General features: G+C 43.0%; 1 protein-coding gene across 2 annotated transcripts; it reads left to right on the top strand.

Moving 5' to 3' along the window:
• The first annotated feature begins 66308 nt into the window (after window positions 1–66308).
• Window positions 66309–143964, top strand: ELOVL6 (ELOVL fatty acid elongase 6). 2 transcript variants are annotated; one of them, XM_030016030.2, is made up of 4 exons: window positions 66311–66603; window positions 118126–118257; window positions 139326–139477; window positions 141460–143964. In XM_030016030.2, the coding sequence occupies exons 1-4, from the start codon at window positions 66515–66517 to the stop codon at window positions 141882–141884; spliced, it is 798 nt and encodes a 265-aa protein (XP_029871890.1). In that variant the 5' UTR covers window positions 66311–66514; the 3' UTR covers window positions 141885–143964. The 2 variants fall into 2 exon arrangements, with proteins under 2 accessions (XP_029871896.1, XP_029871890.1); XM_030016036.2 differs by lacking the exon at window positions 118126–118257 and having other exon boundaries at window positions 66309–66603.
• Window positions 143965–144179: the final 215 nt, after the last annotated feature.

The following is a 144179-nucleotide window of genomic DNA, read 5'->3' as shown; positions in this document are numbered from 1 at the left end:
ACTCCCCTGTTGGCCAGCCACTCAGGCTGGAGTGGAAGAGCTAGGCTGTGCTCCTTCCCATGCATGCTGCCCTGAGAACATCTGGATTTAACACTCCTGTTCTCTTCAAGGCCCAGAAGTATGAAACAGATGACTTTTTGCAGCTGTATGAAGGTGGCAGTGAGGGAACCTGAATCAATATGCCTGATTATGCAAATGGTGTCAAGGTAGTGTCCTGTTTTAGACTTGTGCTGGTAGATTTGCAGTATTTTGAGTATAGGTAGCCACAGCTGTTGACTCTAAGAGCAGCATGTTACTTAAATGGAAACCGGGTATTCATTTTCAGAGGGATTCTTGTACTATAGTACTGCAATTAGTCTTCTAGTTAAAGAGGTTAATAGTTTACTCAGGATTCACCAGTATATTTTGAAATGCTAGAAATGGTTCTATCTTATTACATGTAGTTGGACTTTATTCTTTCATCAGGAGTGGCTTTAATGGTTGTCAAATTACACAGAAATAGCATTAGTGTTCTCACATACGGAAAGTGGTACAAGTATAAAAAATAGACTGATATGAATATTTATTACCACAGAAAGATTTTTAAAAGTGACCTTCAGCATAATAACCTTGTATGAACAAGGCCCTAACTTTCAAATGCTATTTTGTTTGGGAGATTACCCAGCACATGACTGCTAACTTCTGTGCTTTAGGTGCATCTTTCAGTGATTGTTTTTGTTAAAAAGGAAGTGACAGGCTCTTACTGCATCTGTATGACCTCTCTCTATTCATGTAAACAGCAAAATGATAATGTTTCCCTGCCATTCCATTCTGAAGTTAGAAGTTTAATATTGCTAATACTTAAGGTGTACTTGGTCATTCTGGTTCTAAAATGTACTTTTTATGAAGTGAACTGTGCTACTACTTTTTACAACCTAGCTGTTTTTAGAGCCAGACTCCAACATTTCATTGCTACATAACTTAAACTGTGCCGCTGGTTGTGCTTGATAGCTCCAAGTTACTTCTCTGGAATGAAAAAGGAACCTACTCTATTAAAATGCCCAAAGTACTGACATACACAGGATTCATTTGCAAGACAATATACAGGCACCCAAAAGTTTAGCTGTTCAGATCCTTCATGCTTATTCTGATCCAAGAGAAGTGCTGTACTTTCTAGAATATGACTGTGAGGTCCCAGTTCACACTTTGCTGACACTATTCCTGTTGTGGTCATTTTTTCAAAGCAGTGAGAGGTACACTTGCCTCAGTTGCTTTCTGATCTCTTCTGAAGTTGTCCTCCTCAACTCTGTTATGCCATGACTGTCTTGGGTCAATCTCTGAGTCCTGGTCAACAATATACCTGTATAGTACTTCTTGTCAAGGTCTTAATTTTGTCTTTCTTGGTATTTTCCAGTAGGCAATGCTAACATTTCTCTCAAAGAGCTTTCAGGAGGGAGCGCTTGCAGAAGAGAGGTGTTTAGTGGAGATGCTTAGAAGCCTTTCTGCATGCACAGGGCTAAATTACTATCTTTAGTGGCAGTTCTTGCATGGTGTACAGTAAAATGGTAAAACTCATATTCTTTAGGGAGGAGTTATCAGCAAAAGCCTGCAGGCTTTTCATATCAGACTACACAGCAGGTAGTACAGCTTGCCCTGCCATGAAATGTGGGGCTCCAAGCTGGAAAAGCATGCTGGTACTCTGGGTTAGCAAATCAGAAATATCATAAGTAGATTAAATTTTTACTGGGGGAAGAAGGATGTCTAATGAAGAAAGATTCATGTTCACATTGACCAACTGACATGAAACTGAATGAGAGTATAATCTGAGCAATTAGTAGAAGGAAAGTGCCGTGAGCAAAGGCAATGTGCATTTCATAGGAGCAACATAAGACCTCTTGTCTTGCACTGCTTTAAAGAATAATGAAGTTACCTGACATACCATTTTTTCTCAAGTTATGCTAATGGTGATTAGTACAGTGCTTACTTTTCATATTCTGGAAGTTTCAGTGCAAAAAGAAGAAATCAGTTTACCATAAGTATGTTGACAGTTATCAAAGAAACTTTCACAATTCAGGACACCTGAATACAGTAACCTCTTAATAAAAATCAAATCCAGTGGTCCTATAAGATATTCTCCTGTTATTACTATGTCTGGGTACAAGACAGCTGTTACAAGACTTCAGTTTCCATGATCAGAAAGTTTCTGGATTAGTATTTAACTTCTGCCCAGCCCCTTCACTGCCTAACTTTCTGTCAGAAAGAAGTGTACAAGAGCTCCCATTAACATTATAAACAGAGGAGCCAACATCCTTGGAGCCACTTGTAAAATTGGTACAATGATGTAACTTTTGAATTAATACTTCTTTCCACAGCGTGTGTGTGGCAGCATCATGACATGTCACCCCCATTACTGGTGGCTTATAGCTCAGCATATGAAGGCTTCTGCTGAGATTTGATATTTTTATGCAAGGTACTTAAAAACAAGCAAACCAGTGAGAGCTCCAAATTCTTAAGTAGTGTTAACTGAAGACAAAACAATAAAATGTTACATTATACAATAAAATGGAACATAATAGCATAGCCTTGGATTTTGACTACAGGTAAATATTGCTGAAAATATTTCTTCAACCCGGAAGCATCTTAGATTTTAAGACTGAAATCCTTTCTCCCTCCCTACTCCATCTCTGATAGAAGGTTTGCACAACTTTGTATGGCCACAAAACAGATGATTGGCATGTTTCAGGAGTGGCAGTTTTTCCTCAAATACTAATTATTTCCTTGGCTCAAATTTTGGACTTCAGAGTAGGGTGCTTTTGGTGTCAAGGAAGAAGCTGTCTTTCCTTAAGCAAAAGCCACAGGCTTCCTGGTCATAGCACCAAAAACTCAGCATGCCTTGAGGAAAGTCCCCACCCTTAAAAGTGAGATTTCTGACAGAGTGCTAAGTCACCACATGGGTGACTACAGTGATGAGGCAGAGCTGGGGTCTAGTTGGGAAGTCAGTCTACAGTGCGAGAGTCCTTGGCCAGGCACAGGCTGTGACAGAGCTTGAAGAAGGGAGTAAAAGCCCAACCTGATCCTAAATAGGGCCTCAATAGGTAGGGGTGTGGGTCCCAGGTGAGGCTGGTCAGGGCCATAAAGGCCTGTTAGCGCACTCAGGCCTGACACAGAGGTGCAAAAATGGCTTTTATTTCTTGCAAAGCATTGAAATGGCTAGTGTGTGTTGGGGCAGGGGAGTGGGGATGAGATTCAATGCTTCTAACAGTGCCAAGAGATCTTGAACAATGACTTTGATGAGGACTTTTTTGGATGAGGAATAAAAAGGGAAGCTTTGCCAAAGTGTTGATTACCATGATCAGCAGCAATGACTTCAAAATAAGGAAGGAAAAAATGAAATTGCTTGTTTAGCACAGCAAATAGGAAAGTGCTTAGCAGGAGACTCCCTTAAGAAACTCATAGTACCTTTAGCCAGGCAGCACCTGCCAGGATCTAAGTTACAGATGAGACACGCACCAGAGATAAGAAAAGGCAAGGTTAGTGAAAGGCATGATGAGCAAATGACTTTGATAACTATTTGAAAAATGTATGATAGTCGTAGCAATTTCTGCATGGCTACTGTATATGTGGAACAGCATTACAAAAGGATTCAACTTTGTAATGACACAGTGAATTGGAAGCCTAGCATTCCCACTTTAGTGATAATTTGTGGTGGGTTGGACTATACAGCACTGAACAGAGCTGCATAGGGATGCTCAAGCCAGTTCTGAATGACCTGGTAGGCAGTCACCTACCTAATGTGCTGTATTGTTCCTGTTTCAAATTAACTACCTTGATTATCCACCTGTGTGGCACAACAATGCAGCTGAGAGAGATGTGTCAGAGTGGGTATAAGAATTGAGGATTCCTTCTTAGGAGCCTTGTGGTCTTTGAATATCTAGAAATGACCACAAAGTATGCTTTTGCTTTGGTACTGCAGGATAAGTAGGTACAACAGCTGAGAAATCAAGACTATCAGTGGATCTCAAAGAGTGCGTGGATGCACATTGCAATTTCTTTGGGCTGGAGAAGTGTCTGGGCTGGCTGAAAAGAATAGCTGCTCACAGGGTATGCCTCATCAGGGAGCCCCGGAATTTGCAAGGATTTTGAAAGCGTGTGGAAGACACAGGCACCACAGAGCTTCTGTGAGTGCACCACATAAATAGTGACTTAAGACACCTGTTCTGGGGAAGAAAAAACTTCTTAAGTTCTAGAGTGTGTTAAGACTTCAGGGCCACAGGAAGAAAATATGCACAGGTGCTGTTGGACTGTATACCTGTTAAATTCCACATGTGGGACACACCTTTGGGGGAATCTATATGGCATGCACTGTATTAGCAACATGGCCTGGAGAAGAGGGAATTGTTCAGCTCTTGGTACCTGCAGGAAGCAAGGACTGCATGGATCGTTCCTTTCGAAGGAGCTCTGTGGGGGCTGTGTTTCTGACACTCAAATGCAGCAGCTGCAGGAAGAAAACAGATCCTGCATGTTCCAAAGGGTGTTCCAAAGAGTTTGGTGATGGGACTAGCTAAATGGACATTGGAACAGAAGCAGCAAGGGAGGTAAGAGTCTTCCTGTGCATCCTCACTTCCTCGCTCACGTGGCAGCTGGGAATAGCTTGGCCTTTGATATCTGTCTGCTGCTTGATAGTCAGTACTAGTACTTACAGAGAGCATGAATACAAGCTAGGTCAGCTCTAACCTTAACAAAAAAATTGGACATGTTTTCCACTGTTAGATAGCTCTTCCAAAGGAGCCTAGCTGCTCACATGGCTCCCACTATTAGAAATTAAGTAAGTGCAATAGCTGGTTTCCAAGGACACTAGACTTCCTTCACTTTTTGCATTCTTCAGACTCTTTGTTCCCATTTTATTATTCATGTCACTAAAATTTCCCTTGTTCCAGTACTGGACTCCAAACTTCCAAAGTGTTTCTTGGATTATACTCAATCTACGCAGTCGGATGTTTATACAGTCCCTTCTAAAGTCTTTAGTGCTCGTTCTCCCTTCTTTCCTGCTTTTTATTTTTCCTCATCAGAACTATTTTATAAGCTGCAATAATCAAGCCCAGTTTCATTGTCTGCAACGAATGTTTTTGTTTCAGCACCTGTTCCTCTCCTACTGAAAGGGCAGGGATGTATTGGAAGTCAAATGCTGATGCGCTGCTTTGGTTTCAGGGCTTCTGAGCAAAAAGGTTTAACAACAGTGCGGTTCTGTCACATCAGTGGGAGCAGGATTTGTTATTCTGAAAGTGTTGGTATCAGGAGATGCCTGCCATATGTTCCTGGAGGCAAAGTCCTTTTCCTACAGTGTAGACAGAAGCCGTCATTTTCTACCTGTGCCTTCCTCTCATTCTAACCTTGAAGATGTTTGCAGGAAAGAAAATGAAGCTTCCATTTATTTAGTTATCTGATTGCAAGATTTTAATGATCTTTCCTGAGACTAATTCCCTTTCTTCTAAAGCACAGCAGCACTGCAAAATACATAAATGCGTTATATGCTATAAAATCTACCAATGCCAATTATTTTTGATCAAAAGGCACCTGTATGGCGTGCATATGATTACTTCACAGGCATTTACATGTGAGCATTTTCTCAGACTCATGACTGCAGTAAAGACGGGTCAGATTCTGTCGCTGTTACACCACTTGAGATACCAAGGAAGTAGAAGACTGATGTAAACACTAAGCCTGAAGTTCCTGTTGAATTGCAGAACTGTCAATGAGAACAGAAGCTAACACAGATACTTGATTTCAAAAGAAGAGGTGTACGTTCTTCACTGAAACTGTTCTGATTTAATGGGATCCTCATCTGCCTCCAACAGAAAGTTCTATTTGCCATCTACCCTCTGGAAGCAGCAGCTCTTACATCCCAGTATACCTCAAGTTTGCTCCACTTTGCCTGAAAGCATGCTTATAGGTTACTGACTTCTATGTGAAAGTTATAATATATAACCATGCAAACTTAATGACTGCCATCTTAGTCTCTTAGATACTGCAGTGACAAATGTGTTACAGCACCACTATATTAGGCACGTCTATGTTCAAAATCTTTACCTAATAAATGGCAATATCTCGACGGCCTCAAGATTTAGATATCAACCTTATGCACCTTAACACATAATTGATACCCTCTATTGCTGAATTTACAGAAAGTCCCAGTGACTGGGAAAATCCGATGGTTATGGAGAGCATTGTCCATTCTTAAGGCTAAAGTGATGCATGAATCCACAAAAGGTCTTGGTTATATGAGCTGCTCAGTCATAGATCTCCTTTGAGCTTGGGCAAATTGCAGAACACCTCAACCTTTCAGGGCTTCAACAATGTCTAAAGTTTCCATGGATGAACATACATGGAGAAACTGGACTGGGATCTACAAGTGTGACTGTAAGTAATGTGATGTTTTGCCATGTTGTAGATTTGTGGCTTGGATACCAGTAATCAGGCTGATACGACTGACAATTGGTTACGATATTGCTCTTTCTATACACTTTTTTGGTAGCAAGTAAGTGCAGTTAATTGCATGGTGTATGCAAGCTTGTTTGAACAAAGAAAATGCTATTTATTCCACGTTTGCACACATGAGCTTCTGTGTGCATGAGAGCATGTCTCTTCATTTAAACTGTTCTGCTAACTTATTACCAGGTCCTCTCTTTGCAATGTGTTTGACAGCAAAGACTCGATCACTGTTATTAGTGCTCAGCTACGTTGGAATTGTGCTGGGATATGACACTTGTGCCTTAGTCACTGGGAAAATTATTGCAAGACTGTGCCTCCTGGTCCATATCTAAGGAAAAATTATGTTAGCTTTACATAGCCCTCGCCTTTCAATTCTTGGATTTTGAATAGTAAGTTCTTAGGTAGATATCTGTGTATTGACAATATCTACTTTCATATGATGGTCTTTATTATTTAAATTCTTAATTACTCATTTAACTGCAGTGCCTTCCTCTTTTCATTTCCAAAGTGTCATAATGTGATGCAGCAGAATCACAAGAAATCTTCCTTTTTCATTCAGCTGTCAGCTCTCCTTCGGCTGGAGAAGGACTTAACTGAAGGACATCCCACTTATGGTGGGATGATATGGTTTCATGTGCTGCAGCTGGCAATCTGATTTTGGGGAGAAGATGAGCACTGGGTACTGTTTGCTTGTTGTGGCTGATATGGGGCTGGGGCAGACTCCTTGCTAGTGCAGGTCACTGTCCAAAGGTGAGGAAGATCTCTGAGCAGAGGTGAACTCCAGAGAGGTACGGGGGCTGTTTGCTTCCTGCTAACAAAGCTGAGAGTTGCTGATTATTAGTACTGCTGTGGACTAGCATTGAATGTGCTCCTTTGTAAAAGGTGAAAGGGGGGGGGCTCCCTCAAGAGATCAGAGCACCCCATTACTCGTGTCTGTATTTTATGTGCCTCTTGAACACTGCCCTCTCTCCTATGCTGTTGACTAGCTGAGGGACATGTTAACTCTGAATCCAAATGCAAGGGTACAAGAAAATCTTCTGGAGGCAGAAGCTTGAAATTGTACCATTGTTGCCACACTAAAGCTCTGATGCTTATTGTTAGATTCTTTAGACGCTCTTACAGCACAATAAATACAGAGATATTTGCAGATGCAGAAGGATATTTCCTACATGTTGCAAAGTAAGATATATACTCAGAGCATCAATTTTTCTGTACTGTCTAAACTAAGTAATATTCATATAGTACAGATTTGTATCAGAAAATTCCATTTACTTCTTCCATACTTTAAAGAGATGTAGTCTAGGTTTAAAGGATGCAATAATGTTTAATTTAGTGAGAGTAAGTCCTGCTCCTTGGATATCCTTGCATTAAAGGTCAGTATTATTGCTGATACAGGTTAGTCTTACAAAACTTAAAGGCAGCCATAAAAACTTTAACCTAAGTTCAGAAAGTTCAGCTCAGGAATAGCCTCTACTATTGCAACACTAAGAAATACGGAGGGAATGGTGAGATCAGATCAAAATTAGAGATTTCATCTGTTCTATAATTTCCTGCTGACATCAGTTGGCAGGGAGATAATCATTAACAGGATTAATGCAGTAAAGATTATACCATCTATGTGATATTTTTTTTTACTCTTCCCCTAGTATGACAACCTTTAACCAACTTTCCCTTGTGAAGACCAATTTAGATAAAAGAGGAGAACTGCAGGAAGTATTCCGAGGCAAGGGTCTATTTCTTTGTCAATCCACTTTCTTCTTCCTGAATTCTGATTTTGCAGTCTAAGGGCTCGTACGAGCTGCATTCACATCACTCATAGTATACAGCCACTTCCTTGTGGTAATGGCCTCGTGCAGGGGCAAGTCTTCTTATCATCAATTGTGGGTTAATCTAAGAAGCTGGCATCCTGATCACAGAGGTATGAAAGGGTCAGAGAACAAATTGCCAGTAAATATTCTTGTTTGTGTTTCCAGGGACCTCGGTGAAAAATATTATCCTTATCTTCCAAGGGGTTATTAGTGACTGCTCAGCTTCCACATCTTTAGTAGGTATCCCAGATGTAATGGGCTCATAGTGGGATCTCATTGAAACAAGCAGTACTGTGACCTTGCTGGGAAAGAACTAAGTCCTCTAAACATTGAAGAGGAACCAACAACTAATGGAATATTCTTGCTGATTTTTTTTCTGAGATTGCCAAAAATTCAGCGACAACAGTCACATTAACTTTAAGAGAAATAGTTGAGAAACCCTTGTTCAGAGAGGTTTGTATCACAAATACTAAAGCTGCTTCAACCGGGGGAACGTTGTGTGTCTGAAACTTACATGTTTCTCCTACAAAGCAGAATTTTAACACCATTTAAAGACTTAGTTCTTTTCGTCATGTCACTAGTCTTAAATTCAGATGCAATGTAAGGAATTTTCTTCTGTCGTGTGTGGAAAGAGGTGCTGGGAAGCAAGATCTAATATTGCCTTAACATCTCCTCACAGGACTGGAACAAAGAAGGATGTGGACAACAAATGGTGTTTTATCTTTAAGACTCTGTAAAGTCTTCCTGAACTGGGATGAAGGGACTGTTTTAACCTCATCCCTCCTTTTTTACCTTGTTTCATCCTCTTCTGTGATTCTAATGAATTTTATCTTAGTGAGATCTTTTCCTTATTATATCTCTTAACCTCTGGCCCATAAACCAGAAGACTTTATTAAAGTCTAATGAGGCTTTTAAAAGATTCAAAGGTTTGAATAATTATCAAAACATTCCATTCTTGCAACAAATTTTACAAACAGGCCTTTTCTAATACACTCCTAATCAGAAAAATTCAGTGGGTGTTAGTCATAGGCCAGCTAACTTTGGTGTATTCCTAACGAGTTCTGTTAGCCTTCAGGCTGGGGGCAGGATCCATAATTCTTCTCATTCTTGCTAATAACGATGACCCAGTTCAGTTATTTGAGAAGAAAGGGGTTCATCACTACCTCAGACCATCATCTCAGGATAGTGGAGATGGCTCTGTTCGTGTGTTTGATTTCTTGCTGTGACACAGGGAATACTTTACTACTTGGAAAGAGGCCTTCCTCAAAACAAAAATTGTGACCAGTCCAGAAGCTATTTTTTCTAAATTATTGAAATGACAGGAATCCTTCATTCTGCCAAGGGTCCCTTGTCACAAGGGGCTGAGTGAAGTTCTTATGTATCCCCAGATATTGCCAGTTGAAGATGGTCTGACAGTCGGTTTCCCAACAGTGCAGAGGCAGAAGTGGTTAATGCTGTGCCTGATACCAATCTACACCTGGTGGTCATGTAAGATATGACCATCTAAAAGACTGAGTCTAAAAGGTCTACTATGACAATAACAGAAATGTTACATTTCTAACACTCGGACTGTATGGAGTTTGTCACCCTCCATAGTGAACTGGCCTTTAGATGCTAATTTCCCTTGCAGACAATAAATGTTGTTAATCTGCATCCATACAAATGAGATGAGAATTTTCCTGAGAACTCTGAAAGGCCCAGAAAAAGCAAGATGCTGTTATCACAGATTATGCCTTTTCCTTCAGATTATGAGAGCAAGCAGGTCCTTAAGCAACCCTGTATGTCGTACGGTGGTGGTGACATAGTGATATATTCTGGCAGACTACATGGCAGTACATACTTAGCTGTTGGAACTCTTGTGGATGGACTACACAGCCATACCCCTGGAGGCAGATTAATAAGAATTATTTGTAATAATTATTGTGGCCACAACTATGAAGAACGGCACTGAGTTTTTCCTTACTGCTTATGCAGAATAGAGCTGTCATAGACATTTTATGGTCAGTACACTTTGAATCTTATGTATCTTGCTATAATTATTGCAACAGAAGTATTCCCACATGAATATTTAAGAAACTGCTTTCCTTTGGTATTGTATGACATTTGCATAATTACCACTGAAATTCGTGGCAGATTCAAACTGTCAAGCCTGTTTACATTGCAGTGGAAAAGTATTTACTGATCCGTACAAATGTTACATTTGCATCTGTAACAGAAAACGCATACCTCTTCAGTTTGCTCATGAGAAAAATTATACATCTGGTTAAAGAAACTTTGTCAGAGGTAGAGCTAGCTGGCATTTCCCATATCCCATTAATGTATGGATACACTTCTTTCCCCCCTGGAATTTCAGTCAACTCTGAGAACATGTTGTTGAGGAAATTGAGTGGTGCCAGAATTTATATGAAGTATTAAACCCCAGGCTTCTGAGCTGTTGACTTATAATAGTCACAGTCTCATTTGGCTGGCCAAGTAACAAGTACAGCATTAATACAGGATTTAAAACTAGAAGAACAAAATAAACGGGACATTGTCCTGTTCTTTAAAGGGCCAAACACTTGGGGCTGAGAAAGGGGGCCAAACAATGTCTGAGAGAGGAGGTGCTGAGTACCTGACAGGATTTAGCACCAGGACACTCAGCTCTCCATTAGAGCTGTTAAACTCCTGACTGATAAACTGGATACAAACCTGCAGTCAAACTGTGCAAAGCAGGCCAGGTCCAGTTAGGTTTATTGGCTTAGCCTCAATAGAGATCAAATGAAGCAGTGCTGGTCCAAAGCTGGCTTTGAGGGACCATGACCTCAAACCTGGGGGAACATGATAGAGCTATACCCTAAGGGCTCTTTAGAAGTCAGAACAAGTCCAGATGGATTTGGTACATCTGGTTTGGAGCTGGCCATGCTAGATCTCAACTGGTTTCCTGCAGAGAGATTCAGCATCTTTGGCTTGTGCTCTTGTGTTAAGTGCACAGGAGAAGAAATCGGAACACTTGGCTCCAGGTCAGTCCAAAGAGTGGAGCACTGGCTGCAACTCAGTCTTCTTGTCCTGCTGGATGCAGAAGCAAAATGATGCACTCTGTAATTGCAAAAAGAAACTGCATTACAAGAATTAGCCTGAAGAGGCAAATGTTCAAATATGAGGGTTCAGGTTCACAATCAACGTGGGTCTGTGCTTAGAAAAGACTAGTGTTTTGAGATACATTAGGTTCTCTTTGTCTTTGGAAACTTCCAGGTGTACTTGATGGAATTCCAGACTTGTCCCTTGAATTAGAAAGGCTACAGGTTTTCTGGGGTGCTAAGCAATGCATCAGTATCTATGAGACTTGAAATAAAACCAGCACCACATCCTTCTGAACTGATGACCTGTATAGTCCCAGACTTCCTGCTCTACTGACTGCCTTGAAACATTTATAGGAGATCTTTAACTGGATAGGTCAAAGATAGTTATCAAAATGCCTTGCTCTATTAATACAGGAGGTGTGATAGAATCAGAAATGCTTCTTTGGCATTAAGCTACTTAGAGAAAAACATTCTTGTTTAGATCTACGGTTTTATTTTGTACCAATGTCTATGCTAAACTGAGATGCTTGATCGTTTCACTTTAACTCTCCATCATTTAAAATTATACTGTTAAGTATTCTTCCCCATTCATAATAGTGGCCTTCAAAGTAACACTTAATGCAAAATGTCCAAGAAGTTGATAACTAAACTGTGAAAAATGTTTCTGTGTTAAATACGTAGAAGGATGAAGCTGCTTCTTGGCCCCAAACACTTAAGTTCCTCCCTTTCATGTCTCTTTCCTTTAATAAATGCAGCTACCTCATTCTAGCCATTAAAAGTCTAAGTGAATCATTAGCTTTTTTCTATACAAGAATATATTATATTAACTTAAACTGTTCTTTCTGTTACCTGTGGAAAATCCCAACATTTTTTCTCCCTCTCTTGGGTAACTGGGCTTTTAAGCGCTCTTGTCACTTGCACACTACACCACTATATTTTTATCTTTAAATGGTCCCCATGAAATTGTGTATCATTCATAAGAATTGCCTTTGAAACACTTCTCTGGGGCTAAGGCATTTCTCGTTTGTGGGCATATTCACAGGAGCAGCCTGTTTTATTATGTTTTTAAATCTTCCTTTGGAACTGAACTTGTTTCCTCAATACAGGTGCTCTTTGCATCTCTATTTGCCTGTGGCCTATGGTTTATGTAATTTGGACATGTGTTTAAGCTGGAAAATTGACATAACCTTTAAAATCTTAGTCTGAGTTTAAGCAATTTTTTAAGAGGGATATAGTGTTTTGGTTTGTGTCCTCTGTAGTTCAAACTGAAACTTTATGGTGTTAGGTCTCCTCTGCATTTCCTCTTTTTTTTTTTTTTTTTTTTTTTTTTTAATTTCAACTTTTATTCATCTGTGTAATTAACTGGAATGTTGTCCCAGTCCTGGGCTGGGGCCAGAGACGACCTCCATGGGGGAGGAAAGGATGTCACGGTACAAATTGGGCACCCAAAAGCATGTGGAGTGTCTCCTGCAACAGGGTTAGTGCAATAGGGTGGGAATTTTTTTCATTGTTTCTGCAAAGTGTCCAACTTCCAACTTTAATTTCCTACTTTGCTGTAAGCCCTCTGACATTTTGCCTATAAAACCTTCTCCTCCCCAGATGTGATTGACAGCTCCAAGCTTTTCCTGTGATGGAGGAATCCCGGGTCCAAGTTCTCATCTCTTTCACATCCCAGACAAGTATCTTGATCAGCTGAGGTTTTCAATCAATATTTCCATAACCCTCCAAAGGAGACTATGTGACAGCTGTGACTTGAACATGGATGAAGAAATATCAAAATGTATTTCTGGGGGTTCAGCTTATTTTTACAGCAGTGTGTCTTAGGGCTTCAGGCAGGGCTTCTGCCAAAATCTGCCCAATAAATAAATTACTTTTTGTTCTGAGCACATTTACTTTAGATTCTGTAGTCAGTAGCAGGCTCTCCCCTCATGGCACAAAAATCCTGTGAAATTTAACCTCACAAAAAGAATCTCTGACTTCTGGTTCACAGGGTGTTGGGTCACTGAGGCAGAATATCTACATATATAATTTTCTATGCAGCATACGAAGCTAGATGAAGAATGAATGGCATGAAAGGAGAGGAAAGTGTGAAGATGAGCTCTGCACAGCAGACCCTGACATGTCTGGGAAGGTTAACAATTGACTCTTTGTTGGGGTGAGGAGCTGAGAGTGTGACCTGAGCACATATGAAATGGGACAGGGCCCAGACTTAGATGCACACAGTACATTTTTCAAAAACCTGTGGCAACTGCTGTCTGAAACCTTAGAAGTAAGCCTTCTCTTATTTGGTTGTGCTTGATTTATATTAGCAACTTCAGGACCTGACAGAAGAATTCCAGGTGTTAAGGGCTTTTCTTATTATCCTAAAATTTCTTCAATAGCATTTCATTGCAGGGGTCAAAATCCTTGAATTTTTTTTTTTTTTTTTTTTTTTACTTGGAAAGATTTTCTTTTGGTTCATTTGCAGGGTCAATATTAATGCCATCCGATAGTAGACCCCAAAACAGAAGATACGGGAAGAAGCTAAATTATAAGATGAGGAAAGTGGAAAGCAATTTTACCAAATCCAGGTACTAGAGAATTAAATATCTCAGCCATGCTCCAGGAAGCAAATTTATGCTCAGATTACAGAGTAAGGTTTGGTTTAATTGACCGTGTTGTAATTTTCCCACACCCTTTGGTCACAGAAACCAGATGCAGTTCTCTGATGCCTGCGGCATCAAACCAGACATGGTCTGAGGTATCCGAGAGCAACCAGAGCTCACTAATGGAACCTTGTGATGTGCAGAACAAATGTGTTTATATCGCTTATGTCCCTCTTAACCAGTTAGCTACAAACAGCCAGGCTATATACAGCACTTTTTGGGAAAGATGCTGAGGTTGCCCTTATCTCTCCATTAGTTGCTTGGGTGACAGGTGTCTATACTTTGAGGAGCTGACTGACATAGAAGTATAAGTAAGGTCTAGCTTGAAAACAGACAAACTTTTAAATTCAAATATCGTTTTTCATCTGCTCTTGAAAGACTCTTTTAAAAACAATCTAATACATTTATTCCAACTAGCGATCAAGTTATATTTTTTCTAGAAAGGTTAACAGTAGAAAATGATGAAGAGTCCAAATTTAGAATATTAATACACTGTTATTTTGCCTAAGATGCTGTTGTACTTGTGCTAGTATAGACTTACCAAAATACTTAGAAATATAAATACTATACTACAGTCATAATAAAAAACAAAATTAATTTGGAGATACACAATGCTTTGAGTTCCCAAGTTAATGTTGTATGAATGTACATGTAGCACATTTGCTTTTTTTAAAATAATTTAAGTTCAGTCCTCTTCAGCAGGATTCTAATTCATGGTACAAATTAGCAAATTTCTACAAAAATTTGTCGGGGAGAATCCTATACAAATGTAAACCATTTAGGACTGTTCTAGGTTTCTTAAGACAAAATCCCTAATTACAAAAATTGCAAGAATGAAAGGATCTGAAAATAGTGAGTAATGACTTTGAGCTTAAGTTCAATGATTATTATCTCTCTGTCAATGAGTGAAATGTGTATAATCTACTACTAAAATGGAGCAATTAAGTTTTATATCAACAAGCATGTTCAGTTACCATTACCAATTAATTCCACAGCATTTTTCTCACTTCCGCTTAATTCAGTGAATACCATTATTTAAGCTTCCTAGCTCCTCAGCTATTCAAAATACTTCATGGAAACAGTAGACACAGCTATTTCTTCCCTATAGTGCAAAATAAGCTGGCCTTGCACTCAAAAACCAAAGACAAGAAGGTTCAGTCACCCTTTCAACAGGATCAAAAAATTCTCTTTGGCACTTGTCTGAGCGGGTCAGAGTACAGCAGTGTATGAGCCAGAGCACAGATCCCAGGTTGTCTGCCCTCACTGAAGGAGTAGAGTGTGTGGTCACCCTACTGACTGGAAAGCAATATTTTTACAATCTCACACTTTTTACTACTTTTATTTTTTACATCAGCCCAAATTATGGCTGGGATGTTACTGTGATGAAATCATGCAGGCGTAATATGGATGTGCAGTAACGATATTTATGGTGTAATTCAGGCTCCATTGACAAGTTACTAAAGTAAACACTAAAGTGTCAGCAGGAATGCATCCCTGCTGTGAGATGAAGGCCACCTCTTACATATGTGTTAAACTTGGTTTTCTTCTTTCCCTGCCTCCTCCAAAACCAGAAGAAAGTCTGTGAATTCCCTTCAAATATAAATTGCAATGAAGACCCGGAGGCCAACATTGCTGTATTTTGTTTCTCAAGGCCAGGAGAGCACGGGAGCCCCGCAGGGCTGCTCAAATGCAGCCAGCAGCTTCAAAGTGCCACCTGAGGTAAAACTCTGCTGGGCCTCAGCCCAGGGAGCGTGCCAAATGGGACACACTAAACTAGTGTCACCCTGGTTCAGCCACCTCCCAGCCCTTCTGCCTGCTTCTGAGACTCCAGGCATCATGGTGGGCTGGGAATGGCAGGTCTACTGCCCTCCTTTCCCTCCTGACTGCCGGTCCTCCCTTGCTTCCTCTGTATGTGGCACCTGGAGGAAATTTCCACAGTCTGAACTGCTGCTTTTCCTCTGGGTGAGGGGTCAAGCTCTCAGCATGGGTAGCCTCACAGCTGCCTTTTTTACAGAAAAGCAGCTTACAGCACAAACCTACAATGGCCAAATCTATGATGGCTTCTCCCTTGGCAGAGGGGAGGAATGGGGCACAAGCCTGAGCCAGCAGAGCCACCCTGCAGGGAATGCTGCTCTTGCCGCAGTGTAGACCTGTCCTGAGGCAGCACGGACTGGCACCAAGAGCCAGAGTGGCCCTGAGGAGAGGTTGAGATGGCTTAAAAGCACGTGTGCCTTTCCCCAAGCCCAGGACTCACACTGGTGCAGTCCCAAGCTGACCACATCGGTTGTTTCTGTGGTCCAAGAGCATTTTCTCAACTTGCTGATGCTTCCGTGCACTCATGTCTGTGCTGTGAAAACTGGGACAGCCTGCTGTGCCGCCAGTCACCTGAACATGCCAAGCCAGTTACTCTAAGAGATGCACTTGCTGCTAAACTCTTCCTCCTTGGCAGCAAAGCTAGCTTTGTTCAAACTTGCTCTCTTGAGAGGATGTCAAATAAATTCTTCCAGAGTGCATCTACCGAATCTCTCACTGAAGCGCTGCATTACATGTCTATGCATTTTCGTGCTTCTACCCTTGCCTTATGTAGCTGACATGGACTTAGTTTGACCTGCAAGTGGCAGTATATGGCTTAAAATGCTTCCTTCTTCCATGGCTCTTTCTCACCCAGCTCCACGATGTTCGGAGGGAAGGGTAATTGGAGGGCTGACTGAATTCCCCTGACTAGGGGCTTACTTAAACAATCTTCTTGTCTGAAAGGTGTCACGCAGCTCCCTATTATTCCTAACACTGCTCAAGCATAGGAAAAGATTTTGAATTGCTTTCTTTTCTCAAGTTGTTTTAAAGGTTACTTTCCCTGCATATTTTGAAGGCTTTCATTTCCTATGTGAATTTTGAAATAGTGCTGCGTAGCTAATTTCTACATAATGCTTGGGTGTCATCATAAATATACATAGAGAAATAAGTACATTCAGTCAACAAAAGAAACTTAACTTGTGCACATGATTTCTTTTGCAAAGCCGATGTTTGTATTATCCTTGTTTTTCTGGTAGCAGGATAAACTTTTTGCATTGCTGCAACAATTCCCAAGCCTTTCTGCTGACCCAGCATGATGGTGATAGGGTTTAGTCAGATCCCATGTTAATGCACCGAGTATAAACAGTTGACATTGCTTCCTATTTTTTAAATCTTACTGACCATAATCTGTGGCCACTCTTCCATAAGGAATTGCTGAAGTAGCTCCCAGGCGGGACTGACATCTCGTACCCCTGAGAGGAGGCACAGAGAAAATTGGATCAATCCAAGCACGGCACAGGTTTTGTCAGTTGGAGAAGGCAGGGACACCAAGACTGCTTATCCCCCATAGGGGCAGCCCTACCCTCAGGCAGGGCAGAATTAGACAATTGCCCGAATTACCAGCAGGGATCAATATTTATGTGGTAGATTCTGCTAAAGATTTCCTGGTTTTTATGCCAACAAAGTGGTTCAAGTTTACCTGTGAAAGGTCAAGAACAGAAGAATAGCCTTCTCCACTTTCTTCTGAGAAACTTCAGCCTGGTTTGTTTATTTGTTGGTTGTCACCCAAAGTTTGAAAATATCTTGAGTGACCCTACAAACCTCTGTTTTACAGGTGGAGTAAGAAGGCAGAGTTTATACATACTGGATGTTATTCTGCTGTCTCACCCATGAGTCAACCCTCCCTAGGACTGAATGGCAATCCTAATGCTCTTCTCTCTGCTTCCCATCCTCCCTCTGCTTTATGTGTAAAGGTGCTATGCTTCAGCCTTGTCAGCTGCAAGTCTGGTGTTTTTTCACAGGCTTTAAAAATAAATCTTAAAAGAAACTATTCTGTTCTGTTTGGCTGTAAAGGACACTGAAAGTTTCATATATAGCATATCATGCATAAAAATAATCGCTGCAACTGCAATGTACAAGTACTTATTGTTCTGAGGTAAAATCAAGAAGTGTCACAAGTAAAAAATATTACTCTGAAAAAAAGTCCTTGCTTTAAGAAGTAGAGAAAAACAGCTCTATCAGTGGAAAACCAGAACACAGAGAGGGTTTTATTTGTAAGTCAGCTTTTTTATGGTACTCATCAGAATCCCTTTAGTACCTCATCAATATGAATTAATTTATGCTCATAACTCTTCTATGAAGTATGGAAATATTATTTTCTTCAGTTTAGAGAAGGGAAAATGGGCCAAGGAAAGATCAAATGAATTGCCCAACATCATAATGATCACCTGTAGTAGAACAGAATAGAAATGAAGATTTCCAGAGTCCTGGGCCACACTTTTAACCACAAAACAATCTTTTTCTCAAAGATAATTGTTGGTATCTGTGACACGGGAAAAAAAGTCAGCCCCACTTTCAGGAAAATAAAGACATAGTGACAAAGATGAAGTGCTTCATCTGGAAATCTCTGAGATTGGAAAGCATTTAGATGCTAGTAAAGATTCCAAAGGTTAACTTTAGATTCAGCTGTGTTCATAAGGCAGCAAGGTTTTTAAAAATAAATGAAAATAATCCATAAACAATAGGAATTACAGATGAAGAGGGAAATCATGAGCTTGGGGGTTTTTTAGGCTTTTCAAATGTACATCTGAACTCTTCAAAGCACCCATGAATATCCTATTTTTAACACCATGGTTCTCCATCTCCTGTCAGTTTTATGATCCTCAATTTCAGAGAGGATGTAAAACATATTCTTCGGTCAGTATGCTGACGGTTTCATTCCTGTGCTAGGTCTGCCTAAACCCCAGCGCTCTGAACCCAGCAAGGACAGCCTGAAGTCTGGAGATTTTTAGAATTATAAATACTTCTGGTTCAATTTTCTCCAGGAGTACTAGGAGTTCTCAAGTAAGAGAAGGCCTACATTGTGCTAGATAGAAAGCAGCTGATGCTAGACAGAGTCCTGGATCATCCTTTTCCTCAGTGCTCTCCGACTGCAATTAGACACAGTCACGGGGATAGGGAAGACATTACGAACGACACAGTGATGTGTCAGGGGTAACACTGTGACAACTGCAAAGCCAGCAGAACAGCCCAGAACCTTACCTCATTTAATAGATCATGACTGCATTGCATTGCAATTACTGTTCATGTATTTTGTTTGTCTTTTATGATAAGTAGCCAGCTAGCAACAGGATGCTAACACAGCCTGGAAGGAGTTAGGTGTACATCCAGCTGCATGACATTATATTAAGTAACATATATATCAATATGCCTAAGATGGGAATGGCTTTAAAATATGAATCTGTGTTTCCTGGCCTGTGCCCTGAGCTTTTATTCCACGTTTAACTTTTCCTGTCCATTTCCCACCACAATAATGTTGTTAAATCCTGGTCCTTTGCACAGTTTCCTGCTAACCTGAAGGTTTGGTTCAAGATGTTGCATAGGACTTTCGGACTGATTACTTTCATCTCAGCTTCATCTCTTCAGTGTCCTAACCTTGGGCATAACAATGTTTTAGCTTTAAGACTTCTTCTGGACCTGGAATATATGTCCCTATGAATAGGAAGTCTCCAGGGTGATATTAGTGAGGAAATTAAGTAGAAGGCGAGGTGGAAGAGAACATGTTTATCTATGCTAAGCAGCCAGTGACGTCTGTGATCGAAGCCGATGGGGAGACCATCATAACCAAAGAGCTGCACTGTCGCCGTAACAAAATGCTTCTTGCTACATGTCTTGCTATATATACAAGAGCGAGACACCGTGCTTGTCCATCAGTGAGAAGTGCCGTAGGAGTCTGCTCAACTGGCCAGTCACAGGGATCACAAGCAATCTCTGTGCAGCTACATCCAATGGCACTGCTCTGCTGATCTCACTGCTCTGCCACTTCAACTAAAACAAGTCTCAACTGCAAAATGTTTCTTGGTCTGAACTATTCTCTCAGGCATGTGTGTGGTGTCACGTTGCGTAACACACACTGTTCAACAGTTGATGCATAAATGCATTTGCCTTCTGTTACTAGGAGTGATGTTAGCCTACAGGTATTTCTCATGTGCGTCTGTGTGTGGTGTGAGAGACTGATAGATTAGAAAGTCTAAAAGAGCCCTCTGTTGTTCCACAATAGCGCAGTACAAAGCCACTCAGTGTCTGCTTGTTTCTGCATCTACCTCTGCAAAACGCTGTTACCTGACAGTCTAGGAGGCAGAAGGTAGATTTTTAAAATACTTTTTTTCCCCTGAAACCTGACAATTCAGACTCCTGCTTGAAGATCGGGTGGTTGTGCTCAGCACCCAAGCAGAAACCCTTTTGGAAAGCTACAGGCAAGGGGTCATGTGGCTGATTTCTTGTGGCACCAACTGCTCAAACCTTAAAATAATTAAGTAAGAAGCAGTAGTTCTAATCCCACTGTGGTTTGTTTTTTTCTCTGACCATCTGTGAATAGAAGTGTCTCTTCCCTCAGCGCTGAAAGAAGGGATGATTTACCAGGCAGTGGAGACCACAAGAGAAATGACTGAAGGACTTGGGGCCTGCTGCAATGCTCGTGACTGGAGAAGCAGTGGTATCTGAAGAAACACAAGCAGTACATGGTAGCTCTCTCTTACTCTCCCTCAAACAATGCCCTGTCTTGCTCCTTCTCTAAAGGGGAATAAGAAAAGACCCACTACGGTCTGCATCCGTGGGGAAGTTGGGAGGGTAGGAAAAGAAAAGCTATTTTCTCCCAGAGAAGGATAATCATGGGCACACTGAACTGCCAGGTCTACCATTTCAGGGTGTGAGCAGCCCGGAAGAATAAAACCTCAAGGAATCTTAAGGACATTTAAAAATGTAAGGACAAAGTGCAAAAAAAAGAAGAAATACTAGGTGAATAAAAAGGGGAAAATATGTCAAATAATATGGAGTTTAGCAGACAAATAAATGATGGAAAGAGGTAATAACTGAAAGACATGCAAACAAACGAGAAAGAAAAGATTCATGATAAGTTTCTAAAGAAGAGTAGAACCAGAAAGTCAGTGTCTCCCACAAATATTTTTGGAAGCTTTTTTTCTTAATTCAGTTCCATATGCTTAGAGCTGATCCCATCTTTAGAGTTGATGGCTTATGCCTTTCTATCAAGCATTTTTTCTCAGCTGTGCTGACAAGTTTTTTGGGCAGGAATGCAGTGCTGTGTTGGAAAATGGAAACATGGATAATAGAAAAGCCTGCATTAAAGACTTTCAAGCTTCCTGAAAGTCCTGCTTTTTGAAAAGCCGTTTGTTCCAAGATACACTCTATTGAAAAACAATAAACTAAGGCCAACTGCTTGCTGTTGATGGCTGGTTTTGTAGCCCGGAGTGGTGTATGGGCCTGTTTGCTGAGAAGTGTTAACTGTTGCTCAGGGTCTTTTTTCACAAAAATAGGATTCCTTACAGTTTGTGCCATAGCACTTCCTTGCAAAAAGCATAAATAAAACCCAGGGAGTAACAAATAAACTCTATATGTTTTAAAGTAATAGTCTTGGATTCTGCTTTAAAGACCCTCTGAAAACCCATTATGACAAAGCAGATTTCTCCAAACTGGTACCTCTCTCACCATAGGTAATATTCTTTAATAAGATCTTCAGCAAGGTATTCACAGTGCATTTGCAAGAGAATTTGCAGTTCTCATCCACTGCTGTTCAGAGAACTTTTAGGGCATGAGGTGCAGAGGGATGATAAGCAGCATTCGCTCTAGCTCTAGCATTAGCTGTCACGAAAACTGACTAAAAGAAACCCAAGACTTCAGCTTTATCGCAGATATAGATGCAAGTATTTTTGCAAGTGATGGGATGGATATTGCATCATTGCAGCTAGCTCTGCTCCCAGTTAGCAGGTGCTGAAACTGACAGCGTGTGCCTTGCTCGCTCGCATGCTCAGGGAGCAGGAGCTCTGCCAGCTGCAGTATCCTGCCAGCTCCCCGGATCACAGCCTGCAGGGCCTGAAGGGATGGCACAACACAGAAACTCATTCACAAGTGTCTGAATTTCTATGTTTCAGCTGCCCGGCTGAGGAATTGAGAATTTCTCCTCTCAAGATATTTCAGGGTCTTTTCTCAACTGGGGACTTGGACAACCTTTCCAAATACAAGGGAAGCATTTTAAATGCAGCAGGCTAAAGTGATCTACAATTAGGGGTGACATCAGATTTCCAGGAAGTCAAGGAAGATACGAGATTGTTGTGTGTGCATATCTACTGTCAATTTTGCATGTGCTGATGTATTTTTCTCTGACTTTTCCTTTCTTATGAGCTCACAGCCATTTCTCCTCCACATTGCAAGTGACAAACAAACACAACAGATCCTATCTGCACTCCTCAGCAAGCAAAGGCTTATTTGTATTTCTGTATCATTGCTAAGTTCGGTGGGATATATTTCAGAAGAGGATAGCTCTCCCAGCTGCAGCCTGCAATCTGACTCCATGAAAATCTTTGGTATTGAACCTGATCTCGGTGAACTATGAGCCACCTGAGTGCCTAACCCAGGCCTAACTTTGGCTGTCCAAGTGCAGGGTGGGATTATTGGCTGGTCTGATATAAGCACGTGAGTCTTCAAAGAAGCAGATGGAAGTGTGATGTAAAGTGGAAAACAGTTTGGAAACTCAGCTATTTTGCAGTGTTTAGGGTCAAATCTTCCTGTCCTTGCTTCTGCTGAATAGCGCTAATTAGCTACCCTGATGCACCCCAAGGAGTATTTGGGTAGAAGGAGAAAATGAGGACTTCAAAATCACTCCTCTACGTTGTTTTGTACCAGGAGTGCTGGTTCAGCACTGAAGGTGACAGCAAGTTATAAAATCTTGTGTCCCTTCTGATGCTAGGAACCCCGAGATTGGTGCAGCATCAGACTGACCTATGCTCAGGGCATGGCACGCTGCGCAGACTTCTGCTTCCTTTCAAGATAAAGACAAGGACATGCTGGTGGCATCATTGCTGGTACTAGGTGAAAGCGTCCTTCAGGCTTTGCCATTACAATGACCCAGTTAAGTTTAGGTTTAAGGGATATGTACAGCACAGCACGGTCCTGAAGGCCAAGCAATACGTGCAGTACAGTACGGCACAGCGCAGCGCGTGCATGCACCTGCTCAGGGCAATCGGTGCGTGGATCAGAAGCTCCTCGATGTACAGTAGTCTGGTTAGGACGACTACATATGTTCTGCAGTCCTAAGTGGATGCGAGATGTCCCAGGAGGAAAACACATTCAGTTCTGGACAAAACTTGTAAATGGCTTAGCTTTCGTGGCTGACTTTTCGTGGGGAATGTTCTGGGTAATACCAGCTTTTCCAGTGCTTTCTGCATAGAAGTGCTTGTATCACAGTAATTAAAAGAGCTGTAATTGCGTGGGGAGGATTATTTCCACATCATTTACACTAGCTGTGTGTTGGTGAGAAGTCACAAATAGGCACGGGACTCAGGCAGCTGTGTTTGTAATTCCCAGAAGAAAGCACATGGGATCCAGCTTCTCTGCACTGCTTAACCCTAGCACTGCAGAGTCTGCTTTCAGGGAGGAGAGGACAGTTTCTTCTCCCTGTTTGCTTCAGTGATCTTAATCACAACAGACACCGCCAAGGAACAACACTCGGTTGGTGCCAAACCTGGGCTGTGAGAAACGGGCCTCGGTCCGCTTGCAAAGCACCGCAGCCTGCGACCTCCTGGCCTGCAGACGCCCGGGCTGAATGGTCCAGGCTGGCAATGCCTCCTTTCTCTCTCTTCTGGTAGTGTGCGCTGAGCTCTTCCCAGCCCGAAGGAGCCCTTGCAGCAGCTGCTTCCAGGAGGGCGACGCTTTTCCTCCGTCGCTGGAGCCGCCCTGGGCCGCAGAGGAGCTGCCTCCTCAGCCACAGCCGCAGGATGCCAAACTAGACCTCCTGACCAAATTTAAAAATTAGCGGCGTCTAGAAAGAGTCTCCTTCTCCAAGCTCTGACCATTTCAGCCAAGGGTATGAAACTAAAAAAATCCTATTGATCTCTTTTTTGTCTCTTTCCCTCTGCTGTGCAAGCACATATCATAAGGCTAAAATCTGGGCCGTGCTGAAGCAGGTGGTAAAATGTCTATTGACTTCAACAGAGCCTGGGTTTTACTTCAGAAATAAACTGCAGAGCTATGCAATAAATGAATTCAACATCCCAGATGCAAACTCATACGTTTTACTGGTTTAAATTGCATTACTCTGGGTTTATAGTAGTGCTATGGGAGCGTAAATTATTCCAGTGATTCCTATATATTATTGAAAATCAGATGCCAAACTTAATCTGCCTAAACTCCAAAACTAGTGACACACAATTCAATTATAAATTGTGTGCAAAATGTGCAAGCTGCCAAAAGTAGCTTCAGTCAAATATGTGCCTAGGGGCACAGTAATGGATACAATGTTATGCTTGCTAGTTTATTGCTGTCTGTACTTTCCTCAATGCATATATCCTTGACTTAGATTTTTACCTAACTGTGGGCTCATTTCTTTCTTCCTAAAATACTTAGAAGGGAACTGAAATGAAAAATTAAAATCATTGTCTAATTTTGTATGAGCAGAAGGTTCTTTGGCATAGATCTACAGTGAAACAGGCATTATTGACAGCTTTGTCAAGTTTCCCATATGGACAGTTTATGCTGATTTCCAGGCAGTTACAAATAATTGAAGTTAAAGATCTCTGTAGCTTGTCTGACAAGGTTGAAACAAGAAACATGTATATGTCTGACTTAGGACAGCTTATTGTTTATGGTGCTGCTGGTTTGCTTCTCCCAGGAACTGGCAGGTTGTTTTCCAGCACAAAACAGCAGAGGCTAATTTGGGCCCACCAGAAATGATCACAGCAGAGGCTAATTTGGGACTACCAGAAATGATCACAAAGTGACTTTCAGAAATGATCACATGATGCAGCCTGAGGAAAGCTGGTAAAGTCTGGAAAGATGGAGCAAACCTTTATGTTCAGTATGTGTTCAGCAAGAGCCTGTTTCACCTGGTTTTGCTGTCCTAAATCTCATTTTCAATACACAGTAAAAACAGTTCTAAGGAAAGGGAAGCTTGCCAGCCCGACTAGACATCTTTTATATGGTGAAGATTGCTGTGGCAGTAAAAATCTGTTTATTAAAATCTCTGAGTATGTGTAATTATAGGGTACTGTGTGATGAATAAAGATGAAGTTGGGCATGAAATAAATGGTCTTTTAGACACTTTGCGATTGCAGTAACTGTTAGATACCTTGAAAGCTTCCTAGCTCACATTGACAATGTATGAACAAAATGGACGTCCCTTGATGACAAAAATTGGCAAAATTACACATGATCAAATCCAACAAGCAGAATCACCACAGCGATTATTCCTAATTTTTTGTGTGTATGTGTGACAAGGTTTGCATCATGTGTATTTTATATGTTTGCACCTCTCTTCTAAGAAAGTCAATAGGGGCAGGACCAAGAATCTACTGATAACTGATCTGTGTTGTAATTCTGTTGGGTCTGGTTTATGTCTAATGATAAGATTCCTGTGTTTATATAATTTAGACACCTGGAAAGAAAAATGGGAGTTTGGAGCCTCAGGAACTGAGATTTGTACAAGAAGGGAGTTTCTCTTTCTGCTGATTCATAGAAAATAATAGGGCTGAGGGTTGAGAGGTTATCTAGTCCATCCTCCTAAATCAGTGCAAGCCCAGTGCGTTTTGTGCAGACGCTGTGGAATTGGGAACAGATGAAGAGCATTTACATACTCGGAGGTTACTGTCATGCCCATTCTTCAGTGTTCTTTTTTTAGACTGGTGCAGTAGTCTCTTCTACACCAGTGCTCCTAACCTTTTCTTCTTCCTCCATAAGGTTTATTAGGGGAGAAAAAACAGTCCAGAATTGCCTACTGTTCTTGAAAAAAAGAATCCAAAGTTGATTTTTTCAGAGAAAACAGATGCAAAATCTTGGATTTCTGCATCTTCAGTCAATACGTTTACCCTTGCATGTCAGACTGGTGCATTTATGGAATGTCACAACTTGTTGCCCTTGTTAGAGGTCTTTAAGGTTAGCTGGTTTCCTACAAGAAATAGGAATTTTTATCTTCATTGACATATAAGCACTCAGTGAAGCTCAGGCTCATACCTCACTGGTAAGTTTTAATGGGAAACCATACTAGAAAAGTCCACCTCCCAGTGATACCAATATGGTGCATTTACTGATTGTTGGGAATGTTCTCTCTGAAAGAAAAGGTCTGAAATATCCATGTTTGCTGCTTAACTTTAAAAAGATGTAACACAGTATGTAGGTCAAGTATAGACAAATATGATGAGTTATTCTGCTGCATTTCTATCTGGCTAGGGACCCTTTGCCTTTTGTTTGTTCTGATAGAAATGTTGAAAATCATGAAACTGAGATAAATGTTATCTCATTTGCCAGGTCGCTGTTTCCCTTCTAGACCCATTACAGATGTATTGATTCAATTGAGTTGATGTAATTAAGAATCTGAAATTGCCTCCGAGCTGTGATACTGCTCAGTTCTTTGCTTCATCTCACAAATAGTCTCATGTTGGAGTTAGTTATATGTCTTACAAATGTATGGCATCTTTGGTAGAAATCGCTTCAACCAGCGCTACGTATGATTTATTTTGAACAGGAAATTCTAGGAGATTCTATGAAATCTAAGGCTAAGCATAGTGAATAATAATAGTATTTCCTTATAAACCCACAGTCAAGGTGTCCTCTTACTCCTTGCAAACCTTGCCCTGGAGCATTTCTTCCAGTAAATTTTGATCACAACCTACTGAAACGAGTGAGAGTTTTTTTCATTGACACACGAAGGATGTGGTACAGTTGTCTTTGGACTACTCTGGTTTTATGTCTCCTCATTGTTGTGCTTAGCCTTCTCAGTGTCACCTCCTAAGACTTAGCCAGAGTCCTCTGCTGGCAATAAAAGTGCTGGCTTCTGCTAGGCTTCCCAGGGATGAGTTTGGCCCACAACCTCAGAATGCTCTTCGAAGCATGTGACTTCTTTCTGAAGTCACTTTGACTGTCGTAAAAATCTCATTCAAATATCTAAAAGCCTACTCGCCAGACTCTTAAAGGCAAGCAGTGATGTAGATGTCCAGAGTTCATCCACTGGTTGCTGCCAGAGTTCAACACCCAAATATCCTGATTAGCTGTACCTAATTGATGTCTGTAGATAGAACTAGTGAGCCTTTATAGCGCCAGCACATAAGAAAATCACACTGCATCTTCTCCTCTTCCTCACAAGTACAAATAACTTAGAATTGTAAACCATATTTTAAAAGTCATTAAAGATACAGAGAATTAACCAACCTAGGTTTTCATTTAGAAAATAATGTTCTTTTAAAAAAATCGCCTTTGCAAATCTATTGGAGCAAATCCATCAGACTCATGCTTCTGCATTGCAAAATTTCACCTTAGTGTCTTATCACTTTACACATCAAAAGCAACCACCAAGTGTGTAATCCTTAATAGTTATGAGGAATTTCTCCCTTTCTGAGTCCGAACTTTACTTGCAAGGAGCTGGAATGAAACTCTCCTCCACTAAGTGTTCTGTCTTTTAAAATAACTAAGTTTTCATTTAGCCTAAGATTAACTTCTCAAGTGTATCATCTTCAGGACAGATAAGGCTTTGATGTCAAAGCAGTAAGTCATGAATCTCTTGCAAAGTCAGTGTGCATTTCCAGAACTCTTTGGGGTTTCCTTAATTTCTATCAATTAATGTATACATTCTACATTTAATGTGTTTTCTTTTTTTCTCTTCCCTAAAACTTTGTACATCTTTGTCTGCTGATGGTGATTTCTTTGTCTTTTCTTTACTTTTTGCTTCTTTGAGGAAATCAATTCTCAAGTTTTTAATTAATTCTCCTAGCACTGTCATTATAATTGGCATGACCTTTGAGATTTTACAGTTTTGGTTGATCTAATTGGCCAAGTGACACCTTCCTCATGTTTACTGAATTCCTCTCCTGACTGTAAAAACCCATTTGTTTTGTCTGCGTGACAGAGTTCTCTCAGCTGCAATCCTTGAAATTGTTTCAGAAGAGCTTTTTCTTTCTTATCACTCTCTTCTTTCTTTCAAAATAAATTGTATTAATTAGTTTTTAAATCAGAAGTTAAAAGATCTCTGTGTAGTCTCACTCTTATCTCTCCATTCTTTACACTGAGGCTGTCCTCAATTAGGTTGCGATGACTATTTATATCACTCCTCAATGTTCATCTCCAATTATAAATCTGTACAAAAGGCCAAGTCTGAATTTACATGGAACATACTTCAGCAGTTCTCATAATATAAATGACTGAAACGTGTTTAAAGAAACTAAAAGAGACTTGTGAAGGCAATTTAAGGTTCTGTTGAAGTCATTTAAGTTATTGAAGTTCTATTAAAGTGATGAAATCAGAATTTGATGGCAGAATGGGGATTTTACATTAAATTTGGAATCCTAGCTATCGGGCTGTGGATTTCTTTTCTGTAATATGGAAAAGAAATAAGAACAGATCTCTTAACATCATTGCACCTAGTTTACAAAAATGTTTTTGTTCATACATGCAAATATAAATGTTAAGATTTGGCTTGGGAATGGATTTTCTCCAGCTACATAAGCTGGAAAAAACTCCACCTGTCTCTTTTCTACCAGCTGAGTACCCATTAAACTCAGGTGACCTTCATATGGTCAGTGTTTTTGTCATAAAGCATTTATTTTTAATTGAAAAGCTTGTTTTTAAATACAGTACAAGTGAATGGCATGATATATTTAATCTAATGACCCTCTAGATAAAAGGTAGATGCAATCAATAGATTGAACGCAAGTGAAATCAAGGCAAATGTACAAATGTGAATGGAAGGCAGTAAATTGATCCTTGGATTTCATTCTTGAATATTCATTCATTTACTTGTATAAAGTATTTATATGGTATCCATTATTTGGATTCTATAAATAACACCCATTTACGTGTTGGTATAATGGCTCTACACAGCAGTATTTTCTCTCCTCCATAAATAATCTGGCGATTGTCTATAGGTGTTCAAACCTTATCATTCGTCTATATGATTAACCCACAGTTGCTTTTGTCTTGCTGTTTCAATGGTATGGAATATATATGTGTATTCTTCAGTCAGATTCTGTTGTGGAGGCTGATTTCAGGATTTCTATAGCAATCTAGAAATTTCTACTGCACTGAGGTCTGCAGAGAATTTTAGCCAGAAAACTGCTTATTTCTGGACCCTGATTTCACTTGGGCACTGTCTAGAGCTGTTTTGCTCAGCTATGTCAAGACTGGGGGAACAGTGAAATATCTACGGACAAAATGTGCCTCCAGCATTAGTACCTAACTGCAAATTCAGGGCTTTAATTTTGAGTGTAGCCATCTAAATGACACTTCACTCTTCAATCAACTTTATCTGTTTTTTCCCTCTTTGAGACCTGGGTCTGTGTGCTTCCTTGATTAGGCTCAGGGTGAGGGAATTAGTCTAACTGAAGTTGTAGTAACTGGATAGCCCTAACCAATGGTTGTATTCCTGTGCCTAATGTCATTGGGATTACACCAGTGATTAATTTAATGCAAGTTTAACAAACATAGCCCAACTATAAAGATTGTCTTGTATAAAGCTGAAAATCCCTTCAGCCAGTTCATTAAACAACCTCCATATTGAAGAGCAGTTCAGTGACACTTTTTTTCCATTTGTAAACATTTGCTTCTTGCTTTAAAAATTCCCATTTATAATGTATCCAATTGCAGATCTAATCTCCAGTCTAGGGTGAACTGTACAATAGCCCCCTTTAAACACTGCAATGTCTTCCCTCTAAGCACTGGATTGGTTCTCTTGTGTGCAAGTTCTGCAAGGACTGGGGACTGTTTTCTCTAATACTTTTCACTAGGTCACAGAATCTCTCTCTTGCTTTCCTGCTAAACAGGACCATGTCTGGGCTAGCATTGGTACTGAAGATAATTGTTGCCTGCTAATGAGGTGCCAGAAATTCTAACAGAATTCTTCAAATCGCAGAACTGTCTGGGACTTCAGGTTTGTTCATAGTGCTCCCAGAAATAATTGATTTTCTGGAGGGTTATAGTTACGATTTATATCTTCTTTATAGCTACCTTGAAATGATGGACTTCATGTGGACAATATTGTTCTATGAATGACAGAAAAAACCAGCAGCTGCACTAATAACCCTCTTATTTCTTATACTCCAAGTCAATGTGTCTCAGACAGTGTGTTTTGATCACTGGGGATCAAAGAGGAGGAGTCTGGGATCTTTACAATTGAGTCTAATATCCACCTTGGTGTGACTGATGTCCTGTCAGCAGTTAAAAGTAGCTTTTCTCCTGCTTGTGTAAACACTTAGAAAGGGAAGCACCGCAAAAGGAGATGCATCTGCAAAAGGTTTAAGGAATACTGCTTTAGAGTTTGTATAGAAAATGACACTCAGTTTCCTGAAAGCTGGTGAAGTGTTCACAGTCTAAACTTGAAGTCTCAGAATAGATTCATACAGGTGACGAATCTGATATTAACTGTGAATTTATTGAAGGCGGCTAAAAAAAAAAATCCTTGGGATCTATCTGAAATATCCTGATTGTAAATGTCTATTTTGAAGGCACTACTCACATATTTTCCCTTTATCTGTGAAGATCTACACTTGTTTTGATTTAGTAAGGTTAACTAGACCAACACACTCTGAGTTCTCTTGCAAGCTTTTCATGACTTTTCATCGTTTCCCTGGTTTACAAATCAAGCAGGAAACTTTCATTAATAGTTGCCAGCATTTTTCTTCCAATTCCCACATTGGAACTAATCAATCCCCTTTATCAGTCTACCCTCCACCCTTTGTTTTGCTGCCATCAGATAGCACAACAGAGCTGAGAGAAAGAAATTCAGTGCAGATGATTACTATGGCTTTCTTTCCATTTTCCTTGTTTTTGTCCTTAGCATGAAAATGGAAAGGGATTGTGAGACTGAGAGGAACTGAGAAGAAAAGCTATCCCTTTTTGCTTGGTGAAGGAAAGAGAAGCAAGTGAGAAGAAATGTGCATCTAGCCCACTGTTAGAAGTTCCCATTTAGCAGCACCCTTTAGCTTGGAAGCCACTGTTTTCATTCTGTACTTACACCTGCAATTGGTGCACAACTCCTATAGAGTACCGTCTTGAGAAAATAAATCCTCTTCTATTACTCTAATGGTGCATTCAATTTCTTTTCCTTTCTTTGGGCTCAGTTTATTTAAAGCTTTCTGAGCATTGAATCTCTAGTATGTGAATAACCTCAGGCAGTCCGATTTATCAGGAAGAACAACTCCAGTTATTTATTGTGTTTCTAAAATGGCATATATGCAAAAGCAGGCTGTGAAAAATATCACTGCATAATAACGTTATATAATTGTGTTTATCATAAAGGGGGCAATGTGCTATCTACTCTTAATTGCCACTTCCACTATAGTAACTTGGGGCACAGATCTCTTTCTTTCAGCAATACTACTTGTTTGCTAAAACAGTATCTCCCAGCCAGATAAATGGTGCTGTCACCATTATTACAACCTCACAGTCATTTTGTATGTGCAGTATTGGGGCAGGACTTCAAACTACTTATTTAGCCACATGTGTTTCCCTTATGAATAGCTGTGCTTCTGGGAATGGCTAATACACAGTGATGGGCTGTATTTTGTTGATAGTGGCTTTTTTGCATTAACCTCTCTTCAGTGTTTTGGGGGTCTGCCTATGGGCGGCTCACTGCAAAGCAAAAGGTTAGACTTTGCAAAGTATGTTGCAGATAAAAGCTGTTTGTAGATGTTAAGTATTACTTATTCTGTATTTTCTGTAGTATTTGCATAGTGTGATCACTCCTCTGGCTCTAGTCATCTGTCTGGAGCAGGCAAAAAAAAAGGAATTCCAGGGAAAAGTAAGCTGAGAGCAAACTGTGCCACGTGGGAGGCCATTTCAAACCATTTTCCTTTAAAAACAAATGAAACAAAATTCCTGTCTTTGTGTTTGCCTGAAACAGGAGGTGAGCCTGCACAGTGCTGAGATTTCTGCTCTTTCACATCCAACTCCCTATTGGCAAATGTAGTCTTGGTGCAGTGGGCTAAGCTCTTATCAATGCCTCTTAATAGAGCCAAGTTGCACTGTCCCAAAGGCAACAAACTTCAAGCACATGTAGAGCTCCAAGGATTTCCAGAGAGTGCTGATCCTGTGTTGTCTTCCCTCCGTAGACATCGGCTTTGCAGGGAAGTTTGGCTCTGTTTACCTACTTATTTCCTTTGGAGCACCTAGTGCAATGTATTGGAAGGCCCAAACAAGACCACAGCAACAAAACATTTCATTAGCTGATCTTCCTAGTTCTGTTGAGGAGGTAAAGATGCTTTGAGTGAAGTTTTCCTACATGAGACAGGTCAGAAGCAGACAGATGTTCCCACCAAATTAGCGGGGCTACCCCTGCCATGTCCTTGTGCACAAGAGCGGTGACCTCCTCCCTCTCTCAGTTGCCCCCATGGCTAAGACCAGCTAAGACATCAGGAATCCCTCAAAACCCCTCTAGAAGTCAGCCAAAACTGAGATGTCACTGTTCAGGGCTATAGCTGCCCATCTTGCAGATCCTGTCTGCATTGCTTTCTTAGGGATGCGTTGGTTGAGATAGTACCATGGGATAGGCAGATCCTGCAGAGTGTCCTGGAGTCTGAATCTGGGACTTTATAGGACATGCTGTGACTCCTCCCTGCAAGGGACTTGGATTTCTTCTGATAAGAAGGAGTCTTTCAGCCTCATTGCTGCACCAGATGCTGTGCGTGCCTGGGAAGGGATCACTGAAGACAAGTGGCCTTTCTAAGTGAAGACCTTCCTGGTGGCTTTGAATATATAGCTGAATCAAGGACCATTGTCCTCTGTTAAAACTCAATAAATTAAGCTATTAAACCTAAAGGTTTATTTTATGAGTGATCAAAAATGTGGCCATGTGCTGCTGCTGCTATTGTGCTTATTCAGTTGACTCTCTTTCCTACAACTTCCTTGAGATTTATTCTCTTGGTGGCACCATTGAATGGGAAAGCCTGAGATTGTTTGTTGTTTTTATAACTCGACAGTAGGTAGAAAAGGATTATTTTAACACTTGGACATTTAAAAACATTTCTTAAATTTCTGACTTTCAAGAAAGAAAAAAAAAATCCATCCCACACACTCTTAGAATCATAGAATAGTTTGAGTTGGAAAGGACCTTTAGAGGTCATCTAGTCCAACCCCCCTGCAATGGACAGGGACATCTTCAACTAAATCAGGTTGCTCAAAGCCCCATCTAACCTGACCTTGAATGTTTCCAGGGATGGGGCACCTACCACCTCTCTGGGCAACCTGTTCCAGTGTTTCACCACCCTCATCATAAAAATTTCTTGCTTATATCTAGTCTAAATCTACTCTCTTTTAGTTTAAAACCATCACCCCTTGTCCTATCACAACAGGCCCTGCTGAAATGTCTGTCCCCACCCTTCTTATACTCCCCCTTTAAGCTGTGAAAGGCTGCAATAAGGTGTCCCCGGAGCCTTCTCTTCTCCAAGCTGAACAACCCCAACTCTCTCAGCCTTCCCTCATAGGTGAGGTGTTCCATCTCTCTGATCACTTCTGTGGCCTTCCTCTGGACCTGCTCTGACAGGTCCATGTCTTTCTTATGTTGGGGGGCCCCAGAGCTGAATGCAGCACTCCAGGTGGGGTCTCACCACAGCAGAGTAGAGGGGCAGAATCACCTCCCTCGACCTGCTGGCCATGCTTCTTTTGACGCAGCCCAGGATATGGTTGGCCTTCTGGGCTGCAAGTGCACATTGCCCGCTCATGTCCAGGTTCTCATCCACCAGTACCCCCAAGTCCTTCTCCTCAGGCCTGCTCTCACTCCCTTCATTCCCCATCTTCTATTGACACTGAGGGTTGCCCTGACCCAGGTGCAGGACTTGGCCTCGTTGAACCTCATCAGTTTCACATGGGCCCACTTCTCGAGCTTGTCCAGGTCCCTCTGGAGGGCATCCTGTCCCTCAAGCGTGTCAACCACACCACTCGGCTTGGTGTCGTGAATCTTAATTTAATTTAATCTCTTGCATCTTAGTTTATTCAGCTGGGACTAGATCTCATTGAAGTACCCCAAAGATATTGACTGTGCTTTTGTCCATAAAGAACAGTTCCCTTCCTCTTAAAATATGATAGTATAGTGCATATTTGCGAAAGGAACTTAGCTGCATTCTAAGCTGGATTCTTTTGGACAAACATAGAGAGATTCGGGATTTCTGCAAATGGAATAAAACTGTACCTGAAAATATAGTTTAGCGCAAGAACAGAAGCTGAGTTATAAAAATATTATTTTTTACAACTAGTGGGAATTAAACTTTAATTAAATAAAACAGAGACGGAATTGCTAACTGTCATACACAACATTAAATTAGCAATGCATCTGGCAAAGATACATAATATTCTGGACTATCTTTGCAATTTATAACTATCTAAATTGTTGTTTCACTATTAAGAGGGCTCAGCAACATAAAGAGAAGTGACACAGGAGCAGAAAGCTGAAGGAAAAAAGAGTAAAGGTGAAAGGAGAGAGGAGAGAAAAGCAAGTTACGCAGCAGCTGACTATACAGCAGCTTGAAAAAAATATGTTCAAGCTGTGAAAGGCAGCCTGCTATTGGCATCATCAGTGGCCTTTAAAGACACGAGGGAGAAAGGAGAAAAGCTGTCGTGCATCATCCCTTGCCATACCGATTCGTACCTGCTGCTGGGGACAGCCCAGCTGGCAGTGGCAGCTGCCTCGGTGGCAAAGAGGTGCTGCTCTGTTTTGTGCCTCTGTCCCTCGAGGCTGGCAAAAGGAGCTGTGGAACGGCGACTGTGTGACCCTGGGTGCGCCGGACCGAGGGAGTTCCCTTTCACTGAGTGCAAAGTTGCTTTCTCCTCAGTTTCACCAGGCTCATGCAGGTGGTGGTTTGGGGGTTTTCGTTTTTTTTTTTTTTAAGCTTACAGTGAAAATAGGTCATTGCAGGAAACAGCTATTATGTCAACTCCTGAGAAATTATTTTTGGATACTAAAACTCTCAGAGTTTTCAAAAAGCAGCTGAGAGAAGAGCTGGTGCTGCAGTATGTGATCAACTTTGTCATTGTCAGAGCTTTCTTCTTATCAACATCTTTGATAACCTTATTTACAAAGTAGTAGTAAAAGTTAATGTTCAGTGTATGGTTTGAATTTCAGCACTGTCAAAATATTACTTTTTTTAGCAGACTTGCAGCTACTTTTCAAGTGTTACCATCAAAGATTCAAGGCAAGTGCCAGAAAGCAGAGAGTCAAAACACATATCAGGGTCTTTTGTAGGCTCCACAAAGGCAGGCATAGCAGTGTCAGACACTGGTGGATGCGGAGGTGACCAGAGCAGCTCCTACTGCCCTGGTCTGCGGCGTTCCTCGAGCAGGTCAGCCAGCTCCTCCTCCCACCCATCCTATCCTGCCTTCTTTGGGGCAGTGGCTGTCCCTTATCATGTGCTTCTGGTGTCCTGCACCACGGGACTGCTAGAGACGTAACTGTGCTACGTCTGGAGTTTTGGAAGGAGTCAGGACGGGTAAGCAAACTTCAGCTACAACACTTTCATTTAGGTGCATTATCACCTCTTGTCTCTAAGCTATATTAAATCTAAGGGCCTCTCTGCCTTATCTGCTGCCAAATAAAAAGGGAGTCCAGATATTCTGGCAAGGTTTATAGGCAGGCTGTAGGATAAAATCTAAGGAAATACAGGCAAAAAAAGCTAGAGACAGCATATTGCCAGCCCCTTTTTGATTAAGTTGCTTTACCGGAGAAAATGGTTTATTTTAGGTCATTCCATCTTTTCTCTGTCTCTTGGATGGCAGAGCTGCAGGCAGACAGTAGTAGTCGTAAATGCCATCCTCCTCCTTCCACTGAATTAGCAGGAAGGCAGCATGTCTGTCAGGTGAGTACAATAGAAGAAATTTCTAAGACGGTTTTGAAACGTTCAGCGAGATTGCAGAACCCGGAATGGCAATGCTTCCACAGGTCCCTTAGCACCAATTTCCTGCTTCAGTCAAATAAATTTGTACGTTTTAGTCTGCTCCTGCATATTGTGCCCAGTGATCGTAGCAGAAGGTCTTTGCTACCTGCCTACATCCATTTTTAGCAGCTGAGCAGTACCCTTCTGTTTTGAGTTGCATTTTGAAGTGGGAGACAATCTCATGGGAAGCTTCAGCAATCTGAAAGAGCAGTAAGTTAGTTAGTAGTCATGAGATGCTGCTGTGAAGAAATGTAATCCCCACAATTTAAATATTCAAAACACAGCCCTGCAGTTTTGATCAGAAAACAATCTTTCAATTTAGATTGTGCTTCCATCCAGACAGTGGCACAATTTTGGCCGCAAGGGAGGGCCACGGTTTTGCGTTAGCAGAGATGCAAGCAAGGCAGAAAGAAACAAAGCCAAATATTTTACCACACTATTTCCCATTGTTTTTTTAATAGGTCCCCATAGATTTGATATAGTACGGGTGCTGGAACCAGCCATGCATTTAGCCAGTCCTATAAACCTGTTCAAGGAAACAGAGTAGACCAGATGTAACTCTTCATACCTTTTGCACTTAGTTGTCTGATAGTAAATAGAATTTGCCACCTATTGTTATCTGATTATATAAAGCAAGCTTGGTAGTACTGCTAGGCACTGATTTAAAGCTGAGATATTCAAGGTCACAAATCCACCATTTACTTATGCGGTCTGTCAAGTGTGGAGGCATATTTATGGGAAAGTGTGGGAGGAAGTCTGTGCATTTCCAGTGACTCTCTCAGACTGTCGGTCAAGGAGCTTTGAACACAAAATTAATTTGATTTTATTTTTAATCCCATTCATTTCTGCCACTGCAGAAGTGTTTGTTTCTCAGATAAGCTTTTGAAACAAGCAGTCATACTGAGGGGAAGACGTGAGGGGCTTGCATTTATTTGAGGCCATTGACCTCCCAGGCTCCCTGTCATTCACACTGATGGAAGTGTGCAAAGAATTAACCCTGGTTCAAATTTCCATCATACTTTGCAGACTTTTTTTTGTGTAATGAAAGCTGGAAGTTGCTTAGCCACAAATATCTTCATGTTCTGGAAAAAAGCAAATGCACCTTCTTACTGATTAGGGATAAATGTTATGATAAGCATCTCTGGAGTTTTTTTTAAAGAAGAAGAAGATTGATACTCAACTTTTAAATGGAAAGATCTCAATGAGTCAGACCAGCTTTGATGCCAAGTTCTGTAATGGAAGTAGAACATACTATCATTTCCGAAGTATTACTACTTTATTCTTTAATTGACAGTACCATGCACGTGGGTGAAATCCACCTTCCCCACTAGGACTGTATAATAAGAGTCGGGTCGCAGTTTTGTCAGGACAGTGGAGTAGGAGTTATGGCAGCAAAAGGGCTCTTTGCATACTTGAAGCAAAATGTAAATATCCAACTGACCTAAAGCAAAGAAGGTACTCACTCATACTGAAGAGCATGTTCACTCTGGGAAAAGAAGGAAAGTGTCATTGATTTAATTCCAGCTAAAAATATTTAACTAACTAATAGTTAATAGTTAATTGCATTCCACTTAAAACACTGTAGAAGATATTGGAATGAAACAGCATTTAGCTGTATCTAGTGTACAGTGATCTAGTATAATATCCTTCAGCTGTATACAGTATCCAGCTGTATATTGGGAATTTTTTCATTTCAGTGTGCAATTTGGGAGGAGAAAACTGGGCAACAATTCCAGCAGTGTAATTTCCCTTTCATTACTCAATCTTCTCGTAAATTTTTTCTCCAGTTAGTATCCTATTCTGTCTTAAACACACAAGCAAGTATTGGGATCAGCTCCAAAATGCCTATTTGTAATTAGCAGCAATGTCGAGTTCCAGCCACCATTTATTTGGGATCACCCACGGATAATCAGCACTAGCACTCCCAGGGACAGCTATGGGCACTGTCCTGCAAGAGCAGCTAATTCAGTTCCAGCCCCAGTTCTGGCTGTTAAATTAAGCTGTCTGCTTTAACTGTGAAAAAAACTTATTTTCGAGTACAAGTTAGAGCAGAATATCTACCCTGTGATATTCACTTTGCATTTTTTTCTGGAAATGGGAATGGAGCTGGGCCAACAACAGCAAAAATCAGCTTTTTGTTTAAGAAGTTTCTGTAAACAGAGGTGTAGAGTGCTGGGCATGTAAATTTCTAAATAGCTAATGAAGTGTGCTTGAAAGATACTATCTCAAGAGCAGGTAAGAAGGGGCTGGGGTCTCCCTTGGCATGTTGTTCTTGGCAAGGCACAGACAGAGCTCTGTGACTCAACTTCCTTGCTCTGCTGGAAAGATAGGACAAGTCCTCGGTAGATCCAAAGTGTTATTCTCCCTGTGCCTAGGTGGCTCCAAAGACAAACTCAGTTTGGTGGTACATGCGGGCTTCTGCCCAGACCACAGTCCTCTCTTTCTACCTGCTTACACAGGAGATGGAGTGCTGTCAGCACTATGTTGTATAACTGGCACCATGTTTTTCCCATACTGCTACTGCCAAGGCAAAATCCATAGACTAAAACTGTAACTCAGGGATCTTTGTTCCCCTTAGACTGCTTAAACTGCTTGCTGAAAATGAAATACGTAGTCTGTATGGACACAGGCATTTATGACTGACTGGTGATACCAAGTCTTCAGAGAGAAACATGACGCAAGCAGATGGTAGCTGCTTTAAGTTGTCTTTAACCAGAAGAAGAAGGGACCAGCTGGAGTCTTACTAGTGCTTGAAAAGCAAAGGCAGACACTCATTGACATTTCTCTGAACCACCCAGTTTCCAGCAAAATGATTTTTAATGTCTGTTCTGCAGTGCAGAGTTCCAGCTAGGAGCTAGAGCCCAGCGTGCAGAAAGGGAAGAAGAGGTTTTATCAGCAGAGGCTGATACTGACGTCGTCACCGGCCATGAGCAGAGAAGTTAATTGCCATATAGTTATATGAGAGAGAGACATCTAATTCATGAATTAATTCTTAGCCAGGCATCCCACTGACAACTGTAAAGTGCTGACCGGACTTCTACACTGAAATGTACAGTAGTTCAAAAGTAGCCAGCATGTGCCTCATGCAATCCAAATTCCCCCAGTGTAGGGTGGCTTGCTGTTTTTTTCAGACTGAAAACTGAACAGCAGCCCAATTTTTTTATACCTTACTCAGGAGTCTCAAAATTTCTCTGATAGTTTAGTGCTCTTTACAAATTGTTATGCTGCATACGAATGGCTGGTTGCAATACGGAAAAAATTCCACCGAAACTGGGATTGCTTGGAATTCAAGCACACAGGTTGCTTCAATTATAATCTTTAAAAAAAAAAGAGGATTTTGCCTTTTAATTTGGACAGTCCCCTCTCTTCACCAAGCACCATGTATGCCAGGGCCAGCCTAGGAGCAAATCCCAGTCCCTTCCTTTTCTGCTCACAGTGCTTCTAATGACTCCAGGCAGTATTTTGGCCTCTGTTGAAGTACAGATTTTTAAAGTAATAGAATGCATAATTTTGGAAAATGGCTGGCAGAAGTTCACATGTATATATGCAAGGGCACTGAGCAGATATTGCCGGTTCAGAAATACTGCCAGCGTCCACTTGACTGCTGTCTGGAGAGCAGACTTCTGCTCCGCTCTTTTGGAAGCTGCGAAGCCGGGACTGGAGGAGCTCTGCTGCAGTGCTGTGCTCTTCCGTAAAGCCTCTCTGTAGTGTGTGCACATCATCACTTGCATAACCAATGCCCAGTTGACCACCAGATGGCCTTCGCAGAAGCAGGAAGATAAGGTCAAGATTTTTATTTCTGATTTGTGGGTAGACACTGTTTCCAGTCCTGGATAATCAGATTGTCTGTGCATCAGCTGATTTCCTAAGGCATAATGTGATTGATGAGTAGAAAATTGCTTACGTTATTATCCTCAAAGCGCTACAAAGGTAAGCAACAATCCTCAGTATCCTTCTTGTATAGAGGCAGAATAGAGACATGAATTGTTAATCACAGAGGTTCTCCATTCACTCCCAATAGGCACTGCAGGGCAGTGGCATCTCCAGCTGGCTCAGGAGGGCTTAGTTTGCAACAGAGCGGATAACATCTGTGTGTTGTACCTACAATATCATGGAGTGCAGAACGTGCTGCAAAATGGGTTGGAGAAGCTGAATGAGTAACAGAGTGGTTACTCCAACACTGAGTTTTATGCTGCAGTGGTAAAACTGCTGCAGCAACTGCTGCAGCAATAGCTAACCTAAAGGATTCTAACTTAGGTACATCTGCACTATTCTGTCGTTGTGTCAATGGTGCCTGCCCAAGTGGCAGGGACAGGAATAAAACCCAGCTCATCCAAGTCACTGTCAGGAAGCTAATCACTGAGCTGTGCAACTTTCAGTATTGGTAATGATAATGACGCTGCACCTCAGCGTTTAGCTCTGCTGTATGTGGAAAACAGCATATACACGATTGCACTGGAAAGACTTGTGTCTGGTTTCAGGGAACTGGATGCTGAAAAGCATTTCCAGGTGGTTCCAGCCCCAGTTAGAAGTTGCCCTTCCTGTGCCAGACTGGCACAAGGCTTCCACTCCTCCTCCCACTGGTTCCCTCAGGTCCAGAGAATCCCAAATCTTTCTCTGTTCCCGTCTCACTCTTGCCTCTGCTGCAGCTTGAAGCCATCAGTCTGTGTGTGCATGTGTGTAGGTGAGTGTGCAGTACTACCTCCCACAGCAGCGCCAGGTACCGTGGATGAATAGGTGTGCTATTTCATCAATCAGTTTGCTCAAGGGCTATTTCTTTCTTCCTCACTCCAGGTGAGGCAAAGGATGCTTGCGACTCCGTGTTTGTGTCGCACCGCATGCTGCTGGGAGACAGACATGACATTTCTGTTTGTGCTCGTTCAGCAGATGTGGTGAAGAGAGGAGGATGCTTGGTGTACCCAGAGCTATCTTTCTTTGTCTTTTTCCTCAATGCTGACAGGTTAGCAGTTACCTTAAAGCCTTCAGAGATTCACAGCAAAGGGCGGATTTGAAAACACACTAACAAATTAGATCCAATTGTTGGCTTCAAATTAGATGGCAGGAATAGTCTTCAGCTCCTCATCAGGGTTCAAGGAAAAGGCAGACCAAAATATTGATGGATTTTGCCTTTCACCATCAATAGAGACTTGTGAAATGCTCTTGTATGTCCTGTAACTGTGGGTCACATCTTTTGTTGAAGTAAATCGCCACCCATTTCTTGCCATTGCCAGAAATAGACCACTTTACACAAAGCCCGAACGAGTAGCACTACTTCTGAACATATACATATGCACATATTCACATCAATACATGTTGATTACTGTATTGTTATACATTTCTGTGCCTTTTCAGTCCTCCATTTTCAATCTCTACAGACTGTAATAATGCTGTTTTGTAAATTAAACACTGCTTTACTCAATTCCTTAGTACATTTTAGAAAATGAATAACAAAAGCATTAAATGCTTCGTTCAAAATTAGTTGGCATTTGTGATAGCTGCAGAAACTACTCAAGATTCAGAAAAAAAAAAGTATCAAGCTGTAGGGACCAAGCTGAAGCAGAGCTGTTTCTCACAGCACCCTGGCTGGGGTAGGTTAGCCGTTCCATGGGAGCAAGGAGTTTCAGTTCTACAGGTGCAGGAATAGGTTAAAGCATTATACCTTTGTCACAGTGCTTCAGAGAGTTGTAGACCCAGTGAGCAGTGGAGCTTACATGCATGCAGAAAGTTACAGGTCAGGCTCTAGCAAGGCAGTCATCGGTGGTGGTCTCATTGAATATACCCCCCAAAGAAAGTGGGGGCAGAGGGCTATGGAGGAGCCGCCAGTGGTCTCCTGCAGAACCAGGAAGAGAGTAAGAAATGTGTGCATCCCACTCCCAGAATACCACCATCACAGAAAAGGAGAGGGTCGTGGTGTATCTCATGAGAAAAGGTGTTTTTACAGTATTCCTTCCCACACAGGTTGAGATGTCAAACCCAAATCATGTCTATTAAATGAATAAAAGTGAGAGTCCTGAGCAGGAGCTATTGCAATGGCTGGATTGACAGGTCAAATCTGCTTAATTCTGTGCCATCACTGATTGTTGCCTTGTAGGGTGCAATCAAGCGTTGGGTGAACAAAGTCAAGAACAGGGTCTTTACTTGTGTAAAACAATCACATGCTTTTTGCTAGGTGACAGATCAAAAGCATGGTAGGTATTTATGTCTTCTTCCAGCTCAACTTAGAGCCCTGTTTTGGCACAAAATCAGGACATACCTCATTCAGATCTTTGGCCAGCCAGGAAATTTCACCTTTGGTTTCTGACCCAGCCACAGTTCTCCTCATTTCTTTTCCTTCTCTAAGCCAAGTTTCAGCACATCATGAGCGGAGACTCAGGCCCCACGTGACAGCATTTAGCTCAGTGTGGAAACCACGGAGGATTGTTGGGTGACAAGGACTGCTAAATAGTCCCTGGGAACTAGTGCAGAAAGAAGAATCGAGGAGCAAAGGAGAGGTTTGTGTGCCTCGCGTTCACACAGGCATCCATAAGCCTTTTCTCAGTTGCAGTAGCTGCAGTTGTTCCTGCTAACAAGTCTCAGCTGAAACCATCTGGTTTTACAGTTGACAAAGGCTGTTTGTGCAACGTCAAACAGTTGAAGCGTAACACGTTTGGGTAATTTTTGTCCTCACTTTTTGTGTACTATACGTTTTGTGAAAGCAATCCCTTATAAATCTCCATTATGTAAGGCTGTTTTAAAACACTCTTAAGCTCCATGAAAAAAATCTCTTTTAATTACATGATCAATTTCTTCCTTTAGTATGCTTTTTTTGCACACTACATACCTTTCTTTCTACCACATTATCTTCACGGGAGGGTAAAGAATAGCACTATTTATTGTTCTAGGATGGCAGTTCCATAAATAAAACACATAGTGAGAATTACCATGTCTAAATAGGATTAACATTATTTTTCTACTTATTTTTTAGGTGGATTATTTTTATATAATTTACTCTCACCCACCCTTTCTATAGCAGCAAAACAGCTTTAAGCTCCTCACCCTCTTCTCCCCTTCCCCTGCCTGCTGAACATTTTCTTAACACAGAAGTCGCTGAATAAAACCAATGGCCAGGTCATGTATGAAACAGGATCTGAAACCTTTTGGGTTTTTTTATCTGGTGCCATAAACTTAAAAGTCTATATCTCTCTCATCCTTTGCTTGTGCTTCCGACCAGGAAATATGCACTAAATGGGGAGTTCAGGTGGGGAAATGTGCCCTCCCCGAGGCTGAATTCCCAGGAGGGGTTTTACAGGCTGTGCCTGGAGCATGCTGACGGCAGGGCTGCCTGCATCCTAGGCCCCACAGAAAGCTGGACCGTAAGCAGTGGGAAGGGGGTCCTTGCTAGGCCTTGGTCCCAGCTGTGGGAACGGATGCTTTAGGGAGTGCAGCTTGAAGCCTTCACCTCATTTTAAATCCAGGCTGGTGGGAAGCCATTTGAGACACTCCAAGCAGGAACATCGCCCAGAGATAAGGACCACAACTAGCTCCTGTCTCACCAAATCAAACAGAAAAGCCCCAAGGAGCTGGTGCCTTTGCCTTTCACACCACAGGTCACCTCCCTGGAAAGGGTGTATGTGGGCCTCAGACCCCGCACTGAGCTTTGTGCAAGGCCCAGACTAAATGGGCTATTGGGAGATGCCTGGCGTGTTTGTTCAGAGAACACCTGGGAGAGCTGGTTTTGCAAGTATGATACCCGAGCAAAAATACCAGTTTGATGGTTTAGAGGGGATTAGTCCCAGAAAGAGAATACAGATGCAATGGGGATACTACTGCTTCCAGGGGTAGGTGGCAATGCAGAGAAATCTTGAGGTCACCTACCTGAAACATAAAGCTATCATTGATAGTTTTGTTAGACAGTCTCTCTGTGTTCCCAGACAAGTCTGAGACATCTTAGACAAAAACTTTGTTAGAAATCTCCATTAAAATGGGAGAAAGAAACTATTTTACATTCTTGACATCCAGGAGTTTTAAATGAGCTGGTTGAGGACCTTGGTATTTCTAGGATGAATTTTAAATAACTCTTTAGACAAAGAAGAATCTCCAGTGCTATGCCAATGTTTACAATCAGAAGATGGCATGACCCAGATGCTTTCAACTGCTACTTCTCATTCTGACACTCATTCTGGGTAAAATATTTAAAATGGGATGCAATAAGAAAATAGAGGGGAGAATGAATGAGTTTATAATTATTACTTATTACTATTTATTAAAGAGCTTAAATGGATAGTTTCATATTTGAAATAGATTGCTAGATAAAGGTAGGATAAATTTGGATAGCATTGGGGATATAATGTACTTAGACATCTGGTAAGACTTTGACTAGATCTTGTAAAAGCCATACAGAACGACATGGTTCTCTGGATAGACTGAGAATAAGCTAAACAATGTAGGCCTTAACCTGGAGTTTATTACACAAATACATGATCTGGGTGCAATTTAGAGTAAAAATGAGGCGAGGAAAGCTTCCTGCATCCCAGAAAGCCGCATCTCTGTAAAGGATTGGAAGGGTGATTTGAGCTGCTTGGGTAATAAGCTTCTCCTTGACAGGGTAGTGTCTAATGCAGTCCTTGGATGTATAAACAGAGGTAGCTCAAAGCGCAGTCAAGTGATGATATTTGTTTTGGCACTGGAGAGAGCACTAATGGAATACTGTGTCCAGTTCGGTCATCTGCAATTCAAGAAGGATATTGGCAAACTGAAATGGGTTCAGAGAAGAGCTATGAGAACAATTAAAAATTGGAAAATATTTATTATGGGCAGAACATCCTGGATCTAGGAGCTAGCATCTATTTTATAAAAAGAAACTTAAAGGGTGACTTATTTGCAGTCCATAAGAGCTTACAAGGGAGGAAATCTTTGGTGATGGCTCTCTGCAGTCTTGAAGCCAGAAAAATGGGACTAGAAATAAGACACAGGATTTAACAGTGAGGCTCTCATTAAGATTTATGGTGGCAATTTGTAAAACTTTCTTTTTTTTTTGTCTTACAGCTACACTTAAATGAGAGCTAACATGGGGGAGTGCTGCTCAAGAATCATCCCTGTTGACCTCAGGAGCTATGAATCTGAGAAAACTACTGAGAGTATCTCAAACAATACGTGAGTTAAAATTGCATGATCATTCACACACTCATAAGTACAAGCATGGGGTCAGGGTCTTACCTAAAATCAATTCTTTGCACTGCTTTGAATGTTGAGAAAATTGTTCTAGACTGCTCACATGTATATAGAAAACAGGCACTTTGCAGCACACCAGCTGTCATGAAAGATATAAGAAGGTTCCAGTGTTTGAAGCTAAAATGAAAAAGGAATCCAATATTGGAAGTGAATAGGGTTGGTTGGGCAAATAACACGGGTAGAGTGTGGAGCAATGAGAGTAGCAGAGAAGCCAAGTAACTTCCTGCCATGCAAGGAGGTCTGAGAAGAGTGGGGTTTCACACAAACACTTGAGAGTGAAATGAATCCTAAAAGGAAAATGAATGAGGTAGGGATTTGTGTTAGGCTCGCTTTTTAAGCAGGTGTCCTCATTAATGTGAAAGTAAGGGAAACTGCAGATGATGTGAAAGTATAAGTAACTGCCCTGGAGGAAATAGAAAAGAAGAGACAATAAAGCTGTAGAGGATAACAACATGGGCATAGAATAACAGTGTGAGATTTGGGGTGAAAATATGTAAATTAACTCATTGAGGCAGAGGAAGAGATGGAAATAATCCAAAGGAAGGAAAAATTGTACGGAGCAGCTATGCTGAAAGATAAGAAATGTGCAAAGATGGGAGCACAGAGCCAGTGAAATGAGTCTGCAGTGTGATATGGTGGCATAAAAGATGGTGTTAGTTCTGCATTTCAGATGTAAAAACACAAGCTCAGAGTCTAGGGTCTACCTGTAGGAAGGTCTGCTGCCAGTTCCCAGGCACAGCATAAGGTGAAATTGCCCTGCTGATATTCTGCTTTCCTGGGAACAGAAATACCCCTCTGCCAGTCAAAATATCAATAATATAAGACAGTTTTGGAGTCCCTGAAGTGAGTTCGAGCAGGACCCAGATGTGGGTTGAGGTATGTTTGGATCAGAATTTATCTGGGGTATTTTGACATTTGACTGGCTTTAGCCAAACTCCCCTTCGCACATTGAGAAGTGATGTGGATTAGATTAAGGCATGTTGCTGGAAGTTATTGGCTGAAACTGGGGGAAAATGAAACTGAAACTGATCTGGAAATCTGGGCCTTCCTTGGTTGTCAGACAAGGGATTTCCCTAGAAAATTTCTAAAGACATTTTCACCAGCTTAGATACAGCACTAGCAAAATTGTGCAATAAAGAAAAACCTTTCAAAGGCAGGGAGATGGATTAGATGACCCACTAGGCTTTTTCCATCTTTAACTTGCGATGACTTTATGAAAGCACTTTGTCATCTCTTCACTAACTACTGTGTACTTAGCTCTGATCAGTCCTGTCAGACTATGGTTTGGGAAGTTAGATTTAGCTATAAATTCCTATCTGAGTCTCTCTGAAATCTAAAAATAGAATAGTTGAGAATGTATGGGCTGAATTATGGATCAAATGTGTCACTGCAGGAACCAAGGACACAATGTGTGACATTAAAGTGATGTCAAAGAAAAATTCTCTACTTGACTACTTCTCTACTCATGGAGTGCATTTTTCATGCACAGAGCTCTGTCAAGTCATTAGCTAATTAATTCTCACAGGACATCAGTGGATCATTACTTACACCTCCATTTTTCAGACAGAAAAGAAAGTTCAGAGAATCTTTCCATGTTACAACTGAAATCAGGAATAGGAGTATCTTGCCCATTGCCCCATGCTGAAGTCTCCAGTCCATACTGCCACCTAATGCCTGTCTAATATATGTGAGAAAACGCAGCAGGTGCTTTGAAAAACGGATGAAGTAGATATTTTCAAACTATCCGCAATGTTTAATAGTTAAAAAAATTATGATACCCAAATTGATTTCAGGGAGGGAAAAGCAGGAGAATGTGTAATATGAGGTTGATGGTAGTTGCATGGAGAAGCATTGTTTCCTCCCGTAAGAGGTTGCAGACAGCCTTCCTGTGCTGGTTTGGTACGAATGTGACCCCTAGCAGCACAGTGCACAGCTCAGGCTCTTCCTTGCCTTTTTGAACATCACTAATGTATTACCCTGATATCTCCTGGTTGGGGCGAGCAGTGATTGGGAGAACTTTCCTCATCACTTAGGGGACTTCAGGATTGATATTCCCCACCATTGCTGAGGCAAGCATTGGCATATGAGCTCTTCCCTTCTGGTAGAGGGGGAAACTAGGCCAGCCTGTGAATTGCAAGTCTTCTCGGAGACCTCAGGAGCCCAGGAACCCCAAGCCGTCATTTGCGATTACAGCAGCTGTTTTGCCCTACATACTGATGAGGCCACAAACTTGTCATGGGACCACAATGCCGAATTGCTGCTCCCTCCATAGCAGTAACTTCTATTGCATCATCAGTCACAATTTCATCAGTTTTCAGATCTGCCACAAACAGTTACGGTATCTATTATTCACAGATTCAGCCGTAGCATGGTAATAATATTCATAGCTACACAGGCCTCTGTGTTGCCCCTAGATTGTTTGCAGCTGCTGAAGCAGACGGATGCATCTGCACTGGCACTGGACCAGTAGCAGACAGTTTATGCAGCCATTGACTGGACACCTGCAAGATGCAAGTGTCCTTGAAACAAAAAGATGTGGCATACTTGTTGCACTGAGTTAACATTACAGCTCACTCTCATTACATACCTACCCTCTAGACTAGCTAAGGAAACATGCTTATAACTACAGTGTGCAATTAGCAGTTGCCCAGAGGCAGTATAAAGCAATCATACCTCCTTTTGCTCAAATTCTGTAGCAGCTAGAATACTCCATTAACAGTAATATTTGCATGGTCTTGCTACTCATTCAGCAATTTTCCTGTAACTATTAGGTTTTGTTAGCATTAGTTAATAAATCCTGCTATTTTATTGTCCAGGCAGTGCTAACAGCTTTGCCACTGGAAGAAAATAACAAGGGAAAATAAAATGATTTTGTCATCTTGTTGCCATTGTTATGGAGGTGAAATTCTGTTTTGCTATGGTTGATTAACCTTTAAATAGAGGAAAAAATCAGACCTATGCAAGCACTCTGTGTTTTTAAATACAATATGCTGAATGGAGGGGTTTGCTGACAAGCAGGGGAGCCTTTCATAGTGAAAGCCAAGCTTTTACGATTGCAGAATATTTCTAATTGCCTTTCTGACCATCATTCAGAAATCCCTTATTAACGTTCAAAAGTAGAAATCTATGCAGAGAAATGTAATTCTATGCCTTCGAGGATTTGGAGATTTTACAGTTTGGTTTTACCTTAATTCAAGTGGAAAACCAAAACATTTTGAGTCCCCCATGTCAGCACTGAAGGCATCCTTACCCTTGACTAATGTCATCTGCATAGCAGACTCTGCTAGAGCATTCAGTCCTGGAAGTCCCCAAAATTTTGGCCTGCCAGGGATCTGTATGCCAGGCAGACTATCTTCCCTGGCATCTTTTTCGCAGGGAAGAGAGCTGCCAAGTGACGGGGAAGTGGGACAAGCAAGAAATCTGCCAAAGAAATCTTGCTTGCTTTCTTTCTAAATTTCACTGGCATGGGCACACATTTGCAAAGCATTTCAGGTTCGGTTAATTCAGCAACTTGTAGTGAAAAGAGAGTTTTCTCTGTTCTGCCCTCCCCCCAGTGGTTCTAATCTTACCAGAAGACGGCTAAAATTACTGATTATCAACTTTCATTAGAAAATGTCAAAGAGAAAAATTCTTAGCCTAATTTTTAAAAGGTAATGACTGCAAACTTTCCCACTGGAATGCTCATACCCCAAGAAATTAGGTTATTTTCCTGTTTCAGTATCTTCTGAAATAGGCCAAATTCAGCTCTGGAGGAAGTAACTTGTATTTATTGCAGGAGAATTCAGGTTCAGGGAGGTCAGTGTTTTTTTCCAGGACAGCCTTATGTCGTCATCGTCGTTGTTGTTGTTGTTGTTGTTGTTATTCTGTATGGCAGTCCCACTATGCTACGTAATATAAGAGCACCTAAGAAAAAATACCCTCTACCTCAAAGAAGGTAGATCCCAAGCAGACAAGAGCAGGGAAAGGAGAGGAAGGGAAATTGAAGTTCTTGCATAGGATCATGTGTATAGGCCTTATTGGTCCTTATCGGTCATCTTCCAACTTTCCCCAATGCCACTTGAGTTTAAAAAGCAAATGTTTTTGATGGCATCCACCCACGCCTCAGAGTGCCACAGCGAAGGAGATGGCATGTCAGTGCTCTGCTGCCAGGTTTCCAAGTGCATTCCCAAGCAGCCAATTAAAGCAGACAAGATAGGTACCAAAGGAAAAAATAAATATTCGTAAGCCACCGCCTTGTTACGGAATCCAAGCGCCTGTCTCCTGTCAGAATCACTGAAAGGTTTTTGTAAATATGTAAGTGCATAAATTGTGTCTGTGTGATTACAGCTACCATTGCTCCTGGAGAAGCACTGTGCATCTTACTAACTTGCTTTTTAAGTGTAATAATTAAAGGCCTAAGTGAGGACTGTGCAAAATTCAGAGATACTGAAACTAGAACATGGACTTTTACAATCTTAAAGGTGCTGTCGTCCTCCACATTTCTTGGTGGATACCCTCCTTTGCCCAATCATTTGCATTCAGCTGTTTACTAGACCTGGGACAGACTGAATTCAGGAAGAAGCAAAATTGTGGTTTTGCCTAAGAGTGCAGACCCAATTTCTTGCTTGCACAGTCAGGTAGATGCAGTAGTCACTCAAATGTTGAGACTTAGGTATATCAAAAAATCCCTCAGAAGAATAATATCCTATACCTATGAGGCAGCAGACTTCAACTTAGATTATTTATCAGGGATCAGGTGTAGTTAGCATAAGGGGTACATGCTAGGCTTGATCATTTTATTGCTGAAGTTATGTGGATACTGTATTTGTATAATAGGAATACTACGCTTTTTGTTTTGTTGCTGTTGCTAAAACCAGTACGTAATAGTGTGATTTGTACTGAAATAGCAACTGTGGTGTGTAGACCTCCCCTCTCCCCACTGAGCAGAAGGTGGGACGGAGGGTATTTCAGACTGTGATTTCTCCCAAGGCCTTTAATTGTTACTATTTTGTGCTTAGAGGTAAGTTAGAAAGAATATGTATTTCTGAGCCTGATAAAAGAAGCTGAGATCAAATGGTGGATCTTTTTCTTCTTAGTTACATTGCTGTAACTAACTATGTTACCTGGGAATGCAAAGACAACAGATACAGAAAAGGGATTGGAAATGTTCCCAGAATACCTTAATGAAATTAGAAACAAAATGAGCATTTAAGCAACACACTCATCATCTCTTACAAAGTCATGCACAACAGTTAGTGTGCAGTGCAAAAGACGGGAGGAGGGAGGGCTTACAACAGTGACCAGCTTCCATTAAGGAATAAAATACTAATAATGGAAGGTGTTTGCCTCAACTTCACCATTGATGAGCCTTATTAACAGCAGTGAAGCTTCTCATGAAACTTCAGGTTTCTCAGTTCACTTCAGGGCACAGCAGAAGGCAAAATCTTTCCATTAGGTCGTTGGTTTAAATATAATCCCAGTTGTTAGTGACCAGAATGCATCACTCTTTGACAACTGCCTGCTGGCACACATGGCCAACGCTGGCAGCCCGGCTCTGATGAGATGAATGTCCAGATCCCAGAGATCACCATGACTGGCTTTACTTGTGCTTTCAAGGAAGGGTTGTAGCTGGAAACTGATCTGCCTTTCTACTTGTGGAGGCCAGTAGGATCAGGCACATCGCTTTTGCTATTTCTTTTCTGGAGACAGATTGGCCTTTGGTCCTGAAGTCTGAGGCCCTCAAGGACTCCTTAGTGCCTCGCTGAAGGGAAATTGCCAGTGCAATAAGAGTGAGAAGAAGGAGTCCATTTCATTTGCAAGTGTGCAAGGAATCTGGCTGTAAAAAATAATACCCACAGACCTTTGCAGAATGAGTAAAAACATGCTTTCTGTGCCAAAATTCAAATGCCACCTAGCATTTTGTCTTAAAAGTTGAAATTCAGGAAATACTGACCAATTCAAACAGGAAGCCACTATTATTAAATGAAATGGAAAATATGTTTGCTTCCCTCAGCACTTAAGAGGAATTGAGGTGCCCATTAAAGCTATTCCTTGCTTCAGCTCCTACGTTCAGTGGAGAAAAACATGGTTTCCCCCACAACCTTTTAACTCTATGGCTCCTTATAACCATAACCCTTACAGACTGAGTATCCCGTAATAATGCAGTAGGAACATAACAGTACCTCAACTCTGCCAGTTCCCAGGTGCTTTCATGTAGTTCTTAAAAGCCTGGCACCTTTGGCAGCAAAACCCTCCTTTGTAAAATCTGGGTTGCTGATTTTCCTGGCAGAGCTGAGAAAGTTGTCGGCGGCTGAGCTGAACAGGAGAGCACCTTATTGTTCTGCTTGTCAAATACGATGCCGGGATCATTGCCTGCATGCTTCAGTGCACACCTCACAAATTATAGCTGTACCTGCATGCGGGTTTAATTAGGTACATTCTCGTACAGGGGAGATGAAATGTTTCAGTGCTGGCTCTGGCAGTACCTATTCCCAGCACTCTGACGTGGAAAGACAGAGAGAGCAGAAGAACCAGAAAGGAAACAGACAGTTAAAGCTGGTCAGTGCTTGCTGTTGTAATATCTACAGTGCAGGCTGAAAGATCCAGGGTAGTAGCAGGGGCTTGAGGTGTGTACAAGCCATGAGGAAAGCAGGAGAGGAGTGCCAGTGGCACTGCAGGGAACCCACAGCAGGCGTGCAGGGCCAGAGAGAGGTTGGGAACAGAAGCAATGAGCTTGAAGCTGGTCTACAATGGCCTTTTTTTTTTTTTTTTTTTTTCCCCCAAATAAAAGAATGGAACCACAAATGAGTATTTCTCTGGTTTTCTGGTAACTGGAGCCTTTAATTTTACGCTTGAGCTGAAAAGCAAAAAGGAAAATCTTTTCAGAATGAAAATTTGAACCTTTAGGTTTCAAAGGTCTTGAGATGAAATTTTGGGTATCCTAAAATAAGTTATTGGGGGCAGAGGGGAGCACAGGATCCAACCTAATTCAGCTGAATTCATGTGTGATCACCTGAGACTGAATTCTCTATTACACTTAGCTGTGTTTGCTAACAAAATTTCACCCAGCTTTGCCTTTTTTTTTTTTTTTTCCATAATTAAAGTTTATGGTACAACTGTGCTCTTGCTGTAGTCTAGAGAGATCCCACATGTCTATGCCTGGCTCTAATGTTACTGCTCATAAATTTGCGCTCCTTTTTATTTTTTATTTCTTTCTATTTAACTGAAAATTATTTCTGATCTGAAATACTTTTAGATATTGAAGAAAAGGTGTTATAAAAATGACACATTGCATGTTTGAAGATTTGATTTCGGTAAAGACAGATGGGTTTAAAAAGCATTAGCACTTGCTTTGGTCAAATTAGACAAATCTTAACAGAAGATCCAAGAAATATTTCTACCTAGGGGGTGAGGGATGCTTATAATCTATACAGCAGGATTTGCCCTTGAAGTGTCTTCTGCAGTTAAGGTCCTTATGCCACTTGTATTTATGAATTATTTGAATAAATGAGATATCAACAAACAGGTCGTGGCTTCAGTTCCTTAACATCTGACTGAAGTCACCATTTGTCAGCCAGGCTCTGAAAATGAGAAGAAAGTGAAGAAACAGATGCTGGAGCAAGGCGGAGATTATTATGGCCAGCAGGAGCACAGGGGCTACAGATACGCTATAAAAGTCTGAAACCTGCATTTCCGTCATCGTACTGTACTTGGACTCAGTCTTCCCTGCAGCTTGAGCTACCACACAGCTTTTTGTAGAGAGGGTTTATCCCGTTAGAAAAAAAGGGTGGTGACCTTCCAGGCTGAAATTGCAGATGAATGCCTTTCAAAAGGCAGTAGGAAAACTGTCCTTAGTTTCAGCTGTCAAAAATAAAAGGCACGTCTGTATCACCCGTGATAAATGCAGGTATATACAGAGCTGAATCGATCTCTGGTCCTACTTCATTGCAGTGTTACAAACAGGTAACAATATACAAAGTGCTATTTTGTTGCTTGTTACATTGTATTTACAAAATACCTAGAAGATATTTTACATTAGAGGTAAATGTTGTTTACCTTTAATAAGGTGTATGGTAAAGTAACGTGCATAGAAAAAAAAATTTCATTAAGTATTTCTATGCACAGTGTCAGTGGTGACAAAGTTGAATTAATATAGTTGTTTATCACTCTCCCAAGAATAATTCCCCTTTTCCTTCAGTTTCCTTTCTCTCCTCTCTTCATGGATCCTCAGTAGTTTTTGTCCCTGCTCTTTGTCTTCTAGTTCAGAGCATAGGCTCCCCTGTGGAGAAAACAGGAGATGAGAAGAGTTTTGCTGTTGATTTCAGAAGGGGCTTGATTTAACTCCAGATCATCTTCCTGGCCATCACAACACAAGGGTAAGGGCCAAAAGACAAAGTCTGGGAGCTTTTATGGAAGTTCAGGGCTTTATTCTAAATGCACTTGGGTGTAGCATTTCACAGGAAATTTCCAAGGGTCCAGCCAGGCGATACAAATCAAAAGTACAGTCTCACAGCCAGTCTGACCACTTTGCCTGAGACTGAAAATGATGAGGATTTCCTTCGAGCAGTGCTGATCTCAACAAGTGCATCAGGCCTTTGAGGTTAAATGTAGCCCTTGTGAAAGCCAGTCATTAATGTCACTGGAGTTATACCAAGAATGTATTTAGGCCAATGTGCTTAGAAAAATTTGTGGTGTAGAAGTACAAAATGCCAAGTGTGGTTGAAAGGTTCTGGGGCATGTATGTGCAGATGGGTAGAAAGATGTGATTTCTTTCTGCTCTGTTTGGTATTTGTTTATTTTATTTTATTAAATTTTTGGAGTAATAATTTATTCTATACAGTGTGTAGTGCTGTTTGTCACCTTTATTCCCTCAACTATTCCAAAATCAAGGCTTACTAGTTCTGGGTGAATTGAGAGGTGACAGGTTTTAGGTCACTAAACTGGGAAATAAAACAAAACCGGAAAGTCTGTAGAAGAAAACCACCAGCAAAAATTCCTAAAAGACTGCTATTATCAGAGCACTGAAGAACAAATATGGAAAAAATTTGTCTGTGTTTCCTATTTATCCAAGTGAAACAGTGACTGTGACATACATAAGCTGTGGGCCTGATACGCTACAAGATCTGTTTACCTAGGCACCAACCACAGCATGGACACATATAGCACTGGCTTCAGGGCTCCTGAGGGGACGCTTTAGACTGTCCGCAACAAGTCAGTCTGGAAGCTTTCATTTATAGATGCCAGAATGCTATTAATATGGGAGGGTTTTCCAGTATCACTCTGCAATTGGATCGAAATCTCTCCCATTGCTATGCATAGACCATAGTAATTGTGTGTGTGCATGAATATTAACTTTCATGGAGCACAATTTCCCTACGAGGAGTCGCCCTTTGAAAATGCTTAACTATTCTAAGGTAAATTCAAGGTGGTCCCACACCCCTTCTTGTATGTGAGAGCAGAAACTATCCCCAAAATGCAGATCATGTGCATCAATAAAGGCATCTCAGAGAGACTAAGTCAGTAACACTTTTTATTATTCATTTTGGTCTCTAGGAGGCCTTTGCAAAACCATTTAATGAAAACATGATTTGGGATGTTTGCACTGGATGTGAAGGTGAAATAGAGTCCTTCCCTACATTGCAGTCAGCAGAGGAAAAACCTGTGATGGAGTTCATAGCAGACTTGGACCAGCTGATGTAACCTGCCCTACCTCCGCTGACTTTCACACAGCTAAAGTGGTTGACCCTCAGTAAATATCTGCCCCAGTAATTCTGGCCCTTACCCAAATCTGTCTCTTATTAGGAAATGAATTTCATTAAATACCTTCATCCACTTTGTGCCCCTTTTCCTACCTAACCATTTTCCAGAGTAGGCCATCCTTCAGTAGAATACATTTCACTAGATTCATTCCCCTAAGGTTTATAAACAATAAGTTGCACAGGCAGAGCATTGTATTTGCTGTATCTGCTTTGTTTAACTCTGTGTGAGCTGTGTTTCCCTGCACAGAAGGAAATAGCTTGTGAGTACCTAACAATACTCAGGACAGTACAAAAGATGGTACTGAGTAACAAACTCAGCACAGCTCAAACATCCAGTGAAGCCTTTACAAAAGCCTCCCACAGTCCGCATCATACAGAGGTGAACTCCAAATTACCTCTTGGTGCAACAGTCTTGATTGTCTCTGCCAAATCGAGGAGGAAGCAACACTATGAGCTAGCTCGGCAGCAGGTCCCACTTATCAGGGTTTCCCAGTCCCAAGACTGACGCTTGCTTTCCCTCTATTCAGTGCAGGAGAGAGATGGAGTGGGCACCAGGAAAGAAAGTGTGCTAGCAGGCTGGAAATTGCTGTACAGAGTGCAGGAATTAATTAAAACCCCACTGGAGAAGAGAGGGACCAACAGAGACTGTTTCTGCATTCTGTGCCTAAAACTCACCTGGGAGCAGGGCGCGGGAGCTCAGGTGCCTGCCCCTAGGGTTGCTGGGGGGTTTATCCAGTGACCATCCCACATCCAACAGTGACACCACTGCAACCAAGAGGCACTTAGAAGTGGCACAGTCGCCCCATCCCTGAATCAGCAGCCTGGGGAAGAACAGCCTACCTGGCCCTCGGGGGCAGAGGCTGGTGGGAGGGAAGGGGGCCTGTGGGTGGCTTACCTGGACTTTAGCACTGACTGGCACCTTTGCCCAAGCCTGGTTTGGGGTCTGGTCCTTAGCCAGCAGTTTCCAAAACGCAAGCTCCACCAGAGGGCACAGCCACCCAGCAGAAGTGGGGAGCTGGGGCAGAGGCAGAGGCAGCAGCCAGCAGGAGGAGGATGCTCCCGGGAGCAGAGATCCCCCAGCAGTTAGCAGGGCTGGCTCCTGCCCAGCCCAGCTGCATCCTAAAAGGAGCTGGCATTCTCTTTCAAAAACACGCTGTTCCCTGCCACTTTCAAAAGAGGCGCAGCATCTGCTTTTGGCTCTGGAGCACATGATCACCTGGTCTGGGCAGGTGAAAGGAAGCTAGCACAGCCAGAATGTCGCTTTCTTGCAGTGTTACATTTGATCTCATTCTGGATATGTGCACCATGCAGGCTTCTTGAGGTAGCAACTGAGGGTTACCATTTCTTCTCACTGACGTGTTATTAGATCCAGAAGTAACTGATACGAGGTCAGGATTAATGACCGAGATCAGAATTTGGCCCTCATTCTTTATTTGCAAAAACTTCCACTAATTTGGTGACCGGTGTGCTTCAATGATTAACTTTCTTGCGTTGCAAGAAACAGAAAAACCACCAGCTCTAACTTGTAAGATGATAATTTTTTGTAGCTGTTGTGCCTAGTCCACCCATGAGCCGTGGGGCTGAGGGGAGGGGGGCACAGAGACTTTTCCTCTCTGAGCTGGGACAGCTCTGCCCCCTTTCCCCTCCCTTAGCCTGTGCAGCATTTCAAAGGGACCAAAGCAGAGGAAGAGCATCCCTCCTTTTGAGCCAGCATGTGCAGGGAGACTGATATACAACCTTCAGGGAGGTACAAATCAGGAGATGTGCCCTCCTTGTGTGGAGGAGAGCTCAGGGACCCCGTCTTCCTAGGATGCCTCCCAATGCTCATTTTAGCACTGTGTTCTCCCCAATCAGGGCTCTCCCTCTGCAGCATAACCAAACACACTTGAGTTTTCTCTATTTGTCTCAGAAGATCGTCATGGCAAGTACAATCCTCGTATTGTACAACATGACAGTAATTAACACCTAGCTCCAGCGTGCTGGCATCTCGATCTTTCTTCAGTGATGACCACAAACGACAGACAAGCATTTATACTATTAACAGTATGAATACAGCACATTTTAATGTTGTGGACAATGTATATGGCAGATAAGCAACATAATAATTATGCTTTGTACTTAAAGTAACACTTTCCTTCTAAGGCTCTCCAAACTTTTAATACTCAGTAATGAATTTAGTCTCACTGTATCTGCTGTGATGGGAGAGTTGTTAGTATTGCTCTTCAGAGAAGAACTGAAGCAGAGAAATGACTTGTCAGAAGCATCTTGGAAACTATGCCATTGACTCATTTAGGCTTAATGAATAAAAACCTTTAAGTTCACAGTTTTGGGGTATAACCATAAATTGTGTTTGTGCATGTCTGCTTCTGGGGCCTGACCAAAGTCCAACAAATACTCTGTTGATTCCTGTAATTGAGAATAGGCAGTTTGACCTTTGGAGGCCAAGTTATGAGTTTCTGGTGACACAAGTTGTACACATATGAAGCAAGTGGTGAAATTTCCTGTCTTCTCTGTGTTGGTTTGAACAGATGAATTGCTCAGATAAGAAATGCATTGATTCACTGTCCTTCCTAAGGAAGCTAGTGAAGAACCCTGGATGGAAATGCAAAGAATCTTACTTTGGTCAGGTTCTCATGGTGATCAGTGGTCATATCTGACCTCTGTGTATTCAAATCTTCATTTGATAATCATATGAGCATGCCAGAAAACTCATCTCTCTTCTTTGGATTGTCCTGGAAAAGGGAGAGGGAAATGACTGGGAAAAGGAGTATGGGATCAAAGAGTGGTATATTTCTGTATCTTCCTATGGAAATGCAATTCTTATCCCTGGAAAGATCCTTCCCAATATCTGCACCTTTAAAAATGCTGAAAAAAATCACAGTTCCAGATTTTATCACCCTTTTTTTCATATTCAATAATACTTAAACAGATATATTCACATCCTACCTTATGTCCATGTGACAACTTATGGCTTAACCCCTAGTACCAGAACTCTGAAACCCCTAATTTCCAAACCAGGATCACTTCAAAAGGAGCCCTCTCCAACATCAACTGCAAGTCAATCAAGCCGAGCAAACCTGAACTTGCCTCTTTCTGGTCAGAGTAGCTGGCCTAGGGCTAATCTGTTTCAAGCATTCTGCTCCTATTAGTGAGAAGTTGTTTCTGCTGTAAGCTTGCACTGCTGCAGGCTTATGCTTGGAAAACACTTGGCTATAGCAATACTCATTTCCCAATTTACAGATTGGTAGATAGATGACCACTGAAGCCATAAAACAAGATAAAAGATAAAAACAGATAGCTGAAACTGAGAAACAACCTGACTGCTCAGGAATGTATAAAACCCCAAAAGAATTAACACTTCACATTTTAGCATCCTTGCCATACTTAGCAGGTGGTCTTTCTTCCCCTGCCCATCCCGCAGCCCCTGGGCCAAGCGCGCTGTTGCAAGAGTTGGCCACTGTAGCCCGCTGGCTCGCTCAGCCCCTTTGAGAGAGAATGCAAGGGGGCATACCAACTCCAGCTCCACGGCCAGCCACAGTACTCACCTCCTCCATGAGCCAGACCTGACCCTTCAGGGAGCCAATGCAATTCACTACAAAAGCTATTTACTTTCTTTTTTTTTTTTTTTTGGTGAGTTACCCACCCACTGTTTTGAGCTGAATCAGCTGATGGAGGGGCCAGGGGAGTGCCAGGGGCAGGGAAGCAGGGGGAGTGCATGACCAACGGGAGAGCAGGGAGCAGAAACTCCCCTTCTGTGGCAACCAGGCTGGCTCAGCCCTTCCACTCAGGCAGTCTCTGCCTGCCAGTGTGGCAATCGGTTGGAGGGCAGAGAGCAGGATGACCTGTTACTTTGGAACACTCCTCAAATAGCATTCATCCTACAGAAGAGTCATTCCTGCGGCTCCTCTGTTGGAATGCAAAGAGCTTGCAGCACACAGGCATGGTCATGTATGCAACTGCAGGTGTCTGCTTCCATGGGTAGGTGGGCTAGGGTATCCAGCACATCCCTGAGGCCAGCAGATAGGACATGGGATTTAGGGGAGCAGCTGCTGGAGGCCAGGAAGAATACTGGAAGACATCTCAAATGGCAGTACCAGACACCCATCTCTCTGAAAATGAGTTGAGACTGAAGCAACTAATGTTAGAGTCCTCACCAATGACAAAACATAGCTCCAGCTACACTGATAAAACTGCCTGGGAGATGGGGTACACCTAGGCTTGAGTAGCAGTGGCAGAGCCTGCCCACAGACTTCCCCATACCTCTGAAATAGTAACGGCAGATTGAATATACAGCTGGGTACAAAGGCTTCCCCTTGACCCTGCTGACTTCCTACAAAAATCCTGGCAGTTTTATCATCTTAATTTGTTCCTATTTCTTCATGTAGTCAATCTAATGCTAACATAGACCACTTTTTTATGCCAACAAAAAGCACTTCTGAGGCCAAAAATATCTGTGTAGTTGAGAAGATGTTCAAAGATGTGTTTAAAAATTAAAGGCAGTCCTTTAAAAACAGAGTCTCTGTGCAACTGTGCAACTACTTTTCTGTATGACTTTTCTTTCTTGTACTCTGAAGTGCATGCGACTCTAAATTGCAAAGTAAAGTTCTTTCATAGACTATTTTTGTACAGATTCCAGATGGCACAGAGCAAGTGACTTTGCTATGTAAAGCTAAAGATTTTAGAGAAGGTGACTATAAAGATTTACTCAGCTTTTGTACCCCCTTCATCATCAACTGCAGGATTAGTCCAACTGATGAAGTGAAAGAACAAGAGAAAAGCTCAGCAATCATTTCCCATTTTCAGGTTTGAAGAATCAGCCTAGGTATCATTGTATCTTTCTTTTTTTTTTTTTTTTTTCCTTTGTAAATCCCTAAAATAGAATGCAATCAATATTTGTACAGTTAAATGTCACATTGTTACATGGAAGAGTGACACCTTTTTCCCCTTTCTAATCAGTGAGCCTTTGTGCATACCTGTATGATCTCAGCAGCAGCAGGGAGATTATGCAGCATAACTGATGACTGAGTCCTGTCCTTCATTTTAATAATCTCTGCATGGGATTTGTGTAGCGCATTCACATTTGATTTAATAACAGTGGTAAGTAATAGTAATCTTAACCATAATAGTTAAGATGAATTAATCCTGTTATTGCCTTCCTGCAAATTGCCTTGGGCAAAAAGCCCAAGTGATCGCTTTCATCTTCAAATGGGCAGCAAGTGGCCTGAGCGCTATGTCCAAATCCCATCGCTGACTCCATTGTTTCAGACAACAAGTGTGTCGCCACAACTCATCCCTGCTGAGGTTAGCAGGAGTTTCCAGGGCCGCTGCAAGATATACCACAAAAGCCTGTAGCAGAATCACGATCTGTATGTACTGCAAGCTGTGACAGTTGTGACAGAGCCTATGAGCCCTTTGGCAATACCACTGTTGCATTATCAGGTTTTTTTAAGGAAGGGAGTGAACTGATTTTTTCAGGAGAGATAGCAATATCAGTTGTGCTGGCTCTGGAAGCAGCTAAACTGTGAAGAGTCCAGGCCTGCTTGATGACACTTTCCTAATCACACTTGGCAGGCAATCTCCGTGCTAGAGGCTGGAGAAGAGAAGAGAAGAGAAGAGGAAGAGAAGAGAAGAGAAGAGAAGAGAAGAGAAGAGAAGAGAAGAGAAGAGAAGAGAAGAGAAGAGAAGAGAAGAGGAGAAAAACCTGACTACAAGATTTTCAGGGTGCCCAGTGTTTTGCTCTGCAGCCACTACATCAAAGTGCCTGTCAGCTTTTTGCTCGCTTTCCAAGATTGTGAAATATGCAGAAACAGGCTTTTGAGAAATTCAAAGCATAAAAAATTATGGAAAGTTAAGGTTGAAGTACACACACTTGTTGTTACTTTTGTATCTCTTCACTCATCATCCAAAATTTACACATACCCACCCATAAATAGACACCTGTAATAACAGCACTAATCACTTGAAGCAGTGCTTTTTGGCTCATTTGTACTGCAAAGTAAAATTAAATTAGTCTTTAGAATGTGATTGCACAGACCCCATTATTTCAACCACTTTTTCCATTTTTAACCTAATTCAATCAAAAACTAATATGTAGGAATGTCAAGCAAATATATGGATTGACATCAAACACAATAAAAGTCGGTTCCTCTTCCAACCTCTACAGTAGACCTTTAGCATGATCTCAGCATGCAAACTTAGGTGGCTCAGTGTAGGCATCCAGCTCCAAACTGACATGTCCATGTTTGAACTTTTTGCCTTTCGCTTCTTCATCTTGCCTCCTTCTCTTAAAAACCAGATTATTTTTGTTGATCTCTCAGCAATGAAAGTCAATTTATTTTCTCTCAGATTTACTGATATCGTCCAACCCAAGGTTGTAGGGAAGGAAGTACACTGTTGGTGTCGTGCTCTCCCCGGCTTGTAGGGATGAAGCACTCCACAAGTTTGCAGATGTACTGGCAGATAATGTAGAAAAAAACTATGTCTTTTGTCTATGAATGGATACCATCTGGGATATGCTTAGAACTGCTACCAGTGTACGCAAAGACGGGAAATTAAAATTCTGTGATTTATATGAAAATGGCTGTAATGAGGGAGGTCTTGCTGTTGGATTGCATTTTATGCACAAGACTTCATGTGCTTCGAAACCACAGAGATTTTCCACTTCTTGCCACAAACCATGGCCTAGAGCTTCAGCATGAATTGAAAAATGCCTCAGCTTCTTCTGGCTGTGAAGAGAATACTGAGAGGGTCTGAGGAGGTGAACCGTGTGAAGACAAAGATATAATTACCCCGCTTGCAACCACAGTGAGGTTTTATCAAGCCAATCTAAGCCATAGCCCTGACAATGAGGAGGGGAAGATTGCCATCCGAGCCACGCACAAGGGCTGCACCCCTGGAGCTGCTGCCTGGCCCCTGCGGTGCACTCTGCAGCTTGCTTCTGCCCATCGTCTTTTCCGTTGTAACTGGCATAAACTGCATTAAAAATATGGCATGAGAGCTTAGATCGAGGTGGTTTCAGAGCACATGGGTGATTTTTAAGTGTGTGATCAAGCCGAAGGCCCTGGGTACTGTAGCATGACGGAACGGGAGTACATTGAGACATGCATTATTTTACGGACCTGAAAGATGACGCAATAATTCTGCTTTAAATTCCCTTATAACGTTTTAATACTGATTAGTGCTTATTATTGATTTAGTATGAGCTGACACTTCCTGAGAACAAAAATTTGTTTATAGGGCTTGCTTAGGCTTACCACGGCATCTGTCCAAGCAGCTTCCCAGCTGTCTGTGGTTGAGTCCAGGCGTAATGCAGTGGCACAGACTAACCCGATTTGCAGGCCTGACTTGCCAGGTAGACTTGGGCTGCCCATAAACATTCCTTGGCCATTTTTTGTTTATTCCCTGGCACTTGATGAAACCTTTCATTTTGTTAGGGCCAGTCAGGACCAGCTAGTAGTCCTAGAGAGGTCCCTTATTCATTCTTGATACCAACTCCCATTATCTTATCCGAGGGAACCACCCAATTGTTTCTAGATTATGGGGTATATAGGAGAATCCAGTTTTCCACGGCTTCCATCATTTGTACGTCAATTTGCTTTCGAGTATGGCAAAATCACAGACAGAGAGATTAAATCCTTTAATGCATTAATTGATACAGCTGGACAAAAAGCTTTCAAGCACACAAGCCTCCTTCAAGTTTTTGTTTGTTTTAGTAATTGATGTTATGTTTAAATCACAATGTCAACTCTCATTGCCACTTACTATACCTTATGTTGACTTGTCAGCAATATAGCATCTCATTTCCCAGCAGCTGCTAAGAGTTTAGTTGAGACTTAACTATACATCAGTACGACAAACTATTCAAAATTACTCTTACAGCAATAGAAGTCTAATGGTTTTTGCAATAAATTAACGCTGTGAAAGGGAGGGAGAAAGTATTTGGTTAGTAACAGGAATGATAATGGTAAGGTGCCCAACCTGATTAGATAGTTCTTTGTAAATCCTGAATGAATCTGCTTGCATTATTCAACCAAAGGCTCTTGGGTAAAATGGAAATGGCGTTAACATATATCTGGTAGAAAATGCAGCATTTAGCTGCTATGCCTTCTATACAGCCTTAGGAGACATCCTAAATAAGGGGAATAAAAAGTAATGCTCAATAACTATCCATTTACTGAACAAGATGGGCACCCTATAGAAAAAAAATATGAAGGCATGAACATGAATGTGCGCAGAGACTAAGGCTGTATTCCCTGCCTCTTGAAACCATATCATTCTCTCTACATCCTTTCTCCTGAAAGGTATTTACAACTTTCACTTCGAGTTCCTGCTTTTATGTGGGACTTAATTAAAAGACTTCAAAAATGGTTACATAAAAATTATTTCCCCTTGAAATAGACTATATATTTTTGTTTACTGTTCTTGACTGCAATTGATATAAGCAACTAGTAGCAGGGCTTGCAAACTCCTCAAGGCCAAGAAGATTTTATACGTTCTTCCGTTGTCCACGCAGATTTTGTAAGTGACCCCGAGCTTTGGTATTACCTTGCAGGTAGTCATGTGCTAGGGGGAATTTTCAGGTAGCCCCCATGAGATTGGGACAGGAAGGGAAGAAGGATCCATTGCAGATTGTTTAACCTATGTAGAAGTCCTGTGAGCTATAGAAAACCTGGAGAAGTCCCTGATGAGCTTTTAAGACTCATAGGAATCCCAGTAGGGTTTAGCATTTTGAGGCTGTTATTGTATTTCCTGAAACTGTTACAGCTGATTTTCAAGCGTTGCTGGGGCTTAACTTCTATGTGATGCCTTGCAGTCAGCACTTGCTGATGAGCGCCGAACATAGATGCTTTGTGAGTCTGGATGGCAGCTGAACTTCCAGGGTAGATATTTCCAGACAAAAACCCTGGGGGCAATAGTCAACCTCATCTGAAGCCCCGTGGCCATCCTAACCCTAGAGTAGCCCTTGCCATAGCATTTTATAACCTTCAGCGTCATCCTGTGCACCTCGCCAGCTCTGGCACTCACTTTAGGAAGCCACCAGCGTAAGGGAGCAGGTCCCAGACCTTCTGGCTAATCTGCCACTTCAGGGTTTCTAAAGTCCATCCATGCAGTCTGGAAACTTTGCGTTTGGGGTAATTCTGTTCTGAACAACTGTTCTCTGGGGCAAAGAAACTCCCAGACCATAAACTTCAACCCACCAGATACTCATGAAATCTTCAGATGGGATAAGCCATTAAGCTACCCAAGTTTCTAATCCAAAAGAGTTTGGAGTTGCAGAAAAAGGGATGTTGATTTCTGCGCCCCCCAATTAAAATTTCTGGTAACTGCCTCTCTGTAACAACTCCACTTTTAAGACAGAAAAAGTATTTTGCCATTCATGGGAGTAAATGTACCAGACACACAAATATTCTCTCAAAATTGGGGTCCAGATTTCCTTGTTTATTTCCTAGTCATTTTTGACCAAAGAGCGTTGAAATATGCCAGCATTTGTTGTTTCACACATTAATTTCTCTGCATCTCTGTATTAATATTCAGATGGATGAGCAATATCACCTGAAGCCTTTAATGGAGCAAGTGCTGACGCATGGTGTGGTGAGGGTACCACCAGGAGATATTTCAGCTGGAGGTGGCACATCCATGTGTAATCCTACAGAAAGCGCATCCGGAACAGGAGCAGGGCACGCAGGCTGATGCCTGCCGTTGGGCAGCATTTATCCTCCAGCGTGATGGCAAGGAGCAGTCCTGTGGCTCAGAGCCCAAGCATTGCAGCTTGACGAGGAGCAAGGAGCCTTTCAGCCCGTGCTTCATCCAGCCACACCATGTCATCTGTGGCTGTGCTGGAGATTTCTCCATTCATCTTCGCCCATCTGCCTTCAGGTCCCCGTCCACTGAAACTGCCTGCCGGTGGAGATTTGGAAAACTAACATGCACCTTTAGGGGCAGATCTTTTGGAGCAGGAGTGCAAATGAAGTCAGCTTTGCCCAAACACCACTCCACCAGCCAGTTCAGTGGCCATGGTAAGGTGATGTGAAGCAGTTTTGAAAACGCCTGCAGCTCTCTGAGGTTCTCCATCTGGAAGCAACACTAGGACTGTTTCTCTTCCCCTTTATCTTCCCTATACAGACAGTAATCTCTTTGAGAAAGGGACTATGGGACCTTGACCTGTTGGGGGCCTCTGGGTACAATAGTAATAAATAATAATTTAGCACCGCCTTGCAGTTTCAGCGTGAGCAGCATGATGTTCGGTGCTTTGCTTAAAACCCCCAGTCAGATGACAATGTGAGAAACTCAGCCCTCATTAGCAAAAAAGAAAAGTTCTAACTGTCAGGAAAAAGGAAGAAAAAAGCTGAAAAACATGACTCTGAAGAGCATAATAATCAAAATGCAAGCAGGAACATCAGACTGGTTAGCTGTTGATGTCCCAAAACTTGAGAGCTCTCTTTTTTTTTTTTTCTCAGTGCTGGGGTTTAGTGACGTTAAGCACTTCCATGTCAATGAGAACTGAAGTCCACGAGAGTCAAGAGCATGCTGACCTGTGCCGGATCTGCTCACTTATGGCTGGCTTTCTTGACACAAAAGCTGTTCTTCCTCCTGCCTTCAGATGGCAAGCTCGGTGGGGGCTGGGACCGCTATCTTAGCCCAGCTCATACTGTAAAGCACGTCCAGGATGCTGCCGGAGTCAGAGGAGCTCAGCTGGAGACATCAGCATGTGGCAGATGAGACGGGAAGGCGAAATTAAGGATACATAAACACCGCGTGCCCTAGCTGCGAGAGGAGCTGAGCGGGTGATAATTACACTCGGGGTCTCCGCCCCATGCTCCACCAGCCCCGTCCGTACGATAACATCCGAAAGGGTGTCTGTGCACAGCGGGGAGCCTGGGGCTGCCTGTCAGCAGGACAGCGTCCCCCGCGTGGGGACACCCCGCTGCAGCCCCGTCCCCCTGCAGCACGCCGGGCCTGCCCGGGCAGTGGGGGCAGACGGTCCACCCCCGCGGGGGGGGGGGGGGGGGGGCAGTCACAGCAGGTGCGCGTGTTGAATTTACGTGCAAAAAGGACGGGGGGAGGTAGGGGGTTTTGGGGGGCGCATGGGTCGCTTTTCTGGCTAAACCTCAGCTTGCGCTTCTTTATTTCCCGGGTGGCCGGGGAGGGCGCGCAGGGCGCTGCGGCGGCGATTCAGCGCAGGGGTGGGGGCTTCCTATTTTTGTAGTGATTTTTGACGGCCTGGGGGGGGGGGGGGAATGGGAGGGGTGTCCTCCGTGCCAGGCCGAAGCGCAGCGCCGGTGCGGAGCGGCGGGGGGTGTGCGAGGGGCGGGCGGGGGGTGTGCGAGGGGCGGTGGCGGGGGGCGGCGGGGGGCGGGTGTCCCGGGCGGCGGCGGCGGGGGGCGGGTGTCCCGGGCGGCGGCGGCGGCGGCGGGCGGGCACTAAGACCGCGCCGCCCCCGGGCGCTGCGCGGCGGCCGCAGAAGAGGAGGAGACCGGCGGGCCCGGGAGGAGAGGCGCGGAGGGGAGCGGAGCTATGCTAAACCCGGGGTACCGCTGAGGCGGGGCGGGCCAGGCCAGAGGCGGGGGCTCTCCGGCGGCGGGCGCGCAGGGGCCCGGCTCCCGAGGCGGCGGCAGGCAGCATTTCGGCGCGGGGAGCGGCTCCGCAGCCACCGGGCCAATGAACATGTCAGTGTTGACTTTGCAGGAATACGAATTCGAGAAGCAGTTCAACGAGCATGCGGCCATCCAGTGGATGCAGGAGAACTGGTGAGTGCCGCCCCCGGGCCCCGCCGCCCGTCCGCCCGCCCGGATCGGCGGGGAGGCGCTGAGCCCATCCGGGTGCGCGCTGTGGGCGCCCGGCCGGCGCGGCGCGGCGCGGCTCGGCTCGGCTCTGCGCCGCCGTGCGCGGGCACACGGGCGCTGCCGCCGGCGCTACCTGCGCGCCCGGGCGGGGGCCGGCCCGCCGCCTCCCCGCCGGGTTACGCAAGGCCGGGGCATCCTGCCGGCGGGGCGGGCCCCGAGCCCCGAGCCCCGCCGCCGCCCCCTCCCGCCGCGCCCCGGCCCTCCGGCTGGCCCGGCGGCGCGGAGCCGCACACGTGCCCCGGCTCTGCCCCCGGCCTCCCCTGCCCGTCCGTCCCTCCCGCTCCCCGCGCGGCGCGCCCCTTAAAACAAGTTGCGCGTGTGCCTGCGCTCCCCGCGGAGCCCCTTCTCCTCCCCGCCCCCCCCTCCCGCAGCTCCTCATAAAACTTCATTTGCAGCCATGCGGCTATTAACTTTCTCGGCGTGTGCGTGCGGCCGGGGAGCCGGGGCGAGCCGAGCCGCGGCGGGACCCGCCGTGCCGGGGGGGGGCTGCGCAGAGACCCGGCGGGGCTCCCCGGGCCGCGGCGGGACGGAGCCTCGCGGACACGCACACGGACACACGCACGCACGCAGCCTTGCCCGCCGAAGGGGAGCGCTGCCCCGGGGGCATCCCCGGTCCCGGGCGCGGTCCACGCCGCTCCCCGGGCCGCGGCCGGCAGCGTGGAGGCAGGGGTGGAGGGAGCGCCCCAGCTGCCCCCGCCCCCTCCCGCGGTGTCTCCCGGGCTGCCCTCGGGGCCGGGATCCTCCTCTCCATCACGTCCGCCCACGCCTTCCTCCCGGTCCTCGTCCTGGCCTCGTCCACCTGCACGGGCCTTGTGTTCACGCCTTGCCCGGGCTCACCCACGCCTCGCTGCTGCACCGTCCCCCCACCACCCTCGCCTGGTGCCCAGTCTTGCCCTTCCTGCTGCTCCCGTTGTCTCTCTCCCCAGCTTGCCCTCGACATTCCCGTTGCCCGTGTGCCCTCCCTCGGCGGTGCCCTCTCGGGCTCCCTCATTGCCGGATCTCCTGAGTGAGGACCTTCCCCATGCCACCTTCATGTGACGATAACAGGATAGGACTGTCTCTGGGGCCAAGCTTTGGTGCCTACATTTGCAAGGCAGAATGGTCCCAGATCCTAGGTGGATCTCAGCCAGGGACTTCCTAGAATCCTCCAGTGACTCTTCTGGGGACTTTTAAGGGCAGTATGATTAAAATGACCATTTAAGTGTGTGTGTGTCTCCCTCCATTCTCCTGCAGGTGAGCTCATTAGCTCTTGTGAGGTGGCTAGTGTCGCTTATGTTTCAGGAGAAAGAAGACCCCATAGATATTCTTGGGCTGGGAGTGCTGGATGCTTCCCATTTTGCCCATGTTCCAGAAGAAAACTGGCATCAGAATAGGACAAATTGGTAAAAGAGGATGGAGGGAGTGATACTTGAGGGTATATAATAGCCAAATAACCCAGGAGAGAGGCAGTTTAGATTAAAGTACGTGACTAGGAACCAGGACTCCTGCGTCGTCTTCGTGGCTCTCCTGCGCTTCATGACATGACCTTGGGAACATTACATAACTTCTCTTAGGCCTCAGTTTCCCCAGCAGGAAAAGACTGGGGGGGGTGAGGGGTAATAATGCTGAAATGCCCTCCTGAGGCACTTTGATGACTTAGGTAATGTTTGTCGAGTGCCTCGAAGATGTCAGGTACTATATAAATGCTAAGCAGTGTTATTAAAATCTCCCTGGCAGTCTCATGGGCTGCAGAGGTCGCCAGCTGGGACTCCCGTAATGCCAGGCTCCCACTTCCCAGCTTCAAAGGAGGAGACCATCAGTTTTATGCTGCTGCTGTACAGCTAAAGAGACACAATGATCTGTGCGCATGCTTTTCGGTCTAGTTTCGCCTTCTCTAAGGGAACTGATGAATTAATACCTTTGATTCACATGAAAGTAAAGGAGAGCGATCTGCTTGTGGCCTGGGAACGTTTCTGGAAACAAAACGGAGCTGTGCCCGCTGAGGTCCCTGTCGTGGCAGGCTTTTCCTGAAAACACTGCTGAAGACTCTTCTGAGTTTCGGGTTAAATTGTGCGTTTTTATCTTCAGGAGATTCACTCGCCTAATGAAACAGGTCCTGTTCCAGCACTTGAATTTTGGAGGGTAGCAGGGTGAGATACAGCAGCTAAGGGCCATACAAGAAGGCTTTTCTGCTTCATATCAGGGGTGACACAATAGCTTTGCTTACACAGACATCAGTGGCAGTATATGGCTTCTCGATTTTGTAGGCGTAGCCTTAATGTACATGTCATTAATGTAAGAGCCTCCTAAGATGAGGTTGTTAAGTAGTAGTGTGTAGGGATAAACATGGTTGGTTGTCCTTTGGGCAGAATAGTGGACTTGCTTCAGGAAAGACTGTGGCAGGATTTTGTACTGTCATCGCTGCTTAAATTAGGATGCAATACTATTGCAATGCCTGACATGGAGGTAAACAAATTCTATAGGTGTGGCATTTGTTATTTTACTTCATCTCAGAAATATTTCTTGATACCGTACAAGGCCAAAACAAAAAGCCTGTAGTGTGTTAGGGGGGGATGAAGTGGCTCCAAGGAGTTGACCCTATCTTTTGGATTTTGAGAAGCGTCTTTGGAATCTGACTAGGTCCCATATGAAGACGTAGCCCAGTTTGAGGAAGGACATGAAGCCCTTTACATACCCTCTGGGTTCTGAGCTGGTTAAAGCACTGACAAGCCCTTTTAATTATAACTGCGTAAACCTAAAGCTGGAAAAGCTTGAACGCAAAGCCTAAGGGTAGCGGCATACCCCTAGGTACCGGTATGGTTGGTCTGGATGGATCACGGTGCAAGGAATGAAGTGGCTAGTTCTGTTCAGCCAAGGCTCGCCCCTCCTTTGCCTCTGTCCTCCGAGCCTGCTCCAGGCTCCATCGCTCCCTGGGTCAAGTGCGTGTCCTCTGCGCTCACCAGTCGCTGGCACCCTGGCTTTTCTTCAGCACATCCCCATCCTAGGGTTTGTTTCCTCGCTGTCATCTGCCCCTGGAAATAATCCCTCTGAGGCTGGCATGAATGGAGGCTGAGCTGATGGTGAATTGGTCTAATGGCAGTGAAGGAGGTCCTCCTTGCTTCACGCCAGGTGTTCCCGCTTCACTTTAGGGAGGCCCCCATCCTGCAGTGTGCATCGCGCCGGGACCTCTTTAGAGCCTGGGCCTAGATTAGCAGTGCTGTAAAGAGGCTACTGTTTTGACGCAGGAAAAATGAATAGTCTGTTCCCTGATACTTATAAGCTGATGGGTTTTGTGCCTCCCTGAATGCTTGGCTTTACGTGTATGCACACCCTTATGGTATAGCCCCCCAGACTGCCTGGTTCTCCTGCGGGGAGGCACGAATGGCAGAGTGAGGTTGCAGGCTGCAAAGGCAGACCTGCAGCCTGCTGGTCTCAGGGCGAGAGCCGCCAATTAGTTGTCTTCCCTAAACAAGCAATGACAGGTTTTCAGGAGGTTAAAGAACTAACAGGTCCATTTACTCTCATGAAACTTCTTATGCTTTATGTTGTGGGAAAGCTGTTGATGTACATTTACGTATAGTGCCATCAGGTAGCTTTTAATGTAAAATACAGTATTGCTTTAAGATAAGATACATTATCTTACCGTGCTTGCACCATGGGAGGTTTGATTTCAGTACGATCAGGATTAAGTCAAGTGTTTATTAAAATAATTCCTTAAAATGATTTCTGAAATCAAACTCTCCCAGCACCTCCTCCCAAACTTCTTCAAAGAGGGAAGAGGGATGAAGTAAATAATCTGCAGACAATTTTTTTTTTTTTTTGCCTTAAACTGCTGCATGAGAATTAATGCAGCTCTAGTCCTTTATTTCTTGTGAATAAATACCTTACTATTTTTGCAGAAAATTTGCCGTTCAGTCAGACATACAGCAAAAAGGGTTGCAGCGCTGAGATCCCGATTCCCAGCTGCAGCCAGTGAGGTAGCAAAAACCAGCCGGTGCTTAGGAAAGCAAAAGTGACAGAAATGCATGGACGGACCGGTGACCGCCGGGGTCCTTCCCCATCGTGCTGCAGAGCGCCAGGTTCGGGCATCAGCACGAAGTGACAGTTGTTCCTGTTATAATTGTCTGGCCAATAATAATTATCTTCAGATGTCTGCTGACGAGGGGCTCGCCAATGGGGAGGCAGGAGGCCTGTGCTGACTGCGCCGAGATTATCTGGGCGAGATGACGTCACGCGAGGGCTTGCCTAAAATCACAGAAACTTTTCCTCTGCTGCTCCGCCGGCTGCTGCAGAGCTCCGGCCATCCCTGCCCCTGGTGCTGCTACCCTCCTGCTGGATGCTGCAGAGCTCGGGCAGGCTCCCCTCGCTCCTCTCTTTTGCCTCTCCTGGCTTTTTCCTCTCCTGTCTTTCTCCCTGAAAAAACAAGGTTTAAGCCTTGGCAGCTGGCAGCGGGCTCGCAGGTAGAAGTGGGAGCCGAGTCAGAGCGGAGGAGGACAAGCAGGATGAAAGCGGGGCTGGTTATTTCCCAAAGATGCTGTGGGACTCTGCTGCAGAAACTGGCTGTTTCCGTTAATGAGCTTTCAGTGAAGAGAGAAGCACTGCATAAGGGCAGCTGGGCATTTTTTGGTTTTAAAGGGCTGTAGCAACTCAAACTTGACTCTGAAATTAACTTTGTGAACCTTAGATGAGTATACATGTTTGTGTATTTGAAAAAAACATCCTGGTGCAGGAAGTTATTTTTAACCTTTTGTTACCGAAACTTTTATGTGGCAAGAGGCAGAAAGTGCAGCCAATGCTGAGAGAAATTTATCTTTGGTGTGATTCTCTTTTGAGTCAAAACTGGGGATAGATGTGGAAGAGCAGAGCGTCAGCTAATTTGGATTTGAAAATGCACTTGCCTTTTAATAATTCACACAAGCACCGTCGTCCTAGACACGTTTGTTTCCTAAATGCAGAACAAGCTTCTCTCATCCACTTAAGCTACTCTTACCTCATGCAGGAATCAAGAGTGAGAGGCTCTGCGTGTATCTCTCCAGGCATACGTGTGTGGCAGCCAAAAACTGATGTAAATTACTTTTTTTTTTTTTTTTTTCTCCTCCCCTGAGCTCTTGGTAAATGCCAGTGAAGGATGTGGAAGGGACGCTGCAGTCACCCTGTCCTTTTCTCTGTGCTGTGGCAAGGACTCAAAGGGAAGATGTACAAGTTGTTCTTTACCACAGAGAGACTATTTTAATTGAGCAAAATTCAGTCAGCCCAACAATTTAGCCTACCTCCACATTTCATCCCCCAGAGGGGCTTTTTGCTGCTCTCTTGTGCAAACTGGCCCTAAAGCTGAGAGGGCCACCAGTGCATGGCAGCTTTGGTGCTGCAGAGATTAGAGGGTACCCGCTCCTTTGCCTGTCCTCCATCCCACAGGCCTTTCTGAGCAAAAGACCCATGTATTGGAGTATCACAGAGCTTTGACTCCTTGAAAATACAAGGATGGAGTCTATGGGGAATAACAGTACACGTCCTTTCAGAGTTCAGGTATTTTCTGTCTGTGTGTGTGCTTGAAAAAAAAAAAGAAAAAAAAGGTGGTGGCACAAAAATGTCATTCTGAAGATAAATACAATGGTGTCTTCTGGATTCAGCCTACCACTGAAACATAGGCATTGGCCTTTTGCTTACTCTATCCCTAGAGTATGAACACATCTCTCCTCATGTTGCTTCATTAATTTTTAAGCCTCTGAGAGTGAAGACATCTCTTCTACTTTGTGAAACACCATGTGCTTGTGGGAATAATAAACTTGTAAGAATAGAGGAAGAAGTAATTTAGGAGCTTGCCACCATTTTCAAAAGTGAGTATGGACATTCAGGAGCATTTTGGTTTGGGATAAGAGGTAGGACGCTGAATTATTTTGGTACTTCTGAAAAAGTAGCTCATATCCTCAACTAGGCATACATTGTGAAAGCAGAGAGGTGTTGGTGCAAGCACAGGCTGAGTAGCAAATGGTGGCATGAACCCCTGGAGTCAGTGTGCTTTTTGTGGATGGGTGCGATGGGAAGAATCTGATTTCACCTGGGACTGGGGTGCAGAGTGCCCAGCTATCTTGTTCCTTCTCTAAATGCCCTAGCCCTGTTGAATCACAGGGAGTTTGTCCCTTGGAAGGCGGTATTATCACCTCTGTGACTATTTCTGCTAGCTTGTAGATACAGGCACCCATGCAGAGACAGACAGACTCCTTCACTGGATAAATCCACGCAAAGTCGATGGGAGGAGGCACCCTGCGCACTGGTCCAACTTTCCAGTTTGCCAAGCCATAGCTTCACAAGGATACGGTGTTAGGGCTGTTGGGGCAGAGCAAGGCGGATTCCTTTCTGTTACGTGGTAACATCTCTACTTGATCAGTCCTGGCAAAAGTGCAACCTGAAATCAACTTCCACAGGCTCTTCTGCACCCCGGGCGAAGGCTGTCTGAGCACAAAGCGCATCTTTGGCCAAGGTCATTGCCCCACCTGGATAGGACAGCAGTTTGTATGACGACACGTGAGTTGCTGTTGGCTGTTTTGCTGTCAGGTTGCACATGCTTCTGGGCTCTTCCTAGGCATCACAGTGGCATTCCTTTCCTGATTGCCAAATTTTAATCCTACCTTGATGATGAGCCACTGTTATTTAGGTTGGTGCATTTTTTCCTCCTGTTAGTTTGTCTGAGGCAGACACTATGTGACCGTGTCCCTTGCAACCTAGAAATCTTTATAAAATGTCTCCTTTAAAAGCAGTGAATAAAATTTACATGGGGACAGCTTCCTCATTCTCCTCCTCTCTCAAAGAGGCGCAGTCTGGTTGTCCATAATCTGTCCATAATCTCTTACCATAATCTGGTAGGAGAAGCACTGTAGACAGGCTACAATAATTTGTTGGATTCTGCTCTTTTAATGAAGTCTGTGCTGGTAGGTGTTGCCTTTTAATGGGGCTCAGGGTAAGCAGGAGATCACTGTGTGTAACTCATTGCGTGATTAGGGGTCTCGATTACTCCGTTTTCTGCAATGCCCGACATAACTGGCCTTTTCCCTGACCTCCCTGCTGAAAACGCAGTGAGCATTCATGTCCAGTACATCTACTGCTTCTTAAAAAGTCAAACGTGGTTACGTTCCAATTGGTCTCAGCAGAGAAAGGTCTTGCTGAGTATTTAACTCTCAAATTTATGCGCTGCATTTGCCGTCAGTCTCTTCTCCACAGCCATCTGTAGTGGTACTGGGTATAAAAGGATGTTTTGTACTTTTTTATTCCTTTATGTCATTGCGCAGTCTCTGCCCCTTGCTCAAGAGTCTATCCCAAGCCCTTTTCAGCTGACTTTGATCTGCTGACTCTTAGCGATAAATACAGAGATAAAAAGGGGGAAAAATTTGTAAGGGAAAGGCTGTAGTATTTCTGTCTTCATGACTGTGTTAGCTGGTACCCCTGGTGCGTTGGGGGTCTAGGGAAGGGGCACAGACTGATGGGGAATGCAGAGACCCTTCTCTGCAAAGGTGGTGTCAGGACAGAGCTGGAGACGTTGGAGGGTTTCTGGGATTTCTTTTTTTGCTTCAAGGGTAAACTTTTATTAGTGTTTATGTAGCTTTCCACAGCTTTGAGAATGATTTTGTAGTACAGGGTCCACTGGGGCTGCACAAGGCAAGATGACGTAAACCACTTTTTGGAAGGCTTAATCAAGAGAGAGTTTAGGTGCTTTTTTTTTAAATGGAAATGGACAGAGGTTAAAACATATTATTTTAAAATGTAAATTAGCATCAGCTAAAATGTAAAATAAACTGACTCAGACTATATCAACATGTGAGCTGTTTGTGTAACCATCTTACCTGTGTACTGCTACCCAATACTTTTCTTCTTGTCAACCGATTTGTCAGCCCACTTGAGCCTTGTCCTGGGTTGGAGCAGAAGAGGTTTGTTTACTCTGTGTCTACACAGCACCTAGCACAGCGGTGCCCCATCCCTGACCAAAGCGTCCCAAACTGCTGCTACTACAAGCCGTGCTGTTCCTGTTCGTGTCACAGCATCCCATCCCCTGGGGCTGGGTTTGCTGGGGGAGGCTGGTGCAGCCTGGTGGGGTGCTCTGCGGGGACACCCGGGTTAGCGTTATGCAAGCTGGCATCAGAACAGGAAACAGCGGGGCTGGGATTGCACCCAGGCTAATTCAAGGAGAAAATTGTATCACTTCACGTGCAGGGTTTGCCAATGTGGTTATTATTGCTTTCAGATCCAAAGTAGCAACGGTACCTGATATTGCCTTTCATTGTGTGCCTTGTACTGTGTGCTCCATTGCAAACCTTTAACTTGTTGACTTTTGTGAGGACATCTCACCCTTTGATTGCTGCAAGTCTTACGGACTAGGAGCAAGTTGGAGGGACTCCAAAACCAACATGACCTCGGTTTGGCTAGAGAAGGGACCCAGATCCTGCAGAGCAGACATGCCATGAAGTGATGACATGGCGGGCAGATCTTGCATCTGCTCAGCAGTTTTTGACCTCCTGTGGGAAGACCTGGTATTTGGAGTGGCGAGGAAGAGGGGGTGATGCAAGTCAACAGTTTACCTCATGCCAGGGGACTTGGGGCTTTGCAGAGTACATGTAGTGGTTTGTGCACTACATGGCATCAGGGGAATGATGATCGATACATCTCTGAGGACGTGGGGAGCCTGACTTCAAACTGAATGCAGCCATAGCCACCTTGTACAAGTCAGGCATCAGTCAGTCAGGCGCAGTTCTTTGGAAAGTGCCGAAATCCCACGATTTCAATGGAAATCAGGGACCTTTGTCATCTCTGAAAATTGCTCTTTGTGCCTTAGTTCCTCAGCTGTAAAATGGGGAACAATTCCTTTCTGGGGATATTCAAAGCTGGTTTTTTGCTATGTCACACAGGTGATCCTGAGGTGGTAAGACCTGTGTGAGTAACTACATTAAAACAGTACAGAAAATGTAATGGTCTTAGAGTATTACTATGCAGCTTTACACTTGTACTAGCACTGAAGAATACTTTATTCTTGCCAAGGATGTGGGGTAAATTTTGTTTCCTTGATTGTGGTAACGGAGGAGTAAGAAGAGCTGCTGTAGTATCAGGGAGGCAAGGCAGGTTATTGTTGGTATTATGGGATTAAACTGCAAAAGTCCAGACCATTCTTAATTGCAAATTTATGGAAGGAACTGTCCTTCAAATAGTCCAATAAAACTTCAGACTATTCAACATCCTCTAATGATAACTTTTAAATAGAAAATTTTGAATTTGTTGGTAATTAGTTTCAGCATATGAAGCCTGCAAACTGAGTGAAAAATGAATTGGACATCATCCATGATTATGAGCTCCTCAAATTGAATGTGTTGGGTTTGATATCTAATGGCCTCAGTTACCCCTGGACATAAAACTTAAGGTCGGTCAAGAGCATTATTAAAGGACAAATATCTGCCCTATATGTCTTGAGCCATCCATAGCGTAAATGCACCTGGAAAGAGCAATCCCAGGGACCGTCAATTAACATTTTAAGGGGAAGAAACAATGGGCCAAGTTCATCTCAGTAAAAACACCAGAATGATGATATTGAGGAGTCTGATCTTGTGGCTAATAAAATTGTCTGGTTTTCTTTTTCTTTTTTTTTTTTTTTTTCTTTTCACATTTTATTTTTTATTTAGAACCATTGAGAGGTACTTAAGATGATAGTAAAATCCCCTAAGTATAAACAAAAGCAGGATGCCAAAGTTGTTCTACTGTCCTGTTCAGATAGTGGGTTTATTAAACAAATCTTTACAAAGTCCAGCTTTTTTCTTATGTAATTTTCCTCTTAGCTTTAATTGGGATTTTCTCTCTAGGTCTCCTCTTGTGCATCTGCTGAATGCAGGTCCTCTGTAAACACTAATGGGAATTTTATGGTTTCTAACATACAAAATCTCCAGGCAGCTGAAAATCATAGAATCGTTTAGGTTGGAAAAGACCTTTAAGATCATCGAGTCCAACCGTCAACCCAACACCACCATGCCCACTAAACCATGTCCTGAAGTGCCTTGTCTACATGTTTTTTGAATACTGCCAGGGATGGTGACACCACCACTTCCCTAGGCAGCCTGTTCCAAATCCTGGCGTTTCTTCCTTTTTGTTCTCCTGGGAGGGGCTGGCTGTCCAACTCCTTTTCCACATCTTTGCAGATCACAACCAAGGAGGACGTTGGTTATTAGCAGGAAATTCTGTGGACACCTTACATTTCAATTCCTTACTTCTTGTTTCTTCATCCTTCTTGGCTTGAGAGCCAAGCAGAAAACTCCAGGCTATTTTGTACACCGTGATGATGTCTGGATCCTCTGGTCTTCATTAGCTACACTTTCACAAAAACCTTTGCTCCTTTGACATGGTAGCTCTGGGGCTGACTGCTGCCTGGGCCCATGTTAGACCTCAAGGTCTCAACATCAGGGGTGCTTGCTGGGTTCCCTCTCCTGGCTGTGGACAGGGACCCGGCCTTTGGGCATGGGCATCTCCATGCTCATGGGTGACTGACCCAAACCCAGCAAAACCCGCTGGTGATTTCACTGCGTTTCCTAGGTAAAAGCTGAAGCTGTGAGGATGTGCTAAGTGGAACTGCTGATGAGAGTGCACGGCATTGATTGCAGACCCCTGATGAAACAGGTTGTTTAACAGGTAGAAGTATTTTGAGATGCATGATGTTGTCTTTATATTATTTTGTGAGGGTATTGCCCAGTTACATTTTTTCATAAGGTATTGCTGTTGGCCACTGTCTGAAACAAGATACTGACCTAGTTCAACCTTTGATCTGACCTGATCACTCCTGTGTGCTTAAATACCCTTTTTTGATCACATGTGTGATAAAGAAAATACTATTTTTGGTACCAGTCACGCCTGAACTGTCTGGGAGTGACGTTCCCACTTGCAATGGCTCTGTGTATACAGACTGTCAGTTTATTTTGTTAAATCATTATTTGTTGTTTGAGAACTCTATAAATACTGTGGAGTTAAATCCATTATTTTTAAATCTTACTTGGATTGGCAGTTCATGCTGAAAATGCCCAGCAATCCTACATACCACAACATTTCTGGGGGTCTGATGTTGGCAAGATTCTCCCTGTGCAAGGCACTGCCCATGGATGCGCTGAAAAACTCTGTCTTGTCCCTAACAGCTTGTAGGTTTAGTTTAAGACTAGCAGTACCCCAGGCAGACAAAACTCATTCTTATTTTTGAAAAGGTTTAGATAAATTATTGCTTGGACTGTGAGAGCCGGATCTGTGCAGCTACAATTGCCACCGTCTCTGTGACCCAGTGGGGAGTTTTGCATCTGTCCCAGCGGAGTGAGGATGGCTCCAGACAGCCAAACACCAGGGGTAAAAATAATGTTATAGCACTGAAAGGAATCCTCAGTTAATGTGTCCTTGGTCACTGACTTCTAATATCACATCTGAAATGTATTTTTTTAATTTTTAACAATTTCCCGTAAGCCTTCCAGCATTTTCCAAGAGCTCCCCTCCTACATCAGTGCTTACATCATGGACAAATTTCAAAATTTAGTTTGAAAGCTAGGATCAACACCAGGTGTTCCGATTGCAACACTTGGAGCCAGACTGTCACAAGGCTGTTGTACCCAGGATGCTCGTGCTTGTTAGGAAATGAAAGAAAATGTTTTACTGAAGGAAACATTTTGAAAACCTGGCCCTAGATGTTCAGGAGAGGTGGTCCTTGTGTAATGGTACCCCTGTATAAAGGTGGACATGCCTTTCCCAGATTCCTCCACATATGTCTTTTGATCCTGCTCGGGACGTTTACATGTCCGGGATCCTGGTATTTGGTGATTACAGACGGTTATATTACTGTTCACTTATTCAGTCCTTTGAGCACTCTGCAGGCACTGGTGATGGGATTTGTCTGACCACACATAGTTGCCTGCTACATAAGGTGTCTGAGTCATCTCATCCTGAAATAGGGAGCTGAGAGAGATAAGTTGCATCCTAAAACTACTCCCTTCTCTGCACCGAATATAGAGAAACTCCAGGGAGCTAATTGGACCATAGTTATTTCCATCCATCCTCCTTCTTTTCTCCCCCACCATGCATTTTCTTCTTTTTCAAGATATTTACTTGATTTTTCCTTTTAATCACTCTTTCCCCCTCCCTCTTTCATTTTCTGTATATCTTTTTCCCATTTAGGAACAGTCAAGCCAGCAGCGTGGGTGGCTGGGGAAGCCCTGTATGCCTGCATAAAACAGGCTGTGCAGTGGGAAACAGCTGGCGTGTGTTTTGGTGCTGGGTTGATGGAGCTGGGCAGTGCAGGCCTGGCCCTGAGCTGTCTTCAGATGAACAGAAAAAGTGCTGCATTGGGGTAGTCCCGCTGCCAGCTTCCGACGAAGTCTCTTGGTGCTTGATTTCTGCAACAGGGCAATAACAAAAGAAGAAGAGCGCTTGCTTGTAGCTTTCCTCAGCCCCCATCATATCCTGCTATAAAAGAGGCCTCTCTTTTAAAAGCCGCTTTACAGTCATTAGCCGGAAAAATCCTATATGAAGTCTACAGTAAAATTTCTGTTGGTTTCAGTGTAAGAGACTTAGTTCCTAAACTTGTATGTGTTGGCTAAATGTAGTGTAGCATCTGGTATGTAAAATGATGATGACAATTCACATATTTTGAAATGGCCATTACTGAAAATGGAATAATTGGAAAAGATGCTAGAAGAATATTAAGAGAAAAGAGATTGTGTCTACATTTAGGAAAAAATACACACCCGGCTGATAATACGGGCAATCCAGAGATTAGAGACAAACAGTAATTATAAGAGTTACCACAGCTTTTTAATGTGTAGTGAACAAGCAGAGCTCCTCCCCATGCTTTCTATAGCAGCATGCCCTTGATCAAGAAGAAAAATGGACTAGGATAACAAAAAAGGGATCTGTTAGCATCTACCGTGTATCGGCGCTAAAGCTGTGAATGCAGATTTTGACCTCGGGCTTTCCAAATGCTCTTCTTGCCTTAGCGGTCCCCATGACTTCAGCTGTTGTGTCATGGAGCATCTTCCCTAACGAAATGCTGGTGGCTTCAGGGTAGGCATGCAAGATACTGAGGGTGGTCCTTTGGTTTATCTCAGTGAACTCTTGCGAGTATGGTGAGCAATTTTGTATTGCATCAATTAAAATGGCATATACAACTGAGGGAGGCTTTTGACAGACCACAGATATCTTGCTTACACTTTTCCTTTACGATTGTGTTCCACCATTTCAGCTTCAGAGGCTGCATCCTGATGACCTTAGTTACGATCCATATTTATTGCTGGCAGAGAGTTAGGCCCCTTTCCATTCAACTAGATCGTGTTTTATCTGTTTACAGGGGACATGAATTTGGCTTCAGACATCTTTAACCCATTTACCTTGTTTAAATTTTCAAGAATGAGTCTTGATTTGGTGGAATTTCAAGTAGCTCGTGTTGTTATAATAGCTGTATACTTGAAAGAGGGACACCTGTGTTCACTGTATTACCATGGAGAGTTATGGTATTTTAGTATCTTTTTGCTCTTTGCTAAGGTCTAGACTGAATCCCACAGTCACATTCTTGGTGAATTAGATACTTTAATGACAGAAAGCTCTATAATGTAACATTTCTAACAACGGGAGGAATGCCTTGAAAGTGGTAGATCTGCCAGAAGCCATTGCAACTGGAAGTCTTGCCAGATTAGAATGACCAATTCCACTGACTTTCAGCTGAGGTCTGTCTCCTTAGCTCCCAAGTCCTGTATGACATTAAAAGAAAGCAAGACTTTGGTTCCCAGCACTTTTGAGAGCCTCCCATTCCATGCACAGTAAGGCAAAGCACATCAGACGAACTTGGTACCATCATGCGTTTTCCCTGGCTGCTGGATGAAATTCTGCTGCTTGAATGTCAGCCAGCCTGTGAGGCAACAGGGACAGCCTCCCTGTCACCCAGTTTGCACAAGGGGGTGATGTCAAGGTGGGTTGCCTTGGGTTTGCTGGCGCTGGAGTAGCTTCCCAGGGCTGAACTTTTGCCCTATGCCACGTAGATGCAACCATTGCTACTGTTACGTGAACTGGCTGCCTGTGCCAGGGCTGCCTGTCGCGACTTCTGGGGACGTGACCTCCTGCGGTGGAGCAGAAGGGACTGACGGAGGCAGTAAATTGTCAAACTGCTCCAGCTGCCTTGCTCGGAGGCTGCCTGTGTGGCCTTCCTGAAAGCAGCCCTGGAGACAGCACAGTGCGGAGATGATGCATCCTTTGGTACGTGGTACCCACAAGAGCATGTATGCTGAGATGCTAGTGGATTGTGCCCAAAATGTTGCACCCATGCAGTCTGAGTGGTTTCCTTCTAGCTGTGTGAGTGGGGACAAATACTCTTAAGTTGTGGATTAGACAAACACCCCTCTCTAACTGGATCTCACGGTCTGCTATGATAACACCCTGCAGTCTGGTCCCTGGACTATCCTTCTCAACCTGCTTCATTCAAAGAGTGGGTAAGGCACCTGTCTGGAGAATTACAGAATTTCAAGGACCTTCACTACTAAAATTGGGGTCTGGGATTCATCCAAGTCGGTGGGAGACATGCCTGTGACTTGAATGGGAAGACGATATAAATTTTTGTGCATCAGTACATGAGGTGGCTCTGGCCATAGCTTTAATTCAGAGAGAGATATGAGTGCTACTGAAGTCGGAATAAGCCTCCATCCTGCAGGCTTCCTGCAGGAATACTGATGAAGAGGATGTAAACACAGGATGTGGCTATGGAGTCAATGGTAATATGTAGGGGATCACAAGAAAGCATGAAGATTAAACTGAAAAGGGCTTGTTTCCCAGAGATTGGCTTACGTGCAGTCCTCCCTGTGCAAGGGCTCCTCTTCCAGAATAAAACTACCTGTCTCCAATGTTGAACCAGTAAATGCAAGCAGAGGCTTCTGCCATGCTCTGGGTAGTGGCCGTACACTGGAGAAAACCTTACAGAACAGAAAGGGGAAAGAAATGTCAGTTTGAGTCAGGGTGTGTTGACTCATAGGAGACATTTTGAAGGTTACGGATATATGTTAAGCAGGTATTAAATAGCTCTTGCTTTATAAATATCATTTACAAAAGCAACTATCCTCTTCAGGGCGCCAGAGTGTACGAGAATATGAGTTAATTAGAGTCTGCATTTTCAAAGTGGCAGAAAACGAGGATTTAGATCAGAAAAACTGCAAACAAGTTTGCTGTTGAGTTGCTATCCGGTGTCTTTTGTAAAACTGCCGGGCCTCGTACATTGCTTTTTCTTCCCACTCACTGCTTTCTGCAGCTGTGTCCATTGAACTCGCTGTAGTTGTTTGTGATCTGTGTGACCTGAGAGAGGAGAGGTTCAGACCTGCCGTCCGATGGATGGCTGTTTGCAGAGGGACGGGTCCACCTGCTGATGGGGGGCATGTTGCGGTGGTCCTCCGAGGCACTAAGTCACTTGTTTTGCAGAGAAATGCAGGCTGGCAGGAGGATGAGCCAGACTACGGGGTAATTTGTAAACAGGCTCAGTGGAGCATTTCATGGCCTGCAAAGTGACCGGGCTAATCCTGGAAACCTGCAGCCTTTATCATTACACCGGACACAGCAGCACAGCCAGCCTCCTCTGCTTTACCAGATTTCCACGCTCACGTCTCCATCTTTCTAAACACGGCACAGATTTTTTTCCTTTCCCAGACTTAAGAGGGGGCGATGGAAGAAATCTGCATTAAAGCCTTCCCCAAAACAGTATGAGAATGCAGAGGCCCCTTTGCAAAAGGGAGGGGGGCCCTCACACTAGTGAGGTGTGGCTGTCCAGGTTATCGGAGATGTCACTTTGTCTGTAGCATAAACAACCTCACGGTGCATTCAGAAATGCTCGCCTGACTAACATATTGCTTGCATTTGCTGACTCACTCTTGCACTGCCTTTTTCTTTCTTGTTCCCTGGATGTGTTGATTTTTATCTCTGTTACTAGGGCTGTGCCCCAGACACTGTATAATCAGTGTGTTTGTGTTTGGCTCCCGTGGCGGTGGGAGGTATCTACATTTGGATATACATGTTAATATAATTCACCCACAAGTGAATAATAGCAACAAAATACAGGGGCCTGAATCTCCCCTCTCTGCGTGGGAGGGAGGGCTGTGAAATGCTCTTGGGGCAGCGCCACCCCAGCATCACTGCCTGGGACTTTGCATCCCCAGCTGCATGCGGTCTTACTTCAGATCTTGCTCCCCAGTGCTGTTTTGACCGATTAATTTAAATTCTGCCTCGCACTTTCACCTGTAGAAGACACCAACACAGGCAGCCTGTGTCTGAAAGCACTTTCAGGGTGGGAGCCGTACAGGGGCGTGGCTGAGAACCGCGGCGGAGCTGCTGGGTCCCCACTGTCCTGCTTTTCCAGGAGGCGTGTGGGTGATCAAAGGCCCTGCTGACCACCCACCCTGGTCATAGGGTGCTCCTGGAAGGGCTTCATCCAGCTCCTCTTCTCCAGGTGAGCTGCAGCAGCCCTGCACCCTCGCAGCCCTGCTTGCTTTCCCACTTTGATCTTTCACCTGGAGCCATTAAGCGTCTGTGTCTCTTGCCACTTCAAAGGATGTCTGTTCTTGATGTGCAGTGCTCGTGTACTTCTGGAGGTACGGCTCATTCCCTGCATGTCTTCTCAAATACCAGTGGTCTTAAGCGATGCTCCTAAAATGTTTGAGGATCCAGGTTAGGATGCAAGGACAATTATGTCTTCAGGTTCTTTCCCTTTAAAGCCCTGGCTCCTAGATTTTGTGTATGGGTATCCCAGATGGTTGCGACTATCTTGTCTTCTCAAACTCTTCTGAACAGGCCACCATTTATTTTTCTTGTCTAGCATGCTTAGGGCTCGTTTGAAGCCCATCTCCTTAAGTTGCCGTCACATAATGCTCTTTTCTTTCTTTTTTAATCACATGATGTCCACTGTTTTCCCAGCAATCCTCATGCAAGGAATGACATTGCATGGCCAATTACCAGGGAACTAATTAGCAGACAACTTCTTCCCTCGTGATTCAAAGAGCCTTATGTATGCATTCCCAGGAGGTCGTACCACGCAGCATCACCTTGCAGCAGCATTGCTGTGAATGAAGAGTGCTTTTTCCTTCTGTGCCTTTTCCCGCTCATCTATTTTGTGTCGGACTGGGAGCAGACAGACGGTGCTCCCCAACGTCACCAAGCAGAATCCAGCACCGACGGTGCCTTCAAAACCCTCCCTGCCTTGAAACCACGGCCCCTGTGCGGCAGTTCTGCACGGCAGCAGCTGAACAGAGGGACCCTTCTGACTGCCTGGGCATGGTAAAGCTCTGCTTTAAGGAACTTCAACCTGGAAAGGGCTGCCTTTTTGGTTCTTTTTAGGCACAATTGCTTTTCTCAAGCAGTATGGCATTTCTTGTTGCAGGTTTCAGTATTCCAGGTTCAGCAAAATCAGTGGTATTTAGCATTTGCAAACAGAAATTCTAGGTTTGAAAATCTTGGCATTTTTGATTGTGACTTTTGTAAGTGCTGGAGGGCATTAAACATGCAGCTTCTCTGGTGTCTTTTCCTGTTAGCTGTTCCTTTATAGTGGAAATGATTGTCAGCTTCTTGAACCAAGCTCTGAAAGCTCTCCAAACATTTCAGTGGCAATGCTAAGGGTTTGTGACCAGCTTTACTCACTTTTGGATTTACGTTTTTGTCATTGATTCTGAAAACATATTGGGCCAAATATATATGCAAACAATATCAGGATGGTGTGTGGTGGTACTCTCCCCACTTATTTTTACTGATTCTCAAAAGCAGTGCCAGGCACCTTGGACCCGTGCAGTGAGGACTAAATGATGAGCAGAGCTGCTGTTTTACATTAAATTAGTCCATCTTCTCTACCGCAGCTTCCTCTGAATTTGTGTTATATTTATTGGCAAAGAGCATCTGGCATCACCTATTTGTAAATCATAAATTTAGATTTATTTTACCCAAGTAAACAGAAACCAGTCCCAGAACAGACAATAATACGAGAGCTTTAAAAAAGATGCCTTATCTTTATCAGTAAGTGGTAGCACATACTCTGTTGAGATCTGCTCTACTAAAATATTTCTTCATTTCTATCGCCTACGGTGAGCAATAAGCTTTCTCTTCAGCATGGCACTCTGTCACAGGACGGGGTGAGCAGTGGTACTGGAGCAGATTAACTCCAGACTGCAACACCTGCTCCTGGTAACATTTTTATGTCCCCTTGTGCAGCTGCATGATGAATTTCTGGGATGAATAGCTGCTTCAGTGCAGAGTTTAAAATGGAAACCAGGACTCTGCCACCCAACTTTCAAATCCCCTCTTTTAGAGAGTCGAGGAGGAGGCTTCACTGCTTTGCCAGAGTACCCTTGCAGGCTGGAAACCCTAAGCCTTCTCCCACCCTTGTTGGCCCCCAAACTGCTGGCCCTATAGCTTCATGCCATATCCCCTCCTCGGCCCAAAGCTGGCCACTTGGCTGTTTGTTTAAGATAAGGGAAGAGATTTGTACCTCCGTAAGATGCTTTGGGCTGTGGGCAGAGTTAAGGAAATATCCATATATTAGTTATATGGATAGTTAGGCCAGATTTTCCAGCTGTTTATTTTATAAGCATGTTGAGACATCTTAATGCAGTTAGAGGTTATTAAGTCTAAGTTGTTAAGTTAATTTTAATGACTTTAATAGACCTTTAGCATTCATGTTTAATCCAGTACTACTTATTGGCCTACATGGTATGTTGATACTTTTTAGAGCTTCAGACTTGGCAGCTTTCTGAAAGAGCACTTGTATTTCCCAGATACTTGGATGAATTTCTTTCTGCTGTTAACCAACGCAGACTTCAGCTCTGCATTTGGACTAAAATTTAAAACCATCTGCAGAAGGGAGCCTGATGCTGTAGTTAGCAGCATCACCGGCTGACTTTGAAGAGGGTGCCTGTGTCTGCCAGGCAGAGGGATTGGGCGGAAGGCTGATGGAGAGAGAGAAACAGATTTGGTTTAGTTCAAATGAGGCATAAAACATTGTAACAGCCAAGAGGTCTTCTGAGAAGCTGCCCAACAGACCGTACGACCTTATTCACTGAAATGAAGCCTAGCTCAGGATGCTTCCAGCCCTCTTCAGATTCCCCGGGAGAAACATCCTGCTGGTTACAGCACAAACAGAATAAGTATCAGCCACCACTTTTTTCTGTGTTGTTTGCACATCTTTTCTTTTGGCATAAGAGTGCTTCTCCAGCAATTTAAGTTTCAAAGTTTCTGGACTACATTAACGTTTAATCTGCCCTCTATTAGCTGGCAATTTCTGTCCTGATTTGCAGTGATTAAAAATTAATCTAGCTAGGAGTTGGTGGTACTCCAGGATTCAGGCATTTTGATCTTGTAAGTCAGGTTTTAAACTAAACGCACATTACATGTACATCTGCTTTATTTAAAAAATAGAATCGGTTTTTCATTTTTAAAGTAAAGATTATTCATGATTTCCTGGTTTATTCAGAGTTGCAGGTGTATCACTGCAGCTGAACAATCAGAGAGCATCTTCCAATTGACTGTTCATCTCTTTGGAGGGATATGTTTTGTGGTTGGTATCAGAAACATGTACAAAAGCAGCTTTTATGTCTCTACCTGTGACTGCTATTTTTTTGCTACTGTGTTTCAGGAAGCAAACCCAGCCCTGCCATGCTTTGCTGAGGCAAAGCTTCCACTAATGCCACAAGGACAAGTTTTCTTCTCTACCATGAGCAGCTGTAAAAGAATGCTAACTTAAAAAGAGAAGAGATTCAAAGCCATATAAAGACTTGATTCTCTTACAGAGATAATCCTTATGCGATTTTCCTAAATATTTTGTCAAGTTTTTCCGTCTCTTGTTCTCTTAAGTGTACGTTGGCACTAAATGCCTGCTGAACTTCCTTGGATCAGCTTTCATCGTCTAATAACTTGAGGTAATGTGTGCAAATCCTGGGATTTACATATTTGACTGATTTATGAGTAAATACCTCTCAGTCTCTGTTTAAATCTGCTTGAGTCTAAAGAGTTGCTGATGTAGATACCACACAGATGTATTGCAGTCATATTGCAGGTACTTGCACATGACAGATTTTGTTCATTAACTCTTCCCCAACTATGACAAAATACTTTTGCACCAAGTGGAAGCACCAGTTTGGGTATTTTCCATCAGATCTGTGCAGGTTTTGTGGAAGTTGTACTAAACCTGTTCTTCTGCAAATATTAACGCAATTTTGGTTTTTTACAAGTATACCATAATTAGTATGCCTCTCAATTCTTCCTGCCAGTTTATTAGTTCATGAAGGGCTACAGCATTTTCACTGGTTAAATTCAGTCGTGAAGGCATATGTGATAAAACCTGTCTAACCAAAGCTGGAGTCTTCGGTTCCTGGTGTTGGTGCTCTGTCCAGATGACTTTCTTGGCTTGCTCCTTGCCTTTTTCAGTTTATGATCTGTTTAGCTTAAAACATCTTTTGATCTTTGGCTTGTAAACAAAAGCAATAAACACTTCTGTAAAGTGTCCAGGGCTTTGTGGGGAGAGGTGTCCAGTTGTGCCATTAGGTAGCTGTTTTGTGAAATAGCTTATCCCAGTAGACATTGAAATGTATTTAAATGGTGATCCTATTTCTAACCCAAGGTAGGTAAATGACTGTGTTTGTATTTGGACTCCTCACCAAAGGTCAGTGTGTTATGCAGTAGGCTGCAGTCACACTAATGACAAACGTTGTTTTATCACCCTTGAGTAGAAAGTGGTACCATCCTTGAGTAGCACCATGCAGTGTCTCAATTCTATAGAATCATAGAATCATTTAGGTTGGAAAAGACCTTTAAGATCGAGTCCAACCATCAACCATGCCCACTAAACCATGTCCTGAAGTGCCTCGTCTATGTGCTTTTTGAATACCTCCAGGGATGGTGACTCAACCACTTCCCTGGGCAGCCTGTTCCAATACCTGATAACCCTTTCAGGAAAGAGATTTTTCCTAATATCCAATCTAAACCTCCCCTGCTGCAGCTTGAGGCCATTTCTTCTCGTCCTATCACTAGTTACTTGATAGAAGAGACCAGCACCCACCTCACTACAACCTCCTTTCAGGTAGTTGTAGAGAGCGATAAGGTCTCCCCTCAGCCTCCTTTTCTCCAGACTGAACAGCCCCAGTTCCCTCAGCTGCTCCTCATAAGACTTGTGCTCCAGACCCTTCACCAGCTTCGCTCCAGCACCTCAATGTCTTTCTTATAGTGGGATGCCCAAAACTGAACACAGTACTCAAGGTGCAGCCTCACCGGTGCCGACTACAGGGGAACAATCGCTTCCCTGCTCCTGCTGGCCGCACTATTTCTGATACATTTTATGGCGCTGCTCAAAAGCAAATGTAACGAGCATTGCTTTGTTAAGGCTTACCACACCCACAGTCACTGACATATGGAGATACATATGGAGATAAACCCCCGTTTCCACTTCGCTATGTGTTGTGTGTACTCCGTGTTTTACAGCGTTGCATTTTATTTGATACCAGCCTGGACTGTTGTCCTGCGTGAGGTGGTACCCTTTCTCTGACTTCTGGGACCTGCTTCCAGTTCACCTCAGGATGAATATCCAGCAAATCTGCATGCACAAAGGGAAAGGTTCAGGCCCAGGTTTTAAGTATATTAGAGTTTTTGAGTATTGAAAATCTTTGATTTTGATTCTTATTCATCTCTTACAGTGAATGTGAACTAGATCTAAAATCCCAACATGCTGTACATTTTAAAGTTCAGATGAGTTCATTTCACTGAATGCAGAGGTTTCAAACCTTGCAGTGTTACTTTTTCCAAGTGAAATGTAGAACAGCCACTGTTACTGTTCTTTTCTGTATAATTTTGTTCTGTAACTTCTCCAGCAATATGTTAGGACAGTACATTTTTGGTGTCACTTGGGTAACCATCCTAAGTCTGATAAGAGGTTAATTTGGGAGACCTAAAACAATTCTTAAACTTGTGCCATTGTGGCAATGTGAGCTGGAATATAGTAGCAAAGTTTTCAGCATTTCACTTTAATGCTTTTCTGCAGGTATATTCATAAGTCAGGACCAAGTTTTAAGTCAAATAAGTAGGAAGTGAAGCATAAAGTACAGACTTCCAGAAGCAAAAAGCACAAGAACATTTCAGGTTTTAATGAGATGTGAAATGTTCTCACCTTGCAGAAAAAGCTCTCTAAAGAAGGATCACCGTTGTCTTTAGGTTATTCTGTGGGTAGAGTTGTACTCTCTCTACTAACAGCTGATCTTTAATGCAATTCCTGTTCAGTTATAAAATAATCATTTTACTTGAGACACCGGTGCTTTCTTCTCTTATTTAGTACTTCTTTTTGGTCTCCATGGATGGACCATAATAGCTGTCCTAACCATACAACAGACATAGCAGACCAAATATAGGTGTAGTAGTCTTTTCCCAAAGCAAAGGTTTTCCTACAGATTGAATAAGGTAAAATAAGATAGCCAAGTCCCTGAAAGCATTGAAATTGCAACACATGGGAACACGTGGGAATCTGGATTGTCTTCATGGCACTTTGCATGTGGAGACACACTTAGCTCTATATTTAAATGGTAGCCTTTTAGAAGGTAATAAAATCATATCTGAGCTTTTACATAAGCTATTCCTCAGTAACAACAGGTGGTGCAATAACCTGCACAGGCTGCTGTGACCAGACTGGAGTACCCAATACAGAATTACAATAATGCTGTTCTTTACTATCTACCAGTAGAAGAACAATGGACGACCCCAGCTGCAAACTCATGTAGACACTGGGTGCTCTTTCCCCAGTCCCATGCTTGCAGAACTGCACAGAGATCCATCTGTTGTTCTCTGCACTTCAGTGTCTGTGTGGGGAGAGAAAAATCACAGGTTTGTGATGTTCTTAGGGTCAATCACAGTTTTCACAAAAGGCAAATTCTGAAGTAAGTTTTGAAGATCATAATGAATGAATCGGCTGGCTCTGTACTTTTTAATTGTTGTTAAGATGATTACATAATTCTGTATTAGATTTAGTTCAATTCAGTATAGTTTAGGCAGTTAAAATAGCGGGAAAATAAACAGGAAAACTGGAGAATGAGTCCAGGAAAAAAAAAAGTCATCAATCAAAACCTCCTGGTCAACATCACAAAGGCTTAGAAAACTAGCTTCTTTGCAAGGGACTTCAAGCTGTCATTTCCTGCAAGGCCAGGAGGAATTTGCTGTATTCTGTCTAATTTTTTGGATCACTCCTCGTGGCTCCCAAGTGTAAAGATGGCTAAACCTAAATGTCCTTCATGGTCAGTAGAAAAGGGCCTTGTATATTGAAACCTATTCCTCTGAGTCCAGGACAGAGAGAATTTAAAAGAGAAGAAGCAGACAGTCTTTGAGGCATAGTCTGGACCTCTCTTTGCAGACCTGATTAACCTGGGCAGCTCTTAGCAATTATGGTGTTTGCCTTTATAGGGTCCCTTCAATGCTGGGTTTCATGTAAACAGGAAGCAATTAGAGAATAAATGTGGTGCTCTATTTCTATTGCATTTCCTGTGTAAAACTGTGGGCTGAGCCACTTGGGAATTTTCCCCTTAATTGCACCCTTGGTTGTGTGAGGTGTGTTGATTGACTTTATGTGATGCCCCCACACACATCTGCTTGGAACTGATTCAGGCAACCTGCGTTGTGTAATGAAAGGTATTTCAGCTTAGTTTGCTGACTAAAAATACTGAGGGCTGGATTCAGTCCTCGGTTACGCAAGAGGAGTTGCAGAGAGATTGTGCCCGTCTTGCCAGCTGCGGGAGGGAGGCGGGATGGTATGGGCTGGGTACGGGCTCAGCACCATCCTCCTCACAGGCATTCCCAGAGAAGGATCGGCATGATCAGGTAGTCACACTGCATGGTTGAGGAACCCAAGCTGCCTGCACCAGCCCTTTGGTCACACAGGATGTTGTGTGTGTTGCACAAAAACGTTATCATGTATAATCCTCTGAGCTCTGTGGGATGCGCTGCTCTGCTTTCTTCGGGGCTCCCTGTTTGTTGCCCTGTCACAGGAGTAATGATGTAGCTCCAAATCAGAAGACGACCACCTGAGGCAGGCAAGTCCTTTGAAAGTTTAGTAAGTGCCAGTCAAATGAAATGAGGACGTCAAGATATCTATAAACCCTTGAAAGTTCAAGGAATTTGTGTGTAATTAATAGCAGTAACCAAGCAGAGCAGCAGGTGAACGAACACAAGTCTGGGCTTTCTTTGGCAACTGCTTGGTATGTCCATTTTTCTTGACTGAAAAGAAGCGAGACCAGAGGCAGGTTTAAATGCTATCAAACTCTGCTCGGGATGCCACCAGTAAGTTTTATCCCTGGTGAAGATCTCAGAATTGTATCGTACTTTCATTTGGCCTCGGAGATGCATTAGCTCTGAGGCATCTGGTAGAGGAATTTGACTGCATGTACAGGAGCCAGAAAGCTTCTGGAATTGCCCGGGAGGATTAAGATCTTTCCAGAACTATGTAGTGCTAATTCAGAGCAAGACACAGGCAATGGTTCTCTAAGTCCCCCTGTAAGTCTGCAATTAAAAACTATAGGTTTTTGTAATACTTGCTGGATTATTCATCTGGATTACTCAGATGTAGCCGTGACATATGTATGGATGGATGCATACATGTAAACTTCTGAAAGGCAATTTTTATGGAGAAACAATGAAACAACATGGTAGGGGATTACTGCCAAAAAATGCTTTATAAGCCACAGGAAAGGAAAGATCAAATAAATACCATGTTCTAACTCAGAATCAATTTTTTTTTTCTTTTTGTTTGGCTGGTGATATGTGCACTTTTTGGCAAGGTGATTCTTCTCAGTATTATTGAGATATGTGTTTGTAGATACCGTGGTTGGGCTTAGAAGTTTCCCTGTGAAGTGCCACTTTGCTTTTGCCCCATAAATTTTCATTAGAAAGCATTTTATGATCATCCAACATGAAATATGAGATTGGATTGATAATATATCCACAGCTACAGAGAAGGATGCCTTTTGAATCTATATGCGTGGTGCAGAATTCATCTTTTTACATAGCTGTATTGGAGCGATGGTATTTAAATTACAGCCTAGAATAATTACAGGAAGGCAAACAATTACATTTATGCATCTAACATTTTAGAAGTTCAGTTTCTTACATATATGTGATGAATAAAAGTCACCTTGCTGGAACTTGCATAACCAGGTGACGTGTCCACTTGCACAATCAAGAGCAGTTCAAACAAGCAAGAGGACAAAGGTAAAATTGGTTTTGTAATGATAAAGCCAAAGGCCTTTATTTTTGTGCAATTAAAGTTTCACCTCGAAATTGGGTAGTAAGCTGTTTGCACAGCATTTCCTTTGATTCTTCAGCCATCTTACCCTGAGAAGGATGCGTAAAAGATGTGTTAAGCAGGTGCTGAGCTGCAGTTTGTTTGGAGCCCTTCTGGGCCTTGGTGCTTACTTCTGATGAGGTAGTGGTTAAGGTCTTAGGGTATGCTTTTAGTTGTAGCCATCCTAAGTTTTTCTTCTTTGATATTTCTTCCCAAGGGCTGAGAATGACCTCCAGTCAAACATTTGTGGGTAGCTTAACCGTTTTTCAGTTTGTCTTGTGCCGCTCAGCCAGTGAGTGCTTTGGTGTTTGTTTTTTATAGCCAAGAAGGAAGAAATCCCAGCTTTTCTTGATGCTTTTAGTCTTTGGTAAAGTGTCTTGTAGAGAAAACAAGCACACACAGCCAGTGTTTATGGGCTTTAATGTGCATACAGGGGTACTTGGAGGTCCCATGATTTCAAACAGCTTTTTTGGAGGATGTATCTGTCCATTAGCTGTTACTATTTTAGGCAGGTCGGGTTTTTCCTTCCACAGAAAATGCTCGAGTCAATGTCCAAAGAGGCAGACGTGGAAGAAAGGCGAAAGATTGTTTTGGATATTGAAAAAAATATTATCCATATTTCCAGCATTGACAATGTTATTGGGAAGATTGGAGAAGTTGTTAAAGAGCTCCCAGATGATTCAGGGGCCACTGAAGATGCCATCTGAAGAAAAATGTAAGCTTTTTTCTCGTGATTTTATCCAAAATTGGCATGTTAGCACCAGAAAGGAAAGAAAATACTCAGCACTAAAGAGCTCTTCCATCCTGAAAAGGGACGCTGAACAAGGGTCTGTGCCTGGGAGGTGAAGTCCTATGCACAGCAGTTGTGACTAGTAGTAAGTCTGATTATGCATTGGAGCGAGTTAGTAAGGGAATTGGTGCATTCCTATCACTGGATTTCTTCCTCTCAAGAGCAGGTGTCCCCCTGGAAGATATGCCTTAGCCAAACCCAGGTTCTTGAGCTCAGTGTAGGAGTTCCTAGATTAAATGTGAAGACTTGAGATACTCAGAAGGTCTGATTAGATGGTGGTCCCTTCTGGCCTCGAAGCTGTGAATAAATGACTGATTTTGAACCCAAAGTGTTGTCTTGATCACTCTAATATAAACACACACTAATCAGTTGAGTAAACAAGTGGAAAGCTATATAATGAAAGCACGATAAAATGTTTTGTCACCTTGGAAGATTTTGCCCTTTCCAGAAGTATTTCCTGTCAGCTCTTCTTGAGATGGTCACATCTTTAGAAAAAGCATGTACTGTAAGTCCCTATGTAGAAGCCTTTAATGTTGAGTTTCTGGAATTTCTTGAGTGAAACAAGGTAAAAAAATTGTAGCAATCTATCTGCCATATACATTTTTTCATTCGTAGCGTTTCAAGCATAATCAGTATTGATGGTGGCATCTCTGGGAGATAAAGCTCGTTGCCACATAAACAGCTGCTGAAGACAAGCTGCATCTCTTTCTTTGCTCTTGCTCGCTGTCATTCACAGGATCAGCTTAAGTGTACGTTTAATCTGTTACCTATGTAGTTTTATTACATGCTATGGATGTAGCAATAGTTATGGATACCATTGCCTTGCATTTCCCACTGGATTGTCATGTTCATTTACTTATACCTTTGCCCAGATTAATCAGCCAGAAGGCGAAGCTCTGAAAATGAAGAATCAAAAAATACTGTGGCCACTGAGCTGTGGTTATGGATAGCAAACCGTTTTTTTTCTGAAAGCAAAAAGCATTGGCCGTGGGTAAAGCCAAAGCATGACATGTTTTTGATCAATTACTGCTTCTCAGACCTGCCAGTTGGGTTTCAGAAACCAAATTTTCAGATAAGATAGAACTAAATCCTTGAAAAGAAAATGATTAAACCCCTGTGAAGTAAGTTTGCATCAACATGCAATTTTCTGCCTGATAGCTTGAACTGAATTGAGTGCTGCCTAGTTTCTTTTCCATAAGGCACCAGTTCTGAAGTTTAATGATAGCAATTTAAAGGCATCTTTGCTGATTCCTTTGTGGGCAAACACAAAAGAAGTAGGCTGGGGGCTTCGCATCTGAATGCTGTCTTGCCATCACGGGAGTGATGAGCTGAGTCTGAGAAAACAGTTTGGGGTTTTTTTCCAATTAAATGCCCTCTCCTCCCAGTACTTCCCAATATCAGTATATATACAGTGTGTATATGCAGTGTATGTATCCCTTTCACGCAGTGCAAGAGGCATAGACGGTACAGATAGTAAATTCCGCGAGCTTATCTTTCCTAAATATGTCTGTTAATAAAAAGCCCATTATTGGCAGGAAATTTTATGGCAGGCAGAGGAGAGGAGAGGAGCCTGCCTCTTATGTAAAAGACATTGCCACAGTCCGGCTCAGCTCTGGGCCCTCCCTGCTGGTGCTCTGATCTAGCAGCAAGTGACCTCATGCTCTCTGCAGGGACGCAGTGACTCAGGAGCAGACAGATCCCATATAAACACCATAGTGCTGATTGGCGGGCGGTCAAACACAGCAGCCAGCAGGGATTTGAACACAGTGTCTGCACTTGAGAAAATGAATCAGAGGCAAAGAAAAAAAAAACCACCTAAATTGCTGGAAATTAAAAAAAAAAAACCCTCCACACAACAACCTTAGCCCAACATTGATTTGCTTATTGAGATGGTATCTGTGTCTCTCTGTCTGTCTTTCTAGTAATCTCATCCACTGTTACTTGATATGTCTGATTTTTGAAAGACTAGGATTTTTTTTTATTAAGAAACTAACAAAATCGGTATGTTAATTAGTCAATTGTTGTGAAAGCAGGCTGCTTATTTTAGTTTATTGTAGGAGTAAAATATGCAGTTAGGTCAGCAGAGACTAGCTAAGCCTTGTAAAGCTGCTTACGTTGTATTAGAGAACCTGTAAAGTAAGGGGAGGCTCATTATTTCTTCTTCAAAGTTATTTCAGGAACGTCACTATGAAGTGCAGAAGATCCCACTTTAGAAGAATCCTGCATGCTAAAAAAAACCAGAAAAGTTATCACTGCAAACAGTAAAAAGATCTGTCAGTCAGAAAGCAGTACCATAGCTTGCTGTTTGAGGAAAAACAAAAATAGAGAATAAAATGCCGCATTTGTAGAGAATCAAAGCATAGTATTCCAGCAGTGCTATTAAAAGTGCACTTTTTTCCTGTTGAGTTTCTGAATTCAGACAGTTTTGCTACATCGAGGTAATCCTTCTGTCACCTTTGCCTTGTAATGTCAATATGTTTCAGAAGCTGCCATCCAATCTGTTTGGATTAAGTATTAAAGTCAATAAACAAATAATTTGAATGAGGTTGTACTTAAGATGACAACACTGACTGACAGTGTGGCTTCCTAGAAAAAAGTACCAGCCACTCATCAAGTTGCAGTAGTTAGTCAAAGGGTGTTTGGTTTGAGCCTTTTTTAGTGTTGAGGGTTTTACCGAGAGAGACTGTCCCAGACTGGGTGCAGTCCGGGGTTTAGTCAAGGACCGCAGGGGTGACTCCATATCCCAACTGGAGACGGTCAAGTGAAAGCACGGACCAGCTGGGTTGTTACTGAAGGGTGCATGCATAACATGGGGAAAACCACATTTGTTTTTGTCGGTGTGGGGTTTGGAGGGTTCTTAACTAATTAATGAATTGTTTGTTTGGATCTCATGTGTAACATTCATCACTCTGCTGCACATATTTGTGTGAAAGCTGGAAATAGAGGAAAAAGTCTGCTCCTGAGTGGGTCAGTAACTATGGAGTTAAGGCTACAGGATGGAGTGAAAGTTTCCCTTTGAAACGTGAATGAAGTGAGAGGCTTAACCTTGCATATCTACTGCTGTCTCAAGGTTTCCAAAGTGACTAATGGTTATAATACCTCCCCAGTAGGTTCCTAGTCAGAAACACCTTACGAGAGTCTGGTTTGCAAAAGGTACTGGGGAGCTCCACTCTAAAAACCAGACTCACTGCAAAGATTTTGGCATCTGAAAACTGCAGGCGTGTACAGTCACTGTTACCTGTGAAATCTAAGGCAACACTGCTCAATAAACTCTTCTTGGCTCTTTCATGTATTGCCTATTGCTGATGCCCAGTCATGTGTGTATATATATGTATGTATACATAAATACTTGACAGCTGCCTCGTTAGATGAGTGACTGATTTTTATCCAAGCTGTGACACTTTTAAAAAAAAAAAGAATAAGCTAGAATTACTATCTTATATGATGTGACTTTCAAAGAAATGAGCGCAAAACTGAAGCCTAAGTCTTGATCATTATTTTTAAAATTTCATGGAATACCAGCCCCCTACAAGCATTTCATTTATCCTACATCTGCACACATGGACATTTGAAGACTGTAGCCCATACCTACATTTGAAAGAGTGCTCCCATCATAGTGTCAAATCCACACAGACCTGGGTGTCACTCAGCAGTTTTAATTTCATTTTCCATGGCCATGAAGAATGGCGAGGGTTTATGAGATCTCTCACCAGTGATCTCTTGCTGAAGATAATCTAGTCCAAATGAAACTGTATTCTTAGGAGACTGAAAAAGGGGAAAGCTAAGGTAAGCTAGCAAATTGCGTTTATTGCACATATTGTGTATATTTGTTGCATTTATTGCACATATTGCAGCGCTTCAGGAGGGGGCTTGTTCAGGATTCATTACATGGCCGTGTTGTGACTCAATGTAAAGGCAGGAGTTAGATGGCAATGCGGAGGAACATGGTGCTGGAGATATCATCCTGTTAGTGAGACAAGTAACCTCGGTCAAGCCCATGTGCAGTCATAAGAGAAGGGTTGCCAGCTTGAGTGCACTGTTTGAATTTCTGTATGAGTAATTACGTTGTGCCTACCCTTCCTAAAGTTCCCCATGAAAACTTAATCGGTCCTGGTTCCTCTAAGTCCTTGAGCAAATAATTTTGTGGCTTGTCACATTTTACTGTCTGTGAAGAGGAAGCAATAATTTTTAAGGCTTGCACTGGTGTGCTGTCAGGATTAATTTGGGGATGTGCTTATGTATGGGCTGAATTATATTACTATCTAAACAGAAGAGCATCATTTTTTAAAAGAGTGGATGCAGTATGTGTTGGCCCCTATTGAAGGTCATGTGTAACCTTTTGGTTTCCTGGAGTGGCGATAGGGAACAATATATCAGGAATAACATGGGTCACCTCTGAAACGCTTTTCTGAACTTAATGAGTGACCGGCTAAAACTTAGAAACACCAAGTATTATGGGTTTAGTATTTATTTATTTTTCCAGTTCTCCTTAGAAGTGTGCTAAAAGCAAACAATCTGCAGCAGTGAGTCAGAGAGGCTAATTGTATCTCACACAAAAAATCCACAAGCTTTTTCAACTCAAATTATTTCTCTTCTACCTTCATTGAATTCATTGCTGGTGAAAGGTGCTGGGTGAACAGTCATAACAACTGAAATTTTCTGACCACAGCTATGTAAAAGTAGCACACTGCAGTGACCTTTCTCTGCTTTGCTTTTCTGCTGAGAGCAAATTGTAAGGCTGTTTCTTGCTAAGCATGGGCTTAATGCTACCAACTCATCTCTCACTGATTATCCAATAGTCTTCAGGTAGTAATGACCTTTGCTCATGGTGGACATGGGCCAGATCTGAACTAACAAACTGTAAAAGGATCTATATCCCATTACCAAACCACTATCCGGTCTTACTCATTAACATTTCAGTGGCAAAAGTTCAAATGAGTTATTTCATTAATAGTCATGAAACTAATTACATTGAAGTGCATCTGTCAGTAGTAAAGGCAGCTGACTTCTGTGCTTCTGAATAAATTCAGTCTGCATTAGGAAATGTTATTCTGCCTCTAAATGAGAGAAATACATTGCAAATCATGAAGAGGTATTAAAAAGGAGAATGCAGATGTGTCCTAAATGTGATGTGCTTGATGCTGAAGTTCCTTAATGCAATCAATTAATGAAATGAATAATCAGAAGTGTGTTTGAGTAGAGGAAGTGTCTTGGGCAATATTTTGTTCCGTATTTCCTCCCTCAGACACTAAAAAGTCTGCAGGATAAGAAGGGTTGGGGGACAGGAGGGTTGTCATTGACTTGGATAAAATCAAACTCAACCCAATATCAAGATTAGTTTGGATATGTAGAAATGAGACGTGGGTATACTGAGGAGACTGACCAGAGCCCACAAGGTATCTATTCAAGTGATTTCCATGGGAATTTGGGATCTGATTGTGACTAAGGACATGGTCAGATCTTCTTTGCTCAAGATCACAGGAACAGTTTGTGATGGAGCAGCTCTAGTTTCCTGAGCACTAACCTGGCGGCCCAACGCTGCAATGACTCCAGTTTGCTGACAGTGTGTGAATTTGTCCACCACATCACTCCTGTGCCCAGTATAAGCAGGTCTGGTCCCACTGCCGCTGCAAGGACTGTTATTTGCTGTTGCTGTCATCCCTCCTTTCCCATGTCTTCCTGAACCTGCATGTGCTCCACAAGACATCATGGGGGTACACACTGGAGGCACCTGCTGCTTTTAAGAATGAAAAACAAAGTCATTCTCATCATGTGGTCAGTTATGGTCTGAGAGGTGTTTAGCAGGGCCAGTGAAACAGCCTGTTCCTCTACTTGTGTGCAGGTAGATGGGGGAGCAGCTCCATGCAAGACCCAGGAATAGGTGTAGGTTAAAAGTGGTTTGTAGACAAGTTTCTAAACCATTAAGTTGTTCCTCTGCAGTCACAGATTGAGAGTTGGCCGCATTGACCCCAAAGAGAGAGGTCTTTGCCAAGGATCATCCAAGAGCACCGTATTTATAATCCTAGACCCTATGAGAAATTATTTGCTCTACAGTCTAAGATATGTTTATCTCTTTCCTGGGGTGAGCGAGTGGAGGGGAAGAAGAAGTCATAAATCAGTTTCTGCTAATTCTTACCACTGGACAGCATTCCCCCCCATAAGGGACTCAAAAGCAAAGATGAGAATGTGGCCAGCTCTATTTTTGTACCTCTGTCTCCTGTCTGTAAAATTTCACAGTCCTTTTCTGGAGAGACCTGAAAACATTAAAGAGTGTGAGCAGTAACAGGGTTACACTGGTATTTAAGGTAGATGAACCAGTTTGTATATGAACCAGTAATTATGGCCTGAAGTCAGCTGCATTTACAAACAGCCCTCTGTTAGTTAGGGAAAGTACTGTATATGAGTGTACAGTACACATATATGAGTATATAGTAAAAGTAACTGCTAGTTATGACTGTGAATCTATCCATATTAACATGTCTTTATGTGTCCCATAATGCTGTGGCATTCTGCACAGGTATGAGAAGTTAGGGATAGTTTTCCCTCTTGGCTTTGCTATCTATTATTTTTGTGTTGTTCACAGGCACATTGCAGGAGACAGCGTATCTAAAGTTTAAGAAGACAAGGCAGACATTGCAAATATCATTATATATTTGTTTTAAATCCAAGCAACTAAACTGAGATACTTCAAGTGACCTACAATGAAGTTAATGAGGTGGTACTTTATATATATAACATACAGACTGCATCCAATGAGCTGTCATTGTAAACCAAAGATGAAGCTTAGTTACTTTTGCTCCTTGTAAGTTCTGGTTTTATTTCTGTTCTTTAGAGACACTCTAGAGTCTTGTTGCAAGAGAAAGCTGCACTAGAGTAACTGTAATGAAGGAGTTACAATGCAGACAACCTGGCACCAGTGCAAATACGGTCTTGTAGTACTGCCACGAATGCCAATGAAATGAACTGTAATGGGCTCAGCTGTGTTGGAGAGGCCAAAAATTAATAGAAAGAGACAAATGGGGTTTTTTCTTTAGTAGAGAACACCTTGCTCTTACTTTGTGTGGAATGTTCCTCAGCAGCCTTGGGTCTTCTCGGCTTGTCTCGAGAAGAAGCTAAGCTGTAGCAGGACCAGGGTGTCACCACCCACGTGCAGCAAGTGGTCGTCACGCAAGCACCATCTCCAGGAAGCAGGAAGGCAAGCCTGCAGTGATATCCCCTTCTCGCTCCCTGCTAAGGACTGGTGTAAGAATGCAGAGTTTCTAAGTGGCTTGAATTGACTCCTACAGTTGACCAAAGCAGGAACATGGTCAGATGTGTAGTGTAGTTCTCCTCTTCAGATAGACACCTTTGTTTAACTCACTCTTGGAAACAGGGTCATGTGAATGTTTTAGATGAGGAATAGCTTTTTAAAATGTTTCTTTTTCATTTAGTAAGCAATATAGATATAGTTAACACACCTAGATAGGGAGTGGCAGTCTTGCCAAGCAAGTCAGCAAAGAACAGTATTGAACACTTTAGAGATACTGCAAGGAACCCCAGGGAAGTGAAACAGACATTCAATGCACCTCTGCCAGTGAAGAGGTTGCACAGAAGGAGAGATCACTGAAAGCTGATCTGTCCTGTGAGAAAGGTTGCTTAATCAAGAAAAAAATTTGGATGAGGGACTTGGGGGAGCAAGAAATAAAATAAGATTGTTAAAGCTGTCAAGTTTTGCTGTCTAAGTTAGGGGTGGCAAATGACAAAAACAGTATCCACCAATGAATATGCAACTTTTCCAAAGTGCTCTGAAATAGTAGGGAATTTTCCATTAATGCCCCTGAGCTCTGGACCACACCTAAGCGCTTCTCTGGCAGTAAGAGAAAGGTGCAATCTCTCCCAGCTTCTGTGCAGTTTCACCACGTATTTTGGCAGTGTTTGGCCTCCTCACTCTGTTATTTCCCACTGGGCCTGTGCATATAAAGAGGACAGGATACAAATATGTTTGTTATTTGACAGGCAGTAGAGCAGCTTTGCCTGCAGCATTTATGTTTGGCTTGGAGTTGCTGAGTTGTATTTCCCGGCTGTAGAAATAGATGCTTTCTGCCCTGCTTATGCCCTAAGCAAGGGTTGTTCGCTCCCCTCCCTGCCCAGTAAGTTGCAGTAACTTATGCTACTGCTATTTGTTCTTGATACATGTACGGTCACAGCTAGATAATTATGTGGAAAAGCACAGAATTATGTGCTGCTCCTATGTGTGAGTTTACAACTGGGAGCAAACACCAGCTTGGCAGCCCTGTTGGCTTCCCTTACGGGTTGATCAGCGCAGGTCTCTCCATACCACCTCAGTCGTGACCTGGGCTGACCTGACCTGGAGTGACTCAGTTAATTCCCCTTCAGCCCTTTTGGTGGCCGCTGCAGCGATGGCTGAGGCTGCCAAGTGCCATCAGTGCAGTGTTGTCCTTTAGGAGGTCTCTTGGGAAGGGGGTTGAGACTACCAAAGACTTATCAGGATCAGCTGGTAAAAACTTTTAGTTACCAAAACTTCCAGCTCAGATAAAGACTTCTATCTCGAAGAACCAGACTCCCTTTCTCTCTCCTTTCTGCACACAAAGCGTAGGACCAACCCCTGCAATCTTTACCCTCTTCTTACTCTGTGGCAATGCATAATGCATGCCACTGATCCAAATCAAGCCAAACAAAACCATGCTCTTACGACAAGTGACATATTTACTAGAAATGGGCTAGCAAATAGTTTACTGATTAGTTCCCAGAAATACACTGATGTCAGCCAAATCAATGCACTGATGCAGCAAAGCATTTCAGCAAAATAAATGAAAACAAAAAAGGAATCCATGCATGGGCACAGCTTGGTAAGGTTTTCAACATTTTGCTCTGAGTTGCCTTCCGAACCGGAGCCCTTTAAACCATTTGTGTAGCTACAGGGACGTGGAGTGCTAAGCAAAGCCAGGCTTCACTTGGGGTGATGGGGAGCCTGGTCTCAGGTAAACTGCAGTGCTTCGTTGTTCTGCGGGTGAGGGAGATGAGCACATGGGGGAAGGGAAGCGCAGGCTAGTAAAAAGACTACACTTCTGCTATGAGTCAGCCCCAAAGGAATGTTCATTTTAATTTATTTGGTTTGGGTTGAGCCACCAGCATTTATCAGTGCAGCCAAAACCCCTGGGTCTAGAGTGCTGTGCCGGAGGCAGGCTCGGTACCTTGCCAAGGGACTGCTTTGGGATCCCCGCTGCCCCTGCTGCCAGAGCAGCTGCAGCCGCTCCAGCCCATCTCAGGGGCCAGAGTAATGATGGATGTCCCAGGCCTGCCCAGCTCCTGGGCACTGTGTCCGAGTGGTTTAGACAGCCCTGGTCTTCTGGGGCCCTGGGGACAGAGACCAGCCTTTGCCGCTGGGCCTACAGGGATGCAGAAGGGATGCGGAAGAGGATATAGCGACTGGGCTGGGTTGACAGTCATTATATGGCTGTGCAAGGGCAGACATAATCTCTCTGTCCCTTAATGCTCGCAAACTTTCCTTTCCTTTCCTTCTTTCCTTCTCTGAATTTCTTTTCCTTGCTGATAACTCCGCAGCTCTCCTCAGGGTGCGGTTTGTAGGAAGGTGCTGTGCAGAGGATGGCTTTATATTGTTGTATCCATGCCGTCATGCTGTGCAGGAGTCTCAGTCAGGGTTTCACTGTGTACATCTTGCTCAACAAGTCCCAGCCTTGCAGCCTGGGGGTGGGGGGGGGTTGCGTTGGCACCACAAGTGCCAGAAAGCAAGGGAGGAGCTTTTCAAATTGGAAGGTGCCAGGTTTGCATGGTTCTCAACTCTGCGGTGGGGTAGAGGTGAGACTTCTCTGCCACCTCCATGCATTGCACCCAGCCGTACCAAGCACCATTGAGCCTTTCCTCTCCTGGGTCTGTGTTCCCAGTGACCACTTTCAGTACAGTCATCCTGGAAGTGTTGGGGTGTAGGCAGGAGTGCCCAAGCCCAAGCCCAGTTTTATTCTGTAAGGGACCTGCAGGGTCATGCAGCCCCTCACCTGGTCTTTAACTTTTTTCCCCCAAACTTGCCAAGCCCCATCTTTGAAGCAGGCAAACCTTTTTGCACTTGGAAAACAGAGTCTTCCAGAGTTGGGATGTCCTAATGGTTGGGAGTAATTTTCCTGCCTAAAGAGTAGCGGTGGCTGGAGTCTGCAGGTTTGTTCTGGTTTCAAGAAAACTAGAGAGATCATATACCTTCCTCACCTTCCCCCTTGCATGAGAGCAAACTCAACCTGCTCGGTTTTTTTAATAGACATGTAGCAGGGAAGAGTCGAGATTTTTTTTTTTTTTTTTTTTTAATTTAAAGCATGTGTGGTTAGCACACGCTGAGGATCAAGACAGTCTTTCAGTCCTTGTGAGATCAGCCACCCGCTGTGTTTGTTGTGATAGATTTGCCCCAGCCTGTGTGCTGGAGACTGTTTCTCACTGTTATTTTGTTAGTGTTTATCATTTAATATGGATACAGAAATCCTCGATCTTTAAAGACACTTGCTCGTTCCCCCTCTCCCTCCCAAATTAAACAAGGCTGAAAAGTAAGACTATTTAAGCAGAGGCAGCAAAGCCTTTTCCCAGTCTTAAAAATGGAAATGGCTTGCGTAAGGCAGCTGCGGTATTTTTTTTTTTTAAATGCAGAGAAGCATGTTTCCTTTTCATTGTTAATTATAAAAGAAAATTCACCAAGGAGAGTCTCGTTAAACAAGTCTGGCATTGAAGGAGAGAAAGAAAGAAAAGAAAAGGACCTGCCTTCACTGTAGCTGGTTGACCCGACTCACAGCCATGACCTGAATTTAGTTTCCTTCAGATTTTTGTTTCCATATTTTTCCTCCATTTTTTTAGTCCAGTCCTGACAGCTGCAGGAAGGATGGCAGAGACCTGCATTTTGCCCCCAGGCACACCATGAAAATGACAATTTAGAAACTTAAGCATCACGTATGGACTTATTTCACGCGACACACACTTGCAGCCCAGGGAGCCCCGGGAGCAGTGGTGGGTGCCCATTGCTGGCAGGTGCCTGCAGGGACTTTCATTTCCCAACCTTCTCACTGCCTGTCTGCCAGGACCTTCCTCAGACTCGTCAGAGCCAAGTATTTCCTCAGCCCAGTTTATCTCTTTGTAAAATGTTTAATTTGGGGGAAGCAGGGATTTTTTTTCCAGACAGTACACTAAGAGGCGATGGAGGTTGGAGCATTTGAGCAGTGCTGGGTGAGCTGCCGTGGCAGAAGGCTGACCTGAAGTCGCTGAAATGTCTCATGCAGAGCTTTGACTTGTGTGAGGAAAGAACTACAGCTCTTGGCCTAGAATTGTGCCCCCAGAGAGGCTGTTCGGAGAGCTCATGAGTTTTGCTGGGGAACCAACTAAACAGTGAAGGAGCCCTGGATGCGGGGAGTTTTCCAGGACTGTTCACGCTGTCCAAAATGGACTAACATAAAAGAATAAGCCATGCCAGCATCTCTCAGGACATCAAGCCTGTATTCTGTCACTTTTCAGTCACATTAGCTGCAGGATGATTGCGTTTCATACCAGGACTTTCACATTTTCATTTTGGCTGCAGGACGTACGCCAGAAGGCTGCTTAATATGCCACCCCTATGATTTAAAATGCTTCAGTATACTGCGGTGAGAAAGAGAAGCAGCTGCTTGAGAACATTTCTCCATTACTCTGTTGGATAACTGCAGCCACTAAATTCAGATAGGCCCATCATTACCAGCTTTTTCTTGGTCCCAAGGAGCTCCCAAACTCTTGCTTATTAACACCTCCTGTCATCTGTAGGTTTTAGGAGGTCTGATAGAACCAATTCATTTTCTTGAGCCTTCTCAGAAAGGTGTCATCTTAGCACAGGCTGTGAGCACCAAATTTAGTCGAATCATTTGAATGAATATAGTTTTACTTGAAGTTTATGGTCTTTCTGTAAATGCAAATGTAGCAGTGCTGTTGAGTTAAGTTTCAATTATGTGGGGCCACATTCTCGTGTACTTACCTGTTTTGCGAGTGAACCCATTTTCTTTAATTATTATTTAACAGGATCATTTAGCGTGTTACCGGTAGTAGTATTATCAGTACAATTTGGTTTTTATCAGTAGTATTGCTATTATTTAACAGGAGTGAGTGGGAAGTAGAAGTGGGATTTATTCTTTCCGCCATCCAAGCAAACAAGAGCACATTGGAGACATGAATAAAATCTGTTACAGTGCTATAGAGAGTTTTTGGTGTATATCAGCACAATATTTAAATACACATACAGAAGAAGAAAGAAGCACAAGCTAATTTGAGTAATAAGGACTGGTACTGTTGTGACTGAAGGCTACTTAGGTCCATCATCTCGTTTGTAGCCACGTAACACCCTTGTTTTATTTAGGGCAAAAGCTGCCAGGGTGGGGCAGGATGGGTGGAGTGGTGGCTATAGCACAGATCCAGCATTTTTCAGAAATGTGTATGAGAAGCTCAAATCTGTATTTATAAGAATTCAACCCCCAAAAGAACAAACTTTTGCAACTGCAGGTTTGATACGTCTTTAAACAAGTCACCAGTGTCGTGTGAGACTGCTAAACACCTAAGGCTGAGAGATGCTTATTCTTTTTGCTGATACACTAGGTAGCTGGAGGGACTAAAACATAAACTGTAGGCTGAAAACAAATAATTTACAATGAATCACAAAACTGAATGTGTTTTTGCTTGGCCCAACCTGTCATGCTTGCTAGCCTCCATTCGGGTGAGGGACGCAGGAGCTCTGCTGCGATTGCTGGTCCGGGTACTGGAGCGGCATGCTGGGCTCTGCCCACTCAAGAGGGGCTCTGCACTGCCCGGATGCCGTGCTGCCAACGGGGCTGAAACTGCTGAACCGAGAGGCACTTTGAACGTGGACTTTGTGCCTTCTTGGTAAAAGACAGAGGACAAGTTGTTTTTCATCAGAGACCCTCCTCTGCCACTCGTCCCTCTGCACACGCAGTCGCGCCAGTGATTCAGGCTAGCGAGAAGGAGCAAAATGAAGGGCTGCATTGGGTATTTCCACATGAGCCAGTGCACCTGTGCACTGTGCTGACCACGTGGAGATAGCAGCTCAGAGCCCCAGAGCAGCAAAGCAGAGGTTGTGGCCGAGACCATTACTGCTGGCTCTCAGCACAGGTACGGGTTGGCCCCAACACGGCAGTACCGCAGCCAGGACGCAGGCAAACACAGGGGCACGTGTCTGTGTTTTTCAGTCATTGTTGGTGCAGGTCATGGTCTCTAAAATATTTTTGTTTTCAGTGGGACAGAGTCCCAGTGAGCCAGAGAAATTAAAGTAGAAAAAACCTTGCAATGGGGCAGGAGGTGAATCACTGGTGTAGGTCCCTAAAATATAAGTAAACTCTTTCCCCTTGGCATTTTGAATTCCAAGACGGGCTGCCTTTTGGAAAACATGCTGCGGTGAAATCTTGGTCCAGACGCAGAGTAATTGTGAAACTCTCTGATACGCATTTATAGTGTGCTTACACTCATGAATCTCAAAGCAGGCTACAGCTAAAGGCAAAAAAAACCAACCCAAAACCAAAAGCAGTAAACATTTGCTCCAGGGTATCATGAAAGTGGAAAAACTTGTTGAATACACAGTGTTACAGCGTTTTCTTTGGGCACTTAGGTTAGCTGGGTGGCAAATATGCAGTGGTGTTGATCATTACCAGCCTCAAAGAGATAGCATTTACCTTTCCCAAGCAGAGAGGCTTGTAAAAGCAAGCTATTGTTAATGTGTACTTAATGCACAGAAACTGGAGTGCCCAGCCCATGGAGACTGTGGTAGGCGCTTGGATCACGCTGGTTTAGCAAGAAGGCGTCAAGATGCCCAGTCTCAGCGTGTGAGTTGTGTGACAGGGCTGCCGGGTGCAGGGTCAGCAAGGGTGACCAGTGCCTGGGCGGTTTTGTGGTTCAGCTGCTGGCATGGGCTGTGGTGGGAGTGATGCAAAGTGCTGGAGCATCTCAGGGAAAATAGTATCTTTGGGAAGATCACTTTCTTCCCCCTCTCTGTTGCCCACGAGATCCTGCACATGGGTGCCAAGGGACTCTTGTATTCCCTTTACAAATGAAAGAAGAAACAGAGCAACAGAGCATCCTTGAACGAGATACTGATGTAAACAGGTTCATGTGTAGTTACGACATCTGATCATAACATGACAGAGACAGCGAGCAGACGCAAGAGGCAGATTTATTGGTGCTCTTACAACAGCCACATGAAAGAAAAGTGGTAAGAATAGGTGATGAGAATACAGGGTATTCTACTATACTAGCTGTGTGATACAGAAATTAATTTAGGAGTAGTCTGGCTTTTTACTAGAACAAATTTTTTTTTTACCTCTTTATAGGCCAGCCGTAAGTTAGCAAACCTGCCATGGAGAGAAGTTGGAGCAAAATCCACAAGTTACAGAGATAATAAGAGGTGGACAATCCAAATAAGAAAAAGAATAGGAAAAGGAATATGTTTGGAGATGTAAAACAAATTTTGATTATGTGACCTTTGAGAAAAAACAACGGTCAAATCATTTATTTAATTGCTCTACCTTCATGGGAGGCTACATTCTTTTTAAAAAAAATCTGAAACGGTATCACTGACATGCTGACAGGCTTTCCTATTCATTTGCAGTAACCTGGTTCTCCCTTTTGCCCCTTAATGACCATGGCCATTAACTTCTGACTGTTGTTGTATTTGAATTGTTTAAAAACATATTCATATTTATGCTCTTGCTTTGCTCCATTTGTCTGCCTGTCCAGAAGAGCTGAATGTCAATTACTGCTCGCTCCTTGTAATGCTCCTTTTCCTTCTTGTGGTGTGTATGCAGCCACTTCCACTGTGGTCCAGATTCATCGCCTTCTTTGTCCATGGTTTCTTTCCTTTTGGCATCTCTTTTTAACAGGTCCCCTGTGACCAAGATTTAGCAGAGTCTAGGACAGGCAACTCTCTGTGTATATATAACACTTTAATGTTATACTTGGTAATCCTTTAGTAACCTGGGCTCTTTATACCATGGTGGAAAGTGAAATACTGCTAAGCAGTTTAGTATCCCATCTAATTAGGTGAGGGGGTGGCTAAGGGCAGGATGCAGTCAGCCGAGCCCTCGCGAATGGAATCAAGAAGAAAGACCCAGACTCTTTAGTTCGGGATTGTTGGCGGGTCCTGCCACCTCGAGAGAGACGTGAAGGTGCCCATGCCAAGGGTGAAGCTGTAGGCAGAGGTGGAAAACCAGAACAAGCTGTCACAAACATATTGCTGACAGGATAGAGATAAGCTACGTTAATGCCGTGTACTTTGTACTTCCTTGTGCCGCTCCTGCTGGTCTATTCCGATTGTTTCGGGCGGGTTCAGGACTGCAAGTGGGATGTCTGCAGGAAATGCCCGAAAAACAGCTGGGCTGCGATATTTAGTTGAGGAACGGGTGCTGGTGATTGTACAGTGTTTGGTACGTTCCTCTGTCCCATCTTCGTTTCTACTACAGGTTTAGGAATGTCATCCTGCCTCTTAAATTTTGTCTGTATCAGATCCTGAAAACTCTGACAGTAATTAGAAAGTTACTTCTTAATGGTTTGTCACTCGCAGTATTTCTCATGGTGGTTTACGTTCTCTCCTCAAATAATTTTAGTTGCATTCAGGGCAGTTTGCCTTTCCCTTTATCTTTGAAAGGGTCTGCTTTAAAGGTACTGCCTTGACTGATTTCAAGTAGAGCGATTCTGGATTTAGCGAAGAAGCTATAGGTCATGGTCAATGACATGGGAATCATGACACATTGAAAGAACTGGGAAATTTAGTAGCAGATTAGTCTGGGGACTGAAGCCTCCACTGGGAATGAAAAGCATAAAATTCTTATGTAAGTAGTGGCGAGGTTTAGTTAATGAAAATGCCATGTAATAATGATAACGTAGCCAGCCAATGCACAGGGCTATCTTCTCTGCTGGTGGACGCTTTGAGCAAGCTGCAAAGCATCGTGTTGTAAGGCAGTAGCAGCATGTCAACCTGCCTCTTAGCTACTCCAAACTGTTCCCTGTTGCAAGTTTTGAGCACTGCTGAAGCACCTTTGTATTTGTCCTGACCTGCTTCCCAGTTGATTAAGAAGGAAAATGGCTGTTTGGCAGGGCTTTGTTTTAGAGAGATGGTTGAAAAGATTATGGCAAGATTGCCCCATTTTTTTTCTGGATTTGCTAGTTTCCTATCAGTCAAGAGTTAGGTCCAGGTTCGCTGCAGTGTTTCCATTAGCATCCTTTGTCACTTGATCGCTCAGCACTAGACAAAGATCAGATGTCCTTGAAGATTTTATTAGATACATCAAGCAGTCCTTGACATCGTGTATCGAAAAGTACCACAGGACCAGTCAGTGCAGGCAGTTGTTCTCCACATGACCTGATTTTTCTTCACTAAGGGATGCTGGAAAATATTCTTTCATTTGCTTCTCTACCAAAATGTCCTTTTTTCTGAGCTCTGTTCAGTCCCTTCTCTTCCACAGGGCATGTGAGCATTTACAGGGTTTGAAAGCAAGACATTTTATTCTGCAGTTCCATTACTGCAATGTCACCGGTACCAGTATCCCCTTTTAATCAGACCTAGGCCACAGAATGGCATTGTTGGCTTGCTCCAATCTGTCTATATGATTTTGGGTCTTTAGATGGGGAGGAGAAGGGTGGTAAGTGTGTATTCTAATTCATTATGCTTTTCAGGCATCCCCTCAGTTTGGTTTGCTCCAGGATAATTTAAGGTTTTCCAGCATTGAAAGAGTTATGAAGTGATCCTTCCCATAAGGTGGTCGCCAAGTCCTAGCAGTAAGGGCTTATTTGTACATGACTTTTGGCTGCCCTGTTTCTAAGGTTGTGCTCTGCTCCACGGGAGAGTCTTGCATGTCTTTTTTGGCTGGGAATGCTCTCAGGAAAATAAGAATGGTTTTTGTTTGTTTGTGTTTTGCAATCCAGTGGCAGTTGTAGCAACATCATTTTCTGAGGTGGTATTGCAGAAGGCTGGAAGGGAGCAACATCTGCTGGAATGTCTTTTAGGGTGGATAGATAGAAAAACAACACACTGCTTGCTTGCAGTCCCTGCATTTTCCATGTTTCATTTTGAATGACTGCATTTCTTCCACTTAAATATTTTTTGAGATCCAACAGACATTATTTCCAAGACCGTTTACAAGCTGCATTTGCAATGGTAGAGAAACCTGACCATGCCACTGTGGTGCATAGGCTTTCCTGCGGATGCAGGGGCAAAGTAAAGTATTTTAAACTACTAAAGTACTTTAGTAAAGTATTCTTATTGATGTGTTACTTGTAGTGTTGTACTGTGTCCTGTAAAGTAAATAAATATCTATCCCCAAAGCAGTGAAAAAAGCAGCACTTGTCTATATGTCTATAAATAACATTTGTGAGTTGCTTCAGGGATCTTTCTGGTTCTGAAGGCCTTAAGCTGATGTACTCCTTTAAGTGTAAACTTATTGAATGTCATAACCATTGATTGATTTGATCAGATAAAGCAGATCACATGAGTGAGGCGGTGTGGAGATCTAGTTATTTTCATGCTAAGCCTGTATGACATACCTCCACTAGCATCTTCATTAACAGCTTTCAGGTGAGACGTGGATACAAACAGAATGACTTCAGCTGGGAGAGATGTAGGTTAGTAGTCCCCAAGTTCAGTTGCAGTTGTGTTTACTAGCTCCAGGTCTTCACTGTGGAGGGCAGACGTTTAAATTTACATTGATGAAATTAGAAGTGAAAGTACTGTAGCTCTTCTTCAGAACTGCAGTGCTTGTGACCTACATTAGGTTCCACTGCTCTCTGCCATCTCTCCACCAACTGCCTCAAAGCCCCAGCAAAGCCTGGAGAAACCAGTGGTGGGTCCAAGGGGACAGTGGGACACCCTACTGTGTCAGCTAGATACCAAGTCTTTGTATTAAGAACTAGGTACATCGTGAGAGTGATACAGATGGGTGTAGCAGAGGCTCCTGGTAGAAGAGGAGTTGCTCTGACTACACTAACCTGCTATGAAAATTATTAACAGGGATGGGGATGGTCATCATTTCGCTGGTAGGCTCCTATGATTCTTCTGGGGCTAGATTCAATTCTTAGCTCTGGTGACATAAATCTTGGGGGATTTGTGCAAAAATGTTACTTATCATCAGTGTCAGTAACAGTGAGGTCAGATGTGGCCCATCCCTGGGGAGGAATGGAGACATTGTGACGTTGCTTATATTTGGGATTGTAGCTTGTGGGCTTTTAAGGGTTTATGATTTGTTCCATTAAGCCTATATGAGGCTTATAAAGAACAAGGGACTTCATGTACTTTAGAGCTGAGTTTGCCTCTTCTACCTGAAAAAAAAAAATTGTCCCTGTATTTTAACTTCATTTTCTCACCCTAACGCTTTTCTTACATTTTCCCACTACAAAGGGAAAGCAAGAAAAATTTACTGCTGCTGTTTTCGTCCCTAGCTGCACACTTTTTAGTTTCTGGCTAATACTGTGTAACGCTTATATTCTACAAGCATGAGTGTGACAAACTACTGGCCAACACATTTCAACAAAACAAATCCAACCATCGGGGAGGTGCAGGACATGAGCCATATTCTCCCGTGCCTCCACACTGCTGTGCCCTTGTTTCTCCTCTCTGTAGCTTTAGGGCTGTCGCCTGCCCTGCCAACAGCATGAGGTGGGAGTGCTTTCCTGCTCCTGGGTCTGATTGAATGCCATGTGGGGGGAGGCTCGGGTGGTCACAGCCTCTTGCTCCCCAAGGAGGATGCCCATGTAGGCTGGCCGGTGGGGAACTGAGGCTGTCTCCAGCCAGGCCTATGGATAGACCAGAGCAGGCTGTGACCTGGTGATACACCACAAAAAAACAGTTGCTGTACCCTTCAGAGGTAGCTGGCCCTGCAGCTCTCCGGGGAGTGGTTCCCGCTCCAACTTGAGCAATGGGGGACCTGGGCTTCAGGCTACGCCTCAGCTCAGCTGTTAGCACTCGTGGAGCAAGGAGTGCACTCGCAAGTCCTTCTCCTCCTCCATCCTTTTCAGCCAAGTTGAGCTCCGGACAGTTCCTGCAGCAGTCCCTCTGGCAGCCTCCCCGCGCCGTGTTTCCTTCCTTTCCGTGGGTTAAGGAGTTGGGCTGATGATACAGGTCTGTCAGTAATGACATGAATTGGGTGACGGGAGCAGGACTCCAGAGAAAAGGCAGAAGTGGGGGAATAGCAGTCCCTGGCCAGGATGTGTTCCTGGGGCCGTGACTCCTCTTCCCTTGCTCCCAGCAGGGAGAGGGGTGCCTGGGGAGCTGCCCTGGCATCGGGGGGAGCGCAGAGCTGCGTACCCGACAGTACCTGTCATGAGGAGGCTGAAACGGTCTTTTGAGAGGCAGGCTTTAGAAATCAAGGGATCAGATGATTGGTATGAGATACATCCCTGTTTACTCTCTGATAGCTTGTTACGTCAAAGACCATCATCAGTGAGTCACCTACTCGTGTGTGTGACTGTCGTCATTGCTGTTCTAAATATAAATGTCAAAGGATATTGAGCTGTAGAAATAAATCAGAGTGTGCTGGCATGTGCGTATCAGACAGGTCTTCTGCATGTCCTTCTCTCTCCATTATTAAGGCTGGTACGGTCAATGGGAAACAGCTGCAGAAACTTAAAGCCAGGAGTACAGGTTATATTTTCATATGCAGATCTGGCATATCCACACATTGGATCTCTTCTTGCTGATTCTGTCAAAATTATATCTGGGAAGACAGAGAGAAAGGTTTTCTTTGACAGTATTTCTGAGGTAGAAACACTGAGAGACTGAGAAGCGTTTTCACACCCTTTTTTATACATACAGAATGTGTGATTTTTAAATAAGCACCAGAGAGAAAGTAACTTTGCCAAGGCTACCAGCCACTGCTTGTGAGCTGTGGACACGGGTATGCTGTGTGATTTACACTGGTTCAGGTTAAAGCACTTTAATCAGACTCTCAAGTTAGGAGTTTCAATTCTAAACACAAGTGGTGGTTGTTTTCTGTTGAAAGCTGGGAGAAATGGGTAAGAAAAGTCCCTTTGCTTTCACCTTACCAAGCATCCTTTTTTTTCTTTTTTTTTTTCCCCCCCAGTAAAATCTGTTTTTTTAAGTCAGTAAAATGGTGATGAAGAAGGCCAAAAGAAAAACATTGGGAGCCTGAAATTGCCTGTTTACTTGCCAGAAGCACTCTGCTCTGGCAGCTGCAGTGTTTTGGTTTTTTTACCTGTTGTGCTCTCTTTACAGCATATGAAGACGTGGTAATGAATTAAAGAATGAGCTCTGCCTGTGCAAAAGGAAATACATCTTGATAAAAAAAAGTTTTTAAAGCCCTATAGAATGTAAATAGAGGGGGCTATCACTGCTTCACTTTACTACTCCCCTACTGAATGCTGTTATGAGGATAATCCTGTATTACATGATAGAGGGTAGTTAAAAGATCTATGATAAGGTTGTCCTTTCTGCATTTCTATAAGGATTTTCCTTAATGATTAAAGAAAATGCTATGGAAATATTAGATTTTATAGCACATATCTATATCTGTTTCAATTTACTCATTAACATCAGAGAACTCTACAATAATGACTCAGGCTGCTATTTTCAGGGGAAAAATGATAACAGTGCATCTGGGCTGAAACCACCTCCTTCAGCAGCACTGCAATATTCAGGGCTGTTTCACTTCGAATCAGAGAGACCGGGATGTCTTGCGCTGCTGCGCGTGAGGCCCACCCTCAGGCTTTGGCCCCTTATTTTAGTATACTGTGGTAATTCTTATACTTTTGGTATTTTATAAATAACATATTTCTGGGGGAGTCAGGATTTCTTACTCCTTAGCCATCTGTTTACCGTTGCTATCTACTTTGGATTATTTGCTGCCCCTTTCCGTGTTGTGTTTTCCTGCCTGAGACTGGATGGCTGATCTCTCCCTGTCACTCCTTGGTGCCTGAGTGGGCTTTCCTGGGTGGGACTCCCCGGCTGCGAACGAGGAGAAGTTTTGTTCCTGGTGGGGTGGATTTCCTCTGTCTTCCTTTATCAGTCCCAGTTTCTGCCTCCCTCTTCTCAATTATACTTCTTTTCCTTTTCTTCTTTCCTGTCTCCATTCCTCTGCCATAGGGCAGACCTAATAAAGGATTTCAGGTTCTAAAAAGCATGAGTGCCCAAACCTTCATCCATCCTCGATAAAACACATCACCTGCCTATAGTTTACATAGTGCAGAGGGACAAGCAGAACCTGTGGGCTGTGGTGCAGGGGATGATAATACCACCTGTCCCTGTTGTAGGATTTTTGCAAGAGAGTGACCAAAGCTCTGTGTTCAGCGTGGGTAGCCTGAGCCCATTGGTGTGCCTATGGGTGCAAGAAGCATCCTTGCAGGGGCTTCAGCAGAGACAGGGCTTCAAGCCTCCTTCCCTTCCATGCTGTCCCAGCTTCACGTCCATCTCTTGGCCACCAGCTCCCCTCATTTGCTGCCCTGCTTACCATTCATCCTTCCTCTTCTGTTTCTCCCATCGTGTCAGCTGCTTCTGCCTGTCCCCTTGCCTCGTGATATGGCCACCTCTGTGCTAGCGTCCTGGAAGATCTGCCTCACATCTTCAGCCTGTTGCCCCAGATTCTTGCCTCCCTTTCTTGTAGTAACCCCCAGCCCAAGCAGAGCATTTTATAGGTTCTCCAGAAAATTCCCCTGCCTCCCTTTTGGGGGAAAGAGCTGGCAACTTTTGACGGGGAAACATGGAGTTGTATTCAGTAGATAGTACTTAGTCCCTGAAGTCTGAAAATGTAGGAAGGTGGGAGACAACTGTGAGAAACAGAAATGCCAGAAAAATATGGAGGATTTGGCAGCCCTGTCTTTATGTCTACTGTGTTACCCTGCAGAACAGAATTGAAGACAAACACATGAATGTGCTAACGTTAAAGTTATTGGATGCGAGTCTGCTACTGAATTACTTTGGGGGATTTTTTTTTATTTTTTTAGTTTCAAGGTTAATTTTTTTTGTCATCGTTCTGCTCTATTTAGTTTCTCTTCAGATAACAGTAATGAGAAGTTACAGTGCTCCAGAACAACTCCAAAACTCTGTCTTTAAAAATGCTCATTTGATATTAACCTCCTTTGGCTAAAACCATATCAGATATAATTGAATGCTGTCAGATTGCCATTGCTTTGTGTCACCAGCCCAGGAACCAGACTGTAGTCATGAACCTTTCAGGAAAATCCATCATAAAAACACTGGCAGGAAGCTGGTTAATACCAGTCTAATGCAGTTAAACAGATTATCTTAAGAGTACATACCTCTGCAACCCCTTTATAACTATATCACCTGGACTACCCAGTCCTTTTAACCATTATTATGCTCCAAAGAGGGGAAAATTCCAAGTCCTTTGGATGCAAAAAGTTATCAAAAGTTGTCAGCAGGTGTCAAAACAGAGAGGTGATTTCAAAATCAGCCTAGTCATTATTCAGTATTGTGCTTACCTCTGATAGGAGATAATACAACTGCATCTCTCCTTGTCTGAAACTGCTTACAGCTGCTCTCTGCAGTTCACATCATGCCTGCAGTCAAATCTTCTCGTGTCTGCCACTGCCAATACAAAGCTGTATACTGTGGGAATACCATTTACCATCATTGCAAATAATGCTAAACTCATTACAAAGCTGTTAAAAGTGACCTAAAATTTATCTGTTGTTCTAATTAGTATAATGTAACTATTGACCTCCATAGACTTGACTGAACTCACAAAAAATAGTTTCAGTAGTAAGAAACAAAACGAAATGTTACTTGGTGTAAATATATGGAGTATCTTGCCCAGGAAGAATTGAGTCAAACAGAGCACAGACCTGAGCTGCTAACTCATTCAGACTGGTCTTTTCTTCTTGAATTGGAACTGAAGTCGAACCATTACTTTGAAGTCTTGGCTGTATTTGATCCAGAACTGAACTGCTTCCTGCCCACCTGCCTTCCTGCAAAGTATCTCTACCTACTGCTCTTAAATCCTAACCTCCTCCCGTGCCAGCCGCGGAGCCCGTGTCCTGTTGGCAGCTGCGTGGCGGTACTGTCGCAGTTTTTTTCCCCTGGACAGAGATGCCATCCTGCCCTGCTCGAGATCTCATCCTGCACTGCTCTCAGTTGCTGTGGAGCTCCCCGCATGGACCAGTGCAAGACAGACCTTTCCTGCCTCTGGTGTGAGGGACTCCCAGTACAGTGCCGTACGGCGGGGGGTTTGCACCTCCCTGGTGGCGTGGGGCTGCAGGGTCCCTCCTGCGGGGCCCCCGCGTAGGACCTGGCTTGAGCGGCCCTACACGCGTATGCGTATCCATACCTCGTTGTGTGCATTGCTGTGTGTCTGCGCTGAGCGCTGTGAGCCCAGGCTTTTGTGGGGGCGAAGGGGCAGAAGCATGCAGAGGGAATGTCTCTCCCGATGCCCTGGGGCAGCCAGGACAGCACTGCAGGCTGTGGTACAGCCCATCACACTCCCTCTGCCTTCCCTCGCCCGCGCACAGGTTGGCGATGGGCTGCTCTGCACACCGCTGCTGAAGAGGCTGCAGAGGGAAGGAGATGGGAACAAGGCCCGACCTCTCACACTGAGAGTCTGCTCCTGTCTCGTAACCTATAAACCTTATCTTAACAGTTAGGTGGTTCAGTATGAGCAAGTTTGAGGTGGTTCACCACTATCCAAACTGGTTAACAAATATTTACTGACCTCCAGCCAAGCTAAACAGCAGTCATGCTATTCAAATGTGGTAATTCTGCCCCTTCCCTGACTGTGAAATTCAAGACCATAGAAGTGAAAATGAATGCTTTTTTCTTTATTATGCGATGAATAAGAGTTGAGGCTTTGTGGTTTTCAAAACCCGGTTGTGATAAACATTGCCATGGCAATTAGACCATCTCAATGCGCAAGGTGAGAGGGTGCTGGCTCTGTGGTCACACCGGGGCTTGTTGCCAGTGCGGATGCTAAAGCTCACCCAGGGGACCACAGGCACTGGCTCCACCCTTCTCAGTGCAGAGCACCGGTCGGATTTTCATGCAATTACCCATGTTTTGCAACACAGAGCTATAAACATGTCAATAGAAACAGAGGAGTTTCTAGCGGCCAGAAAATGGTGTGCTGCTGCACGCATACTGATATGCCTTTGTCTCTTTGGACTTCGCTTTCACTTGGCTTTCAAACTCATATAAAACTCATTTATCTCCAGTGAAGGCTGCATGTGCTTTCTTCGTACTTCCAATCCGATGTGCTACTACAGTTTTTCTTAGTTTTCATGGACCTCATGGGAAGACCCTTGTCTATCAAGAAGCTTGCGATCCATGTAGCAGTTGCCTTGAGCAGGCGCAGACACGCGCTGTGCTGTGCCGTACTGTTCTGCACGTATTGCTTGGCCTTCGGGACCGTGCTGTGCTGTACATATCCCTTGCCAAAAGGGAGAAGATTTTAGAGAAAAATCTGTTCCTAAATATATGCCCATCCAGTTAGGCCACCATTAATGCTGTACATCATTAAGTCTTAGTCAGTGTAATATTGTGCTGTGTGGGAAGGAATCCAGGCTGAATCTATTTTTGACCTCTAATGGTTGATGTACAATGAGTTATAGTAGCAGAGTTCAAATGTTTGCTGATTATTGCTGGCTGGACTACTATCAGGCAGTTTTAAAAATAAAAATTGCGGTTCTAAAAGTATCACTGAAGTTCCTTAACAGAGCCCTGCTTGACCTTTCAGCAAATTCACTGGATTTCCTGAACTGGCATTCACAGGCAGGGCTTGTGCAGCAGGACGATGCCACGCTGCTTAATGGGGTCACTGCTTAATGGGGCTACTGACCTCTCCTCGCTGGTTCTCCACTTTTCATGAGGCTCTTCATGTTGTGTTGCAGTGCTCAAGTTTAAGTGTCTTCTTGGAGGAAACAATGGGAAACTAAATTGCCAGGTAGCAAGGAGCCTGCGGGAAACAAAAATTGATATGAAAAAGATAAATGAGCCACAAAACGTGATCAGCTGGTTCAAGTATCAACCGTGTTGTGCTTGCAGAAAAGTGTCTGGGGTCTGCAATATCTATTCTGTTTCTCACAGAAGTTCAGTCTTCAGAAACTGGGGAAGCATGGGAGCCAAATTTGGCTGTCCTTTTTCAGAACTTCGCCAGCGTCAGCTTTGCCTGCACCTGGACCTGGCCCTATGTGCAGGCTTGTAGGTTCATACACTAACGATAATCTCAACTGGGCTGCAGGAGTGTCTTCAAAAGAGTTTCCTTTCAAGGAAACAAGCCCTTGGCAGTTACGTCCAGATGCGACTCTGCTGTATATCTAATAGTAATTAAATACTTGACAGGTGTTTTTTGGTTTTGTTTTGCAGGAAGAAATCCTTCCTATTTTCAGCTCTGTATGCTGCCTTTATATTTGGTGGTCGGCACCTAATGAACAAACGAGCAAAATTTGAACTGAGGAAACCACTAGTGCTCTGGTCCCTGAGCCTTGCCGTCTTCAGGTAGGCATTTCTTCACACCAACTGCCTTTGACAGTAGTCCGTGAAGAGGGTTTGGGGTTCTTCACATACAACAGCACTGCTAACGTGACAACAGGCTCACCCAGAAATGGCATTTCTTTAGTTCTGCTATTCAGTTATGTCCTGATCCACTCCTCACCATTGAAATGGTCCCCTTTGACTTGCCAGATCATTCGGCATTTGAAGAAGAGAGAAATTAATAACCTTCTTGAAGAACAAAGGTGAAAATAAAGTGAGGACACGAGGAAAAGCACTTATCATTGCAATAAATTTATCGTGGAATATACAAATGGAAATAAACACATTAAGATGTTAGTCTGGTTCTCACTTACTAGTTAGTATTAACATTTATATGGCTGCATATATGGAATATTTAGTAAAGACTCTCATGTCCATTACAGTGAGGTAAACCTAAAGTCACTGCTTAGATGACAGGTAAATCAGGTCACTGTAATTGAAACCAGTATCTGGCTTCTGGTTATTCCATCGCAAAGAGCTTGTGAATATAGCGAAAGGGTGGCTCCACAGGGAAAGGCTATTTTTTAGTGATGCACATCTCTCTAGCTGTGTGTTGGTTCTGTATCATCGAGTATGGGGAAAGTCAGGTTCAGATTCTGGATAGCTGCTGAAGTCAGGAGTAAAACTGACCAACCTGAAATCCACTTTATCTGCTTAATATGCTAATTTTTAATGAGGCTGAAGATAAACAAACAAATGAACAAATGCTTATAAAAATAACCCTTACAAACACACAAACTTTTGGTACAATTTACTAATAACAGTACACAGAAGACCTGAAGATTATCCTTTATTTCAGTGCCTATTGGGAGTGTAAGTTATAGTTTACTCAACAGCATAGAAACCATTTGCAAACCATTAACAAGCATTGATACCTGTATCTTTTTCTAATATCAATATAATAATTACTGATTTTTCAGTTCACAAGTGCATAAAACATGTTTGCTTACTGAGCAGCTGTGAATGGTGCATGATTTTTCACAGGATGGGAATAGTTTGAGCAGAGAGTTTCTACAGAGTAAAATAAAGCAGGAATGGAGAAGTTTGCTTTCTTTTGTGGTTTTTGCTTTTTTTGCCCAAAATTGTTCTATCACATTGACACTTTCTAAAAGTCTGGCAGGTAAAAATAAATTATATTTCTAAGTTGTCTCATCCAGCTAGGACATGCTAACAGAAGAACTTTATGTTGGTTTGGTTTTAATAATTCATCGATAACTTAAAAAAAAAAAATCCTAGTGCAGACAAAACTTTGAGCGATCTGGATAACTCTGAGAGCAAGTTCTAACAGTGTGAAAATTTATAATTTTCATCTGCTTGCATTTGGCACTGTACTGGTGGCTGCGTGTCTAACATAGTTCTGCTGTTAGGGTCCTGTAAGCAATTGTCATCATTTGTTCCAGAAACAGCTGAATTTCAGCAGCTGTTGAAGTGGTTCCTAGATGGCATGTCATTTGTGGATCAGTTGGTAAAGTGATTTGTAGCAAGCAGGATCCCAAAATGCATATTCCAATTACACTTTCTTATTGAATGTAGACACTAGAAACTAGCTGACTTCTGCAAAGCATTTGTAGTTTAATTCCCAGTCAGAGGCGGGGAAGCATGATTTCAGAACTGTCCTTTGCAGAAGGTGTCTAGGATGAATTTTAAAATCACATTATTTTGAGATGGCTCTGTGGCTGACATGCACAGTGTGGGGCTTTTAGGCAATTTCACTAATTCATTTCCTCCCCAAATCATAAGCAATGCACTGATCAACGAATAGCAAGAATATACACTACACTGTGAAAGTGCTGTCTAGGTGGACTTTAAAATAAACACGTTCATTACTTGCTAATTGGAGTTTCCTATCATAATCATATGAAATAGCTAACGCATGGCCAGCATGAGCTGCTGAGTGATGATGCTGGGTGAAATCTAAAATGTGGACTTCATGTTTTTGAAGCTACAAGTTGCCAGGATGAACCTGCCACAGAGAGCACCTCTTGCTGTGCCCCACGGTGCAGGCACTTGAGGTGAGCTCTACTTGTGCAGATAAGAAGCAGTGGCCAGAAGGGTGCAGTTTGAGAGGGATTCACCACTGCAGGGTTTGCTTTCTCCATCAGTTCAAATAGCACTGTTCAGAGGCAAGTGTTCCCCAAGGACTGCAGAGCTCACCCTTTCCTCTGCACGTCGGGAAATGAGACAGCAGGATTGAGAGGGGCGGGATGAACAGGAGTGTGAGATGTTCGGACTACACAGAAGCACTGAGCATTTAAGCTGCTGGATTTACTAGTGGGGACCAGTTGGTTATGAAAATTGTATGTCTGTGCTTAGAAGGCTTTGCTCTTGTGAGGCACTGAGTAGTATGCAGAAGAGTGAAGTAGGGAAGGGGAAAAATGACCCACAATGTTTGCAGTAAGACAGAGCATGAAACCTCTGTAGCTTCCATAGTAACATGCAATCCCATACAAAACCAACCCAAACACAAAACCTCTTGACTTCTTGCCTAGAAAACAGAGGAAATGCAGAATATTCATTAAAACTTGAGATGAAGACTTCTTATAAAAAGTGTTAATTGGAACATGCATTTCCTGGTGTTTCACCACCACTGTCCTTTCTAGGGCCATCGGTCATTCCCAGCCTTATTGACTCTCTTAGCAAGCTGCATTAGACTTTGAATGCTGTAAACTTTCCAAGTAACTTGGATTTTTTTTTTTCTGGCTCCTCGCATAACTAGGTGGTTCATTTTCATAAGCTTGGCCTGAAAGACATTTCTGCTTCCTCTGAAGGTCAATTCAGATAGATTTAGATGCCAATGTTCTGCCTGTAGACTTACTATGGATCCAGGAAAATGCTCCTTAACTTTAAAAAGACTTCCTCTTTGACTTTCTGGGATGCTAAAATGCTATGACTTTTACAATAGCTTGCAGAAATTCTAAGTAATGTATTTGTCTGCCGTGAGTGGTTGTGCTGAGGAAGAAAAGCCTGTCTGGAGAGCCCTCAGTATTCTGCCTCAAGGTCGGTGTGAGGCTTTTTTCCAGACTCCTTGTTTATCTCCCTTCTAGTTCTCCTACCATTTTACCTGCTTCAAATATCCGCAGAAATAGTAACACTTTAGCAGAGGCTGGAAAGATGTGTTTGGGGCTTAAAAAAAAAGGAAATTGTCTGCCAGGCAATGACATGGTCCTTCTTCAGAATGTATCCCGTACGCCTTGCTCTTGCCAAGATCATTTAAATGTGGTAGCAGCTACAGTAGGAAACTGGCCATGCTTATAAATAAACAAAACAACTACACCACCCTACTGAGCTTGCTGAGCATTCAGGAGCTCGGTCAAGAGTGAGTTTTGTGTCAACACTGGCAGCCAGCAGGATTTCTGAGGCAGAAAAGCAGCTTTATTTCCCTTTGGAAGCATTGACTAGTTTTGAACATTTTGTCTCTGGAATAAGGTTACCACTTCTCAGTGAAAGCTTCTGTAGGAGCAATGACAGTACATCTTGCTTTTCACTTGGAAACCACTGTGAAAACATGGTCTTCTGAAATCTTTTGCTGAGAAATTAGTTCGGGGTATTTTTCTTGGGTTATTGGGTTGTTTTTTTTTTTCTTCCTAGCAGGTTTGTTGACTTATTTCAAGCATTGAAGATTTATTGGTGTCTGAAATGTTTTCAGTCTTTTGTTTTGTTTTGTTTTCCACACTTCAGTTAAGTGTTTTTGCCCAGCCTGGTTATGTACTGAGGTCCTGGAGGAGCAGCTCTGTGCTGCTCCATGTCAGCAGGAACCAACTGTTAGGAAGCTGACAGAAAAGTTCATTTTTCAGTCCCGTAAGACCCCAAGGAAACTGTTGCTGATTCACCTACACATCAAAGTGAGAGTCAGCCCTGTATTTCTGAATGTTTCCTGGGGTTAAAAATCTGCAAAAACACATTGAATCTGAGTTGCCAGTTTTATATTGATGCCACTTTGAACATAAAGTTAGGTCATTCGTTGAATTTTTTAGTTGGAGTATATCAAAAGTGTCATGCTGGCATCTCTAGGAACCAGCAAAGCTGAGACCAGGACTCTCACAGAAGGATACGAAGTCATTAATTCATGTTTTCATTACATCTCAGCTGGATTTTTGTAGGCTGTAGAGTCTGTGTAAGGGTAGCATCGCTATCAAGGAGCTTAAACACAAGGCAGCAGCATGGCACTGTTTTCACTTGCTCTCCATCGTTAAGCGGCTGCCAACAAAAGTCTCAGGGTCAAAGCACTAACTAATAATAATAAAAGGTTGTCTTCCCTAGGGAATACTGTCACGTCAGTACAGGAAACGAAGAAGCTAAAACATCCAATGTGATGCAGTCATTTGTAGGCAGAGGCTAAGCCTAACCATGACTGGTGCAGTGAAAGGAGGGATTTGTCTCTGTCTAGCCAAATCACACAACCACAACGCTATTATCATCACCTGAGATGACTTGGATTCTAATCCAAATTCAGCTATGCTTTGTAGCAGTGGTGGAAATCAGTTGATGTCAATACAAGGTTTCCAAATGTCTTTCTTCCTGGGACACAGTTTCTCTCAAAGTAGAAGAAATGGTATCAAACATAGCTGGAAGGTCACTAGTTGCTTGCCACAAAGCTATTTGGAGCCTCAAAAGCAAAGTATCCCAACAGCAACAGGTCTTATATTTGAAAGACAAAACCAAAAAGGCTCACTGGAAGAAGGTGACTCACTTTGCTTTTATGAAACTGGTGTAATTGATTTATTACTGCAAGTACAGCAGCATTTTATAGAAGGGTTTGCACTTGTTCCGCAGAGAGCTCCTGACAAGGCAGTCTGAAACACGTCTTTATGTGAGGAACTCAGTCCTGAGCTGAACTGAATGGAAAAGACTAAACATAAGTTTAAAGAAAGGATTTCAATTGCTTGGATTTGTGACTCTGAAATGCATTCTAGTTATCATGCTTATAAGCAGGAAAATTGATGAAAAATGATTCAAATTTACATCCTATCTCAAGAGCTGCCATTCACAGATACTTGCCCTGGAGATTAAAACACAAATTAATTTCATATGTTGCTGAGCAACCCATCAAAATCTTAAAATACTCCAAAATTTTATAGAGGTACTGACAGTACATTCAAAGAGAAAATGAATTACTGAAAAGAGCAATATTTGCCAAATAACATTAAAATTAATGAGCAGCATTTAAGGTGAAGTAATAATCTTCTCTCTTATAAATTTAAAAGCAAGTGAATTCCATTTGAAACATTCCCTATATTTGTAAAGCATTAATGCATATTCTCAGTAGGACATTTCTCAGAGCCCAAATTAGTAAAATGCTTAATATACACCTACTTAACAATTTATTTCTATAGGACCATGTTCATCTTTAAGTACTTACCTGATTTTCTTATATAACAGATACTGGAAACATCTTTTTAATTACCATTTTGGAGCAAAAGTTGAAAGTTGGGTGAACAGTAGGAATTCAAAATGATTGAAGAGAAGACAAAAATCCCTTGGATGAGACTTTACAGTTTAAGAACAAAAATTTCTTTTCTGTAAGCTGAACTGTAATCCCTATAGGGAAATACAAACAGTGCTATGTAGGGTGAATTCATATATTGCAAAACAAATGCTAGCTGCCATTAAAAAAACAGTGTAGAGGTGATAAAAATATATAGACTAAGAACAATAAAGTACTGTCACGAAGATGTATCTCCAATATGTACCTTATTTATTCCAAGTAGGAAGAGCATCCCACAACAGGTATCTTAATTCCCAGAATTGTAATTGATACCATGTGACAAAATGCTGTGCCCATCCTCTTCTGAAATCTCACGTCTTCATTCACTCTGCTGTTACTGCTGTGGACTCTGTTGTGTCCATCAAAGTCATTTTGAATGTAAATTGGTTTTACTGTTTTTACCTAATCAGGCCTAATTAAAAGTAAGCCAAGGATTCACTGTGAGACCTGGCTGATGCTACTGTACAGGAGATATGGATAGGAATGGCTAAAAATTCCTATGAAAATCTCTTTTTTCAGTGCTAAGCTGGGCTTCCTTTCTTTAAAAACTTCTCCTTTTTTTCTCTGTTCGCTTGCTTGTCTTTATTGCTGGAAAACCGACCTTCTTAGCGAAGTGAATTCAATACATTATTTGGAAAGCAGCTGTTGCTCTCGTTTTGCCCCTATTCCCTCCCCTCTCTCATAATCAATGAGAGTGTTCACGCTCAGTTTTTCACCTAGAATTTTACCTTTCTCATGAGATCACCCTGTCCCAGCCCATGGGAGCCCTCGCAGGCCTCCACTCAGCATGAATGTTGTACTCAAAGCAGAGACTGCTGGGAGTGACACTTTTCCTCGCCATTTTAAACGGGGAGCAGACTGAAAAGTGTATTTGAGGAATAAAGAACATCTGTCTGGTGGCTTAAGAAGGGAACTGTACTAGAGAGAAAATAGATAATTCATTCAAAAGAAATCAAACCTCCCATCTGTCTCCCTAGGGCGGCACTTCTGCATTTTACTCAGCCTCGGTACTTGGTTCATGTGCCTGGTAAAAGATCCTCCTCCGTGCAGAAATCCCTGGGGAACAGAAATCTCCATGTAGTTTCTTCTGAGTAAGTCCCCAACAGCTTGTTCTGGTTGGAGACAGTGGGAATAAAACACTGAGAGGTGTTAACTTGCATGACCTGTCAAATCCAACGTTGCATCTGCGGACGAGCATGTTAATAAACACTGCCAAACTGAGCAGTGTTCACACGCAGGGTTGCACACGGGTGTCGAGCTGTGGTTAAGCGAAGTCACTGTTTTGCGACGAGTTTAACTTCTTCTGAACAAATGTGCATCCTCATGCCTGTACCGTTCAACATCTTCCCTAGGTTGCTGAATAAATAAAATATATTTATTATTTACCAACTGTAGGCGAATCCCTGAGATCTGAACTTCTGTAGATGCTTGCAGGAGTACTGCCCAGGGGAGGACAGAGTGAAAAAGGAAGATCAATGGCTCTAGGCCTGTAATTGCCATTAAATTTATAGATCTGAGCAGCTCATTACAGCTGTATTAAAACTTCTGGCTTCTTTAAGCCTTCTTTATTCTGTCAAATGCTAGTCTTTTTCTGTAACTTAGATTTTGCTTACTTTGTTATCTGCCTGTTTTACAGCTTTAGTGATGGCTAGCTCCATTGGTTGGCTTGATTCTCTGCTAAATCTTGTACTTTATTACTTTTTGGCTTTATTTGCCTAGGATAATTTCAAACTCCTGAATACATACATTTCAATGCTCTACATGACAGTTACTCTAACAACTTGATACATTTGATCCTGTAAGTATCTTTAATTTATCCTGCAGAAATAGATATGCTACTTTCTTTGGGTTATCATTTAAATCACTGCAATATTACAGTTATTCTAAAATTTTCTTGAGATAATGTTGGATGCTGAGAATAATTTCAGTGATGACACAGGAACAAGTGCAAAAGCCCCTGAAGCATTCATTAAGGATTGCTTAAGAGGTACACTGTGCTTATGAATCCTCATGGGCTACTTTAGAAATCCTGAGATGGATTCTTTAATTCTTATGAGATTTTGCACCAAACACAGGGCTTAATTTGAAAATTGATTTTTTTTTTCTTTTTAGTAATTTAGCCACGGTCCAAACTTGCTGAAATAAATATCTAAGAACTAGGAATTGTTTTTGACAGAACATCTCACCGAGTATACAGCCTTCACAGGGTGCCAGGGATCTTCAGCTGCAACAGAAGTCCAATTATTATTTAGTGATAGAAGAGTGAGTTATTGCTCGAGAAATAACAGCTTTCATCAAGAAATATTGTTCCTGCAAGTTCCTACCCTCCATGTGCCAGATAATCAGGGAGCAGCGTCAGGTAACAGCACATGGAGGAGTGCAAGACCGTGTGATAGGTAATTACTATTGATTAGCTTGTAACTGACTCTTTGGAAGTCGGATGAGATGCAGGGATGCGTGGACGGATCTGAGAAATTATTTTTCATTCATTGAAAGAAAACAGTTACATGTTTTTCAACGGTGTATGGTTACACAGGTGTCCCTGTAAGCAATTTATGCTATTCTCTCATGTTCCTAGGGTAATGATTGAGTGCAACTGCCCTTCAGCCTGACCATTGCTCCTTGTTTATCTCTACCAAAACCCAATGGGCCTTGTATACCCACTGAGTGCTCTGTGTAAGACTCTCCTTGCAAGTATAACCCTTTTTACCTCTGCCAATTATCTTCTCCTCTGTTGCAAAGACTACTTGTAGGACTGTAGCCCTGGCATTTGTTTTTCTGCTATGCTTTGTAAGCGGTGCAGGTTATTCCACCGGCTCACGGAGCTTCGCTTTATTGATCATTTTTGTACTCTGCTCCTCAGGATTGTCTGAATATAGCTAATCCCAATCATAAAGAAGGCAGGTCTGGGGGATCAAATTGCATTTCCTGGAGAGGGAATTCAGGCTCTGTGAGGGGGGACTGAAAAGCAGTAGCGGTGGTAGATTGATTTTTGTCCACACATATAAATAATGCTTCTGAGTAGAAGTTGCAGCAATTGGCAGAAATGTTGAGCTTGCCACTTTAGCAAGGGAGAATCAGATGGATTTTACTCTGCTGTGGTGTTAATGTGATTAAAGCCTCCAGATGACAGTGTCCATTGATCCGGAGCCCTGCAGAGATGTCACTGTTTGGGTGTGCTTAATAAGGTCCCTGGAGAGAGAAGGAAATAAGTTAAGCCTGGTTTTCTTTCCAGTTTTGTCAATAAAAAGGACAAAGAAATGGTTTTGGGAGCCAGGTGAGCTGTGACTAGGAAATCTGCTGACAAGAGGGAAGGACTGAAGGGAGTGGTCCCACATAGAGGGATTTATTGCAAGAGAAAAAAAAGGACTGGTGCAAGGAGCACAGTATCTGCCCTCACTTGAAAACCACAGAGCGAGCTGTCACTTTAATATACCTCATTTCCCTCCCCAAAATTTATCACATGGGAAACTAATAACCACCCAGGCATGTATGCATATGCTTATGGATATATAAACCTGCACAAATGATATATTATTTCTTAGAGCCATGTAAAATATTTGAACAATTTTTAAATCATTCTGAGCTGGCCTGGCTTCAGGTTTTGGTCCCAACTGAAAGCTCAAAATGATTTGCATTGAAAAGCTTACTAGAGAGACATCTGGATCAGATACAGTAGAAAGGTCTGAAAAGCAGGGCTTGTGTGTTTGGTTCAGTGATGGGGGTCTTTTTTAGAGATGGAAGGGGAATTCTCTCAATTTTGCTTTGGGATTTTGATAGGACTGAACCCAAACCTCAAAGTATTCGTGAACTTATGCAAAGGAAGGTCTTCTGCCAAAAAGAGTGATAAAAACTGCAAAGATCAGCACAACTTTTGCTCACACACAGTATGGAGAGCTAGAGCACCCTATTATAAAACAATTCCAGTACTGCTGACCACCAGGTTTCAGGGTAAGCGAGCGCCACACTGAAAAAAGCATATGTTATTCCTCATCTCTCCCTTTTCTTACCTTTGTTTTTTAACAATACCACGGCTTGGACTCCACCCTAAATGAGACTCCGTCATCTTCAAGGAGGGCAAGGGAGGACTCTGTGGGTGAGCTGCAAGACACATCTGTTCTCCTTCCCCGTCAGGAGGAGAGGCTGAGGAGCAGCTGGGCAGCAAGACGTTAGAAGGAAGGTTTTGCTGTTGGGGCTTGTTAAATGCTCTGAAGGAACCATATTTGAAACAAGATCCAGCAGAGAGATGCAAACCACTGTCTTAAATGCCTTTTCAATGGCTTCCCAGAGCAGAGCAGCTGCTCAGAGCGTGGTGCCACATTTCAAACTCTGTAGCGCCAAGGGTGGCTGGAAGGACTCCTGCCTTCCCCAGTCTCGTTTCCCTGCTGTGACTGAGAGCAATGAAATCATGTCATTAAAAAAAAGAAGTGGAGGAGAGACTATTTTAGCTGCATCGTTCAGCAGTCTAGTTAAACAGCACGGCCATGCAACCAGCCAAATCAGCACAACTGGGCAGGCAGCGGGGAAGTGGAGGCAGCAGCCTGCCTGCGGAGTGAGTGGTGGAGTAGCTCCAGTGCGGGAGGACCAGCGGAGCTCCCTGTGGGATGCACAGATACAGGAGCTCAAAGCGGAGAAGAGCCACAGAGAGCGCCCATCGATAGTTATCGCATACACTTCATCGAAGAAAACGAACGTTTTCAAATAACACGTTCCCTCAGCTGGAGAGGTAAAATTGCAAGTGGGAACAAAAGCGTTAGTCATTTCAAGCTTTCAGGGAGTTTGGGAAGCTAAAACCATTTCTTAGTCTAAAAACATTTGTGAAAATTGTGCACTTAATTACAGTAGTTTAGTCATTTTGAAGAATATAGACACCTTACGGCCTTTCAGACACATGGGCTGAAGAGGATGAGTTCTGTGTTCTTTTTAAAGAATGAGATTAACATAAGTGCTCTTAAATGACTTTTTGTTAATTTTTGAAAATGTTCTTTTAAAGGCATTCAGTTACCATGGGAAAAAGGTATATCATGGGACCAAGGTGCTTTTTCCATAATTTTTTCTTGTTCCCACCCATTGTAAGAGAATAAGTAATGGTCCCAAATAATTTTATCAATAGGCTAGGCCTTGGAGGACGCAGGCTCAAGGGAGTTACTGTGCTTTCAATTACCTGCTAGCAACTGGATTGTGGTAACTGAGCACGTGGTTGTCTAAACACAGTTACAAAGGGATAAAATATGGTAGCACAAACCTCCTTCTCTGATTTTACAGTTTTACACTAAAATTTAGTTTTACACTAAAATTGCTATAGACAGAATAAGCATGTAAATAGTTACCATAGTTCATCAGCACCAGAGAAGACTCGGTAACATGTTTTCACATCTGTGCCTGAAGTTAGTTTTGTTAAAGGAAAATATGGGAAAATGATAGCCAATGTGATTTTTTTTCCCAGTGAAATGCAAACAATATGGGTCAGAAAGGAGTTCAACTTAGGTGCACAGTAACGTCATGCTAGTCCTAAATCCCAAACATACAAGCATTGCATACAAGCATTCCATACAAACAAGCATTGCAGTCCTCTGCAAGACTGACTTTGAAATAATGAGGTTTTTTTCATTTTACAGTGAGAGTTTAGGGTTCTGTTTTTGTCCATGGTTGACTCACTGGTTAGGTCTTCAGGCTTTTCCTTCATACACTTAGGTGGATAGAAGAGTTTTAAAATGAACTTCCCACAGAATCAGTTCCTGCTGAATGGGATTAAAACCTGCATTTTTGTAGTTTTATCAACTGAGGGCATTAGTAAAGGAAAACAGGAGTTTTTAAGAATATTGGCATTGAATTTTCCACCTCACTAGTGTGTTTTTTGTACCTGCCCATGTCACAAGGAATTAGGCACCCCCCACTGCGGATTCTGATCCATACCTGATTTTCTTCTGGAGTTCACTGGTGCAAGTAAGGGGATCAGCAGGGAACATTAATACAAAACAACTACAATAGTTACAACAACTGCAAAAATTCCACGAGGGAGAAGAATCCAAATATTTTCTCCTATGGCAAGGTCAGCTGCTGGGGTCTGGTCCTATGCAAATTCAAGGGGTGGGACAGTGGGGAGGAGATAGAAGCAGGGATGCTCTTAAAAGTCACTCCGTAGCTTCACATTCTCTGTGGCTTGCGTGCAACTGTGTCAGGCCAAATCCACCCTGATATTTGCCTAATATGTCAAGGGAAAACAGAGGGAAAGCAAGAGTCTGACTGAGTCTGTGGAAGGCACGTCTTGCTCTTATCTAGTCTTCTGACTAGGTCAGTAAGTTTTCAGCTGTTTGTGTTTCTAGGACAGCACAGCTTTGTAAACTTGCACTGTATCTCTCTGCACATCACTCTGTATTTTTAGGTCTTGAAAGTACGCTGCCAAAATATCAGATGTGCAGACAATGAAAATGTGGTGTTAAGAGGTGTAACAGCTTTTATGTCTATAAACTACTTATCTTTAAAGATATAGGTGTACCTTGGGTAATTAAGATGGAGGGTTTGGGACTTGAAGGTTTATAAGGTAACTTTAAAAAGTGAAAAGAAAATCTATAGTAGGTCAAAGGACTCTGAAGAAAATTCCTCCTACTGGAGTGTGTTTACTGTTAATTCAATAATACTGTTTTCACTGCTACGGAGTGAGGTCAGACCTCTTTCTGCTTACATCAGACGGACCTCATGGGTAGGGCACTGAACCACAATTTATGATGTTGCACAGCATTTCTCATCCTGGCTCAGACACAGATTTTTGACAGGACACTTAACTTTCAGTTTGCCTCACCTCTTTGTCTTTGAAATGGGTCTTACGCTTAGCTAGCTACTTTATGAAGCTGTCACAAGAGTAAAGGCCATTAAAGACTGTGAAATATTCACAAATACAATGCTAAGGGTCTTGGAGATGCCAACACGGACAGAAGTCTGAAGGAAGTTAGGTCTGAACCTGAAGAGACCCCTACTTAGAAACAGCTTTGTACTTAGCAGTTCTTCTCACAGGGTTGTCTGAGCTAAAGCGGTTGCTGGCCTGAATATTGTTGAGGCGTTGGTAATTCTGGGACAGCCCAAGCTGGAGGTGGTAGGTCACTTGGTTGTTGTAAAGCAGGCAAGACCAAAATTTTGGTGTGGCAACAGGAGGGTCTGTTCTGTGGAGAGAATGGAGATGTCCTTTTTATCACGAGTGGATTCGATGAGGAAACAGGGTCTTCCGGGGAGGTACCTGGATCAGTTCTGGGAGGTAAAACAGGGAAGTGCTTTACAAGTGTTTTGTAAGAACAGTCTTTCTGCAGGATTGGGTCTCTCTCTCTCCACCACTAACTTTGGTGTTGCTTGAAAGCACTTCAGGAATGTTGAAGGATGATGAAAAAAAAGCCCAATTACATTAATTTGCTTTGCCATTTCTTATAAAAATAACAGTTGGGTTAAGTTCATCGGCTCTAATTTGAACAAGTGTCTCTAAGATTTCAAGGTAACTCACTATTAAGAAGTCTTCTCTTTTAAATGCTTGTAAAATGCCTCATAAATGTTACATTTAGAGTTAACAGAGACGAAATCCGTAGTCAGTACTATTCTTTTTCAAACTTTTTTATCACTTAGATTAATACCGTATCGCTGTGTATCCTTCACTGACCAAGAGACTGATTCATTTAATTTGGAAAATGTAACCCTCAGTTCCATAAACCTAGCAAAATATTTTTAATAACCAGGTGCAGACTTACAAAGCTGGTTCTTCTAGTCATTTATTAATATATATGAATATTTCATGTAGGCTGTCCTTGTGTCACATTGACTATTTAGGATGTTGGGTGCCAGATCCTTTTCTAGGCTGCTTTTCTGTGAGATTAGAGGACATGTCATATTGCACTGACTGAGCCACAGTTCTCATTAGCTCCTTGAGATCAAAATAAGAGCCATTAATTCCAGGTAGGTCACCGAACAAGAGGCAAATGGTATCCTTCAGTCATTGCCCACATTTCATTTGTACTTAATGATCGGGTTTTAGTGTATTGTTTCTCACTGCACAGTAAGAATACCATGATTTTGCAAAGATGAGCCTAAAGCAACCTTATAGTTTCTACACCTGTTTAAATACAAGAAGATCCACCATTTTATGGAACTGTGTTTGAATACAATCAATACAAACTAAGACAGGAGCCACATCTATGAGAACATTTAGGTAGTCTGACAATCTTTTAGTGAACCTATCTATTAAAATTGCCATAGGCTTGATTAATTCCTCCTCTCTTTTGGAGAATTTATTCCATCTGGAACATCCAACTTTTTTTAATATTGCACCATCACGTATTGCACATTACCCAGTGGAGGTTGTACTGCTCCTCCCTTCCTCCTGCAAAACTGGCCAGATGTGGATGAATGTGCACATCACTGGGAAAAAAACATGAAAAGAGTTAAGAGGTGATTCATTTTTAAAAAAAAGAGGGGGAGGAACAGCTGCAATGAAATCTAGCCAGTCCACAAACACCTAGGAGCAGCTTGGGTGTCAGAAAGCAGAGCAAAGCAATTGCAAATTCTGGTGGGTTGTGCTGCTCCTTTTCTACGTTCCTGCACACGTCCACCCCCGCCAGAAAGGGGGGCCCACAGGATCCGCGTTCACTCTCTGTGAACATGTGCCCATGGACTCCTAAGTTTAAGGAAACTTAATTAGCCAGGAAACATAATTCTCACTCGCCCTTTGCTTCCGTATGCTGGAAGGTTGGTATGTGATGGCAGGTCTCGCCAGTCACCTCCCTGCGGTGGAATGAATGCTGTTTCTGTTGGGCAGGCTCTTGGGGAGGCTACTCTTATGGTTTTAATTCTTCTCCCAGCCTTGAAACAGTCTGGCATGTCTACCCACAAAACAATTTTGGAACAATAGGCTTTAAATAAGCACCCAGGCACCAGTAAAAGTCAGTAGGTTGTTGACCTGGTTTGTGGTCAGCACAAACTAGACCCTAATATCCTTTCCTCATTTGACACTACCCAGATAAACACTTTAACCTGGACATTCCCTTTCATTTTGGCTCAACTATAAAGAGAAAATACCCTCACTACAGCCACATCCTAGGAGAACTGGGGAAAACGCAGTCTCATATTTTTTTTACAGATTATGAGGGCAGACTCCCATAAACCTCCTGATTTAGCTACTAAAATTTTGTTTGATGGTCTTCTATTTTTGATGAAAAGGTTAGCAATTTCCCAGAGCACTCTGGTCCTGCGGGACCTGAAGCCTCTGCAAAATGTGAGCACAGATTTTAGGTTGAGAGCAGGCCAACGGTTCATTAAATCTTCCATCTTTCCCACTGGTTTGATAGTATAATCACCACAGCAGTAGCAAAGCAGCAAGCACACTGTGATCTGACTACCTCACCTGTCTACACAGATAATCGTTTAGGTATATCTTCTTATAATACAGCTGTATGTATAGCGTGCGGTCGCTATACAAATGCATGTTCCCAGAACTCCTGCCCTGTTTGCTATGAAGGACCTATCCTTGTGCGCTTCCTCCCTGGCAAGGGCCATTTCCCAGCGCTGGTCTGCCAACTTTATCTGAAGTCACCTAGGAAAAAATAATTCTGTGGCAAGATTGGAAAAAACCCTTCCCTCTGCTGGTTTGCAAGGCAAGCGGCCCCTTCGACGCTTGCCTCCTCCAGAGGTGCCTCTGGGTCTTTTGAGTCAGCCAAAACTACTGTTCCTTTTCACGTGGCCAAAGCGGGGTTTTGTGGGAGACAGATAGAAATCTCCTACAAAACAGTTTAATTTCTGGTAACAAAATCCATCAGTTTCTAAAGCAAGCTGTCACCTAGCCCTGCCCCTGCTGTGTCATCCACTTGGCGCATATCATTGGTGGACTGGTACTCTGGGACCGTGTTTCACGAGAGGGCAGAAGGTAAGAGCGATTTGAAAGAAGCTTGCCCTTACCAGGTGGAGAAGAAAAGCTGTATAAATACTTCCAAAGAACTACAAAACAAACCTACCAGTCATGTTACAAACTTATTTTTAGGAATTAATCAAAGAGCATGGTGAGCAAATGGCTGAAAGATGTGAGACGTTCCTTCACATCGGGATGCACCCACCTTGGTCCATGATGCTTGATAATACCAGGAGTTTCTGAGTTTCTTTACTGATTTGGGGATAACAGCCCTGTTGGGGAGTTCTGATGAAGGTGGCTTTAGCTGCATTTCTTTTCAAGAAACTTAGTTCAGAGAGTTGTTTCTCTTATAGATGTTTTCTCTGTGCATTTTCCCAGTATCAGTTCATATTTTACATGTTTTCTGTTGCTTGGCTAAGCACAGGAATACTCTGTTGCCCTTTTATAGGAACCGCGTTCTCCAGGCGTGCTGTCGGACCACCCTGCCGCTCTGACCTGTCAGTCCGAAGGGTCGCTGTGCATCCCGCACTCCTGTGCCACAGCATTAGCAGCACAACTTATTCCTCTTTTCTGAGGATCGTGCGTTTTAAATTGGAAGGGCACAGAAAGGCCATTCTATTGTGTTAAGAGACCAGCTCTTCAGCAGCAGAAGGGAAACTTGATATGACCACTGAAATACTCCTGCGGAGCAGAACAGAAGGGTGAACGCGGTTTGATTTGTCATGAAAGAAGGTGTAGGAAGCTCTGCGTTCTTCATCTGCTGACCTTTAAACATTTCTTTTGAATTCAGAGTGCTTCCTCTGTAAATATTTTGCATGCTAAAATGAAAAAAAAAAAAAAAGCCCAAAACACCAAAAAACCTGCTTCCTTTTTTTGTTACCCTTACGGTACAAGCAGGCTGCAGTCTGGGGGCTGTGACTCCGCATGTAAGGTAATCTCGGCTGCTCTCCCAGGACCACCGTCCGTTCGATGTGGCTTTCGCAGAGGAGGACCACGCACTCTCCGCCATCTCCCCGTGCTCTCGGAGCACGGACTCACCTGCTGGGACTCCTGTGAGTCGCCATGTAAGCAGGTTGGGGCAGAATTAAGATTTCTTCTCTCCTCCAGCCAGGCCCCAGGTTGGGAGCTGGAGCTGGAGCTGGACCCGTGGGAGCTCTGGCTATGTGCCTGGTGGGCTCGCTGCTGGACTAGCCCAACACACCCATGGCAGAGGATAGTCCGGCACCTTGGAGACTGGTTAAACCAGCTGGGCACTTGTGGTTTGGGCCGTGTTGAACAGCCTGTGGGCCTGGATGAGGAGAGCTCTGCTTGAAGTCCCTACCAGCCCTTAATTTTGCGAAGCACAGCTAGGTCTTGCTGTCTACGGGCTCCCTGCTGCTCTCTACTGGTGCTGTGTACGCAGGATGGCAGGCTTTTGAAAGTAAAGATACTCCACTTTTGACATGTAGCTTGTAGCTAACATATTTTACATTCACCTTAGCCGTAGTCAAGACTTTTATCCCCTTCAGTGCCATCTTCACCTAGTTCTGCAGGCAGTTTGCATCGTGTGTTGAGTTAGTTTAAGGGTTTTTTTAAGACTTAAACTGGAGCAGAGAATTTCTACTCTGCGATTATCACAGCACTAAAATCCTTTAGAAAATCTTGCTATATTCTGTGCTGAACTTTTAATGTATTTTTTTTTTTATGTGGAAGTCACATTTGCTGCTCAATTCTGCAGTGTTGATCCTGGACCGGGATGTCCAGAGGTGCCAGGAGCCAAGTGCAGGGATGGGTCTGCATAGAAAGCAGCCCTAGCAAAAATGGGCAGTGTCCTCCTTACTGCGAGAAGGAGCTGAGCCTGCTACAGTGGCAGCTGGGGTTGAACTGAAGTCCTGACGTACCTGCTGCCCTCTCAGGCTCTAGAGAAACAAGTACTTCACTCCCTCCTGGTAAGTAGGCTGGAGGGAACAGAAAGCAGTAATAGGCTTCGGCCACTAATGCCTGCTTTGTTTTCCCATCAGCTAGCTCCCCAGCCCTCAGTTTCCCTCCTTCTTAATGCTGTACTTAATGCATGCATGAAATGTGTTTTGAGGCCCTCGTTTGAAAACAAGTTTGTGAGGGAAAAGTGTTAGTTTTTATTTTACTCACGGATATATTTTGATCATATTATGGATAGTAAAATATCAATTGGGCCTTTGTTAGTCTACCAGAGAAGTCACTGCCTGAAGGGAGGAGAATGTAGGACATTTTGAGTCTGAATAGATGAGAAAGCTGCATTAGCCAGTGCAGTTTGTTTCTGATCAGTCTCTCTAGTTGCAAAAGGCTGTAATTGTACAGTAATTCACTGCCACCTTATTTCTAAAATCCCTGCAGATGATTCCCACCAGACAGACTGCTTTGGTAAGCAGTTCATTACAATACCTCACAAAAGCTACAGCAGAGAGCAGGGCGAGGACAAAATGAAGCAGAAGTGATTTACTGAGCAAGCAATGTCATCACTCTGCTGCTCATCATGTCTTTGCAAGACAGAAATTTGTTGGTTGATCTTACCTTACAGAACAAACAAGATGAAGTGGCAGAGGCACAAAAAGCAGTCCTGGCTCTCTGGGTCCAAGGCACATTTGCAGGCGTGCATTAGATCTTTTTCTGTCTCCGGTGGCATGTTCTTGTTGGCAAGGTAGTGTTCTGGCATGCAGCATATCTCATAAACAGCTACCTGCTCGTGGCATCTACTTAGGTAATGGAATCAGTTACTTCCAGTTTGCCATCCTCTTTATTTATAAAGCCTTCCCTTGTGAATTATGCAAAAATGTAACTTGTTTTTTACTGATAAAAAATTCAGATTAGTCTGACTCACACCATGTAGAGCAGTAGCTGGAGTCACTTATTCTAGAGTCATGGAACTAGAGGAAGCCACAGTGCTGTGAAATTACAGAAAACTGTGCGAGCGTGAGTGAGTGTGTGTGCACATGCACTCCAAGGAGAGCTCTGCAGTAGTTGCTAAACAGAAAGATGGGAAGAATTACATGATAATCTCAAGGACAGCAAAGTGAAACTCTGTAATCCCCACAGGGCAAATACTCTTTGGCTCTGTTATCAGTCCAGATTAAATCCCTGGGTGTCCATACTCAACCACTTTCAGTTAAGTCAGTGTTTGCCTGTTGCGCAAACAAGCACTTGTCTCATCTGAGTTTGTGTTCATGGCACAGAATTCTCTTTGGTTTTAAAACTTTAATAATAAATGATATTTTAAAAAAGCAGTACAGCTTCTGTACAAGGAAAGGCATATTGCTTGCAGCTATTTAATTTCATAATTTAAAATTTCATTTTTTTCCTCCATTTTAATGTCAGTACTGAGGTATTTGCTAATGGGAGAACCAGAGTAGCATTAGATATTCTGCCTGATCTTCCTCCACCCAGTTTTGCCACCACCCAAAACATAGGAGCAAGCAGCAGCCTGCCCTGGCTAGCTTGAGGAGTTCACTGCCTCAGGAAGTGATCAGATCACATCTCTGTCAGGATCTCCTGTCTTCTTGGGAATGAGAAATGCTACTCCTGAGAAAAAAAAGGGCATGTGTTAAATGCCAGAGAGAAGACACAATGCGTTGCACCTCATTTGAAAATTCCTCCTGCGGGCTTTGGCACTCTCTGCCAAGTTAAAAGGACCGATCCCCGAAAGACGTGAGAAAAGCATAATGAGAGAGCATTTCTGGGAGGGAAAAACCCTACACAGAGAGGATGCACTATGGTCTGCATAGATGCCAAGAATACTGCACTATCTCTTCTGCATGCAGGGGTGGATGAACAAACGTGAGAGACTGCAATAGCTATCGTGCCTAAGCCTGGGAATATGTGCATTGCTTTGGGCAATATGAATGGGAAACCCAGACTCAGCTAAACTCCACAGCAGGATGGGGGTTTTTTTTCACATAGCACAAGAGGACTTATCTGGCAGTAGAGCCCATGAGCAAATACCACTGTACAAATAGCAGATAATAATAGTAGCCTCTTCAGTGCTCACTATTGTCTGAATCTCCTGATGGCATAGGGAAACCTCAGGCATCAAAATGTAATGGTGCAGGAGCCAGGACGTAACACTTCTCCCCGGGTGTGACCTGACTGTAGAGCCCCACCTGTGATGCCACTGACAGAGCCAGAAGAGCACCAGGCAGCGTGGTACTTCACTTGGTTGCAGAGTACGTGCAGTGGACAGGGGAGAGCAAGGTGCATTGCTCCTTAGCAGCAGGCAGGTTTGACTGGGTATATCAATGCTGCAGATTTGGAAATCTAAATACTTCGTGCAAAAAATATAAAAAGTTAGGTCAACAGTTCTTATGCTCGTCAAGCTTACTTGAACCTTCTAGTCTGACCAAGTGACATAAGAACTGCCATAGAGCTCAACTTTTGAGGCTGCCTTGATGATTTTAAAACACATTTTTTAAAGAATACTAACTTCACAAGACAAGGACAAGTAACAGAGAATCTATAACTTCAGATGAAAGGTTCGTTATTTCTCACACTTTGCCTAAATGGTAGCTTGCATTGTCCACATGTGTCTACACATCAATTTTAGGTCGCTTGGTTTGCTTGCAGCCGTGCAATAGTCACGAAAGACCAAGGCAGAGCAGGAACCAGAGGATTCATGAGTAGGACAAGGTCACAAAGAAGTTAGAGAGGAGATAAGATGGAGCTGGGTAGAGGCACAGGGACATATGATGTAGGCATAAAGTAAGATATACTCAACCCCAAAGGAGATTGGGTCTTTCTTTGCTCCATTTTTCTGAAAGCTGCTTGTTTCACCCACTATTCATCACAGCTTCTGAAGGGCCAACAAGCTACAATGGTAGATAGTGGGCAAGCATGTTCTTGCTGTAAAACAGTGAGGCAATTCCTTCTGCAGAGCTCCTCACTGCTAAGGCAGAAGCCTTTGTTCCTTACATCAGGTGGATGTCTTTTGTTATCTGAACCTATCCCCTTTGTAATTGCACTAATTAATACCATTGCAAATCTCTTGATGTTTCTCATTTACAGAACACCGTCACCTTGCATCTCACTTTGATGAGGTGAGGGTGAATCTGCTGTTTACGACTCAATTCAACTAGTTGATTCCTCTGTTAGCAATGACCTGTTAAGAGATGAAGTATGAAGTCAGCATGTGCACCAAAATACCAGCCCTGACTGAGAACACCCATCAAAATCTGTGCTCCCTACCTGGGTTTGTCTGTGCTCAGAGCTCCTGTGGGTGTAACAAACACAGCGAGACAAGAGGAAATCCCGAGGAAGTCGGAAGAGGGAATTGTCCCGATTATGTTGATGACAGCTCTTTATGAACTCGATTCTTGGAGTCTCCAGCTGTCAGCATCAAAACTCTGCATGTTGTTTTCAGCTGAAGTAGATGTCTCCCACTGCTCCTGAAAACTGAAAGATCATTCCTGTAGTAATGAAATAAAAAACATTGACATTACCATTCCAGACTTTCACCAGGGGATACGACTGCAGTCCAGTTTAGAAATCTGAGTTCAGAATAACTTCCTAGAAGCCAGCAGAGTTGCTCCAGCTTTAAGGCTGTCTCCAAGTTAATATTTCAGCACATTTATGGCCTTTTTCTCATAATGATTTGAAGTGACGGCATGTAGATTTCAAGTGTCCACTCAACTTTCTTTATTTTCTCTTTTTGTTTTAAAGTATATTCGGTGCTGTTCGAACTGGTGCTTATATGCTGTACATTTTGATGACCAAAGGCCTGAAGCAGTCAGTGTGTGACCAGAGTTTTTACATTGGACCTGTCAGCAAATTCTGGGCATATGCATTTGTGCTAAGCAAAGCACCCGAACTAGGTGAGTACCCTCTCTCCCTTTCTCTCATTATGCATATTTAGAGCAGAAATGTCTGTGCAGGAAGCACAAGAAGGGTCTTAGTGCTGTTGAAATACGTTTTAGTCTTAGAAAAACTGAGTAAACAAAACCAGCCCCAAACTTTGCATGTTCTAGTCTCTAGAGATTAAGTTCAGCTTGGCTGAAGTTAGAGAAATGTGCAGTTGAATAAGACCATTCCCAGCCCAGGAATAAACTGCAGTAATTATACACAGCAGGGCAGTCAAGAGGCTAGAGGAATCTGGTCCATACCTTTTCCTTAGCTACTTGTAGGCAAATACGAGTAGCGTAATCAGCAGTCACTCACCCCATGGGTACAGAACTGAAGGGTGGGCTACAGCAGCTGTGTCAGCAAGAAGCTTTGAGTCAGGTTCTGCCTCCATTCTGCAGCATTCGTCCTTAAATACACATGTAGGCGTACAGTTATGAACAGTAAAGTGCTTCCTCCCTAAACATTGAAAGCTGTGGCTGTCTGCTTCCTTCAAATAGAAACCAGTTTCCCATAATATCCCTAGCTTTTCCAGTCCTGATTCTTATAAACTCCTGTCTCTCCAGGAGTTTTTTTGGTAAGGATACTTATGATATACATGCCAAAGCCAACTTATAGCCAGTCTGCATGTGTTCTCATCCCGTGGCTTATTAGTGTAAGAAAGGATTGTTTTAATGGCAAGGAGGAGGCAGCGATTTAGCAGCCCTCTAGCTTTCATTTCAGAGGATGCCCTTACTAAACCTCAAAGGTCTGCAGCACTTACTGTGTTGAGGTGTACAGCAAAAATAAGTCTTTACCTTTCAGCAGAGAATTTGATTCAGCAAATTACAGGACAGCAATTCATCAGCATAAAAACTGGAAAGAGAGAGACACCAGTTGCCTTGGTGTGTCAGAATCCCTTGGTTTCCTGCTGCTTAAATTACTGCAAACCCATGAAAATTTAGTTGTTAAAACTGGAAAAAAACAGCTAGAACTGCACAGCAACAATAAATTGAACATATGATTACTTATTAAAATGTGAGTCAACATCTTGCAGCTAACGAAGCAAACCGTAGTATTACGGCTTGTTACAGACCTTGTGCAGACAGTGCAGTTTTGGTTCCACCCATCACTAATATTCATGATTTGGATTTCCTGGGATACATATATGTAGAAATAAGTCCCCAGATTCCAAACTCAGGGACCTTTTTGGAAACTGTGTCTATAACAACAGAAAACAAGTAGCGTGCTTATATACGTATATCTAATTGAGATGCTCAGTGCAATCGTGAGAAGCAGAAGGAAGAAAAAAGCAGGAAAGAGGGATGAAATTTACTTTTCTACAATAGCAACATGTTTTTGCAGAAAAGGATCTGCATTTCAACATAAACCAAATTTCTTTCTAGAACCATTTTTTTCTGGCAATTACATTCCTTTCAGTACTGCAGGTTGCATATGCAATAGCTTTTTGCATAGTAGCTCAAAAGGCTCTACTGAGTTTAACTAAGTTCAGTTTGCAGGTAGACATTTGAATCGGAGGACACTGTGCTGCTTCTTCTTCAGGTTTTCTGCTCTCTGTTGAGCTGCATTTCTCTTCTAGTCACAGTATATAACGGACAGTCTCACAGTCGGAGGTGATACATGTACATCCACCCACCTCACATCAGGTTTTCAGAGATTATGTTTGCAGCAAAGGGCTACCAAGTAAACCTATGGAGTTTTCAAACAGGGCTTTTCCACACAGGAAAATGTGGATATGTTGGTTTTCCAAAGATTGCATAGAGATTAGGAGCCAAGCTGGCTCTCAGATCAGACAGGGTCTCAGATCTAGAGCCGAGGTGGTTCTCGTGCTCCAAAATAGTGTCTACTCCAGCAACAGCAAAGGGAAGAGAGCACTGCAGTAATTATGGAATTGTTCAATATGTTTCTCATTTCCTTTCCTCCCCTCCTTTTTTTTTTTTTTTTTTTTTTGTTACAGGTGATACAATATTCATTATTCTTAGGAAACAGAAGCTCATCTTCTTACACTGGTACCATCACATTACTGTGTTACTTTATTCTTGGTATTCCTACAAGGACATGGTGGCTGGCGGTGGCTGGTTCATGACCATGAACTATGGAGTACACGCCGTTATGTACTCTTACTATGCCTTGCGGGCTGCTGGCTTCAGAGTCTCACGCAAATTTGCCATGTTCATCACCTTGTCGCAGATCACTCAGATGTTGATTGGTTGCGTGATCAATTACCTGGTCTTCTCCTGGATGCAGCAGGGCCAGTGCCATTCCCACGTGCAGAACATCATCTGGTCCTCTCTCATGTACCTCAGCTACTTTGTGCTCTTCTGCCATTTTTTCTTTGAGGCCTATATCGGCAAAACCAGAAAAGAAAGGAAGGTTGACTAGTGGTAGAAACAAGCAGCCATAGCTCAGGGTCATCAAGAAAAACAAAATTATAAGAAAAGAAAATGGCACAAGGAAACACATATATGTATGGTGCAGCTAAAACTTGGCAGCTTAGGGTAAGTTAGCTTGGTTTAACCCAGTAAGTTTATGATCCTATCATGGTGAGGACTCACTGAATTCTACTCTATCTCAAAGGACTGCTGATGAAAGACAACTTCCTTCTTGTACCTGTCTGCTCTAGAAAAGAAAGGAGAAAAGAAAGAAGAGAAAAAAGAAAAGAAAAAAAGAAAGAAAAAAGAGAAGAAAAGACAGAAGAAAAGAGAAAAGGAATGATGTTGAGGGGAAAAAAGTTTATTAAATAAGCAGTGTGTTTCCCCAGGGTGGAGGAGAGACTTTTATTTAAAAAAAAAAAGTTTCTAAATCCTTTCTAATAATTTTTCAGCAGTAAACTTGAACAAAACAAAACAGAGAGGTGACAAATAACCTGTCTATGATAACAGTAAGATTGCAAAATTAAAATCGTTTCCACAGAAGGTTGATACCTTTAGCCAAAATGAAACTCAAAGGGATGTTTCCTGCATGGAAAGTGGCTGAACTCCACACTGTGGTCATGAATGGAAAAGAGAAGAGATTGATTTCTCCGCTATGTACTCTGCCAGGGGAGCAGATTTGGGATGCAGAGTCGCCTCCCTCAGAAGGCGGAAAGGAGCAGTACTTTTACAAGAGTTTAATGTGAAAAGATGCACTGTTGCAATACATATCTCAGAGAGTGCATTTTCCAAGTGCATTTTTCAGTTAAAGGCAAGGAATTTCTGCAGCAGGCTAAGTCATAGAGGGTTAAATCAATCAATGTTTGCTAAATTACCAGGGGCTAATAGCAGAGGGATGTTCAGGAAGGAGAGGGAGACAACTCTCCTCACGTGATTTTTAGGAATTATCCGTTAATCTCAATTTAACCCGCAGCAACACTGAATTAAATGGGGGAAATCGGAAGAAATCCTAGTTAGCGAGAAGAGAGTGATATATCTGCCCATTGTTTGGAGAACAAAGCCCTGTGGTACAATATGGATTCTGTATTTTTGTGGACACAAGAATACCTGCCTGGGTGGGAAGAGGTGGCAGGACTGCGCGACATTGGGTAACACTGTGCTTCTGCATCTGCCTCCTGGGCAGTGCAAAGATGTTCAAAGTGCCCTCCTCTGGTCATGTGGAGATACTACTACAAAACATACTTGGAATAGGTTTTTCTTGAGATTTGTATAGAAAAAATCAGTCTAAACGGAGTAATTTTGCTGCAACAGCTTAACTCTAAAGTCCAGAGAGAATTATCCTTCATTAAATATATATCTCTCTCTCTGCAGAATCTGTACTGTAACATCAGACTGACCACTTAAGAAGACACTCTTTCTTCTCTGAAGTCAGCTGCAGATATAAGGAGAAACGTATTTCACTCTGAACCTTAGAGAGTTAGTTGAGAACAGCCATATTCTTTCAAAGACAAGTAGATTGCATTATCTGTGATATTCCAGTCCTTACAAAGCCAAATAAAATGTGTAAAAGTTCCTAGTATTTCAAAGACGCAAGTATGTAAACTTGATGTTAAATGTGTTAATGTAGTATTCTAAATTGTATCAGTTAGGTAGTTTAACTAAACAATTAGAAGAACTAGATCAACAAAATAGGGACTGCTGTTCTGCATAGGATATACACACACCTATAACTACACCCATATACACATTCTGTGAATTGTCAACAAGAAAAAAAAGCCCAGTGGCAGAGAATCACGTTTCCTGGCTAATGCAAAAGATTGTCATTATCTTTCTTGCTTTAATTTGAGATTGTACAGTACAAAGGGTTTGGTTTTTTTTTTTTAATTATGATTTTTAGCTTTAATTGTGCTGTCATTCATGGAACAGAGCTGCTTTAGTATCCTGTTAAGAGATGACAAGGGCTTTCGGTGTCTCATTATATACAAAAGAAAAACAAATAAAGTTACATTCCATGTTATGTGAATGGTCTTACAAATCAAAAAGCCTTTGCAGGCTAAAATCATAATTATAACAAGCAGTAAATGAGTTTACATTTGTGTTATTTAAGTTATTGATGTGCTGACGTTATTTTATGGTACACAACAAATAGCAAAATGTGATATGCAGTAATGAAGCTATGATATTCATTAATAGGACTACTGTATACGTGGAAATATTAGACAAAACCAATTAAATGTGTAAACCATTTTGTTATACAGCTTGGGAGCAGATAATTATAATGCTGAATAAGCCTTTTTCCTCATGT

The sequence above is a fragment of the Aquila chrysaetos genome, chromosome 1 (genome assembly GCF_900496995.4).
Source record: "Aquila chrysaetos chrysaetos chromosome 1, bAquChr1.4, whole genome shotgun sequence".
Classification (NCBI taxonomy): Eukaryota; Metazoa; Chordata; class Aves; order Accipitriformes; family Accipitridae; genus Aquila; species Aquila chrysaetos.
The sequence above is the reverse complement of the archived record's forward strand: the minus strand, read 5'-3'. Positions and strand labels throughout refer to the sequence as shown.

Coding starts and splice junctions, on each gene's coding strand:
- ELOVL6 (XM_030016030.2), top strand. CDS start 66,515: ATGAACATGTCAGTGTTGACTTTGCAGGAATACGAATTCGAGAAGCAG. Junction 66,604..118,125: donor CAGTGGATGCAGGAGAACTG/GTGAGTGCCGCC, acceptor TTTGTTTTGCAG/GAAGAAATCCTTCCTATTTT. Junction 139,478..141,459: donor AAGCAAAGCACCCGAACTAG/GTGAGTACCCTC, acceptor TTTTTGTTACAG/GTGATACAATATTCATTATT.